This window comes from Coloeus monedula (assembly GCF_965178545.1).
Source record: "Coloeus monedula genome assembly, chromosome: 3".
Taxonomy (NCBI): domain Eukaryota; kingdom Metazoa; phylum Chordata; class Aves; order Passeriformes; family Corvidae; genus Coloeus; species Coloeus monedula.
The window spans coordinates 87,511,734-87,655,912 of record NC_138783.1 but is presented as its reverse complement, the minus strand read 5'-3'; positions in this window follow the sequence as shown (position 1 = coordinate 87,655,912).

Here is a 144,179-nt window from a genome sequence, read left to right as displayed (position 1 = left end):
AAACCCAACCCTGACCAGAGTGACTTCCACTACAGCTACTGGCTTTGAGAGCTGTGACCTTTCAGTGATCCAGCTTTGCCCCTAATGCACTGCAACACACTCAAGAGTGCTCTGTTAGGAGGATAAATGAGTTTAATGAGTAGTTCCATTCTGGGAGACTGCCCCTGCCAGTATATTCTGGGTTGTGTGGTTCATTTCTTAAACTAAAATATTCCTTAGGAAAAAAAACCAAAACAGGACAATTCTTGGCTGCAGGGTGGATACAGAAAGGTGGTTTTCCTAAGTAATAAATTAGGTCAGTCTTTAAATAAGTCATCTCCTTCTGCCTGGATAAATATTTACTCCTTCCAAACTAATATTAGGTTTATGTGTCTCCCAAAAACTTTGTTCTGTTCTGGTTTTCATTAGGAGTTCTGGAGTCGGCCACAACAGAAATCAACTAGATAGCTTCAGGGGATTAAAAAAAAAGGAACACCAATATAACAAAAAAACCCACTTGGGCTTCTAGTTTTCAACAAAACCAGCCACTGTTCATTCAGCACACAGATAAGCTATTTCCACAACAAAAATGACAACTGGATCAAATTAAACCTGAAATTCTCCAAATGGAACTTAAACTGGAAGGCAGGAGTTTACATTTTCAAAAACAGCTGATAATTTACTACAAACTGAATATTAGAGAGGCCTTATCCTTCAAAAGCCCAGCACTCCAGAAAGCTGTTGTGTCAAAGACAGGGAGAGAAGCAATATTTTGAGGGTACAAGGCCCTGCCGTATATATACAGGGCCCAGGGGGTAGGGGGAAAAGGAGGTCAGCAAAAAATTAGGGTTAGAGAGTCCAGAGGACAGGCATGAAACTTCTAGAGAAGATCAACAGTGATTACCTAAGAACCAAAAATTCAAGAGAAGGCTATTTCACAGTACACTGTGAATCTTAAAGATGCCATATGGCAGACAAATTGTCATTTTCACAGGTTGGATGCTTTTCTGTGTTTTTTGTTTCAAATTTCTGTTCCCTAATGATTTTAGTTCCTCACGGAATCATAGAATGATTTGGGTTGGAAGGGACCTTAAAGATCATCTAGTTCCAAATCCCCTGCCATATGCAGGGATGCCATTCACTAAATCAGGTTGCTCAGGGCCCCATCCAACCTGGCCTTGAATGAACCTGGCCTTCATCCTCAATGAAGAACAACTTCAAGTTTTTAGTGATCATTTTGTGTTAATCAGAAAGCTTCTGGTTTCATTTTGAGCTTTTAAAATGATCTAAAAGCAAATCAAAGAAACACTTCTTTTCCACTAGCTATGTTTGGTTTTCTTGAGGAACAAAACAAAGCCAAGTGAGGTGCTCGATTACTCCCATCAGAGCAAATTTGAGAGGAAGAGAATGGGTGTTTAACCGCAAGGGGGTAAATCCTTGGACAAGACCAAGTTAAGTACAAAAGTGTCCATGAAAAAAGTAAGGCTGGAAAGAATGGGATTTCTGAGCACTGGAGGAAGGTACAGGAGGCCGCCCTTCTCATAGCAGTGGTCAGCATAAGCAGCACAGGCACTTCAAGGCAGAGTGTGGTGCACTCACGAAGGAGGTTATTTGACAGGTAGGAGGGACAGGGTGTCATGAGCCAGTTCCACCTCAGCCACAAGGTAACACAGTTTCTGAAAATGAAGACTCTGACACTATAGTGAACCCTAGGCAGACATGGCTTCTACTGGCAGGCAAGTTTCTGTCCCCAGCATACTGAGCTCAGTAAGGCACTGACACCTATGTCTTCCCAGTACCTCATTTTCCAGTATTCTGAGCACTGGTGAATTTAAAATGCTCAGCTAAAAGAGCACCTAGGAGCTTATCATCAGGCATTGCTGCAATTCACAGCTCCTCCCTCTAAAGAAGAAAGCCTAACAAAAACCTGAGGAATGTAAACTTGATCACCTAACCTTGAATTTTAGGACAAACAAAATAATTTACTAATCTCTACATATTCTTCCCTAAAATTGGGAGCTGTAAGAGCAAATAGGCCTGGTATCAGTAAGCCTTACATGCAAGAAAAGCCAAGCAAGGGCAACCTAAGACAGGTTAAGTTCTTAGTGGCTTTTATGAAAACAGTTTTTAATGTAGGTTTTCTTGTTCTGGACCAAGTACAAAGCTGTACTTGTTTATCCTTTCTGCTATGGAGTGTGTGCATAGCTGAAGCAGAACAATCAGCTCAAGGAAACATTCCAAAAAAAGAAAAGGTCTAATTTTTTTATTATTCAAAAGAGGGGAGAAAAACAAACATGTAATTTCAGTATACGCCCAAGAGCTTTTTTCCAAAAACACTTGTATTTGTTATTAGATCAGTAAGTATGCTTTGCTGGCCACATCAAAGCTCTTTAATTTATCTGTGATCAATCAGGGGTAAGCTTGTAAGAGAGTGTATTTTTTTTCCATCAACTAAGAAGAATAAGCAGGAAAAAAAATATCCTAGACATCAAACTAACCAAATTATACATGTTCTTGGTCTCTAGCAGCTCCTTAAAAGTGATTTTGGAGAACAAAGTGGTCTGCTTTAAAATTACTTACAATTAGAAATATTTGCCATTTATTTTCCTTTCAGGAAATTCCAGTGTTTTATCCCAAACTCACTGAAGTCACTGAGGCTTTACACAGTGATTTCTGTGTTCTTTGGTGCAGATCTCTGCTGCATTCAGATTTCTGTCAAGCAAAAGTCTTTGAACTACCCCTATGCTCCTATGCTAGGATGGGTGGCAATGTGCTCAGAATATCTTGCACAATGTCTGACACTGCAAATCTCCCCCTACATTAATAGATGATTGGTTATTAGGCAAAATACAGTAGTGAAAAACAGAATACTGTGCAAAATAATGTATAATTTATGGTCTTAAAATATGACAAATAGAGTAATTTACTTTAACTGTTTGCACTACTTCTCCTGCTTAAAATTTTACCATGTAAAAAGAGGAAACTAATCCTGCATCCATTAGAAATACTGGGACTACTGCTATTTAGCCCAAGCAGGACAAGCCTCTAGATTCTTTTGATACTATTCATAATTTGGGTTGTCAAGAATACATTAAGAGTTAAATGAAGAACTTTGCTTTGTAATCTGAATAGATAATATGTGCCTGTGTAGGAGGAAAATCTAACTACACCTTGACTTTGTGAATAATGGGATAATACTGAGTTGCTATACTATGGGTCAAATTAATTAATTAAGGAAGGACAAGAAATGACCTGATGAAAATTTGTTAAAAGCTACTCAGCACAAGGCTTCCTAAGGGAGGTGATGAGGTAAGGAAAGGACAAGGTTCACTGGTTAAGAGCCAAATCTAAACAAAGTTCAGATAGAAAACAATGTGCAAGTTTTTCATTGTATCATCAGGATGATTTCAAAAGGATTTGCATTCAGATGAAATCTTTAAGACAAAATTTTCCACATCAAACAGCAAATGATGCAGAAATCTTTTTAAAAAGTTGCATCCCGTGTCTTGAAGACAACATAATTATCAGACAACAATTATCTTGTCATCACTAACTGTAATCTGTTTTCCATGATGCACTGCCTTTGTATTTTTTTGCCTTTGATCAAAATATAGGTTTTTGTACCTGACGTGCCCATCAATGCTAGCAACATGCTATGATCCAGCATGGAGGTCTTGAAACTACATGTAAATTACTTAATTTCTAGTGATAGATTAGAAATAGGAAACTGCTAATTTGTAGGAGAATGTCTTTCAAAATTCAGCTTCCTTACACCATTTTCCCCTCTTAATTAGGAAAGCAGTAGTGAAATTAGGCATTTGTTGATTGTGATTCTTAGAATCACTGGGATGCCTCTGCAATCTGAAAGGTTAAAGCAGCTTTCTTTCAAAACACCTGCTGTGTTATTACTGGAAATAGTGCTTTTCTACAGCAATTTGCACCCTAATCACTTCCCATCCAAGGAATGTCTGACTACCACCATTACTCCTCAAAAATTGTAATGAGATTGAAGCACAGTGTGAAAACAAAACTTTTACAGATATTTGGAACACTTCCATTTTCTGTTTACTTGTTTGTTTGGCTTTTTTTTTCCCCTCCCAAGAGAAAGCAATTAAGTACTCTCTGGAGGAAAGAGGTTTAACTCGTCATCCTTACCTGTTGAGTAAAGATCTCTCTATTTGAGGCATGACACACATTTCCTTACAGAAAATGTGCGAGTCAGCTTAGGTTGTATTTCTAGAATAAACTTACACCTTCTCACCCTGAAGAAACACCAAAAACCTCTTTTGTTCAACATTGCTCTATCTGGAAATAAACAATGGCATAACAGCAGTAAGTGTGATAACTGAATGATTGAGTACATGGGGTTTTTTTGAGTAGAATGCACTAAATTAGATTCTATCCACTTGTTATATTTGCAATGTTTCAAAATTGCGCAGAAGGGTGCTGGGGCAGCAACTTAGCTGAGATGAATCAAAATAGCTGAACTGGATAGGATCAAATGAGACTGTCTCATAGTCTTTGCACTGTTCAGTCCCCAAACCGGAAGCAGTTGCAGTCCCAAACACAAGACAGCAGGAAATTTACCATGTTACTTTGCATAAGTGACAGCAGAGTGATTTCTCTTATTTTTTATGTGCAAGCATTTTTCTCGTGAAGCACTTTAAGGCTACTGACAATAAGCTTGTTTTTATCTTCCACGGAACCGATGCGTAATGCCTCCCGCATCTCCTGGGATTTGTAGATGCAGGTGGAAAATTACTGCTGGGTGCATTTCAGGAGATGTCCAAGAGCACACCAGCTGACTGTCAGAGCTGGGAAAAGGAGCAGACTAACGCTGCTGAGTCCCAGCATTCGAGTACTTGTATACCTGAACTGTTATAGTCCAAAGCCCTTCTACAGGCCTGCTAGGACTCAGGTACGCTCACAGCTTTTGAAAGCCTGTGTTTCTTCAGTGCGAATGGTGGCAGAGGTACATGGGCAGAAAGGCTCCATCCACTAGTAACACGAGGTTGACATAGGAGGGCTCCCTTGGCACCATGCTCTTGCAGGCTGGGGATGGCCTGGGTCTGGACTTGCTGCTCAGTTTGCTAGCTTCAATCACGCTTGACAGAAAAAGTAAAGTCTCTCCAGTGAAAAATGAAGCATGACAATTGCTAGAAAAACAGCAGGTGCTCTAACAAAATTACAGGAGTTTAGACAAAATTGGGCCTATAATGGAGCATGGGATTTGGTACTAAAAAGCATCGTAGTGATACTTGGAGCTACTTGAGCTGCTTCAGAGAGCACATCCCAGCTTGTATAAAGCAACAGAACAGCACTAATTAGGCCTAAAACTTGCTAACATTTAGGTTAAAACTGTTAACAAAGTTTGATATTTACAACAAACAGGGCATGGGTCTGTTAGTATGATTTAATTTTCTAATCATCAGTATAAAGGTAAAATACTGTCCAGTTAAGACCACCTTTATGCATATCCACATCTACTCCCCTGGTGACACAAGGTTTTCATTCCACCTTATTCAAGCTCTCCAGATGTGAGGGAGCTCATCCACCCTACTTACTTAGATGTCTCTGTAGCAGATGGCAAGATGGGGGAGGACATCTTTGGTGGGCGATTCTTCTTAGCAGAAGATGGATACAACCAGCAGCTCTCTGGAAATGCCCATCTTTTTGCCCAGGATTGTGTGCAGGACTACGGGTTTAGTGGGACAGGATGCCTAATACCCACATGGCTTAAGACTTTCAAGAGAAATCTCATGTTGATCTAAATGGTTTCAGAGAACACCAAACAACTTCAAAGCTATAAACAGTTTGGCTGGCAGATACAGAGGCTAATTTATGCCTTAATCTCACCCTTTCCGAGAATCCCAGTTTCCCCTCTGAGCAGATATTCATGTGCATGTCCTTTATTCTGCTGCATATAATTAGAGAATGGTTTAGACTGGAAGGGATCTTCAAAGACTATCTAGTCCAACCTCTCAGCCATGGGCAGGGATGCCTTCAACTGAACCAGGTTGCTCAAAGCCCCATCCAACCTGACCTTGACCACTTCCAGGGATGGGGCATCTACAGATTCTCTGGGCAAGTTGTTCCAGTGCCTCACCACCCTGAAAGAATCTCTTCTTAATGTCCAATCTAAATCTTTGAGTTTAAAACTGTTGCGTAGTCCAATCCTAGGGAAGGTAAGTGAACACTGAATTTGGCTTAATGTTTCCCACACTTATCAGCACTTTCTTTGAACAACTTTTCCAAAACCACCCCCCTCATTTTCAGCCTGATGACATAAGCGATCCTCATGCCCAGATGTTTGCAGAACTTCTCATTACCTACAGTTAAAACCTGTAAGACTATTGCATGAGAAAGGTTTCTCACCTCCTGAAATAAATCTTCTAGAGACAGTTTCAGTATGACCCTTTTTGCTTTGAAGTCTTTTTATTTGACCTTTGGAACAAATATTTCACAGGATTATTTGTAGCTAAGGAACATGATGGAGAATCTCTCTTTCTGCCTCTAATTTGTTACTGTACATACGATTTTATTTTGAATTGCGCTTCTACTTCCAAAGTGTTCCATCTCTACCAGCTGGCAACTGTTATTGTGCTGTAACATTTCTTCAGTAAAGAGGCATTTCTGAAGTGGTTATTTCTGCGCATGGCACCTCCAAATGTTTTGCTTTGTCTTAACTAAATGCCCACCTTTGTTTTCTGGGGTGCCTGACAATGCCCTTTTAAAATCTTTTTTATTTCAGAGTTTCCCTGAGGATTGTGGGAGAAGTATAATAATAATAACCCATTTACCACAGTAGTGTTGGGACTCATCCGGCCCTTACAGATGGTAGATATAGATTTCTTTATAACTGAAACTGTAGTTTTCCCATAACCTATTTGCTACCCCATTTGAAAAGATGGTGAAATCAGATCACTAATAATCCAAAAATCCAAGAAAAAAAAATTAAAATTAAACTTTTCCACATAAGATAGCTGATTTGAATATTGCTGAAATGAGAAAATCAAAACACTGAACTCCCACTCAGTTTTAAGCAGAATCAAATCACAACAAAGACTTCTTCTAAAAGTCCTTGCTCAAACTGCAAAAACTCTATTAAATAAATCATGGTTTTCCCATTTTGAGGACTATGACTTTGACACACAGAAAGGGTTATGCAACTTGCTCAAGACCCTTTTGAAGACCCAAGTGGAGATCTGCTGACTCCCTGTAAGTGTCTTTTAAGATTCAATACTGTCCTCTTTCCCAAAACAATTGCCAAATCCTTTCAGCAATTCAGCAAGACAGTCTAACAAACAAGAAAAGGAAAAAAGGGGCAGGAGAGAACACATCTCTTGCACAAATGGGTTACTTAAAAGTGTTCAGGATAAATAGGAAGAAAACAGCAAGCACATCTTCATTCACTGGTACCCTTGAAGCCCCAACTTGGGGGGAGGATATAGCTTGCCTTGACACTGCTGATTTTCTCATACAGGTGATGTTCCCATCTTGCTGCAAAGAGAGTTCATGTGCTTAGAAGTGAAATTAGTCTGTCATGATACAGAAAAGTGTCCATCAAAAAAGAAATCAAGGGTTAGATGTAAATAAAAACCACAAACCCCTAGTTTACTCCCACGGCTCATTTCAAGACCCAGTTATAAAGCACTAAGAATTAATTTTACTGATATTAAAGACTGGAACCACATTTGTCTTTTCCTTATTTTTTAACTTATCTTAACATTGGTCTTAAGTGGCCTTCTAATAATTAAATTTTGCATATTTTTCTTCAACTTCCAGAGCTGACCTCTATAGTACTAACTAAAAAGCCACTGGTTTTTCGACCTTGCAGACCCAATTTTTTGTCCACAGCAGCTGGGAAGAAGCATTCTGTGAAAACATGCAAGCAGAAAATAAACTCAGGAATGCTGATGCAAAAAATAACTTGTTTTGGCACGTTCAAGTATTTTGTGCATGTGTATCTGCAAGGTGTTGGTAGCAAAGCTAATTTCTACTCCATCCTAAATATTGTAGAAGAATAACCAAAACAAAATACAAAACCCCCCAAATACCAGTGCTTGCCAAGTGGTGGAAAAACAAAACAAAAAAACCTACTGGTAGTATAAAAATACTTACTTCCCAGCATCTAAAATTGTTATGGGCATTAGAGATCATTTAGGAAAATGCCTCTTAAAAAACAGTGAAGTGTTATTTTAATAACGTGAAACAGGAGACAGAGTCAGTGCTACTGATGCATGAAGTTTGGCTCTGTTCTTCCTTCTCCTAGCAGGCTGAATTAAGGACTGCCTGTACCACCCTTGCAGACTGATTTCTTTGTTAACCATCAGCCCTCCCTTTGCCAAGAGAGTTCAAAACACAACTTCAGAAGTAAAACACCTCTCCTGGAAATGTAAAACCAAGAGCAAAAGCTTGAGCTGGCCAAAGCATAATCCCAGGACATGACAAAAATATTGGATTTCCAATTTCTTGGCTGTTGTGTGTTGCCTGTTTTCAGTACCATGAAAACACTGGTTATGTTGGCCATGAGTTTCTGGACTCTGAACACCTGCAGAAAAAGACCTATCTCTGCTATTTTATCATGGCTCCCCAAAACCAGCTGTTTGCTGTCTACTGCTCACAGGATTCTTGATACAGCACAGCTATGCAATAAGACAGCTGTCCCAGCATACAAACTGCTAACTTGCTATGTGTGAAGCCACACTTTCTCTTGACAAGACAGCAAAACTGTCACCCTGGCCATTTTCTCTTGTACCTCTCCTGTTGTAAAGCACTCAACTGATACTTACAAAATGCCCTCTGCCTCCTTACAGAAAAACAACTATGACTCCATTCATATCCATTTAAAGACTTATTAAACTCCCAATCATATTTTTAATACTTTCTCAATTCAAGGACTGTTGATTTGATGGTGCCATATACAGCTGTAAACATGGTAACTTCAATATTTCTTCTTGATTAGTGTATGTAAACCAGGCTCAGAGACTCTTCTGAGGTGCAAAATAATCTTGAAACTCGAGTTGGAGACTTTTGTACTGAGTGCTGTATGGTGAGCTTTCCTCTCCAAGCAGTGTGACTGTGACAAGGCGTTATGTGCCTCACGCTGGCTGTCAATCCGTACTGAGCAGCTCAGAGATGCTCATCAGAGTCATTCTGTGCAGGGCTGAGCCCATGCCAACACAGCAGCATGCTGCAGCGTCCATACAGACCCTGCAGGGTGGAATGAATGTACCTTTGAGTTCCTCACACAAATCACCAGGGACTGCCCTAACACCAGAGACAGATGCACGCAGATGTCAAGTATGAAAGCCAGTGATGTTTAAGGCCATGGGAGGTGATCCTGTAAATCATAATGAAGGTCTGACTTGCAAAAAGTGTCTTATTTCTGAAAGCCAGGTGCAAAACTCATGGCTCAAATAGAGCTCTCCTGCAGACTTCTTGCAGGGTAAACATTACTCTGGAACATGAACTGCTGATGCTGCTGCAAAACAAAGATGTTACTTTTTTTAAGCTTCGTAAAACTCCTAAGAATGTTGTGCTCCCTTCCTAAGAATTTAACAGCAGCTTTTTCACGTAAGTTCTCAGTAAAAATGAATTCAGATGGTAGAAATATGATAGAAGGATAACAACTTGCAGTAGCACTTGCTTACATCTGCTTCACCTGAATATCTTGAGCCTATATTCAGCTTGTTCCATTTGCTTTTCAACCCTGAATCATGAGTCTCCTGATAATTTGATCTGTGCTGATGTAGCAAATCGCACTTATTATCTATATGTGTCTTAAAAAAGAAAAAAAAAGGAGTGTTTTGACAGGATTTTATTTCATATAATTTACTTTCTGATCCAAAGATATTAAGGAAACAGTGCTGCATTAACTGCCAGTAATGGGAATCATGGTTTACTATCAATTTGGTCACAGTTAAGCTGAAATAAAACCCTCAAATTAAGCACAATCATGTAATTTGTATATGCATTTACTGAACATTTTTTTCTTACTGGGTTTTATCAGTCTAAGGACAATAAATCAGAGCAGGGCGCAGGGCTGCCCCCACCAGCTGTGCCCCATCCACACACAGAAAAATGTTAGTCATGTGAACTTGGCCACGTTTGAGCTGACAAAATCTGCTAAGAGACAGGACAGCACTAATGGCCCAAATTGCTTCCAGAGCAGCAAGCACCTCTGCATGGGGCTCTGAAGGTGTTGAGAAACACCAGCTGGGACAGCCATGATTCGTGCAGAATGTGTGCTGCATAAACACACCTTTTACAGCTGAGAGTTTTAAGAACTAGCATTCATGTAACCAACTGCATAGGAAGTCAGACTTTAAAAGAACCAAACAAACCTCTTTTTCTGGGTTTTGCCTCTTATTTGAGTTTGCATACCGCCTTAGAGCTCCCATTAACTATATACAGGTGTGTAGCACAGCAATAAAAGTTACAGAAAACACTGACTGGGAACCTCTCCTTCACAGACTGTATTTTCATATTGTCCATGCTCCCAGTGGAATGAACTGCTGAGGAATCTAACTGGAACTCATGAGTTTCAGGAACAGGTCAGAAAGGAGTTAGACATCAATGAGGACACATCCTGAAGAAGACCTGGGCATCAGGGATGTATGTTCAGTAACTGGAAAAGTAAGAACTGTGCTCCCAAATGTTCAGCAATCAGGTTTGCATCTAATTTGAATACTGCTCAACTAGCCGGGACGATACATCACAGGTCTTAACCACTTCAGTCTCTACATTTGGTTGTCTTTCTGTACTTCCTACCAGTGGTAAAGAGTATGCCTGGTAGTTTTCTTGGTTAAAACCTTTTGGTAGGGTGCAGCACTGTCAACTCAGGCATGCTTTCTATAAATGCAAATAGTGGTTAAAAAAACAAAACAAAAAAAACCCCCCGAACTTGAAAACCTTTCTAGAAGTTGCCAGATAGGACAGCCGAAGGGAATGTTTTTACGACTAAGAGGGTGGATTCCATGCACAAAACAGCTATTTCTAGTGATAAAGCATAAAGGTTAAACAACTGAGGACAAGACTGCCAGATGTAAAATGGAAAGTTTCCAATTTAGGAGCAGCAGAGGAAGAACATGAATTAATATGGAACGACCAAATTAGCATTATAAAAATCCTCCAAGCCAAACCAAATGCCATTGAAAATAAACTCAGGAACCCTCCCCCTCTTCTGCTCCCTGCATTCCAAGGAGGATTGAATTTAGAACAACCATAGGGAATTTTAGAGAAATCTTACACTTAAATGCAGAGCAAAGGCTTTAAAAGTTAGAGACTGTATGAGCTTCAAAACCACTATTCTATGCTAGATTCTTCTTCAGTACTTCTGTTTAAAAGGAAATAAATATTCTGGACCTAAGTTTTCGCATTAGTTTTATCTTTAGTGAAATTGGTAAAGATCAGGCTGATTCTTCCAACAGTTTTGAAACTGGGGTATTAAATGATAATTTCTACCTTTTTATTAACTGGATATAAAAACAAATAAACACACACACAAAACCAACAAAATAAAAACCACATTAACAACCAAACACTTTGCAAATACACAAAATCCACTGGCTGTTGGGTTTTCAACCTAGACTATATTTCAGTGCTAGCTTTGTTAGCTCTACATACTGAGATGCACTGTCAGTCTGGGGGTCCCATACTGCAATATTCTTTGCAGATTGCTCTCACTGGTCTCACACACATTTTTGTGGCATGAGCTGGCAGATGTCAGTCCACAGTGGTATTCCTCAAATTTAAGATATATCGTGGATTGTTCAGTCCATAAAATACTATTACAGACTTTTAAACTGGACTCATGGAACATGGGTGTAGCAGATTAAACATCAGCACTACTAGGCTGATGGTTGGCTCAGCTGTGGTACATCTTTTCTGTTGAGCCTGAATTTTAGAAAGCACAGGATCTGACAGCAAGAGGAACTTACACACACAGCCAGGATCCACAAAAGGCAGACATGCACTCAAAATAAATGGGACATACATGTAGGAAAAACCTGATAGGATTCAGTACATTTAAGCCTAAAAGGATCAGGAAGAGCAGAAGGTCAAATGCTGCAATTGGACAGATTTTAGGACTCTGAAGATAGCAAACAGTGGCATGACATCTTATGAAGCTTGCACCTCATATTGGCTACATGGTATATCTGCAAGAGCTTATGCTCCCATAGGGACGGACACTAAAATTCCAGCAGAGAAATTGGTAACCGCGGGTAAATTAGCAGAATAACTTCACCATTGATTCCTCTGATTCGATCCCTGATAACCTAGCAATATCACCTGCAGGTTTGAATATCTGCACCAACTGGGCAAAACCCAGAAGCCCAATAGCCCTATCTGATATTTATGAGACACCTGACAGTGAAGCCCCACTTTCATTCTTGCAACATCCATGATTATGTCAAACACACAACTGCCCTCTGCATTTTAGGGACACAGCTTGCAAAGAAATTTTATTAGTTGACCTAATATTTAGGTACATCCAGGCAAACAAAAGACAGAACTGGGAACCTCCTACCTTATGTTTCAACACTCATCCCCAAAAGCTGAATCTGAATTTAAAGAACAAATAAGACCCCCAAAATACCAAGATTCCCTACATTATGAGGACAGTCTGGAAAACTCCACAGAAATGCAAATGTAATCAGTCATTCAAAGAAGAAAACTATTTATTGACAACAACTAACCTCTTATATTGTTTCTCAACACTGCGATAGATGTTATAAATACATTTCACAAGTATGAACAGTAAGTTAATGGCTATTGCTGAGGGCAGAACATGGCAAGAGATGAAACACTGGATACTAGGTTATCCCCTTCACCTGACAGGTGAGTGTACTCATATCTGTGCTTCTCAAATAATAGTTCTTAAATAAATCATTAAGTATATTGAGCAGAACAGGCTACCTTACTCTTCTACAGTCAAAAACCGTATGGCGTGTTAATTGACAGGAAGTAATATCTATCCCCTCTAAGTTTACTAATGGGATTTACCTTACCTGAACTTAGCTGTATAAGCAAGCCATCTAGTTGAGCTTCACCTGTATCATCACTGGAGAGAGGTAAGGAGCTCTTGATCCAAACTTACCCAAGGTAAGTGTCTCAAATAAGCTGGAAAGATTTCCTCCCCCAAACCATTCGATGCTCTCCACCAATTTTGGCACAAGTGTAGATGATTTGGTCAGACTGGACATGTATCTTTTAGCTAAAAGACACACGAAATAAATCTCACCTCATGTTCCAGAAAGAATATTACAAATTCCTATAGGAAATACCTTTGTCAGATCAGAGAGGACCTAATTAACACTTAAGAGGGCTTCTTGCAAGAGAGCTACAGTCACTGGCTCACTACTGTTTACAGGGAAAGCAACTATTGGCATTTGCAGAAGAGTCAAGATATCAATCAGCGGCTCTGCTGGGAGATGGGTACCTCAGTCCATGCTTCTCTGATAAAACTGGAACCTAGGAGAATGAAGGAAGGAAGACCTATATGCTCTCAAACATGCAGATAACGTTAACATATGTCTTTATTCTGGTAAATGGTGTAAGATCAAGCTTTAGAGTCACAGCTCTGCACTTTTACAGCAGAGGGAAGTATGGCAAGGAGAAGCTGACAATGAGAACATGGAAATCCTAAAAAGGGAGAAAAAGAAAATACAGGAACCATACAAATCTCCAAATGTAAGTGTAGGCCCATGCAAAAACAATGCACTACAACTGCAGAATCACACTTAGGTTGATTATATTTGATTTCTTATCATCTACTTCTGCCCAAATAGGTTACATCTTTCTAATGTAGTTAATAAACTTTCTGCATCTCTAAGGGTTTGGCTGCTAAATCTGCCTGCTAAAATTGGTTCACTGACAAATTTTCTGAGGCATCTTATTCCATGTCTAGATATTGAGAATATACTCACTGATGTATTGAGGTGGCTGCTGTTCTGCACTTCCTTTGTTGGCGTCAGTATTTTGGGAGATTTCACAACAACTTTGCCAATGACTTGCTAGTCACACACACAAAATCAGCTAACATGGCCAAAACAAGCATATTCAGGTTGCTACTGCAAGGTGAAAAGACAGGGTCTGAGGCTACATGTACATGGCTGTGAGACCCAGAAAAAGCCCAGGAAGCGTAAGAAAATATAGAAAGATAAAAGACCTCTGCTTACAAAAGCTGTCACTTCATCATGGACTTTCTCTTTTTATTCAGAAAGTCGAAACTAAAACCTACATCAAAAATACAGAAATACCAAATATTCTGCAATGGTGTTCACACCCTCAGTGTTAATGTAACAGCACAGATATATAAGAACTGAAGTCAGTTGTCAGTCAAGGAGTTAAACTCTTCCTTGAAGTAGGTCAGTATTTCCAGACAACCAGAACATAAAAAAACAAGTGACCTCCCTGCCTGTTAAAACAAATCTCCAGCAGAGTCTGGGTTTATGAAATGACTGGGCATGATGCAAATGTTGGCCACTGAACTGAAGAGACTGGCCTACTTGTCACTCTAGAGAAATTGTGGTCAGACAAGAATAAAATTGTAACAAAATAGCACTGGAGATGGAAGATGTTTCCCACCCTTCAAAATCCAGCCTTGCCAGTTCAGGACTGTCCTGTAACCAATGTGGCCTGAAGGATGTGGGCTGACCACGGCAGGGTTGTTCACCTGCAACTGCTCTGAAACAGAGTTAAAACACTGCTCCTGCTGGAGCAAAGAACAAGACGGTGGTTTCCCAGCTCAGAAGGACTAGCTATCCCCAGCAGCCCACAGGACAGAACACCCTACTAGCTGGGTGGCTAGCCTGATTTGGACAGGCTGTGTATGTGTATCCTTGAAAGAGTAAAAAAGAGAAAGATGTTCCTCTCAGCTCACATCTTACAGGCACTGTAAGCTCTTACTTTGAAGCCCCCTCATTCCCACTTCCTGTACACACAGCAAAGATTAAACCAATTCACTCAGGAACATGCAGGTCATCTCCAACTAAATCTGACGTTTGCTTTATCTAATTTTTTCAGAATCAAAGATACATTTGGAAACGTACATTTTCTCAGTGGATCTCAATATTAGGGCTATTAAATCTCCTCCTTTGCACTTCTCCCCCGCACACCAGCACTAGCACCAGCTTAGGAGAAGCTGTAAGCTAGCATCTTTCACAAATATGCATTGTGGCTGAATTTTGGGTGTGAGTCAACTTTTGTGCTTGATGTGCAACCGAGGAAGCTGCTGCCCATAACTACACAAATTTACCCATGAGAGGCAAGTGTCCTGGCTTTTAGCAGGCTCCTCACTTTATGCCATTCATTGAAATGCTCTCCCTGGCCCAGCGCATGGAGAATCTGTCTTGCTTCCACGTTCTGGTGAGGCAGTGCTGGCGGGTACAAATCACATTTCTGCTGTGGATCACTTCTGGGTACAAACATGACTGGCTGCTACCACAGCTGCGTTAGTAACAACTCCCAAAGTGAGAACACTAAGGCTGAAGGTAAGCCATGGAAACTGGTTCACCTCCACAACTATGTGAAGTGAAACAAATTGTTCTGCTTTTCATGAACTTAATTGCTTTCAATACATGCAATTGCTAAAACCAAGCCTGCACAGCATAAATCCTGCAGACTGGGTGTAATCCTGAAGCTGTGCACTTGGCTTCCCAGCTGCATCGACCTTACTGTGTCCATACACAAAAGCACAACATTCCCAAAAGGCCTGGTGTGGGAGGGAAGAGGAGAGGCACCCCTTAGACTGCTCTTACACAGAGTAACTATTCTGCAAATTGGAAGCATGCTGGATTACACAGCAGGGAGATGTGGCAATCTGACTTCTCCCTGTGCTATGTCAAGGTAAGCAACCTGCCCATCCATAAGGGTTTTGTAAGCCTGGAGGAGGTACCTGTAAAAGTCCTGCCCAGTGGCAGGGACCCTTCTTCTTTCTCCAATTATTACTTCTGGAGGATTGATCTGCTTGTGAGAGGAATGTCCTAAATTATGCCATGCTAGCTAGTAAGCAGTTCCATAAACATTGATTTTTGTATGGCTGTCATGGGTTTCAACTCTGGTTTTCAGTTCTGCTGACTACGTGACACATGGTGGAAGGTGGAATCACAATATCAGGCAGAGCTGAACAGTACACACAATTCTCTTGTGTATTTTCTTTGGAAATGCACTCTGACAGAAACAAATAGAGCTGTTATTCTTTTGGCTACCTCCAACAATAATCATGGTCTCAAGTTAATAAAGACACAAAACAACAAGTAGATCTTCACACAAGGTGGCCACCTATAATTCTGGGCTATGGTCTGCTTAGCACAAGAGATTATGGTGTCTCTCTGGAGTGTGGTGTGTAACAGAAAAAATTGATTTGGGGACATCACCAGGTCTTTCAGTGGAGATTAACAGCATCTTCTTTGGCAGTCAGCCAGAGGCATGTGAAATAGCCTACAACAGTTCTCATGACATCCAATACAAATGAAAGAGCTTAGTAACAAGAGGCAAGCATTTTTCTTTTCCAATAGAGAAGCTCAGGCACTTAGAAAATTTACCCTACACGGAATAGCAAATAAACTGCATACATACAGTTGGACAGAGAGACGGGTTGTCCTGCGCATTCCAGCTGGCTACATCTCAGAAGATTAGCGCAGATGTCCCTTGCTACTTGGATAAACTCTACTGGAGAGTAAAACTGCTCACTATCAGTCTAACAGAGGAGCCTCTACTACATTGCTCACTGAGCTTACTCACTGCCATCCTGGTTCAAACTGAAATGAAGGGCAAAGGCAGTAAGATGAACAGAGAGGCATCTTTCTGAAACTCAGGGAAGGAATACTGACTTCACCAACAGATTCAGACCACTACTTCCTGCTTTCAGCTTTTTATGCACCAAATTCACTCACAGAGGAAACTGAGTAATCCCAGGTAGTTTCCTTTTGAATCACTTCTAGTGACATTTGTGTTCTGGAAGGGAGACAAGCTTGTTTCTTCTAGTGAGAAATGTCTTACCTGCCAGCACATTTTGGGACAAGAAGCTGCTCTTGACTATGGTAGCAGTGGGAGATATTCACAACCTAATTCCTCAGAGACTGGTGTTGCCAGCAAAATAAGGCACCTAAGAAGTGAAGTGGTTGCAAGCAAGTCATCATCTGGCTGTTTCTGAGGCCATGAGTGGGGTCTACCATGGCTTTGTGAGGATTTGGTAATACTACTGCATCTTTTTCCTCCAAGGCTGGAATTGGTTTCACAGGTGAGTTGACAAAGAGAAGAAAGAAGTGTATTTTTGAAATTATAGTAAATGTCGCCCACATCACACTCTCTTCTCTCCTCCCCAGTCAGTTTTGCAGAAAGAAATTAACATTTAATGCAAAACCGCCTGCTTTGATAGCTGTCTGAATGCCCCATTAAACATTTTCCACACCTCAGGGGTGACAAGTATCCAGTCATAAATTGCAATTTGTCATGGATTTTCTAAGTCACAGGTTGACACAAGAAGCAGTTACCACTCTTTCATCAGTATGCAGAGGCATTACAGTTTTTAGCAATACTCTTTGATAGACATGGTAAGGGTTAGAGAGTAGATTTAAAAGACAAAGCCCTTTGGTTTTGAACATATGGCTCCTAGAAAAATGTTAGCAGAGATTATTTCACCAGCACAGCCCCGAGACAGTAATAAAATGTAATTCCCTGATGGACAAGTGTTATTATTTGTTGTGATTGTAGTTATCCCTATTCATCTTCTATTTACATGTCATGTAAACATATACCATATTTTGTATCAGCACACTGAAATCAAAGCTTCTGCCCCAGCCACAAATTTAGTTCTATCAAATATTTAACAGCAGACATTTACATGTGCAATCCACAACTCCAATGAGAGCCAGTGAGCACTGGAGGACAGTAACTGCAAAGAAAAATGTCACCTTTCCATCCTCCCAAGTCCAACACTAACACAGATTTTGCTGTGAAGATTGCAAATTTGTAATCTCCAGTCTTCAACCTCAATCCCTGGGCAATAGAAATGAGGAAGAGGAACAAAGAGAGGAGTCTAAGGTGATCACAGGTTTGCAAAAACAATTTTCTGCAGGCTAGGCTCTAATGCCTTTGTAACTTCCCTCCATTTAAATAAACTAAGAGTTTTGGCTGTCATCCAGCATTCCTAGCTTAAGCACCTGTACAGAACTGAAATTCTAGGTGACCTGTGAAACCGTCCTCCTAAAGTAAGTGCCTCATTTCCTCTGTATTGCCAAATGAGAGAGGTGCCCTAAAGGCCTGTGGAGAGAGGTCCTATTAGCTCCTCTTGGCTAAGAAATCTTCCTCAAGACCGTGTCTGCTCTTACAGACAGACCTGCTAAGTCCATCACAGAGCAACGCAAGTCTGCAATTCTCCTGTGTGTTTCACTCCTTGACATAAGCTGCCAATTTAGACTCAACAGCTTCTTTCAATTTATTCAAAGAATCAGGTCTTTTCCTTTTTCATCTGACTCTAGAAAGCAATAATTTTCTGAGGTATTTTCCACTCTCCACCACATCCAGGATTTCTAAATGAAAACTGTCTTCTTTCTGTCAAAACAAGCTGCATCTCTCTTAAACTTCTTACTTTAGGTTGCATCATCCTTTGCTGTTTTGTTGTCTCATAAGTGTTGCCAACTCTGAGTCACAGAGTCATTGATTCCGCAGTGGCTGTATGAGAATGGGTCATCTGAGTCCACTGGACAGGCAGGAGGAAGAAGGCCAGCTGTCAAGCAGTCAGCATACCAGGAGAATAGCATTTTCACCCAGATCAGTTCTTGACACGATCTGCCTGTGTAGGCTGTGCCAGAGCACCAGCCAGCGGACACTGCAGGGGTCGTGTAGAACCTCCTCCTGATGCGCTGCCCTAGGCTCTGCCTACCCCTGCATTCTGTCCTGTAGGTTTTGCATCACTAAATGCTGCTTGTACCTAACAGAGGACAGGTACTTCAGCAGCCAGGAAAGCATGTATGGATTGCACATAAAAAGGATACATGACAGAACACATAGTATCCTACTTGAATCTTTACTTGGTCACTAAATAACATGGAACATGAGACAGAGGGCTTTTCTCTACTACTGAAGCAAACCTCCCTGCCTCCATTTGCTGACTGTTACAATTCAACGTTACTTTGCTGTAGTGCGTTTGAACGCTGTAGTCTGTGTTTGAGGTGGCTCTAGCAGCTGTGTTGAAGGCTGGCAGGAAAGGGAGCCCATCACAGCACAGAGTCCTGGAAGTCAGATACATCCTGTCCTGCAGAAGGCCTCTTTCCAAGCTATGAAATACTGACTAGCAAGAGAAGAGTTACTGCTCCCTGACAGTCCTAGGGGAACACAGGACTGCAGCTATGTTCATTAACCTACAGCAGCATTTCTATCAAGGACAGCATTTGCATCAAAGTCTGCCCCTACCAAAAGGAAGTGGCAAGTAGGGGGAGGGAGAGACAGAGAGAGTCTGGTCTGCTCAAAAGGTAGTAAAACTGATAAGGGATCAGCATTAAATCGATGTGAGGAGAAAGCTGTCATTTATTACTTCCTTATGTGACATGCTTCAACATTTTTCCAGAAACAAAGAGACTAAGGAAACAAAGAAGAAGTCAGGATCAATCCCTTGTGTTTCTCCTGGCATGACACCTTTCTAAGAAAACAGCTTTTCTGAACTCACGCCCAGCAACTTCAATGACCTTGATATAAATCTCTCAACCTTGGTACCCCCGTCACTCAAGTAAGCAGGAATCTTAGCTCTTATCTGCAGAAGTAGCAAGTTTCTAGTCCCATCTTGCTCACTGGAGCTGGAGGGTGTTTAAAAAGGTGAAGTTTAAAAAAAGCTACAAAAGAAGAAAAAGTGGGCAGATTAAAAACATGTGAGCAAATTACTTTAACCGCATGTTTTGATTGTATTTTTCAATTGTGGGAGGGAAGCTTTCCCTAGGGACTGCTGGAAGGTGAAAATAGGTGAGCTGCTGCTGGGAACCACGCTTGTGTGGTGGGCTGTTAAGCACACACCGTTCAGCTCTGCATCCAGCCAGAAAGCTGTGCCTGAATAGGTGATAGAGCTCACACACTTCCATGTTTGCCACCCCACAAGGATTTGGCCGACATGTGCCTTTGATGCCAATGCAAAGGAAAACCACTCCCAAATTATCTGTGTAAGTGTCACTCAGCAGCAATCTAAACTGCAGTAAAAGGAACAATTCTGACTTACTCTGCAATAGTACAAGCATTACAAAGGGCAGTGCACTTAGCTGGGAATCACAAAAGACCACAAGAGATATTAACATCAAAGCCTTTTCCCATAGTCATGTCTACTTTTTTGGAAGCAGAGAGGGATATGGAAAATTGCTGGGGGAAAAACATTCCAGAATTAATATCCCAGTACTGGTATTTGTTAATATTTTGAACATCTTCTGCAACAGGCACTTACTGCTTTTCAACCTAGGAGACAGAAGAGCTTATTTCTAAACTGATTTTTTTTGGAAAAGGTTAGATTAACCATCCTTATTAGCATTATTTTACTTTCTGCATGAATAGCCCCTTACAAGACCTCCTGCGATCCATCTTCCTCAACATCAGAAGTGTTCAGAGTTAAGGACAACTACAGACAAGCAAGGCAGTAGGCACAGGTATAGGTTAGCAGTAACTACGAGTGTGATTTGACTGGATTGGTTTTGGTTTAGTTTACAGAAATAAGGCCATTTTACTTGTGTTTTCATGCATGCATATCTACTGGTGGCAGAATATCCCTGGGTGAGATTTCTTACATGATACCAGTTTGTGAAATAACAAGCTGAGTCTGCTGACGTTGGAAATGCAACCTTTTCCGAGTTCTTTTTCAGTGTATTTTTTTTTCACATTCCTTTCTTGCAATAGGAGAGTTGCTCTGTCTTGTGCTTACGTCAGCCCAGAAGACCCTCCCAGACAGTCTGTGGAATCAGAGTGTAAGCTTCTTGGCACGTGTTTCATTTCTGTTAGACTTAGAAACATCAGAAATGAAACTAAAATCTGATTTCTCAGAAAATATATCCTTCTTTCATTCCCCAGGAAACCTTAGCCTTAGACTACTAAGAGATGACTCACACTATGAGGAAAGCAAAACAAAAATTTTGTAAAGCTGGCTTCTAAGAACATAAATGTTGATGCAAAAGTCATTTCAGTGTGATTTACAAATACCACAGCAGTGCTCTATATGTATTGTCCAGATCATTAGAAAAACTAATTCTGAGAGACATAAATGACCTAATGCTCCATCACAAGCACTGGGAAATAGCAAAGTCACAGGGAATGATGACATTTGAGATGATCAATAAAAATCATTCGCTTAAAAGTAAATGTCCAATGGAAAGACTGGCTCATTCTTTAGAAAGACAAAGTTTGGGCTCACTAATTTCACGTGTCATGAAACCTCACAGACCTAAATGAAATTCAGAAGCCTCTGGCCTCTATCCTTCCTTCACTCATTGAAGATTTAATAGGAGATTGCATGAGTTCTCATGCTATTATAAGGAAATTAATACCATAAACTATACATGAATGTAATTTACAGCTCACACTGTAAATTGTGAGCTGTCAAACTGTGTGTTTGCATAAAGTGATTTACTGTGGGACCCCACCGGTCAGAATGGATTCACTTTCACCTGTAGGTACAGGACTGTATGAACTCCCGCAGTTCTGAGTTAAGAGTTGGGAGACACGGGCAACTGGAAGTTTCTTCGCCCTTGAAGTGGAAATGAAAGCCCTCCACAATGGACCTGCTCACTGCCCTGTGTCCTCACTTCTGCTCGCCTGAGTCCTGGTGCCCGGCGGGACCCCAGCGCGGGCTGCCACCACGGCGCTGCCGTCCCCCGCACTCACCCGCCCTGCCTCACCTGCTGTACACCAGGCACTCCATATGGTTGATCTCCTTGTCGGAGCGGTAGCGGCTGTAATCCTCCCAGAGGTCCTTGATGGCGGTGACCGCCAAGATGAAGAGCACGGGGGCCAAGGCCAGCTCCGGCTGGAAGGCATTGACGGCTGGCACGAAGTTGAGGAGGGCGATGAACACAAAGTAGACATTGGCCAGGCGGTGGAACTGCTCAAAGAGGTTCTTGGGCAGGAAGGACAACGCCGTGTACTTGGTGGTCTTGAGGCGGTTGCAGGCCAGGACCGTCCTCTTGGACTTCTCCGTCTCGCCCTCAGGTAACAGCAGGCTGGAGCGCACCAGCCGCGTCTTACTCTCCTTCTTCTTCCTCCGCCTCCTCTTCCTCTGCCTCTCCTTCCCCTCCGGCAGCACCTGGGGCGCTCCCTCTCCTCCTGCCGTGCCCTGGGACATCGCTGCCGCCCCGTGTCCTCGCCCGGACAGCGCGGGCAGCTCCCACGGCCAGGCACGGCCCTAAGTTATCATCCTCCGCCGCCCGCCACGGCTCTCCTTTCCTCTTCCCCTCCGGGGGCGGGCGGGGGGAGGAGGGCTGTCTCGAACCCGCTCCTAGCCGCTCTGCCGGGACCTCTCTCGCTTTCTCCTCCTCCTGCTGGCTCGGGGAGGGGACGTGGGCCGGCGGGGAGCCGAGCCCTCCGCCCGCGGGCCTCTCTCCGTCCCGGGCGCGGGGGATGCGGGCAGGGCCGGGGGAGCGGGAAACGGGAGCGGCCCTTCCGCGCACAGCCTGCCCCTAGCGCCGTGCCGTGCCGTGCCGTGCCGGCGCACGGACCCGGGAGGACACTTTATCGGCGGCTTATGACTTGTAGTTACGTGTGGGAAGAGGAAAGAGGTTCGAGTGAGGAAAGAGAAAATTCCCACTGAAGCGTTGGCGCTGCGCTTTATCCACGGTGCCCCAGCAGCAGCTGGTGGGAGTTTTTACCAGCTGACTCACGGCGAAACACTCCACTTTCTGCCTGAATCCGTGTGCCACGTTTATACCCATCCCTGTGCTTAGCATGGGACATAGAGGACATAATCTCCCAGCTCCTCACGTCTGTCTGGTACGCCAGACAGTCTGTGGGTGGCGGCCATGGTGCTTGGGACAACCGCAAACGGGGCAACCAAAAAAATGAGGTTTCCGATGGAAAGCATTGGGCACTGCCACCCCCACACACGCCCTGGCAGTGGTGTGGTGTAATGCACGTTTGCCTCTGTGGGTTTTTCTATTCCCTTGTGGTAGGGTAGGTCTTTCCAGCAAGGATTGGAAAATGCCAGTCTCTTGCTCTGAGGTTTTACACCCTGCACTTTCTGGAGAAAGATACGGTTACGGGTCATGATGGACAGACAAGAAATACAGAAGAGAAGATAATCTAGATCGAAATATTTAGTCTAAAGTCTCAAGTAAAGAAATGTAGTAAATAAATGCAGAGATTTAAAGAACAAATAATAAGAGAGTAAATAATTGCTACTGAGTGTGACATGAGTCTTTACAGCATCACTTTAGGTTGGGATTTAAGAGCAGACCCTTTGGATATGGGATTCCTCAGGCAGCATGAAAGGCTGCCACAGGTCACTCCAGGCTGTGTCTAAACTAAAATGCACAGATGCATTGTATGGTGGGACCCTTTGTCCTGATCCTATGATATCCCAAGGTGGGATCATATTGAGTACAAAAGCAAGCCCTTTATACCTGTCAGCATGTTTCTTGTTGTCACAGAAAACAGGCATAAAGTATAAACATCTAGTCTTGGTATGAGGTCAGGACAGGACTGGGGCATCTTCTGGGGAAAGTACCTAGTCCCACAACTCAGATGCTGCCATGACAAATTCTGCGAAGACCAGGAAGTGAAAGCCATTACCTGAGCCTCACAGCCTGTATGTAGTGCTATGTTTTCATCCTTCCTTCTCCCATTTTCGGTATGTTTGTAATTGCTCTTCAAAGCGTCCAGTTAGTTATGAACCTTTTTCAGGCCATGAGGCACTAGGTGAATACTAGTTCAGCACATGACCTGATACTGCTACTGTGTGAAGCCACAAACCCTTTACCAATCCTGCTGTCAGCTCTTCTGATGCTACTTCAAACTTAGCAGGAATTTCCTGGTTTTCTCGGCTCTTGGAATATTGAAACAACAAGGTTTTACTTAGTAGCGCAAGGGAAAAGGGAAAATTGGCCTTTTTTTTTTTTTTTGAAAAGTGTACTTCTTTGTTGATAAGGGAAAAAAGTATAAAATGTTAAGAGGGAAAAAAAGAGAAAAATTTAAAAAGCCCTCCTGATTTAAATTTTCTGTGTTAGTTTTGTTTTGTTTTGGTTGGTTTGTTTGTTTGTTTGCTTACACTTGGGGTTAACAAAGGGTAAACTGGAATGAACAAATATCCTTTTCCTGTGCTTTGGAAATGCTGGAATGGGATAAGGAGGACATTTTATCATTGTGCAATATTCCCATAAACTGAGCTTCACTCGTCCAAGGGCTCCTTGCAGGCAGCGGTGGATACTCCAAAAGTGAATTGCTGGACTTTATGCCACTGGCCTGCCAACTTCTGCAGCCCACTGTTTTGTGGGTCTCTGGTTCACCCCTGGCCTCCAGGAGCCAAAGCACTGTTCAGGCTTCATCTTTCCTCCAGACAGCCCTCCAACTTGTTTACACAATGGTTGGTGATTAGAGGAGAACCAGTCATATTTGTTCCTTTCTCTTGTCAAAGCGCATCACCTAGTAGAATAAACTGTTCATATCTTTATCGATGCCATGTGGCTCACAAATGTCTTGAGTATAGCACATCTGAGTGGAAAGATGGTGTGCACACCAGTGTTGTGGAGTAGTGAGAGCCTGTGCTGGGAGGCAAAGTAAGCCAGTGCTCAGTCACTGAGTCCACCACATAAAAATGGTGTGTAAATCATCAAGAAATGGTGTGTAAATCAGGCTTAGCATTGCATATTCAGCAAACAGTAACCAAAAGTAAATTAAGGATTAGATATGTAGTATCATTAAACTTTCAAACACAGTGCTCAAGGCAAGGTAAGAAAAGACAATTCTCACATTATCCTTAAACCATTTCTTTAAGGAAAACACCTGTGCAAGTTTGGAGAGCCTAACCTGGCATGAGTTGTGCTTACACCTAGTGGTATTGGCCAAACCTGTGACACCAGGTATCCCAAAATTGTCAGTTACAATCCCACAATTTTAAGAAATGGTCTATAAATCAGTGCACTACACTTTAAAACCTGTTTTACTTGCATAGTTTTGGAGTGCTCAGGATTCACATTAACAAAGTTTCTTCTGCAAAAGAGTAAGAGGAGAGAAACTTAAAGGTACTGAATAGAAGCTGAAAGTTTCTGTGTAATTCCCGTGAGCTGGGTTTTACCAACAGATATAGCAGCAGAAAGGTAACAAACAGATGGGTGGAAGCCTCTGAAGAATTCTGCATTTGTTTGCTATATTGTTTATTTAAAAGCAGTTTAAAGCCTTTGTATTTGAGTATGTATTGGCAGAGTTAAGTGCCACCCTTGGAAAAGTTCATTATAAAAAAAGTAGAAAATATGCCACACCCCACTGGTCAAGAGCTGAAAAGCTTGTCTCATATCATTGACTGGGGCTTTCTCTGTTACTGGTAAACTGCTTTTTAACTAATACAGACAAGCTAAATATTGCAAGGCAGTGCCATGAGGAAAGGATGTGGCACCCTCTGCTTTCTGTGCAGTCACCCAAGGAATGCAATATTCTGGATATTAATACTAAAACCTGATGAAATGTAATCCATGATAAATAAAAACAAGAGTTAACCTTCTTTTAAAAAGCCTGTAAAATCTAGTGTTTGTTAGGCTTTTCTAGCCAAAAATTTTGTCAGCGTAAACACTTATAAGAATTTAGTCCTTCCTTTCCATTTGTAAATAAAACTGTGCACAAAGGGTTTGAGAAAGCACAAATATTTGTATCTAAAGTCATATCTGACCTCTCCCTGCCCACACAGTCCAAATATGCAAGGTTGGAAATAAGAGGCAGGCAGGCAGCAAATTCAGCTTTCAACTGGTACAGAATACACGTGCACAAGTCTGGCTCTAGCTTTTGAATACAAAAAGACAAGTATGTTGCTCTTGTTGTCAACTGCAGTACGTCTGCATCTCTTTTTTATGGAGTCTTCTGGAGGAAAGGAGGCGAAAGGAAATTGGCTTCAAATCGCTTTGGATGATCCTACAAAGTATCACCGTCAAGAAACAGAAGCAAACTGTTTTGAAAAGCCTGAGGAACCAAGAGCCAAAGACTAGATTTACTGGATAACCTGAAATAAGATGTGGACTCTTTACTATTTTTCAGGGTCATTGGAGCAAAGCACTAAATCCAGGTGATGTCTGAGGATTGCTGTGTGTTCCAGCTGCTCCGTGCCACCCACTGATGTCTCCTTCCTGTCTGGAGCTCTTCCTTTGTTGTCACATGGCTGTTTCTGACCATCCTTCATGTAACTGCATTTTGCTGGGTATCTGCTCTGATTTCTCCTGCAATTAACCTGAATCCAGCCTCTGATGCCCAATATCTCTTGAATTTCAAGCTCTCTCCAGAGCCTTTCCCAGTGCCTGACTCTTTTCTTCAACTGTGCACATTTTCTTCGGATCAAAGACTAGAACTGAAAAAGGAGAGATGTTCTAAGCATCACTTACACTGATAGTATACCTAGTGAGCTCTTTGATAGCCTGGACCACTAAAAGCTGAGCCTTAAGGTATGACACTGACTTTATGGCTAGAAGGATTTTCTGGCCCAAGATACTGTATTAGCTTGGCCATTTAAATGCCACACATGCTACTGCTTGAAATCATTATTGAATTGTCGTGTGAACAGGCTGGTTGCTTAGAAATCAGATAACCAGTTTTATTCCTTTTCTCAGAGTCGTCAGCCCTGATTATGTTTGAAGTGTTTTCTATGGCTTGGGGTTTTGTCAGTATGCGAGAATCCTAACATCAACGAAAAAATACCTTTAGCCTGATGGTTGCATGGAGCAGTTTGAAACTGGCATCCACCTGAATGCTAAGGATGAAAACACTATAGAGAAAAAATCCAAAATATATTACTGATTTGAGTTGTCATGTTTTTTGAAAGCTTGGAGTTAGCATTATTCCATTTTAACAATTAGCTTCTTCCTATCATAAGAAAGTGAAGCAAATCTAATTTTAACATAGTCTAGGCCACTTTTGTAGTATTTATATGATCCTAATATAAAGATTTCCCATGTTGGATATTGCCAGAAACATCTGTCAAATTACTTGTGATTCTCCTTTGCTCCAGAGTACTTATTTTAATATTAACATGCTTAATATTATGGAACTACCCAGAGGCCTTAGTTGAAATCTAAGACTTTAAGAACTATAAAAATAACTGTAAAGACATGGTACCACACATCAGACAAAATCTGTTCTGCCCTTTGCAGATGAGACGCATCCCATCTGGCTTCCTGTAAAGGGGACAGGCATACATGTTTTGAACTAGCAGAAAGAAGGCAAGAGGCTTTCAGTGTGAACAGCCTGCTGAAAATGCCAGAATTCGATGAGGCAAGACAGCAGCCAAAATGGCATTATTCCTCATTTCCTTCCAGTCTGCAGGAGATACGTAGATACACACAGACATGCACATGCACATGCAGAAGCGTATATATATGTATATATATGTATATATGTGTATACACCACAAACAGTCTCATAGAATCATTGGATGGCTTGGGTTGGAAGAGACCTTAAAGATCCTCTAGTTCTAATTTCACCATCATGGGCTAGAACAGGTTGCTCAGGGCCCCATCCAAATTGGTCTTGAGCATCCTGCCAGGGATGGGGCATCCACAGCTTCTCTGGGAAACCTGTCCCAGCACCTTTGAGTAAAGAATTTCTTCCTAACACCTAATCTCTTGTCTTTTAGTTTAAAACCATTACCCCATGTTCTTTCAATATCTGCCCATGTAAAACGTTACTGTGCCTCTTTTTTATAAGCCCCCTTTAAGTACTGGAAGAATCCAATGAGGTCTCCCCAGAGTGTTCACTTCTCCAGAATGAACAACCCCAACTGTCTCATCCTGACTTTTTAGAAGAGGTGCTCCAGCCCTCTGATCATCTTCATGCCCCTCCTCTGGTGCTCTTTGAACAGGTCCATGTCTTTCTTGTGCTGAGGACTCACTCCAAAGCTGGACACAGTCCTCCAGGTGGGGTCTCACGAGAGTGGAGTAGAAGGGCAGAATCACCTCCCTCGACCTGCTGGCTCCTTTGGTTCAGCCCAGAATGTGGTTGACTTTCTGGGCTGCAGGTGCACACTGACAGGTTGTGTCCAGTTTTTCCTCCTCCAGAACCCCCAAGCTGTTCTCTACAGGCTGCTTTCAATAAGTTCTCCCAGTCTGTACTCATCTCTGGGATTGCACTCACCCTGATGCAGCACCTTTCACTTGCCCTTGTTGAACCTCATGTGGTTCTTGTGGGCCCACTTCTCAAGGTTTTCTAGGTCCCTCAGGATGGCATCCCTTCCTTCAGTCATGTAAACTGCACCACTCAGCTTTGTGTCACCTTGGTGATTCAATCTCACTATCCATGTAATTGATGAAGATAGTGAAGAACACTGGTCCCAAGGCAGAGCCCTGGGGGACACCACTCATCACTGACCTCCACCTGGACATAGAGCCGTGTATGACAACTCTGTCTACATCCATAGAAATCCCACTCCTTTGTTTCTGAACAGGCAGAGGGGGGACATTTGTGTCCCAAGGTGAGCAGGAGTCATGTGAGAAAGAGGCATGTTCAGTGTTGCAGCACTAAGGGAAATCGATCTTGTGTGGGGCCTGAGCAGCCCTGTTGGACCTTTTCAGTGCAATGGGAAGACATCATTGAGGAACAGCTTCTACCTTTTGGAAGCAAGGGCAGTGCTACCTAGCAAGCCTCTCACATTCTGCATGCGTTTCACTGAAATGTTTTTCCCATCTACCTTGCCCCACGGGCACCTGCATCTCGCATCCTGCCAGGTACATGTTGCAGCATCTGCTCCCCCACAGCCAGCTGTTCAGCCTGAAGAGGGATTCATAGAGACTGTGTCTGGCGTGTAAGGGACTGGAGTGGGAAGGAGGCTACAACACTGTGGAATACACACCTTTGATTGGCATCTTGTGTGGAAAGAAGCCAGTTCAGAGAGTAGAGGGCTGCCATGTCCTTTCCTCCACTACCTGAACATCCATGTCCATTCTATGACCGTTTGCATGCAGACCCCTGGCAAATGAGCCAGCTGGCCTCCTGTTAAGCCTCAAGAACTGTGGATTTGGAAATCAGTGCTACCGTATAATAAACTAGATAAAAAATCTAATCAAGGTATAGGACAGCTGTAAATGAAAGACATAAAGGATTCAGGTAGCTGTAGTTAGCTTATAGACATGGTGCTAGTGAAAAATATCACTTTGCAAATGCTTAATAATAAGTAGTAATGTTTGAGATGTAAGGAATAGCCATATGGAGCCATTGATCAGCATTTAGAGCTTTCAGATCTGGAAATTTCCTCTAGTAATCTGAAATAACGGAAAAAATGCTGCCACAGTTGGTAGAGAAAGACTGCCACTTCTAGGACACCAAGAATATCCCAGAATGTGTCAGTAGGTAAATGGATCAGTGGTGGCCATGCTCAAAAAAGCACATAATTTTCCACTGACTGTAGAAGTAATAAGTGATTAGTGCAGAGGAAGGTGTTTCCTTGGTGGCATCCAAAGCTAGGCAAAGTAAACTTCCCCCTTAATATCTTGCCCAAGCCAGTCCACAGCAGAACAACCACACTCCACTGTAAAAGACAAGGTTGAACTAGATGAGGCACTCACAATACAAGATACGTGCAGGAGAAACCCCAGCCATGTAAAAATCCTGTGGCCACTCTGTGCCTCGCACATCTGCCAAAAATTATGATACACAGTGGCAAGTTGTCCCCTTAAGCAGGGGGAAGTCAGAGACAGCTCTTTACCTACTTAACCTCCCCACTCGCAGCAATACTTTTTTTTCATTTCCAAGGCATTTACTGGGGGAAATCCATAAGCATTGCTTCAGCTCATCAGCTAATGTAGTCATACACAGGGACACTGCAGAAGAGGAAATGCAGGAAAATCTGTGTAATTAACTGCAGGAGTAAAAGCAGACAGATGCTATTTATAGAAACTGCAGTTTGTGAGGAAACGAAAGTTAATATCCTTACTGCAGTGCTGCCAACTCTTGCTAATTCATGGTGAGTCTCACAGCATTTGTTGCTGTTCTTAAAACTGAATATCCTTGCATAATGGGATCTTGCAACAATCTCAGCTTGCTAAGACAAAAAAACGTGGTTGGGAAAAACTTGAATGTGGGAACCCCAGAAGCAGAAAATAAAGAGGAGAATATAAAAAGACTTAAGTTGATGTTTTTGGAAACACTGTGATTCTTAAAGCAATTCTATAATTTTTTTTAAGTCCTGGTAATTTTTAACACCAAGCACTTGGAAGTGATTCTATTTGTATAGGAGCTGCTGTGGGATTTCCTGTATGCATGAAGTCAAAACACATTTCACATCTCTCTAAAAAGAAAATACTGTCTCAGGATATTGTTCCTGAATGTCAAATTGGGTGTCTCTTCAAATTAAGAGATATTTAATGACTCATCATGGTTATATTTTACTATATCTAAATTTCATAAAAACTTTGCCCAAAAAAGCTAATTAAAGATGCTTGAATGAGTTTTTACAAGAATTTGTCTGAGGAGAGCTAGCTATGCCTTCACTGGAGAATTAACAAAGGGAAGCTGGGGTTCTTCTGCTATTTGGTTGTTAGTCAGGATTGCTTGAAGAGAAAGTTGTGCAAGCCAATGTTTTGCTGGCTAGTCACTACAGTGAGATTTGCCTCTGGATTTTGTGACTCTGCACGGCAAAACAAGACTTCCATTCAGCTCAGATGCCGGGTATGCAGAGAAAAGAAGTGGCTGCAGGCTCTTACTCCTTCTGGGAAGGCAAGTGGTGCTTTCAGTCTACTGCAGGTCTAGGGCAGCACTGATTGATTGTTTCTTGCCTAGAGCTGACTCTGAATGGCCAGGCTTAGTACAAAATGGTGCAAATGGGCTGTAAACAACGAGATTTGAAAAGAAAAGGAAGAAAAAACCTCAACAGCAGGAGAGTGAAAGGGTGATTTTCCCGCCTTTGGGGAACTCATATGTAAGTAGAACTGATTGGAAAAAAATCTGGTTCATTGAGCCTGACTGCTTTGTTGGAAATCTAGTAGCCTGCAGAGTTTTTGCTGAAATTAAGGCAGCATTTTCAGTGGTACCTGCTGGGTTTGTCGGGAGTCTTGTGATACTGCTTAGGGGAGGTTTGCCCAGTCTGCTTTTCCACTTGTCCCGGCGGCAAGGGATGCCCTAATGTATGGGATCCCTGACTCTGCAGTACTCATCTTAGTAACTGGGGCTCTTCTAGCTGCCCTGGAAGCTTGCAGGCTTCTTAATGTGTCTGCTAGTATCAACAGAGAAACGGGCAAATGCAGTATTTTAGTAACTCGCATCCTGAAAAATATTTCAAGTAAAAGGTGCTTTGGGACTAGTTCAGACTATCTACGAAATAATATAGCCCAAAGTAGAAAACTACTTGTAATAGAGCAACACAAGCTTTTGGCTAGTCCTGCTTTTAATACTCGTGTCCAAATTCATGGCTGAATGCCAAGATCCAAACATACAGTTGTTTGCTGCATACTTTAAGAACACTGTGATGTATATCAAACTTATTGTCTCTATATTATATGCCACTGGACCATAAGAGTAACTCATACTTTTGGCCTACTAAAACTAATGAACTTTAGTGGAGACTTGCTTTTAACAACAGTATTTAACCAGGTGTTTCTGCAATGATAGAATAGATCTGCTCTGACTTCTACTGAAGTGGGTTGAGAGACCACTTCCAACTGACAAATTCCCTATAATTTCCCAACAGATTAAAAACCTATAAAGAGTCAGAGAGACTCGTTATTTGGGTTTTGGTGGTTTGTTTGGGTCTTTTTCCTGGTGTAATCCTCCTTCTATAGTGATTGAGCTTACTGTTCTGTAGACTTTTCTATCATGTAGCAAGCAGTATCTAGTCAAGGCTGTATGACAGTAGAGTGTGTGTAAGCATCAGTTACATCAGGGAACATATATCACAGAAACAGCTGAAAGATGACTTCTAATTCAGCATTCACTAATGCAGTAAATATTAAGACTATAAGACTTGTATATGAGATGGTATATTAAAATGGGAGGGGAGGTTTTTATAATCAGCTAGCTTTTGCTGTGTTTGGAAGAACAGATAATTAGTGCTGGCTCTCTTCTGATCTGGAAGTAACTCTCAGTGGTGGAAAAAATTGATATTCCTTCCACCCTGTTGTCCAGAAGCCGAAACTTCCAACCAGTTCCCCGTAACAGTGCTTCCATGGTGCTGTGCTGGTTTATTGACTTGGGAAATTGCTGCTTCTGCTTTGTCAGCAGTGTTAGTGATCCATGTTTCTTTCCTTTCCCTTCTTACTCTTCCCTGCTGGCCTTAATTTAAACAGGTTTTTACTGTCTGTGTTTTTATATTATCAGGTAACACTACTAATCCCTACATGAATGAGAGTGATCATAGATAGGCTATACATAAAATACAGCACCCACCATATGTGCACAATATAAGCACACGTACATGCACCCATTGTATGTGTACACAATCTGTGTGGACACACACTGGACTGATCTCTGCAGAGCTTACAGAGATGTACTAATCTGCTGTGTGTAGTGATGATATTGTAATCTGAGAGATTTCTGTAGGCCATTGCTTGCCACTAGTAATTTAGTTACATTTGTTAAGCAAAAGCTATTATTTCGTACTGCAACTCAAGCTCCTGTTTGCCTTGCTTGAAAGAAAAGCAGTGGACTTGAGATAACTAATGTTTTAAATAAATAAGATGTGGGAAACCAGAAGGAATGCCAGTGAAAGGGTGGTGTATCAACAGTAGTTAGAAGGAATCTGAAGAGCAGCCAGCATAATAAATTTTAAGGGTGGAGGAGAACTGCAATGGCAACACAATGTTTTGATCAAAATAAAGCATTTTTTATGTGTAATGAAGCACTAGGCCATGATTTTTAAAGACCCATGCATTCAACAACCACAGGCTGCCTTTCAAGTTTACAGGCTAATATATCTTCATATTAAGAAAGGATATAGTTTATAATTCTCTTTCAACAAAACACCAGAGAGCTAACACAGCAATGAAAACCAGACTTTTTTTAAAAAAACCAAATACCCTGGTGAGTACTGTTTATTCTGTTTATTCTTAATATGCTGATTTTTTAATCCACTAATACTCACTCTCTGCTTGGTTGCAACATGAAAACCTCTCTTCTCTTCTGCTCTCTGACCCTTCTTTCCTGCTCTGCTAACTCCCTTTTTCCTAACACAGACCTTGGCCAGTAGCATGACAAACTGTTGCAAGGTATGTGCATCAATCAGGGGAGTGCTGAAGTGTGATCTGCAGCCAGCATAGCTGTGCCAGCAGAACCCCCTAGTATGGATTAAGACATATCAGCAAAAGTGCTCTTTTACAGGATGACTTTTTTTTCTCAAAAGGGCTGCAGCAAGCTCTGTCAGCAGAAGTGGAGTTTTCTCAGTCTGGTGCGCAACTGGAGTATGAACACTTTGCCCAAATGTAGCCTATCAACACCAAGCTGCCTCATACAGCACCGCATAAATTTGGCTTTCTGCACTTTAGAGGTTAATAAGAATATCTCCTAAACTCATACCATAGCCTTGGCTCTCTCCCTTCTTCCTCACTCACTCTCCTGTTTTGGCCTCTATAATTCCTCTCAAACTTATCCGAGTTTCTAAATTTCACCTCACCACCATTAATTCTGTGTACTTTGATCTTTATTGTCACATTCTCTATACAATTTTTGGTACCTCCTGCCTGCCCTTAGAAAATGATTTTCCTATTTCCTAGATGTGAACACTTTTGTATCAGACTGCTTATGCAAGGCATATAAAAGTGTATCTTTTTGTTCCCTAGGCTCCCCTAATGTACAGAAGAAAAATAGCACATTTGGGTCTTTTTTTGTCTGTCGTCTAGTATTTGGAGTGTTGAAACTTATTTTCATGCAATCAGTTCTAAATTCGTGCTTTAGTATTTATATGAAAACTGATATTTTCAAGTAATAACACAATCTGAGTATCTGGGGGTTTAAGGATTTTTATTTTTCATCACCTGTCATTTACAGAATGAACTAGTTCAAATCCTACAGCACTTATTTGTTCTCTGCCTAAACCCAGTGAAAATCACCTAATCCCTCTTCAGCTTCCAAAGTTCTGGCTATGTCAGTGAGGAGAGAGGGTGGCAAGAGGAAGCATCCAGACTTGAGCTGCAGTTCCACTGTTGGTGCCTATTTGTACTGAAATGATCAACAATTTAGACAATGCCACTGGTGCTGAAGAGTTACCCTTCAGCTTCAGTGCTAAGAAACCATTCACCATAGGGGAGCTGATTTGGGATGGAAAAGATGTCTCACCCTATCAGAGGGACAGAGGAGCTTCTGGTTTTGCTGTGCATGCAGAGTGAGCCTGAGGGGTTACACTTGTGCTGGTATACTGAGGAATTAACATCTGAGGATCTAAGAACCCAGAAAGTAAAGAGTGCCTCATAAAGGGGGTTCATCTACTGTCATGACACAGTGGTCACCGACTGCCAGGCCTGAAATCCTACCTTTTAGCAGATGTGCATGAAGCCTTCAGGGTTTTTTTTTTTTGTGAAACCGGGAACTTACACGAGAATATGTTATGTAAATATCAGGTGACTCAGTTTGACTGATGCAACCCTTGGTGCAGAACTCTGTCTTCCTTGACTCCTCCATGCTTAAAAACAAAGCAGAAATAAACATGGGCATATAATCACCTGGGATGCTTCATTTGTAGCTCAGTTTTTGGTCCCTAATATTGTTTTGGTTTGTGCCACCTACCAGTCTTTCAGGCAATGTCTGGACGATGGTTTGGAGCATAATGTGTACCAGATATTTGGGAGTGGATTATGAAGGAGACAGTTTAGCACTTCAAAAGTGAATAATGCTGTCCTAATACCCTCCAGAGACTGGGCCCTGGCATATTTTATCGATTATTATACAAGTAGTCTCCAAGGCTGAATTTTTGTCCTTTCACACTTCTGTTTAACCCATGAGTTTTATGTCTTCCATTTATATTCCCTTCTTCACCTAACTAATTTTGTTTGTCTGCACAGTGAACAAAGAAACCAATTTTTCTTACCTGCAGATGACTTTCACCCTAATTCCCATGTCCATGTAACACAAAGCAGAATTAGGTAGTGCACTAACTCCTGGCAGATACCTGCCTCTCAAAGAATAAAGAAAGCTCCGGAAGCACTTGCTGATCTTTTGCTGGACAAACCAGTCCTTGAATCTCTTTGCGGATAGAATATTCTCTGAAGCTCATTGAACATCACACAAAAAAAGCCACTGCTGCACTTCATTTTCACATCCTCAACAAATTGTGGCACAACTGGGAAATCATCTCTCTGCTCCAGATGTTTCTCTCCACTTTCTGCCCACTATATAAAATTTTCTTCTTTTTTTTTTTTCCTCCAGTGGTGGTTTATTCACCTCACAGAAAACTTTAGGTGGGATTTGTTGGTTGCCCTGCAAATTAAGGAGTCCAAAAGACCCCAGGAGAAGGTCAAAATAAAGCTTTGAGCTGGTATTTAATTAGCATTTATCAACAAACAGGTTTTAAAGCAAATATTAGTACAGGCTTACTAATAAAGGGAAGTGTTTGTGTAATATCACTCCCACTCATTTTCACCTAGAGGTATTTTAGGAATTGATGACCTGGAAAAGTGAGCAAGCAGTAAATACTGTACAGATTGTGGGCAGTAGGAAAAACTGTTTGTCTAAATTCAGTGTTGTGACAACTTTGTGATAGAGAAATCAGGCCCTGGTGTCCTTGGAGTGTAGGTGGGTGAGTGAGTCACTTATTGCTGTCCTGATATGCCATAAGTAGGTGGCTGTTCTCTGTTGTCAGAGTATGGTCCTTCAATTTTTTATTCAGTGAGAGACATCACCATTTAAAAATGGATTTATTGTGGCTCACACTTGAATACCTGGTGTCATTTTTCATTCTGAGCAAGGAGCTTCTTAAAAACAATATCCATTAGACCTGTGTACTGCCATTTACCAGTTCCACAGTCTTGAACCACTTTGTCTGCTTTAAAACAGTGCAAGGTGTCTGAATGCAGATGATATGGTTGGAAGCAAAATTGCAGCCAAAAACTACCTTGGACAAATGCTGTGCTATAACTGTCTTTTATCACTGGTCATGCTTCCTATGACAGAAGCCATGCCTAGGAAAAGGTGTAGGAAAAATGAGTAAGCAGCACTATGGTTAATGTGCTTATCTTATTCCAGACATCATTTCCTCAGAAGACTAGAAAAATGTGCAGATGGAAGAAACCTGGTATTGCCACTATCTAAATGGGAGTTTACATTGGGCTCCCTAAAATGGTTTTAGTTAATTGGGAAAATCTGTCAGACTTATTAGCACATTATATTGAAAGAAACATCAGAGTTTCTAGTTGCCTCCAGTGGATTCTGCAGAGCCTGTAGTCCTTTTGCTAAGGAGCAAATGACTAAATGATTTCCAGAGGTCCCTTCCAACCCCAAACATTCTGTGATTCTGTGAAATACTGCCCACCAACAAATACGTGGCTGAGGGGGCTGTTGCAGGGCTGTTAAAGAAGGGTTCATTAACTGAAGGTCTTCTGTTACCTTTATTAAAAATGAAACATTCATTGACACTAACAGATATTTTTGCTACAAACCCAAATTCTTAATTTTGTGACAGGCTGAACCAAGCTGCTGAAAATATAGGACAAAGTCCTAGAAATGTCTGAATCATTAGCATCCAAACCAGCCAGTCACAGTATGACAGTTTGAAGGACCTGTAGTCAAGCTGAAAGATACTTGTTCAAAACTGTCATTCCTCTTTCTGAGAGTCCTCCCTCCTGACTCTCCTCTGCTGTTAGGAAGCTGGGTGCTGACCCCAAAAGCAGCAAGTTTCAGATTCGGTAACTGGTTATCTGGCTTTAGGGTAATTTTTCTCTCTCTTCCTGGGGAAGGAAGAACTCACATTATACTTACTTTATCCTCTCTATTGTGTTCAATAGAAAACTTTCTTTAGATATGGCCAGTTGCAGACCCATTTCTGCATTTCAGCCAGCACATCCTGGGCTAGGAGCTGCTTGGCCTTGTTCCAAAGTGGAAGGGCCTTTCCCTGTTCCCTAGATATGCATCTCCACTGCACTGGCATCCTGGTCCTCAAGGGCTGCAGGCATGGCCACTACCTCTGAATGCATTCAGCTTTCCCTGAGCAGTCCTTTTTCTCTTCCATTTCTTCCTTCCAGCTCCCTTGTTTTACTTACCACGTACCACAGTTGCTTCACTCACCCTCATCACTTCAACCCTAGCCATGGGCAGTTTGCCTCTCGCTGAAGGCTGCAAGCATCTGGCCTCCTTTGCTTTCTCATGGTTCCCGTTCTTCTTACACTCAAGAGAGTTCTCTTTGTTCCTCCTTTTCAGAAAATAAAGCCCCTGACAACTTGTACCTATACACCTATTCTTCCTAATGCAGCTTGCTCAGCTAACAGCCTTAAAAACCATAGTTAAATGGTTCTGTCTTTGAAAGATATGGGCAAAATTGAGTTTGGTGAAAGTAGTCAAAACACTGTTAATGCTAATAGATTAATACGATGAAAAAATTAGCCTAAATTGTCTGTTTCCCGTTTAAAATAACAATCCAGAATAGATGTGCACTCTGTCCAGCTGCACAGCTCATTCATCCTCATTGCCTGGGTCTCATGTGGCAGAATGTTCTTTTTAGAGATTTCAGTAATAAAAAATGTTTCCATTTCTAGTAATACTCCATTGTTTGCAAGTTTGGACAATTCAGAATACTTTTGGTAGGCTTTTAAGGACTAGTTCCTGCATTCTGCATGCTTATTTTAGTACAAAAAGACTGCTTATGCATATTTCCTAGGTTATAGTTGAATTTGCTGCTAGATATAAATCCCTACAAATACACATTATCTTGAAAACCAGTAATGTAGAGAATAGTATATAAAGTGAGTATTTAAAGTTTTGCTCCATTTTTTTGTCAAAAACTAAGAGTGAACATAAATGCCATATGGAATAGAATTAGCAAATGACATTAGACTTAGAATTGAAAGTACAGCTTTCTTATCTTTCTAGGATCCAATGTGGCAAATCTGATAATAAAATTGCCTCATTTTGTGATACTTCTTTTTAAACATTTCCTTCACTTGAAAAAAATGCATGTGATTTTTAAAAATCAGTTTAGTGACCAGGTAAATTACATGCATGCAGAATTAAAAAAGAGAAATCCATGTTCAATTTATTGGCTGCCTCAGATTCGAGATCAAGCTTTGCAAGCAACCTGCCTGTCTCAACGACAGCAGGATATTGCATGGCCTTCAGCAAAAAAGGAAGTATTCTAGATCATGGTTGAATAGTTCTGGTCAAGGAAGTTTCCAAGGAGTCTGCTTTTAACCTGTGCCTGCTCTGTAGGTGAAATGGGTACACTGCCTTTCACATTCTGAACCTAATCCTTACCCACACACCATAGTGGACAAGGTTTTTTGTAGAACAATTGTAGAACAATTTATTAGAGTTTTCTTCTTGTTTTCAATATGGATCTCTCTGGGGATGGATGTCTTTGCTCTGTCACTAATGACCAGGTCTACCAGGGCTGGGTCATCTTCCTATCCCACCAGTTTTTGACTTCATCTGGTTTCCTAATTAGCTCCTTAGGGGTTACCTGGCATGGGGACCACCTCTCACTGTGGATGAGTGTAGCAGTATATTGCACAAAGGGTCCTTAATCTTCTTCAGTACTGCCAGTTTGTATTTCAGTACCACTAGCCTGAGGGTTTAACACAAACACACAGTTACTGCTGGAGCCCGTGGGCACTCATGTTCGTACATGGCACTCATCTGTGATATTTGTGCTGCTCCTTCCCTCCCCAGCCTCTTGTCCCTGTTCCTTTGCTGTAGGCCACCTGCCCCAAAGCCGAGATGGCTGAGCAGTGCATGTGAGCTTCAGCAGAAGCCTGTTCATGTAACTCAGCCCCCCACCCATCGGCCACCTTTATCTTGATATATCAGGGAGGATCTTGGTGCTTTCTTCTGCTAACCAGCCTCAGCAGAGAGGTGGTGACAAGCACTGGGGACAAGATGGGGTGGGAACACCCCAGGGATCTACATCTGTCTGCTACCTAAGCTCTATGGTACAGCTTTCATCAATGTTTGTACTGCATCTAGTCTGGAGCAGCAGAGCTTCAGAGCTTCATGCAGCTACAACAGCAAATCCGCTTCTGGCCCATGTAAACCTGTGGTTTGTCACCTGTAAACATAAGAAGAAAAGAGACAGGAGAGAATAGAGCTAGCTGAGAACCCAGGAGAAGTCCAGAGAGAATCACAACTCACACAGTTCTCCAGAGAAACCACCACAGATACTTCAGGCAAAATGGTTCTGCTTTTTCTCCTATTTTACACCTCTTGGCTGCACATGGACCACTGGCTTCAAAGAAGTACTAATAGTTCTACTAGTAGTACATTGCTGATAGTAATGGACATGGTGATTGAGTGAACAGCAGTGGGAGAACAGAGAAATGTACAGCAGCAGTGGTCCAAAGGTAGGGGAGATAAAATGTTCAAAAAGCTACATTTATAGAGAAGTGCTACCAAGAGACATGTATATGAACCTAATCCATTGACAAGAGTGGAGAAAGCTAATTCTCCTGATACATCACTCAGGATCTGCTTTGATAGTGCAGGAATATCGCTGGCTTTGTGCAAGATGTTGGCTGCAATGTGGAAGCATACAAAGGAGAATGAAGCATTTAAAATTCAAAGCTGTCCATGGAAGAGGCAGTGTAGCATGAATGGCTTAATTTGGAGCAGGTTCTCATTAATGAGGTTTGGGAGGAAAAACTGTCAGGCTTGTGTTGATGTGAATTCCTTTAAATTGGTATAAACAACAGAATATTGACCACATCAGTTTTAAGATAGGTCTGACAGGACATTATTAGAATTCCCACTTCATTCAAGTATTTTATGTCTACACTTGAGACACTAGAAGGAGAAAGTGCCATTTGAGGAAAAAAACATTCCATTTGGGAAGCCCTCAAGTTCTCATAGTCTCTAAGGGGATGACTACGGTGAAGAAATCAGTATTTGTCTTTTTTTCTACCATGCCTGTAATTTTTCCTGCCTGTACCTCCACTTCTGTCAGACACCTCTACCAAAGTGAGTGGATGCTGACACATGCTGCTTTGATATCATTGAAGTCCATGTATGTTTGCCAGCTTGGCAGTAGTCTGTGATTTAGAACAAGAAGTCGACCAGAGTGCCTTGATATTTACAGCATGGGAATTATTTTCCTTTAATTTCAAACTTGCTATGGCTACATTAAATGCCAGTTGCTTCTTTCTACCTTCCAGTTTCAGTTCAGATAATACCTTGACTAGCACATCTTGACTGAAGCCCCCTTTTTTTTCTGCGTCCTTTTTCCAGCTTAAGTATTTCCTTGCACTGGTCATCTTTTCACAATCCAGGCCAATGCAAAACAAATAAATGAGAATGGAGACACAGAGGGCTTCAATATAAGGAGCATTAGTTATATCCAAAGGACTTTTTGCATGGAAAAATTCCCTACACTTCTTTTCATAGTGATCATCTGCTGGGAGGCGGGCACTCGCTTCGGTACATTCACAGTCTTGTCAAACTAGTTTTTTAAACTTTGGAGCATAGTTATAGCGAACATGTGTAATGAGTTAAAAAGCAGGAGGAGAGGTCAGCTGCTGTGTTCTTCTTGCTCTTCCATGCTTCTTGGCTGGTGGATGTTAGGGACTGTAAACATAGACTACATGGGTAATTTCTGGAAAACGAACAAACGAACCCCAAAACCGCCCCTAAAGCAACCCAACAACAAAAAAAGCCACAACAGAAAGTATCTACTCTAAGTCAGTGCAAGCTAATTATGGAAATTCTATGTCAAGCTGTTATAAGCCCCAGAGTGACCATGCACAGTTTCAGGGAGAAGGACCTGTTGTGAGTATTTCTGTCCCGCAGCTATTTCCCTGGCTCACAGGCCATAGCTGTGTGCTATTGTGATTGAAGCCATGAATAAAAATCTCTTTACTCCCCAGTTTTTACATTATGTGAATCTCAGTGGCAACCCAGAGCTAACCTCATGGGACCCTGGGGAGGTCAGGCTGATGAGGTCAGATAATGATGAAAATTCATGTTTGCTGTAATTGTGATTTTTTTCTTGTGTAAAATTCACTCATCTCAATAAAGATGCATAGCTATTGTTGAACCTACATAAACTCTTTCATACTCATCAATAAAATGATTTGGGGGGCATGTGGTGGATGTAGCTTCTCTGGAACTAGTTCAGTATTTAATTCCTGCTAATATACATGATGAGATTGTGTCTAATTCAATATGCAAAAATATAAAGTGACCTTTAAGGGCAACTCGTATATGGTTAGATGAATGTGTAACCCAGATGCCTCTGTAATTCCTTTCAATGTCATTAATTTGATATGCTGAATTTTTATTTACAGACTCTAGTTCCATATACAAGAGAATAAACCTCAGAGAAGTAACCACGGTAAGTGCTTTTAGGAGTTTGTTGGTTTTTTTCTGTGTAGTAGCACTGAAGAATGCTGATGTCTCTTCATATTTTGTCTTCAGCCTTGTAACTTCATCAATACCATTAGACAGAAATATCACACACTGACAAATAATAAAAGCACCAAAATCAAGAATACCCAGAGAAATTACTGAGATTGGTTTTATTCACTTAGTTATCACAGTAGTTCAGTGAGTGTCAGACTCAGTAACAGTGAAGTCAAGAGAATTTGGGTCTCGATGTATCACAAGCATAACACTAAAGTAGTGTACTGGTATCACAGCTTGGCCTCTGACAGTCCTTTTTAAATTGTTTTGTGTAACTTGATGCATATGTGGTCATCCAAGTTGCTGCAAGATCCAGCAGATTACAAAACCCAGCCCAGCCTTTTCTGCAGCCAGTCAGTTTGATATGGGGAACAAGGGTGCCATTTTTACATTTCCAAGCTGCAGAGCTCACCTCAGTTTTGAAAACTTTCCCTGTATTTTGCTGTCTGTATTTTATTTCCCTGGAGGCAATATAGCTTTAACCTTCCCAGACTGACTGCATCCCATTCAGCTGGATTAATCTTAAATCTGACTATTATTAATGAAGTTGAACTTGGAGAATGGTTAGTCACAAAATGGGCTCAGGCAGCAGCAAAATCACCCTCATGTACAGAAAACAAGTCAAACAAACAGTGAAAATATGCTGAGGGTATACCTGGGTTAGTTACAAACACTGATGTATTAAAATTATAAAAATGCTCCTCAGAAATTCTGGGACAATTTCTCCTCATGCATCCAGTGGTCTGTACTATCACTGGAAGAGGTTGTGTTAAAATGCATTTGTAGAACAAAACAGTTGGTCCTGGGGAAATGACTGCCACCCAAGATGCATTGCTGGAAATTTTTGCTTTGGAGTCGTTCTAGCTTTGTTCCATGGTCTGGATGCCTATTAGGGGCCATAGGGGTGTGACAGGAAAGGCATGGTTGGTGGGTATAGCCAGGAGATCAGCACCAAAAGCACACTTTGGATCCGAACTGCCAGTGTAGGTGCACTCCTGAGGCCCAGTGAGCCAGGAGCTGCCTAGAAATTAAATCTTTGCATGGGAACCTCAGCTGTGGCACTGGAGTTTCCCGGGAATTAAGAGCGGGACAGATCAGTTGGTTTGAAGTCAAAAGGTAAATAACAGGCATGAAAAGCAGCCAAAGAATGTGCAGGAGAATAGAAGATAGTAACAAAACAAGTCTTAAGTAAGGTACTCAGAAATAATGAAAAATGTATGGGGAAAAGCAAAAGGCAAAGGAAATACTTTCCTTAACATTTAATTATGTTATTGTCCTCAGAAAGGCATGTTCATTTAGAAAAATCCTGTAAAAAGATCCAAACCATTAAATGGGAAAGGCTCCACCTACCCATAAAAAACATATAGCACTTTTTCTTTACATAGGATATCTGAGTGCAGAAGTTGTGAGCATAGATTCTGTTGAACATTTTTTGTCTGGTTTGCCCCTCATAAAGTGGTAAGCTCCGGAGAAAGAAATGAGCCTTATCTGGTTTGCTACCCGCCTAACCATTATCAGCTGGCATCAGGTAAAGAAATGAGCCTGAAAGAGTGAAGGATAGATGCAGATGCTGGAATTCAGCGAGGTCAAAGAAGTCACACGGATGGATGAAAGGAGTGAGAAATTTTCTTAATGCTTGTTTTCAAATGAGCAGCTCTAGCAGCAGGAGAAGCAGCAAAGCGTGCTTCCCCAGAGGACTTGTCTTATGGCTGGATTCTCAGGTGTCTAATAAAGTAGAAGCAGTGATCTGAGGTTTTTTCTCTCAGGTGGGCTATTCATAATATTTATCAGGTGCAATTTCCTGTGATTGATGGGTTGAGCTAATGCCAGGGGCCTCTCCTTGATTAGTGTGTTTTTAACAATCTCTCCCTTTACTTGTTAGGCTACTCCCATAAAAACTGGTTGGGTCTTAGTATCACGGTGGTTTTGATCTTTATATCAAATTTGATTGAAATAACTAAGTGGTTTGAGAATTAGTGTATTAGAGGGGGGTGTAGTGGAGGTAAGGAGCAAGGGGATAAACAGGACCAAACAGTCTGATACAAAAGGATTGTAGAATTTTTTTTCCTTTAGAAACTAGGCTGAAAAAAATAGATAGGAGCAAGCTCTGAAAGAACATTATTTCTAGATTTTTGGCATTTTTCATTTTAATGCAGTTACCAGCGATTGAATGAAAAATTAAGAGTACCACCCGAAAAATGTGCAGCTGCTGCATGTTATTATTTGAGTGCTTTGCATAATTTTTTTTTTTTCTGGAGTTTGATAAAGGAGGTGAATTTAACTGCCTCCCCCTTTGCGTTCCTCACAGAAATATGAACGTGCGTCTTTAAATAATATGTTTTGAACAAGAAGAGGCTGCTGCCATGGCACTGGGAACTGAAGAAGAAAATACCTGCTTGACTGAGCTGCCCTTTTCATCCAGAGTAGTGTGAGACAAACTCACTGAATCAAAGCCTGAGCTCCAGATGCCTTGTACAGTTGGAGATGGCTTCTTGCCAACGAGTTTCCAAAGCAAACAAGGAAGAGCAAATTTGCGTAGATGAAGTGCAGCCACACAACGAGGCAGTGAACAGGGTGGTTCCCTTCAGCATGGAAGGGAATGTTAAGTGCTTTAATACAGTGTTGTTTTAGTCAGAACAGAGCCTGAAAGAAAAAATGTGATTTTCAACTCTGATCTTAAACTACTCTGAGCTTAACAAAGTTAGCCAATGACATTTTGTCTGGGGCTGATGTAATACAGTGTTTGTGGCTTACTTTAAGGCATGTCTCCATGACTTAGAGTGGTTTCTGATATCATAGAATCAGAGAATCGTAGAACAGTTTGGGTTGGAAGGGACCTTAAAGATCATCTCGTTCCAACCCCTTGCCATGGGCAGCGATGCCTTCCAGTAGATCAGGCTGCTCAGAGCCCCATCCAACCTGGCCCTGAACACTGCCAGGAAAGGAGCATTCACAACTTCTCTAGGCAACCTGTTCTGGTGCCTCACCACCCTCACAGTAAAGAATGTTTTCCTCATATCTGATCTAAACCTATTCTCAGTTTAAAAACATTACCCCTTGTCCTCTCACTATGCACTCTTGTAAATAGACTCTCATCAATAACCAAGCTAGACCACTGAAGTAGATTGGAAACAGACTCTAGATCAGACTAGCTGTGGCCAAACAGATTCAAATGCCTTTGGCAATAAACCAAAATTGTCAAGGTCTGCAGATCCATGCAGTTGGCTATACCAGCTAATAAGATGACTTCTAATCTCCAGCTAAGTGTACAGCGATTTCATATAGGAAAACCCTGGATATATCCACTGGTGTAAGATGCTTTCCATGTCTGGTACAGTGAAGGAATAAGTGTTGAAAATAAGCGTGATCTAAGAGATGATTTTTGTGTTGTTCTGCCTGCTTGCCATGTGTGCTTATCAACTTCAGGAGTGGTCTTTTGTGAATGCTGAAAACAGTTCCCTCCTTGTCGCCTTCTTTGGTGATATTGTTGGACTCAATGTCTTAAAGGTCTTTTCCAATGTAACAACTCTATGATTCTATGATGTGAGAGCTGTCTGACCTCTTTGTCTGTCTGCCACAGAAGCACCTGGCTCTGGTTCACAGTTTAGAAAATTCAGTTCTTGTTATTTGTGAATTTACTGCTGAGGGGTCTGTTGAAAAAGAAAAATAAATGAATATATCGGCTTTACAGCAGCCCATCTGGGAATTTTATAATGGTATTTCATCTTCACAGGAATAACTGTGGAGGATTGCAGATTGAAAACAATGGCTTCAGTTTGTTACAGCTGAGGCCTGGGTAGCAGGAGACTTAGTACAGGATAACAATTTGATATCTGAGACTGTGATTCATTCAGAGACCATAGCTCCCTTCTGAACCTCCTCCGCCTGGTTATCCATAGAGCTAAGAAAAATAAACTGCAGAAACTTAATGAGAAACAAATGTTGTTGCTGAGTTGGTCTGCAGTGGGAAGCCAAACTGTAGAAATTACTTCGTTACTGTTTCAGTCACCTTGTTTTTTAAAGGTAGTTAAATAATTCTGAGTTCTCTGTGAGTCATGAACTTTGGGAACCTCATCATAGGACTGACCTGTGTCCTACATGCAGGCTTGGTCCAGACAACATGAAATTGAAGGCAGCAGCATAGTCTCTGGGATCACAGTGAGATGCATCCCGTGGCAGACACGAGTGTCTTTGAACAAGTAGTGGAAAGGATGTTTGTTACTTATAGTACATAGCAGCACTGCTCCTGCAAACTGGGTACATGAGGCTCTCTGGTAATTGTTTGCTGTGACTGCTTGGGAAAAGGGGAATCCAGAAAAGTGCCAAAGCAGCGCGGTCTGTCTCCCTATGTTGGATAGAGGTGCTCCCTGCAGAAGTGTGCTGGAATCCTTGGCATTGAAACAACTGCCACATGAAATAAGGTGCCTCAAAGTTGGGCAATAAGGTGCACCTTCTCTGGGATTTTTGCAGCTCTCTTGAATCCCTAAAAGGATTCAAGTGTCAGTGGCTGGGTAGAGGAGCAAATGCCATTTCAGAGGGACCTGAAGGGGGATTACTGAGCTGCCCAGTATGGCTCTAAAGAAAATGAATGGTTTAAATTGTGTTGGCCCTCAGCTTTCAGTTAATTCTCTTTTAATTATCTTAAGAAGTACCAAAACAGCAAACCCACTCCAAATTAATGTTTTAATTTTTGTTTCTTTTGTTTTGGCAAGACTTGCCATAGAGATTCTAATCATATACATGGTAAAAACAATGCCCACTAGTTTCTGGAGCATACATGTATTACCAGAACTTACACATTTAAGTCGTTAGTTCTGTTTGAGAAAACAATAATTTTGGAAACAAAAGACTAGTACACCAATTTTCCATTCTGCTCACGTAGGCACTGTTTTTTTTACTTTGTTAAAGACTAACACACCATTATCTTTAAACTACAGATTTCTCTCATATTTTTATTCTCACTCCTCTCCTAATGTTGCATAGTACATAAAGTTTTAACTTGTGCACATTGGTGCCACCTGATCCCAAAGTGTCTGTATATTTTTTTCTACTGTTCTGTCTGCTAAGCGATTGCTTTTTTATGGTGCAGCATTTTAGAGTTGGTTGGGTTACAATTCAGGGTGAACCCATTTTAGACAGGGTATATATATATGTGTGTATATATATATATATATATATATATAATTTTTATGTGTGTGTATATGCATGAACAACTGTATTTAAAACAGTGTTGTTTCCAAGAGTGGAAAAACCCCTTGAACACTGCAGGTATGGATTCAGTGTATTTCTTGGAATACAATAATATGAAAATGCAGAGAGCTGTTATAGTAAAAAAACCCAGCTACATTATATTTTAGGAGCCTAGTATGTTAAAGTATATTTTGGAATAGTTTCTTACTTAAACAGCCCTGATGGCTCAGTGTGAATTGGGGTTTTAATAGTAGCTCCCAGCTGAAATGAATGGTGTTTGCTTGACTGAGCATTTTTGTCAACTTTGAAAATTTTAAATCTGGTTGTATTCCTCATGGCCTTTTGGGTTCTCCAAGGAGCAAACCCAACTGTCCTTGCAAGGCATCCCTGCTCAGGGGAAGGCAGACAGGTGATGGCACCTGGTGATCAAAGATGCCAAAGTCATCAGGGAGCTCTACAGATACCACTTTGGGAGCTCATTCACAGATACAGCCTGGAGCAGATTGCAAGCCAGAGCCATCTGTGTAATCTCAGGGATGTAAGCAAAGCTGAAGCCAACTAAATGAGAACATCAAGCTTTTCTAATACATCACAGCCTTAACCACAATATGGAGGTTTGTGCAAGTCTGTCTTTGCCAGATTGTCAACCTCAAGTGACAGCTGTCCAAGCAAAGGCTTGCAGCACTGTCTGACGTGCTGCAAAGGATCCCATCCTTCTTCATCCACCTTCATCAGCCAATGAAGAGGCAGAAGTCCAAAAACCAGATTTCTTTAAAAATGTAAAATAAAATCCCAGCAGATCCAGAACCTCAATGTCTGGGCACAAAGTAACAGCAGGCAGAATGAGGGGGGAGGAGGAAAAAAAATTGTACTGATGCTGTGGTTCTCCAGAACTCTGTGGTCAGCTACTGCAGGTAGCAGTCCTCCCTTGGCTGTGACTCGTCATTCAGCAGCTGCAGACTGCATTGGACTGAAGCCTTCCCAACAATTCTTGTTCAGTGCTGCAGTGGCATTACCCCTGAGAGGAAATGGTTCTGGATGAGCTATCTCGGAAGCAGCACTGAGACCCTTACCTTGCTATTCTCTGTGCACTGCCTTAGATAGGGCACACAAAGCCTAAACTAAGCAGTCTTTCCCAAAACCGGTAAGACACTTTCTAGAGGGATCTTCCAAGAACAGAGCTAGCACATTAACATCTTTGTCTTGGAGAAGGCTGTTCGCAAGTACGTAAGAATGTGTTTTGCTAAAAATTATGAGCATCCGTGTTTCACTGACAGAAGGTACTGAGCAGAGAGAAGCTTGCACGTGACCTATGTGTTGCATGTGGGCTCATAAAGCCGAGGACAGGACCTAGACACCTCCCTTCAAGACCCAAACCTGTGCTTCATCCTCTGAAGACCCCACTGTCTCCCATGAAGCTATGGTCAACTCTGGACAGTGAGGAACGGGTTATCCTAGGAAACACATGCATTTTTCAGTGTTTTGTGTTCCTAAATAATAGCACATGGTCTCCACAGTTCTGTAGTGTAAGTACTGTAGCTGATACTACAGATATTTTCACTCCATGATCCTCTGTGTTTCTCCAGCCTCTTCTTTGGATTCTGGGTGGTGAAGTTGCTGAGAGAAGGAATGTTACGCATCCCAGAAATGTATAAAAAATCAGTTCAAGCCTGTAGTGTGAGCATCTGTGGTAGGCAGAAATGTGAAGGCATGCCTGACAGCAAGTGCCACACGGAGAAGAGCAGCCAAGATTACCCCAAGTGATGTCCCTCTGACATAGCACAGCACCATGCACAAACCTTACTCCGTGCTGGCTGTGTTGTGCCTAAGGATCCTGCTGAACTTCACTATGCAACATAAGTGTGCACAGAGCTACCAGCAGTCCCTGGCATGCCTGCAGCACCATCCACATCCACGCTTACCTGCAGCTAAGTATCATCAATTCATCTTAGCCAAATTGTGTCTGGCTCTGGGAGTGCAGGCCCAAGTCCAGGCACTGCTTACACTCGGCTCTGTGGTGAGGACAAAGGCAGTCCTTGGAGCATCTCTAGTCTTTCTCAGGAAGAGAGGAATTTCACACTGCAGTTCACTGGGAAAAAGCATCTCTGCTGGTGCAGGAAAGTAGGATGCAACCCCTTGAGTCTTAATAATTCCTTGGGAAATGAAGTGCCAGTGATGTTGTCATAGACAGTACAGGAAGGCTGTAGTTTGCCCAGTCACCTGGGGTTATTTCTGCACTCAACCTCACTCTCAAATCATTGTTTCCAGAGCTCTGGGATCCCCTAATCTTTACTACAACTTGGTTGCAAGGAACCAAATCCTTTCTTCCTTCAGATGTTTATGAGCTGCAACCTCTTGTGAATAAATAGCTCCTTAACAGAAGGATTTCAATGGAGAAGATGTTTTACACTCTTACTTTGATCAGCACATGGCATGTCAGGATGACTGATTAAAAACCTCAATGTTTCTTCAGGTTGGTCTCTGAGGAAACTTTGTGCTGAGAAAATCAGACCATATTTCTTCTTTGTTTACAGTGATGGCACTGACTTTTCATGGAGGAGCAGTTAATTTGAGGAGAACTTTGCTTTTATGGGACAATAGGTCAGGATGTCATACAACACTCTTCCTCTGCAGCCCCACGACAACAACTGGACAGGAGGAGGTATCTCTGCCTGACAGCCTTCCAAATGGTTGGATAGTGAAGTGTGATTCCTTTTCAGCCTTTGAGAGATTTGAAGACAAATTTCAGGCTTTTCCTTCTGCCTATACTGAATGCAAATATCTGAACAACAAGCAGTGTCCTTCTGAAGAAGGAGCTGCAGAAGTGGTCAGGCACCATGGTTAGGATGGCTCAGGGTGGCTTTGAACGTCCTGTACCCTGAGCTGAGCTGTCTGTGTGCCCTGCTGGCAATTAGCAGAACACTGAGACAAGAGTTTCCTGCTCCACTGGGGAAGTGCCCGAGATACTGGCATGTGCAGCCATGAGGTGATGCCAGGGTGGCTGGCCTGTTCAAAGTGCTGCAGCTGAACTGCTGGCAGCAGCCACAGCCTTCCGTCCCAGTGCTCAGCCTCGCCTCTTCTTTTTAACACCTGGTTTGGGCTGATAGCATTTCTCAAGGATAGGGAAGTCCCCTGGGTGTGCCAGTCCACTCCTCAGGCTGTTGGGGTCTAACCGGTGGGGTTGGATAGGGGCAGCTTGGAGGAGCCTTACAGCCCATTGTCCAGCAGGCAGAGGGAGCTTGTTCTTTGCTAAGGGAATGTTTTGAGGCTGAGCTGCAGCTGGACTGTCCTCCAGCACAGGGGCAGGTAATGTAGAGTTGACAGAATATTGCCAGGCCCATGCCCCAGTGAGCAGGGTGGAGATGACCATTTCTGACAGGTGACCTCGACCTGTTTCACAGGGGACTGGGGGCATGAGGAGACCACAGCAGTATGGCTGCATGCCCATTGAAGTGGGTCTTGAAGTAGGGTACAGACAACGTGATTTTTGCAATCTGCATGGGTACAAAGGTCACTGCTGCTGCATGCTGTTTTAATGTCCACTCTTCCTGCTCACTCTGTTCTTTTACTAAGCTCTGAGAAGGATGGTCAGACCTGTCCCACCACCTCATACATCAGGGACAGTGGAAGGGAACCTCACCCACATGACAACAGAGATGCCCCTGGATTTGTGTCCACAGTCAAACCCTGGACCTGCTAAAACAAGACTTCTAAATCAGTCGGGAGAGATAAACACACTTGGGAGTGGAGAATCTTCTCACCAGTCTTAGATGCTGACTGCAGAGGAATCCTTCTCCAACTATGCCTTGTCTCTCCCTGTTGGCTGCGGACGGATGCCAGCTGACTGCTTCTCCAAGGATAAATTTAGATGAAGCCAATTCTCTCCTGAGAGCATAAGCTTGCATAGCTGTTGTCTGGTCCTTATGTTTTAGTAATGTCCTATTCCTCTCTCTGGAGGCTACAGAGTACATACTCCTACTCTTTTTCAATGATTGCTCAAAGGCTTTCCTCACTCTGGGCAACTGCTTGAAAAATCATTCAGCTGAGGGCAAGAAGGGAAGTGCAAGGCTGACTGAAAGGAGAGGGAAGGAACTGTAACTTCTTCAGTTAAGAACGGTGGCACAGGGAAGTAGAACAAGGGTCATTGTCCATAGAAATATTTATTTATTCTAAGTCACTATGCAAACACAAGACACAGCTGTTGGCTTTAATTGCAGAGACTGTGATTGGTAGCACTCTCCATCTGTAATCTGTGAAGGGATTATTTTACAGTTTTTTACAGTCTTGTTAAGGATTTTTAAACTTTATTCCGGGGAAACTGGTCAAAAGGCAGGCTTTAGTCACCAACACTTTTTACATTTTAAACTGAACAGAATCAGTGCAAATATCCTACTAAAAAAAGATTAGAGTCCCCAAACTATTGATATATGACTGGAAATGAAATTAGTAGTAACTATGAGGTAGACTTTGTCTGTGTCTAAAGACTGCATTTGCAGTAAATAACAGATTGGATAAAATTATTTACAGGTCCATGAACAGTTTCAGTAGAAATGAAACAAAACCCCAATAAAATTATCGCACGGTAGAGTGATTCAGTGTGAGCTGCTTATGGTCAAGTGTTTTAGTTAGGATTTTAGAGCCTGAGCATTTGCACTACTCAGCTCCACTAGAGCTTCTGCTTTTAATATTTTTCTTAATGCAGCAAAGGAATTGTTCTGGCCTACCAGACAACTGATATGGATTGTTTATGTATAGCCACTGATGTTTTATATAAAAGCACATGTGAAAAGCCTCTGTGTATTGAAATAAAGGTTGAAGAGGAACTAGAAGGTGCCTGCATAAGGGAGGGCTCGGCCAAGCAGATGGCTGCTTTTTGGGGAGGCCAGATCTAGGGGCATTGCTCAAAGATGCTCTTGCTCTTTTTTACACTGAGCTAGTGCAGCCTCACTGCTTAACTGATGCCTTTAGCTCTCTTGGCAGACCTCGGTTTGCCTGGGCTCTGTGCTTTGCCATGGTGCACATTAGTGCATGGAAACAGCCTGAGACCTCCGCTTGTCACGAGTGGGGAGCAGAGAGTGCTCAGGAGTGAATGTGGTGGCTGAGCAGTTTCTAACACGGATGTAGCAGCAGATCTTTTAAGTAGCACCCCCAACCCTCCCTGCTTCTCACTGCTGCACCTCTGCAGCAGTGAAAAACTGCCCTGCCTTTCTGTCCCACTACTTTCCCCACTTCATTGATTGTTTTGAGATTTCCAGACAAAGCCTCTCTTTCCTTATAAAACCTCTTTGCCTAAATTAAGAGCAGTTCTGCAATAAAAAGGCAAGAAATGAAGAAACTGGGACCCAATGCAGACCACAGCAGACAAGCAAATTTTCTGCCAAGTGTTTTCTTTGTACTGGCCAAGCTCTTGCAAACCCTGACAAAATAAGTGTATGCCAGCCAGCTTATGGTTTGGTTTGTGAACAGAGTATGGCTCTGATTTTGCACATGTTCATGTATGTGACCAACTCCTTGCATCTGTGGAGGGCTGCTGAAAATGCCTGCAATTGTAAACTGCCTTTAATGTGTAGGAACTGGACCTTTTTATGGCCAGATTGCCTTTGTTATCTGCTGGGAAAATCTTCCTACATTAGTTTCTCCCTGTTCTCTCAGGAAAGGCTGCATAACTGCTCAAGCAATCTCTGCTGACTTTCCGGCAGCTCTCCTTCCCTCTGCTTTCATGTGCTAATGTGCCATGGGGGATCATGACCTGGGCCAAGGAGTAAAGCTGCTCTTCATCACATTTCGCATCTGAATTAAAATGAGCCTGCAGATCCTCACATGACACAGGTACCAGCCCTCTGTGGCAGGGGGAGTGTGGAGAGCTCTCCCCTCTCTCTGGACAAGCAGCTGTATGCTTCTTGTGTCACCAAACACACTCCAGACCAAAGCCTGTCTCTCACCACCACTGAACCTCTCTATCCCTGCCATCCTCAGCTGTCCTTGCAGCATAGACTCACTTGCCTTACCCAGAGGTCCATGGACATACAAATGCAGCTTATCTACAGACAGGGCAGGTGCCCACAGCATGAAAAAGGTGATGGGAATGGGGAGAGAGGTACTCAGTGCATTATTGGCAAGAGTTTATTGGTAAGACTGGTGTCACCTACATGCAAAACAGAAAGTCTGCAACCAGGGCAGAGCTGGGCTCCGCTATGGTTTTTACATGAGCAAACACAGACATTGCAAGTACCTTGCAAGGCTCATGGTGATAGAAAATGCCTTTGAGGTGTGATTTGGCAGTCCATAGAGTCTGACAACGCATAACCTCAAGTGCCTGTTGCCTGTAAAATGTGCCTGTGGTAACTGGACACAAGGGGCGCTGCTCAGACCCCACTTCCAGCCTCGGGTCTGGAATGGCTCCTGCCTGGTTGTGTGCATCCACCAAAAATATGAGTTAGGTGGGACCCAGCCCAGCCTGGGGATGGGGACTGCCGGCACCTTGCCTTCCTGGACAGGCACCAGTGTGGACGGGAGGGATGTTGTTGCTGCTCTCTCCTCTTTCACACCTCTTGCTTCTTACTTTGCAAATGGATTTTTTGTTTTTGCTTTCAAAATGACTCTTGCATTCAGCCCCGGTTGCAGGCAACTGGAAGCCAGGCATTTTGTTGCCATGGGCAGAACTGGGCTTTCCTGTGGTGCTAACCAGGCTCTTCGAGCATGTATGTAAATCAACTTTTATAGCTGGGTCTGCCCCAGATGTTCAGATCAAGTTGCAGCATTCACTCCAGGTTGTTGGATAAAATTAATGGATAATTTAATAGGAGTGCTAAATCCTTATGATAACAAGTAATGTGCAGCTTTATCTTGTAATACTCTTAAGGGAAGTGTAAGAGCTCCTAATATTAGTTATTTCCACATCACTGTAATAAAATTCCTGTTCCCCATGGCTCTTACAGGGCAGAATAGTCAGGATTTTTTTCCCCAGATTTATCTCTGGGGTTGTATGTTTCAGCATGTTAATTATAAGGGGTAGATTTACTAGAAAACCTGTTGGCTGGGTGATAGTGTGACCTGAGCATCTGGGGTTGAACAAGGAAGCACAGAGTCCTGGGACTGGGAGAAGCAGCGTACCTGTGGTGAAAGATAAAATACCTGGAAATGGATCTTCATTTTTCTCTGAGGTGAAAGAAAAAAAACCACCCCTACTTTGAAACACCCTTCTAGGTATCATGAGGATGACAGAGAGAATTCTGATACAGACTCCTTCTCCGCCAGAAGCTTCATTTAGGGGCTGCCCCTGTGATATCTGTCTATTCTAATGATCAGGCACTTACGGGCTAAGCAGCACAAATTTTTACATTTTAGACTTCTAATGCAACCAGAAATGTAATAGAAAATGATTATTTTTGATGACATATCTCAGGTGGAAGTGGAGAAAACCTGAAATTAATTCTTAAACTCTAATTTTATGTCTTACCTTAGCCCAGATGAACCATCCATCTCTGACCATATTATATAAAATCTTAGGTCTCCTGGGACAACCTCCTCAAGTCCACACAACTGTCAGTTTCATGTGCTGAATAAATACTTTAAACTGAATGTTTCACTGATGTTTGTGACATATATATGTCTACACATTGAACCCTGTGTGAGTGTGTGGGTGATGTCATGTACTGATCCATAAATGCTAAAGTAACTATTCTCCAGTTGTCAGTCTTACCCTGGATAACCTTCATTGGTCCTCTCTTGTGTAGTGATGCCTTTTCTTGGTCTTAAAATCAAGAGTCATACACGGTTGGAAGGGGAAAAGGGATTTTACCTTGGTATTTATTTTAAGGATCCTTAGGTGTACACGTCCAGGTCATGTGCATCGAGATGCACCCCGCCGAGTCTATCTCTGTGTCCCCCCTCCCCCCGACATTGGGTATAACATTATAGGTTTTACTAATAAGCATATCTATCAAAGATTCCCCAGTGAGGTTTTACTAATTAGCATATCTATCAAAGATTCCCCAATGAGAGGCTCAAGTGAGACCCCTCCCCAAGGAACCTTCCCCTGGATGGTTCTATCTTGGTTTACAGAATGTGTTCTGGAGAGGACCTTGGGGTCTGGGGCACACTGATCCCTAGCTACAAAGCTTCTAAAATGTTTAGTCTCTTAGCTTGACAAACAAGTCCAAGAATGTAGGCAAAAAGCACTGGGAATACAGAAGTTGTAAAAAGGTGTAACAGGGGTATAAAAGAAAAGGCAAAAATCTTCATGGCATCAGTAGAATCAGTGAAACTCATTTTTTTTTCCTGTACTTTTTTCATGGCTGTAACTGTGGAAGTTTACTTTTATATATGTGTTTTTTTCTTACATTCATAGGAGAGCATGGTGAGACTGTGTCAGATCAACTACATTTCTACTTGTTCAAAACCCTTCATCAGAAGAGAACCATGTAGTCCTGGATATTTACATTTGCACTAGATCACATCCTAATATTTTACCCAAGCAATGTCTTTAAGGCAATGCTGCCCTCATGGCAGTGATAAAAGCAACTTGATCTGTTTGATCTAGAATCAAGGATGTTTTGTGCAGGGAGGTGTTGTGTGCAAATCACTTTTTTTTTTCCAGAGATGATGATTATTATCTCATTGTCCATTGATACACTAACAACATAAAACTGAAACAAGGTGGATAGGTGCTTTCGCTGAAAATACAGAGGAGCCATTAGCAGTGATGTGGGTGTTTCATAATACTCTCATATTTACTTCCAGCATTAGGCATTGCCACTGCTCGGAAATCTGCATATCTTTATGCTCTACTATGACAGGATGCCAAAGCACCAACATTTCCAGGAATTTTAGAGAACAACTAAATCCTGGGGAGAGGCTTACTTACTTCATGCATGCTTGCCTTGCTTAGAGAATTATATGGGTTATTTGCCTCATGCAGTGAGAACCAAATCTTCATTCTGCAACTGTCTGCTTCAGTGGGAGTCTTGGCTGGGGAAAGACTTCTGAGTTTTTTCTGGTCAGAAGGAAGTTACTTCTTTTATAGGATCAGAGAAGCATGCAGTTCTGTGTGCAGCAATTAAATACCCCTCTCACTGTGCAAGAGGCACACCATCACTTTAGATTAGTTCTCTTTTAGATGTTTTTCCCTTTGCCACTAGAGTAATTTAACCTTATCCCTTCCTGAGAATCCTGATTTGCTTTATGCCAAGGGGGCGGATATGTGTGTGCTTGCTGAATATGTGTCATATGCTATCCTGCCACAGAGCATTAGTGAGAAATGCTTTTACACAGACTGCAGGGCCCATTTTGCTATCAAAAAGGCAAAACGTGTGTATGTAGGAGGAGGGAAATGATATACGAATTACAAAAAATTTATATCTCTGAAATGTGGCTTTACAGCTGTCAGAGTACATGTAATGTTTGCAGCCTATTATTGCCATATATGAAGTGGTTCCATAGCCTGAGGAAGAACAGATTTGAGCTGCAGAAAAGGCACCCACATGTGTATTCATGCCCTTCCTACACCAGCACTGCATTTCAGAGAGCAGAGAAATACATTTTAGAGGATGGGTAGAAAAGGATGAACACAGCTTCCCAGCAAGTTGTGGAAAAAAGGTGAATGGTGCCAGTCAAATTAACCATGCCCAAACTACCTTAGACTCAGAAAAATCATGTACAGATTTATCTGTTTTTTGAAAACCTTCTGTCTTGGTTTGAAAGACAGGCGTCTAATAAGGAAGGCAGGAATGGCAGATGCAACCCCCCTTCCCTCTGAGTTATTATAATTTTGAAAGCAAGGGGCTTTTAGGCAAAGATGTGGAAAATAGGAATAACAGTGCTTTACTATTATATATCTATATGTGTATAACAAGTCAAACAAACAGCAGTAACTATGGCAGTAACATCAAACAATCACAAACCCAGTCCCAGCCTTCTCGGCTGTCGGGCCCTTTCCCCTCGGGTGCAGTTCCGCTCGCAGCCGGCAGGGGCGCTGGCGGCTCCCGGTGAGCAGGGCAGGTGCGATGGTTCCCCCGCGGCTGCAGGGGGCGCTCCGGAGCGAGCTCGGGGAGCACGCGGCACTGGCGGCCTGGGATCCCGGGAAGGGAAGGAACAAAGGCTTCACAAACCCCTGGGCAGCCGATCCCGGTGTCCGGCCGGACCCTCGGGAACAGCAGGCTGGAACGGCAGGGACAAGCACAAATCCCGGGTGGCAGACGCGATGTATCCAAACGGGAAACTTCTCCCCCCCCCGGAGGGCTGGGCAGGCAGGGTGAGCAGGGCTACAACGTAGCGAAGGCTCGAAGCAACGGCGGGGCAGGGCAGCCACAGCCCGGCTCCCAGCAGGGCAGGGAAGGCAGGCTGGGAATCCTGGGGTTTTTCTCCGGCAGAAGGAAAAGCAGCTGATGAAAAACAACCTCCCTCTCCGGTGTTCGGGGACCGACTGCCCACACACCGAGGTGAGACAAAAGAGTAGCCAGATGCGCCCCACTCCGTAGCCACCTCTTTTGTTTTTCTTAAGTGCCCAGCCATTTGTCCCCCTAGCAACATGTATGGGGAAAATTCCTTTAACAGAAAAAAAACCAAACAGGAGAGCTCCTAAAACCCCAACACCTTCTAAAGGAGACCTGACACTGGTCCATTGGTCTGTTGTTCTTGTTGTGGATGCTGACAATCACAGTCTGGTTTTCCCTTGTTAGACATTCCCATGAGGGTGAGCTTGGAAAGAGGAGGATGTATCAATTTCAAAACTTAATTTTTTTTCCAGCAACTCTTCTGCCTAAATAAGGTGGTCTTTATCAAATATCTTGAAAAATTTTGGGACATTCTCATCAGTTGTTCACCTGTTGACACCCTTACATACAAGGTTCTAGTGAATTTAAGTTTCCCATTTTCTATTTTACATCACCATATAGGAATCTTGAATTTTAGATTTCAGACTCACAGTTCCCATTGGGAATGTTTGTTAAGAACTGAAGATCATTTTATCAGTGACCTAGACTGACGAATAATCTTTCTGTTTTGGAACACTGCTGGTTCCTCTGGTTTTCCCATTTTGAGGCAGAGTGATTTTGTTACATTTGGAATTGATGGTAAGTCATAGGAAGTCTCTCAAACCAGTGGACACCCACACAGGACAAAAAGAAGCCCTCTAGAAGCCTAACTGCTATATTCCAGTAAGTGCTAACCTCACATTGCATGTGCTGACAATTCTTGACCACTTGAGGGTCAAGGAATAAATTGCTACAGAAAATTGTTGACAATTTAAGCTAATGAATAAATTTAGGGTCATGATCCCTTCAATGGAACTACTTGGGGAATTAATTTTTCTGAATGCATAATTTTCTCAGCTTCACAGAAGAAGCAACATAAAAATCGTATTGCCATCTATTCCCAGAAGAGAAGGGAGACAGAGGCTACATGGAAACACAGTCACTGGTGTCAGAGACATAGAAAGTTTCACCCTAATCTCTCAGCAAGTTTCTGGTAAAAGAAAATGTGAAACAGAGGATAGGCAACGACAGTATCAGCCTTACAGTACAGTTTATTCCAAACACTTAGAGTGCACTTTAGTAGTGAATCTGACCCAAACTCCATCCTATCTATGTATGAAAGCTCCTCCGTTGAGTCAAATTATGCTTCAACCTTCAGCATGAGTGTCTGTCAGGGAGAGACAGTGACACAACTTCTAGTCTTGCAGCTAACCCAGCTGCCTTGCAGTTGGACATCTGGCAACTTGAGCTGGACTTTGCAGTGTGCATGTTCCCCTCTGTCCTAGGTTGTCCCACTTGGACATAATGAAACCATACTGTAAAGTAGAAGTTTTCCGTTTGTGTTCAAGGTATCTCTGTGAACCTGCAAACTGCTCCTTAGAGGATCTACCAAGGCAGATTAAGCCAGCCTACTGTCAGTACACTTGCATTCAATTTACAAGACTTATAAATCTCCAAGATGGAAGTTTTTTCTCTCTGGTGACCAGTGACAGGACCCAAGGGAATGGCCTGAAATTGTGTCAGGGAAGGTTTAGTTTGGATGTTAGAAAAAGGCTCTTCACTCAGAGGGTGGTTGGATGCTACAGCGGGGATTACTGTAACACGCATATATCAAACCAGGAGTCCCATAGAAAGGAAATATATATGGACAGATTCTTGGTAGATGTTTCAGAGATGTTTATTTGTTCAGCCGCATGGCCGGGGCTCTGCTCAGGAACTCCCTCAGTCACGGGACCCGAGGGTCCTTGCCCACACAGGGGAACACAAACCAACCAATGGGGAATGAGACTGACCAGGGGCAGGGAAACCCCGTGCCTCCCCTCAGGGCCCCTCTCCCAGGGCTACATGGCAGGGGGAGGAGACCCCAACAGTTGGGCACTGGAACAGGCTCCCTGGGGAAGTGGTAACAGCACCAAACCTGACAGAGTTCAAGAAGTGTTTGGACAATGCTCTTGGGCCCATGGTATGACTCTTGGAGGTGTTGCTGTGAAGGGCCAGGAGATGGACTTGATGATCCCTGTGGGTCCCTTCCAACTCAGCTTAGTGATTCATTTAAATGTCCACAAATCAAATTTGAAAGCTTTCATTATAAAGAAATTTCCATATTTATTCCCTTGTATCCCCTCAGCCATTTTTAGTAGCCCCCTCAGTCACTCCACCTACTCCTTATTTTCTTTATCCTGGAATGTCATGAGCTCAAACTCAAACTGTAGTGCACACATTACACATCCGGATCACAGCAAGAGACAGAAGAGGACACAAAAATGTTTGTCAGTGCAAAAATAAGTGACACATCTACATGGAGGCAGATAATCCTGGTAGATCAAATAAATCTTTTCCCCTAAGAGTCTTGAAATCTGTCAAAATAGGATGCATACAATAAGGATAAAATCAAACACTTTATTTCTTCCTGTTGTAGCTGCCTGTGTTTCTCCAGTTCAAAGTTAGCCTCCAAACTACAAAAAGTTGCTTTTGGTTCTCCAGAGGCATAATTGCTAGTGCTCTCCACATTCCCTTACAGTAAATAGTTGAAAGCCAAGTGTCTGGGGCCTTCTAATGAAGCCTCTAGGTATTTCATTGGAGCTTACAATGCTTTTATTACAAAAAAAATCCTTCCAAACTGATTACTACAATTGTTCTTTTTCCTTGCAGAGTGTAGGTTTGCTTGGGTTTTTTTCTGGGAGAGAATATTTCCATCTGTTGATGATAATTGCCAGACATTGCTGGAGAGCTGCAGTATCTCCCTTCACTAACTTCTGGACCGGGGATGCCTCCTGTTTTATTATATTTGTACATATGTATGTATGCATATATGCATATTGCAAATCCTTCAATGTGAAGATGTGGTTTGATGATGTGGTAAAGCTCAAACACTTCTAGTCCTTGGTGAAAAATGCCTTGAGCCTCTAATACAAAGTCTCAGGTGTTCATAAACTCCTTCTGCCTGTTTCAAATGTGTTCAAAGCAGTTTGATGGATTAACTCTCTGTCAGTAGACTTGGTCAGTATTGCCTGTCCCAATCCAACCACCTGCAGTTATTGCAACAGTTTTTGCTGTTCTTTCTAACTCCTGCTCATTGCCACTCAGGATCATGCTCTCCAGTTGCTGCAAGTTTTGGGCCTTATAATTCCACCTTTTTTTTGCTGTTTGCCTCCACTGGGCTTTCATTAACTATGTCTGCAATGAGCTTTCTTTTGCAGCTGATGTCTCCAATGCACCTTTCCTTGGTTACTTTTCTTTGAATGAGACCTCCTGTCTTGTGTTAGAATTCTGCACCACCAAAAGACTGGATTTTCCAAAATACCTCATGCAGCACCCAATGCAATAACCATCCCGTGCTGTGGATACAACATTCTTATCTTCCTGACCCAGCCTTACCCAATGGAGTCCTGACTAGATAGAGGCACAGATTTTAGTCCTGCTGGGTGTCAGGCTGGGAAGGCTGTTTTGCAGCAAGATGCCACTTTCTAAACCCTAGTTGCAGAGATGCTTCAGCAAAAGCAATGAGAAAAAGGCACAGAGGCAAGGCCAGCTGTCCTTAGAGGACCTACAGGAGGACTGGGGTTGTCAGTGGCCAATCTGGCATCAGGGCAGGGAAAGCTTGCCTGTAATACAGCAAGTCTGACTGCAGCCTGGAAAGTGAGGAGCAGCTGTTTCCTGAGTTCAGGAACAGAGCCAGTTCCCCTGATCCCCACAAAAGGGGAAATCCAAAGATAAGGAAGAGTCCTGAGGGAAAGAAGGAAAATGGTTGGGAACCTCCTTAGTTCTTTGGTGTCCACAGAAAGATCCAGAAATAGGACAGAGCCACCAGCCAAGGTAAGAGGCTTATTCTCCATATTTTCTCCTCCATCTTTTGAACATTTTGTATCAGGAACAGCATAGCACTGATACCTCTTCAACTTCTTGTGACTACACAGCTTCTGATCTCTGACCAGAGCCAGGAATTCACAACAATGCTCTTCGGATCCCAAACATGTACACCTGTACCTCTTTACCTGTTTGAAGGGTTTTCTCAGGCCCATTACAGCAGCTGATCCCCAACATCTCCTGGGAAAGTCTGCCTGGCCCTCTAGCATCAGGTTTCTGTGAGAACCAGCTGCTCTCTGGTCACAGAGATGTTTCTTTGGCTGGTGTTGTGAGAGGTACATAGCAGCTATTAAAACACTTGAATGTGTGTGCATACATAGATGTATGCTGTGTACATACAATGCACAGCAACGATGATGGTTTGACTGGAAAAAAGCTTTGATGAAGTAAAAGTATGCTGTGCCTCTACTTAACCGTTCCTGAACCTCACCAATCATTCCTCCAGCATCAGCTTATGTATCACAACTCACACCATTGCATTGAAACTCAGCACAGAGCAGCCTTGGTCCCTGTACTGGCCCTAGGATGGAATGATTTCACTGAAAAGGTCTCCTCCTGCCCAGCTCTCCAGAGACTTGAGCCAATCTGGAGACCAGCTTGGTCTCTGCTGGGAACATGAGTGCCCCAAAACATCAGGAGCTACCTGATGTGTGTCATCCCTGCCTGTCTCCCTGGTGAATCAGAGGCACAGTGCAGTGAGACTTTTGCAGAAGGACAGCTGCCCACTGAGCTGGCCCAGGAAGCTGAGAGATGCTGGCAGCAATCATCCTAAAATAGTGCAGGGTGGGACTACAGCTGGGGTGTGGATGGTAGCTGCTTTCATTTTCTTGCTTGAAAAGAATAGAAACCTGTGGTTGAAACCAGACAGCAAGGCCCAGGTGTGCCCCTCATCCTGGAGGCTGGCTGCTGTGGGGTCACCTGGCACTGAGTCCACTATGGGAGGCAGGAGCTCCCTGGTTGTCCATGAGAAGCCTATTCTGGGTGAATGCTATTCACAGTTTGGAGCAGAGATTTTTGCTCTTGCTGTTGTATGCCATACTTGTGAAGCGGGGTGAGCATTGGGAGATACTTCAGGTGGTGGAGGCATAACAGTGTGCACAAGAAACTTAGACTGTCTCTTCACCTGGCATCGCTTGTGCTTTTAATCACCCTCTCCAGCCTTATATTCTAGGCCAAGTCAGTAATGCAGCACTAAGTCTGCCACAGGCCCTCTCTTGGAGTCATGGAGGTGAGATGACTCTAAAAGTGCTGTAAGATAACCATAAGGATTTCTAGTCCTACCTGCTAAACTGCCTCCATTCCTTCTACACCAGGATTCTCTGTTCCCCATGTTTTCCAGGTGGAAAGCTCTTTCTTTTTTTCCTCCACTGATGACTTAGGTTTTAACTTTTATGTTTTTCAAATCCTGTACTGCCTTGTGTGTAAGTCTGAAGTTTCGTGTGGCCTGTTAGCTGCTGTTCTCTCATGCTGGTTAGACATAACAAACCCTCTCTTAGGTTTGCACTTCAAGGACACCTTGTTGTCCCAGGCACCGAAATATGTAAACTAAAGAGCTTGGAGAGGAGGGGCAAAGTTGGGGTAATTACATCATTAACTGAAATTATAATTGGAGAATTAACCCTGATAAGCAAATGGACCAAAGTTATAAAAGTGTGACGAACCCATGAGCCAGCGTTCATCTTGGGTGGAGCCCCTCATAGGCTTTGAGAGCCCAGGGTGTACCTTTGAAGGCCCTTCAAATAAATAACTACTTTTATTCTCTTAATCTTGTCTAGCCTCTGTTTTCAGGTAGCCACTTTGAGGCATCACAATGGTTGCACTTTCTTTTCATTAAATCCTTTTGATTTCTGTATTTAAACAGTGTTGAAGTGATTCTTTCTGAGGATGGGATATCAAGGATTGCAGAAAGCCTGGAACAAAAAAGGTGCATTTGAACATTGCAAGAAAAGCAGAATATGCAGAAAGACTGTTATTGATTCCTTCTTGTTTCTGCATGGTTCAGGGTTATAACCAGCACCCCTAACAAGTGTCTGATGCAGTAGTAATTAGCCAGGACTTCCCCAAATCTCACTGGTGTATGCTTGTACAGTCAGCTAGTCCCACCTGTCAAAATCCCACCAGCTGTCTTCTCTTCCTGATGCCATAAATATTGTTCTGAATTATTGCTTAGATGAAGAGGAAACAGGTGAGACAGTGGAGATTAATTCCTGTCTGACCCTCCATTGTGTCAAATGCAAACCATTTTCATCTTGTCAGCATCAATAAAAGATACAAATAAACCAGAGGTTCTGGTTTCCATCACTTGCCTTTCTTTCTCTGAATGGCACTGCTCTTTTCTTGACATCTGCTTGTTCCCTGTAGCAGTTTTTCTTTCATTTTGGGTTATAATACTAAATGGGGCAACGACTTTCAGCTGGATCATAAGACAAGGATGTTTAATGGGTCATACCCAGTATCCAAAGTAGAAAGCAAATACTAAACCCAACTGAAAATGAGATCATCTAGAAACAAAGTATGGTCATAGCTGGCATAATTTGTTCATCAGGTTGGAAAACCTAGTCTGTAATCTACCAAAGAGTCCTGAGAAGTTTCATGAATATGAAAACAGTCGAATTATAGAAGAAATATTCAAAACACACAAAATGTGATAAATGGGATTCTCCTGCACAGAAGTTAAACCTAATGAGTGTGAATTTGTGTAGGAACCCAGAGTGCCGAGAATATTTCTCTGCCTGTTGTTAAGGGTTTTTACCCCCCTGAACAACACTGTTTTAGCTTTAAACCTTGGAAAAAATTACCAACAGTCAGACAACAACTAGAAAATACAGAGGCGTGAATTAGGTGATAGACTACTATGTAAGATTGTCATAGGGTGAAAGATTTAGAGGTTTTAGGCTTCTCTTTGTAGTAAATAGATGAGAGTAAAAAATCTCAAAATGGAGGATTGTTGTTGTTCTCTAGACCTTCTTTTCCTTCTTCTACCACTCCATATTTTGCATTAAAAGTAGTTTGGATTGATTGGATAGAAAATTCCGCAGTTCCTAGTCATGTTACTGAATAATTGGTAAGAAAGTAAAAATAATGTACGTTTTTAGTAACTATTGGTTAAAATGTCTTTAAAAGGCTGTGTATATCTTGATAATTGGTCTTTCTTGCTCTCACTCCTACTTTGCCTCCTTCCATGCTGTACCTGGGTCACGCTAGTGGCTCAGTTCCTCTGATAAGACTTAATAAACAACTATCTGGAAGCATTGAAACTACAGAAGACATCTCGCTTTATCTTTTAAACTCCTTGCAAGGACTTTCAGCAAATTCTCTCCCATCAGGAGAGACTCAATTTATGGCACAATAAAGTGTCAAATTTGGACAATTTGTATTTCAGAATGACATCTAATTCTGCATCAGAATCCCACTGCCTGTCTTGAGAGGTCAACAGAAACTTACTTTTTGGACCTGTATCCCTTGGGGTCTGTGTGAAATGTCCAGTTGAACATGGCAGAACTGCCCTTCATGGTCCGGGGGGTTTGTGCCACAGCATGATATGTTTCAAATACACCTCAGCTGAATCCCCTTGGTTCAGAAGTCCTCAGTAATATTTCTATTAAGAGGAAACAACAAAATGAAGCTCAAACTCCTATACCTGTAGCTCAATTTCTTACCCTTCCACTCTGACTCAAGACGGGACAGTTAACCAGGTGATTTTTGTGAGAGTGGGGTGAAGGACGAGGAGATAACCTATGAAAATATTCAAGGCTGCTCTGATGGGGATGTGAAGTATTGGGGCAAAAGAGCCAGAGAAACACCAGATTGTGAGGATGAGGATGGTTTAATAGGCATATCAGCAGCTTTTCTGCAACAGCATGACATTTTATGAAAATGAAAAAACTCAAACCCCTTATGACTCCCTTAGCACCCTGACAGCAATAAACTAGATCTCACAGATTAAGTACTTGAAGTGTTCCTCTCCTCCTTCTACATATAGTCCAAAACCACAACAGGATGTTTCTATTTATGGAAATATAATATTACACACAGAGAAAAGAATAAGTGGAAAAGTAGAAGGATGGACAGAGAAAAATAGTTCAGATTATTCAGTAGAGTAATCAAGGTTGCGAAGACAAAGGTAATATTTTTAACATTTTGCTCTTATACCCTGTCCTTTCTACACATTCTTATCCTGGCTATAACTTGTAGTTGTCTAGAGATATCTTGGGATGTAGTCACATTATTACTTTGCTGTAAAATACCCCTGGGATATGGAATGGATATGTAAGAATTGCTTAGTTTGTGGGAAGATTCCTTTACACAGTTCTTTGGAAATTGGGGTACATCCCACCTAACTGCAACTATAAAGTACTTTTAACCATGCAAGGTTGCAATGGTATTGGTCATGTTGCTTTTTAAATCTCTTTTCTTGCTTTCACCCCTTGCAGAGGGAAACCTGGGGACTAACTGTCCTTATTTCCATTCCTTAAATTATCTGGCATAAAGTCTCTTTGGATCCTGTGTGTTTGATTCAATGGTAAATCAGTTTTTCTGGGCTTTATTTGTTTTCCTCCTCCAGGACAAAGCCCTTTGTTACTGCCTTTGCCCTTTCACTGCTTTGTGCACCCTTCATGGGTATAGGTGTGCATGTTTTATTCATAGCCTGGGGTTATCTTTCTGCCAGTACCATTCCTCGCTTTTGTTTTTTTTTCCTCTTGCCCTTAAGTCAGTGTACAATATCAAGTGCATCTGTTGTTTATTGATTTATGCAGTGCTCTGAGACTGTGCTCAAGAAGCCTTTGACATGCAGAGAAGACTTCATTTATAACTGAAATACTGGGACCTCTCGGCTGGAACGAAACAGCCGGATAACAGTGCCAGTAACACAACTCAGCAGCTCTCAGACAGAAACTGAAGAACACCATATCTAATTGAAGCAACAAGGGATAGTTAACTACTATGGGAAGAATGTAATTGCTTATGCTGGAGACTGGCCAAGACACTAGGGTTAACATTTCTTCCCTTACAAAACACATGCTGGGACCTTTAACTGGCTATTGCTAATTATAATTACCCCAAATAACACTGTCTAAACCACCTTTTACTATCACATCACAGTATCAACTTTATTATTATTAATGCACCCTTCAGAATGGTGTTTTTGCAGTCTGCTGCACAACAGAGTAATTCACAGAATGCTAATAAAGCTGTACCCAAACAGCTTCAAATCAGTGGACTGAGCATGAAAAAAGTCCAAAATAAATATAAGTCCTACTTTCAAATGAGTTTTATTTGTAGGAAAATCTAAAAATGTCAGAAAATATAACTTGAGTAGAAAAATAATGCATATGGGTAGGTGGATTTGGCTGGTGAATTTAATTTAGCTCCACTGTCCTGAGTCTGTAAAGAAAGAAAACAGATTGAAATTTCTCCTCTACTGTGTTGTACAGTGGCTGGAAAGATTCCTAAAAACTTTGGGGGATAAGTTAGCATAACTTTTGTCCATCTCACTTTTGTCCATCTATTCCACCCTACTGACATTTGAAGAAATATAACTGTGTTGGTCTCAGGGATACTTACAGTCAAAGAAAACTTTGCAGTTTAACACTTGAGCTTCATGAATACATTTAAAATTACATGACCAAAATGGTTGCAGTTTCGTTACCTACTAGTCAGGTTCAGCTGAGGAAAATTTGTCTCATAATGTCTAGGCTTGAATGATAATCACTAATGGCACTCAGCAGATGCCTTTAAATGTGTCTTCTTTTTCTACTTCTCTATTAACTATCATTTAATGTAAATTACTTAATTTACATTTAAGTAAAAAAAATACATCTAAAATCTCTATCAGTTATTTTAAATAACAGCCTGTGCAGGAGATAGCTGGCCAGAAGCATGAGAAATGCAGAGAGATGTGTTCAAGCCTGTACCATCACCATATTCAAATCCACAGCTCCCACAGCTTTCAGCCAATGGTTCCGTGGCTAACACCTTTGGCAGTAGGTTCCAGAGCTGTTGAAATGGGGCTTCTGTCAGACACAGGGATGAAAGGGCAAATCCCACCATCCTGTTGTGTTACAGAACCCTCACTGCCCCTTGCACAGTGCAATTCCAGCTTTTTAAGTTTTCCCAACATCTGGGAAGAGAGCACCCCCAAGTAACACCCTTCTGGCCAGGGGCAGTTCTTCAGAGCCTGACAGTGGATCTCATGGCCATTGACATAGAGCAGAGGGACAACAATAGATGTCCATATTAGTGACACTACTCTGGGTACGATCTCATCAACTTGGATTTGATGTCTAGGCTGGTTTGGGGCTTCTGAGAAAAAGATGTTGAAGGTAAAGCATGCAAGTATGCATATTGGCTGTAACGGGGCCACTCCTGTGTATCTACTTGTAAGAACGGAGCTGTAAGTTTTAATTTAACAAGGACCTCAGTAAAGGCTTCTGCTAAACCTGCTGGTAGGAGGGAGGTCTGGGTGCCGACAGCCCTTCCAAAATCTCACTGCAGCATCTTTAACAAGTCACTTTCCACCCAGGCCGGTCCCTGTCCATGGAAGCGTAGTAGCGGTTCACACTCTCACACTTGGAAGCAATGCTTAGAAAGAGTTACCAGCTTGTTTTCCTGAGGATACTGCCGCAGGGAATACAGTGATCTAATAGCAAGATTTTTGATTAATTAGATTATCTCTCCTTGTCAGTGTTGCCTCTCTCATGTCTTTAACTGATCGTGTCTACAACAGCACTAGAAATACTGTAAGGAAACTATCCTGAGATCTGGGGAAAATTTAGCCCCCACCCCACCCTCTTGCTCTGCTGTTCTCAACATACCAGAAATCAATATGTGCCAATAGCATCTTCCCTCTAAACAGGTTTAAGTCTATGATATTGTCGTAGGTTGTCACAGTCTTCTTAAATTATGGGTTTGTGTGGGTTATGTGTGTGGTTTTATAAATTATTTCTTTCATTTCTGCAGAGCTAAGAGAGCTCTGTGATGAATAATAGTCCTGTATTTGCAGAATTTATATTGCTAGTAGTTAGAAGGATGGATGTTCCAGTCTGCTCAAGATTTTAAAATCTGATTTGCTTCTGAAGAAGAATAAACTTGAATGTTTTAAGGCTTAACAAAGAAGGAGTTTAAAAAATACTTTAGATAAATACAGAGTTCAACAGAGTGTAGTGTTTTATGCCAGTGCTTACTTGTTTTTCTATATTGAAATATATAATAAAAGGTGACTATAATTGGAGAGGAAATTCATTTGTGCAGTTAATGAGGCATTTTTATTTATGAATACAATAAACAAACAGAATAAAATGTTGCATAGTCCAAGAATATATGGCCCCATCAAAGTTTCTGTATCCAAGTTCTCTTGGGGAAGATGCTTATGCCAATAGAGCTGAGCTTGACTTAGAATTCCCTGAGGTGCCACAAACATGCAAACCCTATTTTTCAGGCTGGGTTTCAGGCCATGCAGAGAGCTGGTGGCTCTCCCAGCACTGGCACACAGCCTGCAGGGGCATGCAGGCTGGTGGGGACAGGGGGGCCGCAGCAGTGCCTGGCTGAGAGTGACAGTGGGAGGGTGCTCTTGGTGTCCCTGGAGGTTGTTGTCACGCCTACAGCAAAACACCCAGATTCTGAAGTACTGTGGCCATGTGAAAGACATGCTGGAGGGGTCATGTGGCTGACATTTTGGAATGCATGCAATGGATCCTGGAAAAAGGAGAGATTTTGGAGGAATACAGATGTTTGGCCATGAATTTGTCCTGCTGCATGCAAGTAATGTACTTGCAGAAGGAACTGCAAAGTTTGGTGCTCTGTATGATGTGGAGCTCCTCAGGGAAGAGCTGAAGTTCCTCTGGCGATGACTCACACTGCCCTGGCTGATGGAGCTTGTTCCTTGACTGACACAATAGTAGTTTAATATTGTTTTTCAGTTGGATTTGTTGGGTTTTAGGAGCTTGCACTAAAAATGTCTTTAAAAACATGCTGCAAAGCTACTGTGCCAGTTGGGATTAGATTCCTTTAATGGCTGCTTACTGAGAAGAGTAGATTAGAAAACCTCATCTGGGTGCATAAAGTCCCTGGGAAGAAGGTCGTGGGTTTAGTAAACATTAGACATTTCATGCTAAATTAATCCTGAGAGATTAATTCCTTACTGTTCAATATACATTTTGTGTTATCTAAGTAACTATTTAGGAAATATTAGAAATAATTTTCCTCATAATACAACATTAGAAGGTGATGGACAATCCTGAGACACCCACTGCAACTAAAAAAAGGAATAAGAAACAAAATTAAGACAACCTATACAGTGTAAGTCACACTATACCAAGAGTACAATGTCTGTGTGTATAAATTAAGATATTTAATTACTGAGTAGATGACACTCAACTACAAAAATTATGAATATTTGTGGAAATAAATCCTGGATTAGTTCTGTGCAATAACAGCTACAAAAATAGGGGATGAAAACTTTTTATCTGAGGTGACTTTTAGTTATTCTAAATTAATCATTAACCTTATACCTTTGACCAACAGAAAATGTAAACTTTCAGAGGAATCTCATTTTTAAAATGCTGTTTACAGTGTTAAAGTGATTTCAATCTCAGGGCAGGGGGAATTTCATCATTATGGAGTGCAGGACAGAGGGTACATACTCAAGAAGTGTACAGAGCCAGGAACAGCATCACAGATACCTTTCCTCCCAGAAGGATGTTGCTTCAACCTGAGGAATCCCAATAACCAAACTAATATGACCCAACCATTCCAAACCCACAAGATTTGCAGGGATTTCTCTTTCCTCGCCCCATTTTTATGTTTCAAATTTTGCAGGCAGGATCATTACATATCCAGCTAATTTCTGGCATGGAGGTATTTTGGGTAGTGGGATAAATGATTGGGCGGTGTAAAGAGATGTGTGTCTTACAATGTGTGTCATACAATGACCTAACAGCAAAGGCTCACACAGAGGTAATTTCTTTGCTGTAAAGGAAAATGGATTTTGAATATATAGATTTGTTACTGCATAACTGTGAGGGAGACAAGGCACTGTAGGTCTATTTGATGTGTAGTGGAACCCAGCCCCATGGGCTGGGGAAGGAGCTCTGCTCCACCAACTCCCTCCAGTGAATTCTCATCTGTACCTTTATCTCATGAATTGGTTGGCGTTTTAAGGAAACCCATATGTCCGTGTCATCAGTTTCTTATCCACGCAGAAATCTTATTTTAAATTCTACTGTTGTGTTTACAGAGCAAAATTATGGACCATATTTGTATTTTTATAACTGAGGGTAAGATAGAGCATGCCAATTAGCTCACATTATGTTTGGGTTTTCCAGGATATGCAAACATTTCTTTGGCAAAAACTTGGCAAAGTTCCTTAGCACAGAAATTCTGGTGCTCTCAGTAAAACACAGGTGCCAGTTAGAGTGGGTCTTGATCTCTTCAGACATCTAGAAAGGGCAGATATGAACATTCAGATCTCTAAAACCATATATAGTTTCAGCTTCTGCTTTTCACAGCAGTTCTATTCTACATCAGCTTTACTCTAGCTGGTGTCTGGCTCCAATAAGGGACAGCAATTTTTGCCTTAATTGCTACATTGCTAATTGCTAACATGGTTTCATAGCTTGAATTACAACTGCATATGTAAGAATTTTTTTTTCATAGATCTGGCAGGAAGTCTGCTCACTTACACTTTAGAGACACTGACAGTGTCTTTTTCATCAAATCATAGATTCAAGATTAGAAGGCACCAGTACAATAATGTAGACTGGCTTTTTGTGTAAGAAAGTAAAAGAAACTCAGATACTCTTTTCTTATGAACCCCCAATCATCTGTTGTATTCACAGGATATTGAAAAAAAATTAAATTAAAGATCACACATGATGAAGAATTTACCAGAGCACTTGTTAATTTGCTCCATAGTTAATTCTTCTGATGCTTAAAAATGTCTTTATTTACAGCTTGAATTTATCTAGATCCTGGATATCAGCATGTTTTTAACTCCTGGAGTACAGGGTAGTAGTCTGCAAAAGTAATCTCTTTTCTATATGGGTTCCTGTAGATCACTCTCAACACCTTTTGATCCCTTAAATAGCATTAATAAATACAGCTCTTTGAGTGTCTCACTAAGTTTTATAGGCAACAAATCACTTTTGTGGCCCTCTTCTGAGCCTTTCCCCATTTTTCACCATCGTCTCTCAATGCATCTATCAAGCCTAGACACACTGGCTACATCTAGACTAGTAAATTAAACAGAAAACTGTTTGGGTGCTTGAACTTGACTGCCCCTGGTGTTAAATTGTTAGCACAGGCCCTTGTGAGGTTTTTCCGTAGATCAGTGAGACAGATCCGCTCATCGCAGAGAATGTCTGAGCACAGTTTGGGCTTAGCACAAGCCAGCAGTCATTCCCAACCAGCAGCTCATCTGCAGTCACAGTGGTTTAGAAATCAGGATCGTTTACAGGCACAGATAAGGACCATTTCACACCAGCTTTCCTCAGTGCTAGCGGGTAGCACGGGGTGCTGCTGGTAATTTACTGCAGAGGCGTGGACAGTAGTCTGGGGTGGCCTTACGATCCTGCATTTGGAGAGGGAAACACTACCTTCTTGTTCCTTATTCTTATCTATTGTTCATGCCTTCAGATTGATGTTCCTTGCCACTCTAATTGTCCTTGGAGCTCGTGGTGATATTATTATCATCATCTGCTGCATTTTCAAAATATTGCCATTGTCCAAGGATCCCTGGAATTTTTTTTTTCCTTTTTCTTTTTACTTTTCTTTTACAATGGGAAGGTAGCAGGGATAAAACTTGTATTTCTAAAGGCATCTTTTTAAATTTGACTCTGCGTGTTCTTTATCCAAGCACCCTTTATAAGTGTGGGTGAGCTTTCACACATAAACATTGCGCTCTCATAATGATATATCACTTCACCATTTTTACTATAAATTATTTTACAGTTCCTTCCAGAAAGTAGTACAAATGAAAAGATAATGAATAGCGTTGTGCCAAGAATGTCTGGGAGCTCCTAGGAATTCTAAAAGTTCAGTAGGGGAATGTTCTGCCCTTTGCCATTAATGTTTGGGATGTATCAGAAAACTGGTAACCCATTCCTTTGTCTACGCTGCTTTCACATAACCTCATTGTTTCAAACTGGAGCGCTGTACAGTTCCTCCCCAAAGGCCTCAAAAAAATCTTTATGGTCAATGTAGCAGTGGGAATGAGAAAAAATAAAACCCTTCCCAGAGGGCAGTAAGTAAGGGTGAGGGAGATAAGTAGAATCCAGTCAGCTCTGGATTTCAGCCCTCTGGAGACTTACTCCATCTCTGGGAGATAAGTATGTGAACTGAAAGTCCTCCTACATTTGTAAAGAGGTATTTTAAGTGATAAAGCAAACATATTTGGCTCCCTCCCAGTTGCAGAAAGATTGAATTCCTAACCTGAGGTAGAACTACTCTTTTCTCCGGTAATTTCAAGATCTAAGCTACATTTTCATCATTTATCATCACATGGAAGGTGCTTGTGTGTCAGCTTCACACTGTCACGTAACTGGTTAGTCAATGCATTTGTCACATCATCTCCTGATAGTTTTCAAGTGAGGGGTTAGAATATTCTGAGGTTCCTAAAAGTCACCTCAATGATGAATTAACTCAGCACTGGGTCTCTGCATCTCTGCTAATGGCAGACCACAGAATGATCTTTGGCATCCAGATCAAAAGGGATATGTTTGGGGACAAAGCTGGCAGCTTAAATTCAACTATTTTTACTTCACATTTGGATTACTGTAAGCTTTGATCTCCTTACAGGTGGCAATTTTTTAAGATGCACTAATTTGATTGATTACAAACTTATAATCATACCATAAGATACCAATGCAATGTCTCAGTCCATAATCTGATCAGGATTGTTGCCTACTTCAGAAGATAGTCATGTCTTAATCAAGATTTTGGTGAGGTTTAAATTAAATACATTTCTGCTATAGCATTAATGCTATTGTTGTGCTACTCAGTTGTTTCTCAGATACTGGATCTTTACCACTTGGGGTACATATAGATGAGAAGGGCAAGGCACTGAAGAGTTGAAAAGAGGATGGTTAAGCGACAGTCGTGCAGCAACTCCAGTGTAGGAGTTCATAGATCCTTAAGTTCCTTTTGCTGATTGTAAAAAGCCCCATTCCTCCAGGATGGGAAGACATTACACCTTGTTCAGTGAGGAGGGATGTTCTGCTGAGCTGCTGTATGTACAGGGACATTGTAGGAAATATCAGGGAGACCTCCAAAGTGGAGAGACTGTGATGCTAGACTGAGAGGTCATGAGCTCAGCTGGGTTTGAGAAGTGTTGTCAGAAATACCAAATATGTCTTTTTGCTTAGCAAATTATTTCTTCCGGAGGTCCTGAAAAGAAAGAATGAAACCATGTCTGCAAATATGACTACAAAGGTCAGAAAGCACTTAAAAATTTGACACTCCTTCATCCAAACTTACCTCCAGGTTTCCTTATCTCACCACACAGGACTTCTGGACTTTCCTTTTCCTCTTTTCACTTCTTCCCCCCACTCTCCCCTGCCTCCACTCCTTCCCCAGCTAGGCAGATTGTTGATACAAAAGGTTGCTGGTTTTTTTTTTTTTGCTTCCTTCTCCCTTCCTTGGCTATTCTGCCTGCTCTCTCCTCTTCCCTTCTCCCTAAAAGGTTGCAGAAAAGCACTGCAGCAGAGGTAGTGTGGTTTAAAGGTGCAGAGCCTGAGTGAAAGAGGCTGGAAATTTATGCTCTGAAATTTGTGAGAATCCTTTGCACATCTGGTAAACGATAGGTGTTTTGTATGGCTGCATGGCCTGGCTGTGTCCCAAGAACAGAGAAAGGAACCAAGTTACCATTCTTAAAGAGATAATTTTCAGGCTGCTGCAGTGGTCCTGTAGAAGGAATTGAACCAGGCCAGGTGTTAAAGTTACTTTTGGGTGACTAGGGAGTCAGGCAGACTCTGGAAAATTTGCAGAAGAAATGGGCATTGCTAGGTGTGCTGAGCTTTTACTAATCTGGAAGTTTTATCTGTTGATCACAGGATCATAGGATAGTTTGGGTTGGAAGGGACCTTAAAGATCACCTAATTCCAGCCCCACTGCCATGAGCAGGGAAAACTTCCCCTAGACCCTGTTGCTCTTCTAGTTCTGTGGCCATATGTGTGCATGGTCTCCTGGTACTGCTCATCAAGGGTGGAGTAACTCAGGGTTTAGTGTAGGTGTCTTCCAACATCCAGGGGGCCACCCCAAACCCTCTCTTCTAAAACATGGCCGTATCTTCACTGTCTGCAAAGGGGCAACCCTCTCCCGCTGGCTCAGAGGAAGCTGTGCTCACACCAGGTCGGCTGCTGATGGCTTTTTCTTGGTATTACTGAAGGGTTTTTTCCCATTCAGAGGAAACTGGATTGTCAGAGCGCAGGATGTTTTACGGCTCCGGCAGCGACCCGCCCCACTGGGCGGCTCGGATCGCCCCCCTGGGCGGCCGGCGCTGCTCCCGCCCAGGCGAATCCTGCGGGATGCTGCGGTGGGAGGGGGAGTCACTTCCACAATTAAACAGCACCACCTGCAGGCCCCGCGGCTCCGCACGCCCGCCGGCCCCGCGTGCGGCCGCTGCTGCTCTGCGGCTCTCCGCCGGCGCTCCGAGTGGATGTGCCGGCGTGGTTGCATCTGCTTGGGGCTCACATCAGCACCGGCTTTTCCGGCTTCCTTTGTCCGCTGGCTCAGGGAGAGCAGGAGCGCCCGGTTCTATTGTCACAGGGTGAAGGACGTCGGACCTGCCCCTTCCAGGGTAACCACCAGCAGGAAAGATGTGAGAGCTGGGGTTGCTCACCCTGGAGAAGATAAGTCTTGGGAGAGGCCTTATTTCAGCCTTTCAGTATGTCAATAAGGCTTAAAAAGGAGGGGGAGGGATGTTTTATATGGGCAGAGTGCCCCAGGACAAGAGGGAACAGTTTAAAACTACAAGAGGAGATGTTTAGATTACATGTTAGGAAGAAATTCCTTCCTATGAGGGTGTGGAGGCACTAGCACAGGTTGCCCAGAGAAGTTGTGGATGGCCCATCCCTGGAAGTCTTCAAGGACAGGTTGGATGGGCCCTTGAGCAACCTGGTCTAGTGGAAGGTGTCCCTGCCCATGGCAGGGGAGGTGGAACTAGATGAACTTTAAGGTCCCTTCCAACTCAAACCATTTTATGTGTCTAGTGGGAAATAGAATTCACCCTGACTGTGAATGTGCTTGCTCTTAGATTCAGTTTTGTATTAAAAGAGAAAAAAAAAGACAAAAACCCCACCCTTACACCTGCTCCTGGACTTCCCAGGTGAGAGAGAGAGCCAGCAAAATAGAGAGAAGGTGAATGAGACACAAACTAATGTTTTAACATAGATAACTTCCCCTTTAAATCACAATTTTTTTTTTTTTTTAGTTTCTTAGTTTTAAGCCCTCTACTGCTGGCACATTAAAATGTCTTCTCAATCCCTGACTACTCTTAAACCATTAGCACTAGATTGTGAACACTTTTCTGCTGATACTTATTTTTTTACTAATATATCTCTGCTGTTATATGAATTCTGGTAAAAGAACCATGACTGATTTTATTTCTTTCATTTTTTGTCATGCTGAGGGTCTTGGTCTTTATTTTCAAGAATGCATTTTCCTGAAATCTACCTGGGGAATTTTTTTCTGCTGCCCAGCTGCACCTTTCCAACAAACTTGCAGAATGAAGGAAAGTTTACTACATCCTCCAGCTATAATATCAATAGTTCTTCAAAAAATAAACCCCACAAACCCAAGAAATCCAAACATTTTAAAGAAGACAAGCACTTTAAAATGGATGAAGTGAACCTCTGTGGAAGAAGACAATCACCTATGACTCAAGGTGGAAGACAATTTGTGCTTGGCCACCGCTGTGCTATTGTACCTTGACTCGTACCCAGAGCAGTGACCAACTTCTCCCATGTTTGGGGGTGTTGTGTCCCAACCACAGCTGGAGTACACTGTTGTTGCTGCGTACCTTCTCCAGATGTTCGTGACATGCTGGCAGCAGAGGTGGCAGTGTGATCTTTGTCTCTTATAAGCTGTCCCAGGAGCCACCATCCTTCAGCCTGCCCTCCTTCCCACTCTGGGCACCCAGGACTCCCACAGGGAACCCAGGATTACAGCATTGCTGCTGCCTGTAGTGAAGGTAGCTCTGATGTTCTGTGCCCATCTCTGCACTGTCATTATCCCTGTGATGCCACCCTGTGATCAAGATCACAACAGTCTGGATCTTAGCTACAAGGACCTTACCAATGCCTCCTTCAAGGGATGTGTAAGTAGTGCGATGTATAGTGGCTGTTTTGTTGCCAGGAGAGACAAGTGAACATTAGCTTCTGTCTTGGGAGTGCCCTGAGGCTTCAGGCACTCCCAGGATTTCCCAGCTCAGCTATGTGTGACTGCAACCCTTTTGTTCAGATCAATATCTAAGCCACAAAATCATCCTTCTCTAGTACGCTGGGAGTTGTATGCTCTGAGGATCCATTACCATCCAAGCCTATGACTTTGTACAGTAAAGGATGGCAGAAGTATTATGTATGTAATGAAAATACCTCAGAGCAAGCTCTGTCTCTGATGACCTTCTTGCATGAAAACTAAATGAAGGATTTGTAGCACAAACTGAAAAATAATTTAAACACAATGTTGGCACGCCAGTTTGGCTGAAGAGTGAAGGCAGTATTAAAGCATTGTACAGGGCTCTGATGTAACCTTGTCTAGGACAGAGGTTGCAGCTGTGGACACCACAAGGTTCAAGAAAAAGGAACTGCAAGAGAAACAGGGATGCCATACTGGTGTTGGAAAAGATTTCGTGCTGGTGTTGGAAAAGGTTTCATGCTGGCAAGGAGAGTCTTAAAAGGACAGAGTAGATTCTTCTGGTTTGATGATGTGCCTTCACTGTACAAAAAGGAGGAGAGAGGAACAAAACCCCTAATCACTCCTACAATGAGTTCTGGAAGGAATTGCACGAGAGTTACCTGAGAGAGCAGGAGTTATATTTGATACTTGGTCTTTTCCATCCGTGTTCAGTCATTGCATGGGCCAATATATAATGAGGCCATGCTTTTCAGAAAGGGTTGGGCTAAATGCTGCATAACTAAATTGCTGGTGTCCAGGCTTAAATGCCACTGATCCTGCCTGCCATGGGACGTTTGTCACAAGTGTATGAGCGCCGGAAAGTAGCAAAGCTTGCCCACAACACAGTGGCCATGTCCTCCTCCAGGGATGCCTGTTTGCTTCAGAGCCTGGTGGAAGCAGAGTGCTGTTTCTGAGAGCCCTGTGGGGCTGTGGGCAGCCCTCACCCTCAGCTGCCTGTGATTTGTGATCATGAGTGTGATGGCAAGGGTAGATCAGCATGCTGTGTACAGTCACCTGGTAGCAATCTCCTCCACAGGTTTTTACAGCTTAAATGTGCTAGACAAGAGGGAGTGACCTGGATTTTACTCTGCTGGATGTGGTGCAATTACACTGGGGATTCAAATGTTTAGTTACTACCCAGCAGCTCCTGCAGAAACTGCAGTTCTCCCCATGGCAGCTGCCTACCCTTATCGGCAGGCAGGCATTCCTCCAGCCTCGTATCCCCCATCACATCAAGCTCACCAGCCTTTGTTGTTTAAAACCTGGATGGATTAATTGGAAACTATCCTTTTGGAGACCATCACCAGCCTGGTGGGGCTGGAGGGAGTTGCTGGAGCAATCTCTGAGCCAGCAAGGCTGTTTCCCTGGGAAAACAGCTGCAGCTCCTGCTGGATGCTGCAGTTCAGGCCAAGTGTGGCATCACCTGCTGGTACCCTGTCCCTTGCATTTGTGCTGTTAATAAGAAGACAGAGCTCAAGAATGGTGACCTGTTTCATCCTTCTCCTTGCTGGGACTCCTGGATTCATTATGCTGGGCTAAAACCTTCCAACCTATTTCCCAGGGCAGTGCAAACCTGCGAGATCTGCACTGGGAATTATGAGATGTGTTCTCACTGCACAGTCTGGGTACACAAACAAGCCATTTCTCTTTCCTTATTTGTTTTCAGAAATGAAGATTTGCCTTCTGCTCACAGTACTGAGCATTGCTTGAACTCTACAGCAGATTCTTTCAGCCCATAATGAATTATGTGTTTTTCCTAGAAGAAGGGAGACATGCAAGGCTTGGACACTTCTGCTCATGCACCAGACTAGGCAGACACAAGCAAACTCAGGTCCAGAATGTGACAACAATGGCAGAGTAAAGCTCCCAGGAGGTTTTATTGGCTTGGATGTAGTTTCACTTTAACTTGACTTTCCATGCTCTGGAGCAGAGCTGGCTCAGGCCCAAACAGTCTGCAGACCACACAGACAGTCTCAGTCCCTCTGCACTGTCTGTGCCTATGTACAGCCACAGAACAGAAACCTTTGTCAGTGGGGGGTCTACTGCTTGGGTCACCACCCTCCCTGTAATGAACGTTTCTTATGGAGAGGTCTCACACTGGAAAAAAACCTCGCTAGTGAATCTACTCAACATTTCTAATCCAAGTCAACGAAGTATGCTTTGGTTATCAAAAATTTGCATACCACTCATTCTGTTTATCGGTTAGGATCCTCCATGGCATGCCCTAAATAGCTGAAAAGGCTTACTCATCAAAAAGGAATGTTTTGTTGCTTGAGAATTCATTAAATGCTGTTGGAAAAAATTGTTGCCGGTTTTGAAGTAAAAAAAATCATAAACAGAATGTGGTAGAAATGGAAACAATTCTGGGTTGCAGGAGGGTTAAACCAAGATGAGATAATAGTGCAATATGCTGTTGTTGAAAACCAGCAAACTTTACATTTAATTCTAGCTTGCCAAATGATTAGAAGTGCAATGGAGCAGAGATTTTTGTAAAATGGACCTCAATTTATGCTGAATATTCAAAAGGCAGAGCTGTGAAATTTAAGCACCTCCAAAATGTGTGGTTGGCTTCTGCTTTCAGAAATGCCTAATCGCAAATTCTTTTTCTTTTCTAGTTTATGGGCTGTGATGGTGCTTTAGACCTTTCCAAATATAATATTGCAAGAGTGCAGAATTACATGTTGTATGACTTTAAAGACCAAGAAGGCTGAAAATACTGGCATTTATTTCCTGTTGCACCTGAAGGAATACAGGCCACTGCATTCATGAGGCTGGAACAGGAACAAGGAGGGACTCAACCTCCTCAACCTAAACCAAATAGAAGTCTTGGGAAGAAAAAAAAATTTAGAGGAGGCACCATTTCAGTGCTGTGCTTGTTTTTGCTACACTTCAGGATTTCATATTAACTATAAGTTGCTATTTCTTATTAACTATGACATAAAAAAGAGGATTAGGATACCTGATACAGGGTCAATTTGCTTCATGTCAGTATCCCCTCTCTTAGCTGCTGCCCAGCTATGGAAGGGTCTAAAGCTGATTCTAGTTTTAGGTCTGCACACGCAATGGACTTTTTTGAGTTCCTAGCTCAGGCTTCCCACTAACCCCAGTGATCAACTTCTTCTGGATGTCACTCCCTGGGAATGAGGTACCAAGAAGTTAGAAATAACAGCTCTTGCTTAGTGGATGCAAGAGTCTTTACTGGGTCTGGCCTCCACCTCTTGTTCTGGGCTGTAAAAATCAGAAAAAATATAATGGTAATGAAAAAAATTATACATAGAGAGGAATTTACAGGTGTGCAGGCAGGTACTGGGAAATTCAGCATGTGAGCTGAACAGTCTGTGAATAAATGTCGTTCACATTCTTCACTATTTGGCAAATTTAGATGGTGCCAGAATATCAGGCATTTTTTTTTTTTTTTTTTTTTTTTTTACAGAATGGGGACAAATAGACCTGAATATCTGCTGGGGATTAGCTAAAGTTCATTATGTTGCTAAAAGCACAACAGGAAAGTTCAGTAGGATTTTAATGACAGGGTAATAGAAAAACCATATGGAAAAAGAAAAGGGACTGAGTTACAGCCAAAATCCAAAGAAGGCAGACAGCAGCAGCAGAAGGCAGGATGCCTTGGGAAACTACAGTGGCAGATATCAAGGCATCAAAGACAGGTATAAGGTATCAAAGGTATGAAAGTCCATAGTGATAAATCCATTGTTGTAAGGCATGTATGTATTGGAGAAAGGAGCATATAAATTGGACTCCTGCCACCTGATTCTTTGTGAGTCGTGAAAGGAGTGCAGTAATTAAATTCTAGATTCACAGAGGTATTTAAATCTGTAAGCACTATTTGGTCAATGAGGATTTTAATGGGTTTAAGGCTTTTTGCAGATGGCTGAGACCCATCTACTTCTGAGGACACAGCCACAAGCTAGGTTATGTAATCCACATCCAGCAAGAGCATGAAAGATGGATACCATGTATAAGCGAGAAGAAACAAGTGACACTTTCTTGTGTCTGTGAGTCTGGAACCCCACTGAAAACAGAGAGATAAAAGTCAGGTGTCACTGTCTGAGGTGCAGTTTGCAAAGAGGTCACAGAGCCATCAGTCCCCTTTACTTACACTGGTGCCCATGTACACTCCTGGCCTGCAGGGCCAAGACTGAAGGATCAGAACGGGAGGTGCATTCTTGCCATCACTATGAGCACTATTGTATCTCTGGCGTGATGAAGGACAGCTTTTCCTTGCCTGCAAGGACTCAGGTGCAATTTTTCACACTTTCATTCAAAGAGTAAAATGGAGGTATTGGACTTGAAAGGTTCCTGTGTGAGGAGGCTTAAGGTATGAGCGCAACACAGAGAAACACACAATTTTGGGGAAGGAAGCTAGAACTAATGGACAGTGGCTGCTGGGTTTTTCTAGCTGCTCCCTGAAGAAACATTGGAGATGAGGGACAATGGACTGCAAGTGGATAAAGGTACCAGAATCTGAGAGACACTATCTGGAAGCTGGCAAAACAGCAGCTGCTTCTGAAAGGTGACTCCAAATTAGGCAAGACTGACTGTATTAAAAAAAAAAAAAAAATCAGGCTATCAGGATGGACAGTTTGAATCCCAGCTAGGGAAGGCTGCTTTTCTCCTGGTGGCCCAATTAGCAGCCTCACAGGAAGAGTAAGACTGGATGAGGGGGCTGCAACTGACTTTCATACAAGTCCTGTAAATACTGAATGAAAGAAGGACCAAACAGGATTTTGAAAACAAACTTTTGGCAGAAGAAATGTTAGATTCAGGAGATGTGAGACTTCTCTGGAAGAGGACTGGAAACACTCCATCCAGAGGGGAAATAACTTTCTGCAGCAGGATTAGAGGGAAAGGCTTTAAAGAGGAGGAAGATACATCCTCAAAAGACAAAGGAGAAAGGGATAATAGAATACCAGAGCTATGTTTACATACAGAAGTAGAGGAATGTTGGTCTTGTAAAGAATCTGTTTAGGATCTCAGCTGTCCTTCTTCCAGATATGCTCAAGGGCATGCAGAGCCTGATAAGCAGATTACTTCACAGAACCAAGCCTTTTAGGTTCAACCAATGGTTCAGATGTTTCCCAAGTTGGTACTGATACAAAGGTTTTTTCACCCAGTAAGTGTAGTTTAGAAATCATTCCTATAAATGTCTTATAACACAATTTAATTGGCTTATGTGCTCCCTGCTTGCAGCAAAGAATTCAGGGACTTGGGAACTGTGGATGCACATTTCATGCCAAGGTTAAGACACTGCCTGGTCAGACCTCTGGCACGCTGTTAGGTTCATCTTGATAGCATGGACTTCTGCAGCATGGACTTTCGACAGGAGACCTCAGCCTCTTGGAAAATTTTGTTTTCAGAAAATTTTCTGCAAATCTGCATTTCTCAAACAAAGTTTTCTTTTCTACCAACATTTTTTTAAGGTGCAGACATCTGCCTTACCCAAGAGAGGCTGGAAAATATCTCACAAAGAGCCGAATGATAGTAATTCAAATCAGATTGAAATAAGTCCCAGCTAGGTCTCTAGCTCTGCTTAATTTCTCAGGGGGTTCCTCCTGCATTGCTGCACCTGCTGCTTGTGGATGGTCTTTGGAAAAGGAATTCTTACCCACCCAATGTGGGGCATTTTCTGTCTCATGTTGTGATCCAGGAGACAATTCCAATATCCTCCAAGATATCAAGTATGCTGGAGATGTTGTTTGAAGCCCAGATCAGTCTCATTTGCCCCACCAGATGAAGTCAATTTATTTGATGCAGAATTTTTCATGGTTAGCTTTGTTTCATAATGAGGAACTCTGTGGAATGACAGATCCTAGGGCAGGTATACCAAACTGAGTTTGTTCTGGCAATGCTGTTGCTGTCAAGAAGAGGAGAAAACATGAAAATATTTGGGCAGTGCAGGCATGCTGCTCTGAGGCTGTTTCTGTAGTGCTCAAGGTACGTTTACCACAATTTGAAAAGCAGAGCACCAAAGGAATGTGAAACAAAGCTCCCTGCACACCAAAGTCATGAATAGTTAATGCAGCTGGATGGCAATGGTAATTCTGATTCATGGAGGAGTTTGATATTTGCTCTTTTTCCCATTTGTAATCAAAACTAAACATCCTGCAATTCTCCATACAGTGTTACAAGGAGATTGGGTTCTGGATGCATTGCATGGCGAGCTATTTGGGAAACACCAACCCTGATGATCCTGCTGCCAGAAGCTTCAAGACTACATATTCTGAGGACAGACAATTTTTTTTTTTTTTTTTTTTTTGCCTGGCCACTTGCATGTTAAAACCCCCCCACGAGAATAATCCATCTAGCTCAATATTCTGCCTTTTCTTGTGGTCCACAGCAGATGCCTAGGAAAATGGGCAAATGTATCCTCAGCACTCTGCTGATTTCCAGTGCTCTAAGAATTAGGAAGTCTTTGAGCCAGAAGTGGCTCTTTTGTTTCAAGTAGTCCTCAGTGAATTTGTCCTGAGGCATTTAACGTCTGTGGCATTATGTGGCATGAATTTCTGTAGGTGGTGTGACTAACTATTGCCTCTGCTCATCTTGAACCCGATACTGCCAGAAATGCAGGAATAGCAGCTGTGCTGATGGGAGAGGAAAAGGTCTGTTGGTATCTGCCATGTGTGCTGCATAGGCTGCCTCAGAGTCAGGCATGTGTCTTCTCCTATTTACACAGATCAGGACTTCTATGGTTTGTTTCTGATCAGGAAAAGAGTGCTTTAATTTCACTCTACAAGCCATTGTTTGAAGAAAATTCAGAACACGTATTGTTTCTACTGTTTTTACAGTCCTACGGCTCAAGCAACAAAAGTAAAACCATACTAAGGTGAAAGAGAAGAAAGGAATTAAAAAAGAGAGTAAATAAAGGAAAAAGGGAAGAGAAGGGGAAGGGAGAGAAAAAAACCAGCCTACAACAATCTTAATCAAAAGTATTGAAACAACAATTTACATAAATATCCTGTTGACTGTATATATAGAACATTGAGGAGTTATCTGAATCTTTCAATTGACTGTTCTTTTTCAATCATGTCACTAGTCAGTTCCCATGCCACTAGAAGCTATACAGAGATTTCTTTTCTGTGAATGTGAACTTGTGTCCTTTAGTTAATGCACAGAGAAGATGCCACAGGGAAACACTGGGGGAGGTGGGTGAAATCCTGGCTCAATTGGAAGCATGGGGAATGGTCCAGGCTGTGCTAGTGCAGGGTGGGGAGGTCAAGACCATTTCTTCCCTGCCACGGTTAACAGGAGTTCATTGTTTTTCTCTTGACACATTCCAAAATCATGATCTGCCCCTTCCAAAATAATGGGAGTGGCTCAATAATGGTTTAAAAATTATTTTTGTTCTGTTTTTTCCACATGAGCAAGTGCTTTCTGGATTTTGGGGGTTGCTTGCTTCATATTTTTGAGCTTTAATCTGCAGCTCCAAAACCTAGAAGAGGACAACCTGCAAAAACAGCACACAAGACCCTCCACCTCCCTCTGGCAGATCAGATCTTAAGATAAGCAGAGACTATCAGAATGTTCATGATAAAACTGAATTTTATCTCTGCTATGGGCTCTGTGTGTGCTGTGGGAGCAGATACACATTCTCATGAGCGCACGGTCCACGAGGGGTGTTGATTTTCCTCTGGTTCACTGAACCCAGTGTCCTGCAGCCAGGACTGTGCCATAGGCAGAAGGAAGGGGAGGCTCTAATGCACACAGAGACCAGACATATGGATGTCTCTTTCATGCAATGTGCAGAATCCGACTTTTGGGGAGAGGGTATGCATGGCTTCAGAACAATTACACTTCACCAGCAGATCTCCACAAATGAGATGTTGCAGCAATTTCTAATCCCCATTGTGCTCTTTTGAGAAATATCAGGAAGCAATTTTAACCACATGGAAAATGAGTATCTTACTGCAAAGTCCCATTACAACTCAGTAATCTGCATCGGAAACTGCGGGGACGTGCCAAAACCTTTCTCAAGAACAGAAACAGAAATTTAGAACCGATGCTCTACCATGTTTTATCTTACCTCTTTCCAGCTGGTTCATTTTCCCACAATGACTGGGTGCAGAAAAATAAAAAGTTTGATTGCAGGGAAAGCTTAGTGGAATGGGGAGAAAGGTTATTGAACTGCTTGTTAGTTGTTCTTTTTTTTTTTGCTGAAGTGGATGTAAAAGTTAATCTGCAGCAAAAGGTCTCACAGCAGGAGCATATTTGTGAAAATCACTTGTACCATTTAATTACTGAAATTCTTGTTGCTGCATAATGTTTTTTCTGCTCTAAGTGAAGGATAAAAAACAGTTCCTACATTCACCACACTCATACATATTTGGGAATGGGCTAGGTTTTGTTGTTGTTCAAAATTAAAACTAAAATCATCTCACTGCTGAAAAATAGAACAACTGCAATAAAAAAAAGGCAGTAATTCAGGAAAAGGTATTCCAGGTAGTGAAATTGAGGGCTTGCTGACAACTATTACAAGCAAAAGTACACCAAAAAAATGGTTCATTACTTTACTTCTGAGCTGACAGGGAAATCTTGGTTAAAAGACAATTTCCCATTTAAGCAAGGAAAAGAATAAATCGATTCCATTGACTAAAATACACTTTCTTTAACAGAAAAGAAAAATTGTGTCAGATGTTATCTCTAAGTACACTGCACACAATGCCCATGCGGGCAGAGCAATAAACACAGCTGAAAAAGAGACATCTCTTTTGCAATGAGTTATTTTTCTGGGCGCTGATTGCTGTCTTTTTGAAGAGGCTAGATGGTTACATACACTGATTTAGGAGAGTTCATTAATGTACTGCCCTCTTCTTTTCCTCTTGTCAGCTTCTCCCCCATCATCATTCTCTTTAAACTGAATGATACTCAAATGAACGTACCCTGTGCGTGCTGTAGTACACATCTGCAATTTGAGTACATAGCCAGGGGGAATATCCTGGTGGGCTGAAAAGCCCCACCGTGCTATCTTTTTGATGCATGTTTTGGTAGTGTTGGCTTAGGATACAGATATGAAAGTGTAACTAATTACTGCTTGTGAAGCTGGGGAAAACATATTTTCAAGGACAGTTTTGGAGCTCCAAAATATGGGGATTTTCTTTTGCTTTGCCTTGGTTTTGGACATGAAAACTGATGATGTAACTGCTTTTGTGTGAAAAAGGAAAAAAAGATGGAAAATAAGGCTTAGCTACAATAGCTCTGCCACATAGGCTGACAGAGAGATGGAAAGGGAGGCCCCAGTAGGCAAGTGCCCAGGCGGGTCACCCAGCTGGGTCCTTGTCCTGGCAAGATGGGCAGGAGACAAAGGGACAAGCAAATCATCTGCCAGAACTCAGCACTGTGCCTTTCTCCTTGGCACGAAATGTGCCAGCAATCCTTGCTGGACTTTCTTAGACTTCAGCCACCTTCATGAAATGCTTTGGCTGTTTAGGAGCCTCAGTTATTCCCTGCTCACAGGTGGGAGTCTTTGTTTCCTTCAGCTAGGTGGATCAGCCCTGAGCTGCTTTTTCTACGGAGCAGGAATAATGCAGCTGAGGAGGCACATACTAGAGATACATTAATGACATCACATAAAATATATCAGAGGTGGAAAAATGATTTGTTGTATGTATTAGGAAAAGTCCTGGGAGTGCATCTGGGATTTAAAAATAAAGTTATCTGAAAGCAAGCAATTAATATATGATTTAGTAGTGGCCTCTCACCTAAGAAACTATAAATAGAAACACTGAAAAGGGAATGGCAACCGGAGGTGGAGGAGCCAGTGCAAGTTCAACAATCAGTGGTGCTGTGGAAGGGCAAATATTCTTCAGAAAAGCTCTCAGGTAGTACCTGTGGGCTCCATGAAAGACAATAGGATTTAGAAAATGTAAATGAGATTAAAAGGAAGTATTCAGCCACTTTCCTAAAGAGAAGGGGGTGCTCAAGGTTAAGGATACCCCTGCAAGGTTTTGCTCATCTGAGGTTTTAAATCTCTCCCCTGTGTTGTTCCCTCTCAAAAGCCTATAAATGTTAGAGATTAGGGGAGTGCTCACCAGTTCCTTTAGATGGATTAACTCAGGCTAGACTCCTTCATGGTGACACAGGGATCTCTAGAGACCCTAGAATGCTTACACTGTAGCAAACTAACAATGACTATACATTTTTTTGTTATCCGCTTTTAACCTAGCAAAACAAAGCCTTGCCTCTTCTCCCCATCTCTTCCCTGACAGGATGATCCTCAAATGACTGACTGTCCTTTTAAAAGAGAGGCAGTTAATTACCAGAGGTCATTTGACCTCCCTGTTGGGTCCTTATCTTAGCTTTGTGTCTGTATGTTGTCTTTAATTCAGTACTTTAATAAAACAATCAAAATAAATCATTGGTTACTATAGTGAAATCTTCATTAGTACTATTTCTCCGATAACCTCAGAGCAGAGATACTTTAGGTGGAGAATGATCCTGCTTCCACAGAAATCAGTGGCAAACCCACAGAAAGTTGCTAGTCTGGTTTATGGAAACAGTATCCTAATTCTTTTAGGAGCAAGTGGAGCACTGTTATCACGGTACCTCCAGCAGACAGGAAAGCCTGTTTCAAATGTCAAATCTCAACCAAGAATGTAGATGAATTTCCATTTTTTGTCTGCTGGCAGAAGGAGTGAATGAGGAAATATTTGTCCCAACTCCTTGTGTTATGCATCCTCAGTGGTTTTACTGCTTAGATTCTAGGTGGACAAAACCAGCTTGCTACATCTCACTCATCTGTTGAGGAAAGACTGTAGAAAATTCCTGTTTTCAATAGGAGAAACTGCCTAAATAAGAAATAAGCTCCAGAGGTACATATGCAGCACAGCACTGCAAATCCTGCCTTTTTTGGAAACCTGTGTTAATTTATGCTCCTTCCTCTTCTTCTGCTGTGTGTGATGCTTCTGCTCAAAGAAAGTCCTTTCAGGGAGGAGCAGCACAGTGACCAGTATTAGCTGATATGTTGAATTGACTTTATGTAAACTGAATGAGCAAAGGTCAGAAGAGTTAAGATCAGACACTCTCCATCTCTAAAAGCTGTGCTCCGTGTGGTGGTTTGATTTGGAAATGCATTTTTCACATGTCTAATAGAAAGAAGTGGTCTATTAATTTCTGGTTTTAGGTGGAGAGGCTTGCCCATGATTACCTGGGGAAAAGACAGCTATAGCAGCTTAGAAAGGTATGCATCACACTTACCAGAAAGATGGATTAAAGAAATAATTAATCTCTTGGTTCTCCTCACATTATGATTAATATTTTTTATTTCTTGTTGGTACACAATTGTTTCTTTGTGGGAGACCATGTCTTCATTTTTAGGAAAAGTAGCCTCTGTTGCTGAGGTAAAAACCCACCAGTTTTCCTCGCTTTAATAATAATATTGAGAAAAGAAACAACTCTGAAAGCAGCATGCTGTAGCAACTTGCAAGTTTACTTAAAGGCTTGGTTTTGTTTAAAAAGCAAATAAGTTATAAAGTAACTTTGACAGAGCCCCTTTTTCCAAAAATCTTATTTTTCCAGAAAAGCTGGTCAGCCTCTTCATCTCTGTAAACAAAAAAGAGGTCTCTTGGAAGCCTTTTTAGGCTTTTGAAATTCATTAGGCAGTTACTTAATAGCAGTACTGACACGCTATGAGCCACTGCTGAGGCATGTAATTTGAAAGGCATGAAAGGAGAAAAAAATAAAAGCAAGGATAAATTACATTAAAATTTATCAAGCAGAATTCTAGGGAGGAGGTAGTAGATTCACACTGACTGGAACTCCAAGGTACAGCCCTTATGGATTCTTCCCTGTGGCAGGTTTACAGGCCACAGGGAAGGGAGATGGTGACAAACCATCTGACTGGACTCTGTTAGGGTGATCACTCGAGTCTCTTGTGCTTGAGGGCAGAGCCCATGGAATGGGTCATTATCCTGGCCTGTAGCCTGTGGCAGTGGACATAAATTGGAGGCTGCACAGCCTGCTGTGGCACGTGTTCCTGATGTCCTCCTCCCCAGAAGCCCTTGGGAGGTGCCTCTGTGGACAGATGCAGACTGAGGACGCATAAACTCGTGGGTTTATGTCAGGTGACGTGGTGGTGAGGGATCTATAGTTATGACTCCTGAAGGCAGAAAATGTATGCCGCAGTCACACCATCACAAGCAGAGCTTTCAGCCCTTCACTTGGCCTTCTCCAAAATCCAAAGGGAGAGCAGCACACACCCCTGGCAGGAGTCACAGGTCTGGAGAAAGGTGTCAGGAACAGGCCAGATGAAGCCCTTTCTGACAACACCTGCTTTGCTGAGAGCCTCTGATGTGGATGTCTGGGATTTAGATCTTTAGGAAGAAACACCCATTACCTAGCACAAGGTCTGCCCTGGAGCTGATTTAATTGAATATTTTTCCATCTTGCTCTAAAGATGTGAGAACAAGATGGAAGCTGGTAAACACCACCCCTCTGTGGGGTGCAGGGGAGAGGGAAAGTGAGGTAGCAAATATTCTGGAAGTTGGAGCTGTACCTCAGAACACTCATTATGGACTGAGCAATGCAACAAAGTGGTGTGAAATTCATGGGGTGCTACTTGGTAAGGAAAATTGGAAAATTCTGTACCTCCATAGATGACACAGATTGTGCTGTAATCAAACTTCTCCTGATGGGAGAGAGTTTTTAAAGTCTTTGCCAGGAGTTCGAGAGACAAATGGGGACTCAGCCTTCGCTGCTTCTTGATAGTTGTTTATTAAGTCTTATCAGAGAAAAAGAGTCACTAGCATGATCCAGACATAGCACAGAGCAGAGAATGCAGGAGAAAGACCAATTATCAAGATTTACACAGCCTTTTAAAGGTAAATCAACCAATGGTTACTAAAAACGTACATTATTTTTACTTTTCTACCAATTATTTAGTAACACAGCCAGGAACTGTGGAATTCTTTGTCCAATCATCCCAAACGACTTTTACTGCAGAATATGGAGTAGTAGAAGAAGAAGAAGAAGGTTTAGAGAACAACAACAATCCTCCATTTTGATGTTTTTTGCTTTTATCTATTACTATATTAACAAACCCAAAACCTCTAAATTTTTCACCCTGTGACAATCTTACATAGTAGTCTATCACCTAATTTACACTAGTGTAGTTTCTAGTTCTTTTCTAATAGTAGGCAGTTTTTTCCACGGACAGAGGTCAAAAGCTGTGTTGTTCAGGGGGGTTAAACCCCTTAAAACAGACAGAGAAATATTCTCTGCACTCTGGGTTCCTACACAGGCAAAATCAACTCACTGCCAAAACAGAAGACCAGAGACCAGAGTTGTGGATCCCTGAAGGTATTCAGGATCAGGCTGTCTGGGTCTTTGAGCAACATTGTCTAGTGGAAGGTGTCCCTGCCCATGGCAGGGGGTTGGAAGAACAAGATCTTTAAGGTCTCTTCCAAGTCAAACCATTCTATGGTTCTGTGAAAAAGCACAACTGGCTACAGGAAAGAAAATGAGAGAGGGTTAAACATCATCAGAAGAGACCTATTTTTTTTTTTTTCCAAGTATTATAATAGGCTAAACAGGATGCTTTTTAGGGAGACATATTGTCCATCAAAGGATGCCTTAAATTCAACAAAAATCTGTCAGGAGTTGTATGGGATCTCAGCATGACATTAGGACAATGTTAGCACTAACATATTAGATGTAAGCAACTAGGTCATCAACTTCCATGGCTTTTTTTGTATGGTCTACAGAAAGATATAGGTTAGTCAGGACATCTAATTTGTACCCATAGCTCTCTATTTACTATTGAATTCACTGAGACTGTGCTCCTTTCCCAGTCACTTGTATTGTATTTAAATTTAGGCACCAAAGTGCCCCCAACAATAGCATAAAACCAAGAGAAATTTTCAGATAGGATTTTGCACTCCAGGCTTGGTACCGCTTTTGCCCTGGATGGAGCGGCTATATCAGGAAACCCTGCAGCCTTAGCCTATTTCTTTAGTCTGGTGTAATAAGCAGAAGAAGAAACATTAAAGAGTGATATGCAGGAAAGGGAATGAAAGTCAGATTCACACAGCTGGAAAGGGATCTGGTGTTGCGAAGCAATATGCGCATGAAGCCAGCCTGACGTGCTGCATCGCTTGAAAAAGGGAATCCAAAATAATCTCTGAATTTGTAGAAGAATAAAATTAAATTTAACTGAAGCCACCAAAAAATATTTCCAGTGCAGCATGTCTCCAGCCTCAGAGAACCCAGTCACCTGTAAACCTTGATGCTTAATTGTTTTCTCACATATGAAATTAAATTCAATTCAGCTTAATTTCCTACAAAAGGGAGAAATTATCATCTGGTTCTAGACACGTCTTACCTGTATTTAGACATCAAAGCATTTTCTACCAAGGGGATCCCCCTCAGCTCCATCTGCCTTAGGCCACCAGTGACTGCACCCTCATGAACACAAACGTGATGGTAGATGAAGAAATCAGCAGTTTGCCTTGATGGGGCTCCTTCCTTGCTCAGCAGGAAGGAAATGCAGCAGTGTAAATCAGGTTCTCCCAACCTCTTCCCTGATAAAGTCCTGGTGAGGACAAAGCATGATTTCTGGTTCAAAGACCACTTTTTCTTTTTCATGAACCTTTCTCATGACCAAGTCAGGACACAGCCAAGGGAGGACACATTGGAATGCATTTTAAATATAATGAGGATGGACTGTGGACTGAGCTTCAGGTGTGTTCAGCTCAGCTCACCCCTGTGCATGGCTGTCTCTCCTCTGCGTCAGCAGTTCCTCTCCACTGGGTACACTGGCTGCTAACGTCAATGATCTCTACCTCAGCCCTGTTACCACTCACCATAGGAACTAGTATTTTATTAAAGATTTCCTTCCTGGATAGTCTTTCTTCAGTTGCTTTTGCTATTGATCCAGTCAAAGAGATGAGATCAAAAATGAGTGAAAGGACACGCACTGCTTCAGTTTTTAAGACATTTTATTTTTGTAACTTCAAAATTAATTTTATGAATCACCTGCTGAATTGATGTGAGAGCTCTTTCTCCTTTCTTTGACCTGAAAATTCAATTTGAAATGAGAAAGGGGGGGGGGGGGGGAATGTACTAATTTTTCTTTGTACACCTTATAAAATTCTTTGGAAAAAGTGTCTGCCACGGGGGACTCTGTGTCATGACAGTGTGAAATATGTGCAGCAGCATGGTTTACACTGGTGATTTGGGGGCAGCCACCTGTTTCACCTTTGGCCAAAGGTGACCCCAGCTTGGCACCTGACCCACCCAAAGCAGTGCACTGTGTCTGTGGGGTGTCGTGGGCACTGTGCTGAGCTGCAACACCGTGTGCCCAGGATGGCAGCTCCTGCCCTCAGCACGCCCACTGAACATAGCAGAGCTGCTTATCTCCTGGCTGGGCCAAGAGAGCTTGGGACTTAATTCATGCTCCAGAGCCAGCCCTCCTGATGTGACATTATTTCTGTTACAAAACACTTCCTACAGCCTGGATGATGTATTGCCAAGGACCACTTGCTCTTGACAAGGCTCAGGTTTGACCAATGTTTCCTTAAAAACATGGTATGACATCCCCGACAAATGACCACAGGCTGGATAACCAAGAAAGATGTGATCAGGTGGTTCCTAACCTAAGAAGTGCTATAGATTATGTCAGCACTGACATTCACCATAGTATATATTATTCCCTTCTTTTTTTGGTGGGGGGCAAAAGGCAAGGGAGAGTGACAAATAAGGGCATCCGTTCCTTCAGAAGAGATCTTACAGTGTAGACTGTTCCTGCAGTTTGTTATTTCTGAATGATGAGAAAACGTGCAGTAATCTTATGCTTGTTATGAGAAATTAATTTCTTTTTCCATTTTAATTTCTACTATTTTCTGCTATTTAATTCTGCTTCTTCTGGTCAGGTCAGTCTAACAATGTGTAATGCAACAGTAGCTCACTAATTTGCAGTAATGATTAGAAACTCTTTTGAAAATAATTAAATTTGCAAACTAACAAGTAGATAAGCAAATAGAAACGTGCAATCAGTCAAAAGGTGTGTTCAGCTCATTTATGCTGTCGTCCCTGATTTGCTGTTTATGACAATGGCATGTTTTTGAGCTGCTGTACTAAGGCAATTCCTCATGTTATGCTCACTAGCCCATGCGCTGTAGCTAGGAGAAATGATGCTATTAATAGGAGACTGCAGTACCTTCCATTAAATCTTAGATGAGAGGTGGAGAGTCTGCCAACTTCTGTTGCAGATTATTAAGTGTGCAGTCTAGCAAGTGCATATTAGCTAGATGCAAGTGCAGATATATTGCCATATATGCCAGGTCCATTAAAATGTCCAGACATCTAACTTTTTGCCATTTCTGCTGCCATAAGGGAGAAATAAACATGACTCATTTGGTGAAACCATAACAATGGTAAGGACTTCTATCCACTTTCACCATGATCTGTGGTAATAATTGTTGTAAAAGAAACATAATTGCAGATTTCCATCTTTTAGCAAAATGGCATCTTAAATATGCTTCAGGTGGAGCATGACCAAAATGGGCTGTCCATAAAGAGGGAAATATCCTCTCATGCAGAGAGATGGTTGGCACTGACAAGTGCCTGAGTGGCGACAAGGCCTGCCAGACACAGCTACTCAGGAGGTCATAGCATGGTGGTGCAGCATCTCCACCACCTCTGCCACCAGCCACCTGTGCTCTCCTGCCATGTGGGCTGCACAAGCTGCATTCATCTGGGGGCACTGGTGTTCCTGGAGTCAGTTTTCTAGCATTGGATTTGTATGGCTGTGGGGGTATTGCACCAAATGGGACCTGAACGGCAGCTTCAGGGCTGGTCTTGTTCATCACGGCTGCTTCTGGAAATGCCCAAAGACTCAGTGGTGCCTGGGCAACTCACCTTGCTGTCATCTCCTTAGAGATAGCTGAGAGCTGTTTTTTCCTGAAACTCAGAGTTGAAAGAGTACATGGGACAAAAGATCTGCAAAAAACACTGGGATAAATAACATATTGTAATAAATAACTTAATATTTCTGGATTTTTTATTTTGAGCAGCTCTGATATGTTAGGTGCTGCACAAGGTCATAGAAGACATAAAGCCTCTTTTGCAAATGGGTTCTACTTTCATGCCAGAAAGGTTGATTCAGGTAATCCATAAAACACAGGTGCATATTATCTATACTTTTTTTTCTTAACCTGACTAAAATATTAGCACTATCATTCAAAATACATCCACGGTATTAGTTTATGAGTTAACCCACTATCAGGGTTGAAATTATTTTTTGTTTTTAAATTCATCCCTTAGCAACCTGAGTTATTCTCCGCCTGAAACAGTGAAGCTGACCTTCCATGGCAACACGCCAAGAATGTTTACTTGTGTTTAAAGAAAATGCGAATAAATTATTGCTAGCTTTCTTCTAGGGTTGGAAGATGGAAACAGATGGCCAAAAAATGGAGCATATAGAAATTTAGGACCACGCTTCACAGCCATTGTCCACTCTTAGTGTCCACTTTCCTACTGTCACACCACTCATCTCTGTGTGCCATTCCCTGCCATGCCAAGCTCTCACAGAAGCTACAGGTACTGGGCAACCTGCTCTGGTTTTGAACTTCTTTCTTACTTGATCAGGGCTTAGATTAAATGACCTCCAGAAGCCCATTCTAACCTAAATTATTCTATGACCTCATGATTAATGACCTCCCCTCTGCCTGGAAGCAGTAAGTCTATAGTCACATGCAGGCATCCAAGCTAATGCACTCAGCACTGGAGCTGGATTTTGCAGGGCACCTGTTGCCTGCAGTTATTTCTCACTGAGATCTTAGAGAGTTGGAAAGTTCACACCAGCTCTCCAGATTCCCTCCATCAGGAAGCAGATAGGTCTCATCAATGAGAAGACATCAGTGTTGGGAAACTTCTAGCTGTTAATGCCACAAGACCTGGCATGACCGCTCCTCCCTTAGGACCAGCCAAAGAGGATCTCTCTGCTACCGGCACTGCTGGGAGGCTACCATAGCTGTAGGATCAGTCTCACATGAGTTCTTGGAGAAAGGGTATGCTGAAGAGCCCACTCAGAGGAACCTCCCAACCCCTCTTCACTCTTGTAGTCAGGATATGATTCAAACCAAGTCAACAGAGATGAAAAAACTTTTTTTTTTTTTTAAATTGAGCTTGTTTCATTGAATTGCTGATTGCAACATGATTTTAACACATTAACAAAACTTTAAGAGACTGTGTGCTTGATCACTTTGCAGAGGAAGCCTTTAAACTTTTGCCCCTATGTGAAAAATTAAAAAAAAGTTGGGTACGCACAGCTCTGCAATTTTAAATAAGGTTAGTATTTTGCTAGCTACTTATGCCTAATCCTTGCATATGAGAAAGGTTAATGGGATCACTGCAAGATCAATGTTTGTATGGCAGTGGATTAACCTTTAATTCTAACTCAGTTTCTTGCAAATGTAAACTCTGTTCAGTATGGATACCTGCTAGCTACTATGGCAATCTGGGCAACAGTTCAAGCCTTCATTAACTGAGTGTTAAATTGCAGTGATAATTATGTAATTTTTAAGCATTTCAATCCTTCTATATTGCCCATTACAACACAAGCACAAATGGCACATTCAAACTTCAAAAAACTTGAGTGAGAAATAAGAACTACCATTTAAACCCACTCTGAGAAGCTGGCCTTGACATATTTTTATTCTGCCTTGTGGTAAGAATTTTGTAACTCCCTGGGGAGGGAGAGATTTTCAGTTTAAAAATATGATTTAGATGTGGCATCTTAATTTCTCATCTAGAGTGATCTTTTTCTTCAAATTGTCTCCAGAATGTATGCTACTAGGACAACTTGTAATCGATGGGGATTTTTCTACCTTTTTCCTGTTTCTGAAGGATCTTCTGAAGGAGTCTTCCATGATCATGAAAGACAAAGTGGAGTCTTTGTGCTTTATTACATGTAGCTTTAGATTGGGATCAGCCACAAAGAGAAATGTCATCTGACATCTGAAGAGTACTCAGCATGGATGGGAAGCCTCTGGTGCTGCACTGGCCTTTGCAGAGTCACACAACCAGAGAACTTGGATGCAGCAAGCACTCGTCTATGCTTTGCTAAACTCCAATTACTGTGCTACATCCTGCAGCCACTGGGATCCAAGAAGCCTGTGTGTGCTGATCAAGGACTGAGGCTCATCTTAGCTGTGTCAGGTTTGTGAGATTACAGTCTTTTCATTCCGTGCACATGTGCAAAATCATTATGGATTATTCTTTTACAGTAAGAGTCTCAAAGCCAATGGTTTTCTATATGTTTGTCTTATTCTGGAATTCCAGCCCATTGCTTTTCTTTATATTTTCATTGTCACGTACACTTGCTGTAAAGCTGGGGAGGGGAAGAGGGCAGACTCACATGAGAAATATTTACATAAAAACTTTTCCTGGGGCTTTTTTTCCACAGTGCCTCCACCTAGGTTCCATTTTGTGGAGCCATGCTCAAAGTATCGCCCCAGGAGACAGACCTGGAGACCAGTTGCTGAAGATGAGGTGGAACTAGATAGGAGGAATCTGTTTACTTATCTGTTTGAAAGGAGTTTCTGGTGAGGCTAAACTGAAATGTACAAGTCACAAACCAACCTACAAACAATTTTGCAATTAATTGCTAAATAACATTATGCTGTGGTGAGGGTGGATTTATTGGGTAGTGTCTGTTCACAGACTCTGGATTATCAATGTTATGATTCTAACCACTTCACATTGCAGTAAAAATATATTTCCTTCCATTATATGTGGAGCATGAAGGAGAATATGAGAGCAAACTCAAATATCAGAATAGGAATTTATTCAGTTCTGAAAAAATTACATGAGAAAGAAGACAATGGAGTAACAGTATTGGAAAAAGATGCTCATGAACATCAGGAACACCATGTGTATTAACTCTATCAATCTCTTTGGCTAAAGAATAGAAAACTAAATACAACACACAATATTTTAAAGTTTTTATGCAACTTCATTCAGGTGCTATACTCTACCAGCTCCAAACTTATTCAAGAAGTATTATTTCAACTACATTTCTTGATTTCCAGGTGTTAGGACAGATCTTTAGCAGATGAAAACTGACACAGCATGAAGCACCTAGGGAGCATACTCAGGAGGCTAAAGTGAAGAAACTACATGTGTATTTATATAGTTCATTATTTTCAGCTCTGCATCTGATGTTAAGGCAAATGTTTAGCTTTGGGTTGTACTAGTTTAAATATTGGGATTTCTCCAGAAGAAAGGTTTTTATTAGTGAAGACATCAAAACCAGTTCCTGAGGGAGCTTAAAGAAAGCCTTCCACTTGTGTTTCCCTAATGTGCTCAGAAGACTCTGCCTTTGCAAGAGACATATGACTTAGAATCTTTTTTGGCTGTAGACTAGTGACAGCCTTGGAAAGGCTGAGTTTTCACAGCAGAAGGCTCACTGAAGTATTTTTCATGCTGTTTAGGGGTAAGACATGCCTCATTACCCCATAATAACCCAAGAAATGTTGCAAATGCCCTAGAGAACATATTTGCAGTCCTTCAAGCAGAAGCTGGTAAGAAAGGTCATATTATTTAACTCCTAAAATTGTTTATTTCCACTGTTTTGACTCCTGCAAAAGTATTGTCTTCCATATGGCCTTCATCATTATGTAAGTTCCATTACACAAAAAAAAGAGCTGGTTAAAGATATGATTAGATAATTCTGTGGCTAGAACTAGCCTTGAGCATAATTTAGGCCTAAGTTATGGATTGTGTCCAAGGTGCTGCTACCCATTTTAAATATGACTCTGTTGCAGTGCTAGGTTTAGTTTAGCAAGCTGCAGCTTTCCCTGAGAGCTCAGCAGAGCTGCTTAGGGCAGTGAGACCATTTTCGCCCTCCTGTAGTCCATTTCGGACGCCTCCGCGGTTTTGATCCAGCAGCTATCAGCTCTACAACACAGGGATGGCAAAGGAGGCAAGAATGGCCTCTCTATAAGGGTTTAAGAGGATCTTTAATCTTACATCTTGTCCCAGTGATCCCCACAGGCAGAGAGACCCCATGGTTTTCTCAGGGGCTCAGGGGCGGTATATGGGCGGGGTTGGGGTACAGGAATCAATAGGGAGAGCCTGAGGGAGTGGCCAGGGCTAGGGGCCAGGGAAAGTGGGGAGGGGAACAATATGGGGTAGGAAAAGCAATGGGTAAATGGATCACCACATGACTCCATGCCCTGTAAGAAGCTCTGAGGTACTTGAGGTGGCTGAGGAGATGCACTTGTTGTGTGTCCAACTCCCTGATGAGTAAGGCTGTACATGTAAACATGCTTCATCGCTGGCAGGGGACAGGTCACCGCCTGCTATGCGTCAGCCAATATCTGGTGATGGGTAAGGTCACAGCATCGTAGGGCTGAAATAAAGGACTCTTCCAGGCCTCAGCATGTGTCTGAGGGAACATTGCTGTGGGAGCATCCAGCAGTGGGGAATCACCCAAGACAGTAAAGGAGTAAGCACAACATAGCCTTGCTACAGGTAGTGTGCACTTAGAAGAAGAAGCCTGCCCAGGACTTGGGAGAGTCCTTCAATAAATACTCTTCCATACACCAGTCTTACTCAGGTATGGCTCAGATACATGTTGCCCAGATACATAATTAGCTTTAGACCATTGTATTTGTATCATTTGATAAAGATAAACCTCCGAATCTTCATCATATTAGAGGGAGACCAATCCATAATATTACTACAGTCGCTTTTAAGAATTCAAGAATAATTAGAGAGATAACAAGTCTTGCTATTCCCTATCATCTACTGAGAAAAGTTTACAATCCTTCATTCAACATAGGTCTACATTGGGAAGGCTACACAGAAAAAATCTTGAATGGTGTCCAAAGGATAGTCATGGACACTTAACCACAGAATAACGTCTTGGACAGCAAGGTATTCACTCACCTTGATTTAAAAACTTATGTCAAATATCACTTCAGATTTCATTAACTTTTGTAGATATTAGATTACTGTGTAGATAAGGAGATCTGCAGTGAGAAAGCAATCTATTTTAGCTGACTTTCTGATGTTGGAACAGTGATTATAGAATTCCTGCTTTCTTAATATGACCCCAAAAGAAAGCTGGAAAAAGCAGAAGATACCAATACTGTAAGAAGAAAATATTCCTAGCATACCCCTCTTCTCCTCTCCCCTTACCTACCAGACCCTCTAACTAATTATGATGGTATCCAGAACATCAAGATATGTACTTTATTTTCCTATCTGTCCAGGATGGGTGAAAAATGGTTTAATCTGTCCTCTTTTGTAGTTCTTGTAACTCTTTGATTTGGAAGAAGCAGTTTGCAACAGTTGCAAGCAGCCTGCAAGAGAGATAAGAGGATTTCTGACTATTAAGATACCAGCTGAGAATTTCTTCAGCTATTTCCCTGCTCTTTTTATTATCTACATCTTGAGCTTGACCTTTTTGCAGTAAAATTGCTGAAGAAGATATTTATCTAGCATTTTTTCTGGAAAGTTATTTTATGTATTTATTTTTAATTTTTGTTTTATTTTTGCAGAAGTATCTGTTCCTTCCCCAAGATCTGCTGCAAACATTTTTAATGGACTTGGGGCCAGATCTAGAAAGCATAAGTATTTAAGAGGATATAAATCCCCAGAGTCTTCGTAAGTAAAAACAGCCACTTCAGAGCTGCTGAAACTCTTCGGACATCTCTCTCTTTCACTTCAAAGACTAAGTCCCCCAGATCTGAGTATTTTGCGTTTGAATGTGCTCCCCTAGCTAGAGTTCATGTGTTCATCTCTCCTGCCTGAACCCTGCTGGGGGCCAGGCACTTGGCAGAGCAGAAGTTCTTAGTGGTACCTTGTGTGGTACCATGCATATACACACAAAATCTGGTCCTCCACGGAAAGCCTCAGGGGATACCTTGCTTTTAAAAAGTCGGCAGAGTAAGAGCAGTTGTTGCACACCTTCCATGTAAGATATTACCATTTCCCATGGCATCCCTTGCCCATTCCCAGCCTACAGGAGTCGAATTCCTGACACAGTGCCCCAGCTGGGATGGCTATAAGGTTTCATAATCATGACCATTTCTAGTTTCTAGGTAGACCCTTACAGAGATGCTCATGCCTGCCGACACTTCTGATACATAAGAGATTTTAAAGTGGGATTTTCTTAGAATTACCATGGAGCTCAGTGTTTAGCCCACAGGAATGAGACCTTTGTACATAAATTCCCTGGGTAACTGAAAATAGCCTGTGTTTGGGCCTCTGGTGTAAGGAGGGCCACATAAAATGAAAAGACATTCCAGATTCATATATGCTGATTTCCTTTACTCTCCTAACAAATGTTCTGGTGCATTTTCCTGCCAAACTACTCATCAATACAAAAGTATTATGTTAGAGGTCACACGCAGTTGCATATGGTGATGTGTATGATCCTTTTATCACGGTATTTTACTGGGAAAACTAAAAAAAGTGAGATGGCTGCTGAAGTAAACTGAATCTATTCTTAGACAGAAAGATCTGTCGAATACATTTGTGATATAACAGGAGTATAGTATAGATACTGACTGAAATACTAATACCAGTAACTCATGGTAAGTGCTTGTGATCATGGAAGGAAGAAGGCTGCCTGGTAGTATGCAGGTTTGGGGAACTTCATTAGAAGGATAAAACATAACAACTTCTGGAGAAAGATAGGAATAAGGGAACCATTTCTTCCATAATAAGAGCCAAATATAAGGAATGTGGGAATTGAATATTTACATGGTTTCAGCAACACTAGGTGATTTGTGGGATTGTGAGATCAGTTAAGAAATGAGCTAGGGGAGGTGACCTGGTTCACGCCCCTGCTCAAAGCAGGATAAGCTATGGCATCAGACAAGACTGCTCAGGGATTTGTCCAGCTGGATCTTGAAAACCTCCAAGGAGGGATACTGTACAACCACTTTGTACAACCTGCCCCATTTTCAGACTGTCCTCATGGGGAAAAAGCTTTTCCTTATATCAAGTCGGAAACTCTCTCGTTCCATGTATGCACATTTGTATCTCATTCTCCCATCCTATACCACTGTGAGGAATCCAGTTATATCTCCTTGTAGGCAGTGAGGGGCTGTTAGGTTTCCCTAAAGTGATCTCTTCTCCAGGCTGAAGCAGCCCAGCTCCCCCTGCCTCTGCACATACACTAAGGACTCCAGTATCTACTGCCTTGGGGCCTTCCAAAAGCTTCCTCCAGTTTTCCGTATTTTTCCCGCATTGCAGGGCCCAAAACCCAATGCACTATCTAGAGCGATGAGTGCCTCACAGAGAGGGAATATCCTTTGCCTTGCTCTGTGTGCCACGCCCCTGTTCAAACACACAGGAGCTGTTAGCTGCCTTTCCTGCTGGGCACATCACATGCTCACGTTCAGCTTGCTGCCTCCCACCCTTCCAGGGCCTTTCCCACAGAGCTCCTCCCCAATACTTCCATCTTTTTCTGGAGGAAATACTCAGATGATGGCCTTATATTAGGCCCCTACCTTGCAGATGTTTATCTTTTCCACTCTGTTGGGTGGAGTACAAACTGTCATTCTAACATGCATTTCTCATAAAAGGTTAATTTAGTACCCTTGACTTTACTGGGATGAGTCATGAGTCACGAGTTACTCATGTGCATAAATGTTTTCAAGATCACGCCTGGAGCATGTACCTGGGTTTGGAGGATTTTGATTGACAAATTTATTCTGTTCTCTTTTCTTTAAATATTCATTTGTTAACTTAAAAATCCACTTATTCATACATTACTCATTTAAATATGAATAAAGTTAGTTATAAAAGGTCTAACCTATAAAAAACCCACCTCCTTTTTTTTCTCAATTCTTTTGCAAGCTCTTAGGAAAAGTGTTATTCTCATTATATTTGAGGGATGCTAATGAATAACAAGGTTCATTATTAGTGGTGTATACTGATATTTTAGCACTTTGAAGATGAAAAATCTTGGCTTTTCATCAAAATGATTAAACTGTTATCTCTGTCCAGTTCAAAATCCTTTAAATAAAAGATCGTTTATTAGTAATAAAGGATTAAGCTGCCTAGTAATGATGCAAGGACATCTTAATTTTCATTGCTTAATAAAGCAAAGTGTGAATTCTCAGATTTCTATCTTTCAATTTGGTTTATTTTTTCCCTTGAATTTCTCTCAAGGTCTCTCTATAATTAATTTTAGCTGGTAGCTAATTCACCTTAATTATTGCACCTTCACAAGTGCATCCTCACACCAAACACTGCAAAAACTTAATATGCTGGGTCATCTTTGTGAAAAACATTCCAGGTTTGATGATTTCTTGATTTATTGAAGCAAAATTTGCTTACAGAGAACAATTCCAGGTTTGAGATGAATTCACCCAGGGAATCTTTTGCATTAGTAAAGAAAAGTGATGGGACTTGCTGGGTTTTTTTGCCAGGTAACTGCCTTTGACTGGAGATATATTTTACCTCTGAGAATGTAGTGCAAGTACAGGATGAGCCTCATTCTTGTTTGATAGCAAAAAAAAAAGAAGGCCATTTTCTTTCTCTTCTCCCTTCTTCCTTTTCTCAAAGATTGTAACTTGTAATCTTGACAATGAGTCTGAGATCAGATACCTCAGTGGACAGGTATGTTTCTTATGCTCTGCTTGAGCTAAAGACAGTGAGATGGGACAGTGAGACCCATGGCTGTGGAAACATGAAAAAACAGGCTTTGCCTTCCTGTAGGAAAGCAAAGCCTTGGGGTTTACAACTTGAGGGCAGTAACAGTGCTACGTATTTCTTTGAGGCTTCCTCTTTCCCCTTGGACTCCCTCCTTTTGCTTGGTGCTGGGGAAGGAAAGATGAAACATATGTGGAATTTCACATGGACTTTGCTGCTATTTGAGGTCTTCCTGTTGGAATTAAAAGCATGGTCATTAAAATTTCATGATGCACTTCCAAGAAAAATGCTCCCTGTTTAGTAAAATAATTAAAAGCCTGCATGGTCTCTGCAGTAAGTGGCTATGGAGGGATGAATGGGAGTGCTGTAGAGGAAGTGTGCTTGCTTTAATCAGCATTACATCAACCAAGTGAGATCCATGCAGGAGAACCGCTAAAAATCTATCATTCAGTAGGGCTGCACCATTTCCAGACCCTTGGGGAGTGCTCCATGATAATTTTGTGTTTCAGACACACTGTGTTTGGGTCAGACCAGAGTAAATCTAACCCATATTCCTCCCCAGGGTACTTATATCATTCTAAATAAATAAAAACTTCCTACAACAGAGTGTAATACATCAGAAAACCACCCCTCTGTCAGCCTTCAAGGTATTTCTGTCAGCCTGTGTGCTATTTTAAGCTCCTATATAGGTGGCAAATGCTCATCTTGGCACTGAACCTCAGTGACACAAATGCTGCATTTCAGCAGCAAATGATGTTGAAAGGGAGGGCAAGGGAGCTATGGCACTCACTCCTCTGTGCAGAGAAAGGGTATATTTTTAGATTTTTTTTATCCATCCACCCCTACAGCCCTCTCTGCTCCTTCAAATGCATACAGGCTACTCTGACTATCAAATTGTCTGTGGTGGGCACTAAAACTACACTGACGGCTTCTGGGAGACTCAAGCCAGCAACAGGTGCCACCATGAGAAGCAACTTAGAAGTGTCTAAAAATGCGTGGAAGTGGGAGAGGTTTGTCGTTCAACCCAAAGGCTCCTGGTAGCTCCTGCATATAGTGCTGAGGTTACCGAGATTATACCTTGCCAAACTGCTATATTCAGCTGCCTGCTTTCTAAATTTCCATTTTGCTGTATTCAAATTAATGGCACACGATATGTTCCAGAGCTTGTGCACTGCACTGCTTGTAACTGCAGTTGTTCAGCACAGAAGCTTCTTCCCCACTAGAGCTGCTTCCAAACATCCTACAGCTGCTACTGTGACAGCAAATAAAACAATGAATTTCCTGTGCAAAAACCTTACAGCATGGATCTCTAGAAGAGAAGTACAGAAGGAGCCAAATTACCAACACACCTGGTTGGAAAAACAATGGCTTCTGGAAGCTGCTGTAAGATGCATTCAATTTACTTAGTTTGTAGAGAATCTATACCTTCTTTCTGCGGGATGAAAAACATTCAGCTCTTTTCATAAGCATGCCCTGCTTGGTCTACAAACTGGACAGGAACCTTCAAAGATCTTTGCCTTTGATCCAGCAATTGCTTTTAAGTGATCGAATGATTTAATTTTGGTTGCATGTATGAGGAGTCCCATTGAAGTCATCTCCATAAAGTAAAACAAATCCTTAAGTGCAGCAATGTGCAACACTGTCAGAACTGGGCCGAGTAAGGTGATATTTCAGATGCTAGGTAACACATTGGGAAAGGTTTTGGTGTGTGTTTTCTTGTGTGGTAGTATCTTCCTATTTATTATTTTGAGTGACAAGGCATATTCTCTTCTGCACTTTCCTCAGTACACATTGCAAGGTTTACATTTCCTCAGGGTCTTTTTCCTAGCCATGTTCTCCTGTCACAACCTACAATTTTTGTTTTGAGCTTAGTAGCAAAATGCACAGTAATTGGCTGCAGCAGCATATGATGAAGATTTTAGGTCTGCTTCACCTCTCTGTCACCAAGACCTCTGCATGACCCTGCTTCCACAGTCTCTACTTCTACTGGCTCCTGTGGGCTGTTAATCACATATTGTTTCCCTGACTCCAATTAGGGGGAGTCTAAAACGAGTTATTTATTCCAGTCATTTCTGGAAACTGTGGGTATAATATGCCCTGTACAATAACAGAAATACTACTCTAAAAGAAAGGTCCATAGACAGATTTGGGGAGGGGACTTTCCTTACAGATTTTATAGCAAGCTCTATGATATTTCTTGCAAGGATATTTTTGTGCAGTTTGACTGAAAGGGGAGGACATTTTCCAGAAAGAACATTGGTGTAATATATGGGGCACTTATTTATTATTAGGTATGGAGAATTTTGAATTAGGCTACTATTTTGCCTGCTGCCCCTGGCTGAGTTCCCGCTACTGGCATAAGTCACGATAGCAAAATGCCACCTCCCTTAGCTATAGAGGAGAGTTACTTGCTTGCTTGCATAGGGGAAGAATTCAACAGCTTTGGATGGAAAGTTCTTTATCCTTTCTTTCAATAGTGTCACTTCTAATGGCTTTGCAGCCCTCCAAATAAATGAAGCTGTAAGTCTGATTTCTAAACCCAAGAGTATACATGCATTTTTCAAAACTTAAGCAGGAATTTTATGATTTCACTGAACATCCCCAATTCATCTTGGTAGTCTTGTACCTGTGACTCAGGGTAGCTGCTTTTCTGCCTCCTCTAAGGCATCTCAAGGCCAGGCTGTGTGTCTTTATTGTACCTGGGATATTTACATGATGTTACTCTGAGCTGCAGAACTGTGCAGGCATTAGCCATGCTCACCCAAAAGATGAGCAACTGGAAAGATAAGGATTTTAGATGGTAACTAGGTATATGATTCTATGTGTATGATACTAGAGAACTGATAAATATCCAAAGATTTTACAAATATCGGTTAATTTTCTGAAGTGTGAGCAGGTATCTTTCTTCACTCAGTCTGAACAATTTCCTTTACCTGGCAACCTTTACTGCTCGTAGTAGAGCTCCTTCCCTTACAGTGAATTCACGAAATTTGGTCTTCCTGGAGAAACTGTTACTGTAGCCTGTTCTTTGAGGAAACAAAAAGTTTAAAGTCAATGATTTGAAACCCCACAAACATTGTCTGGATTTATGTCTTACTTCTAGCCATTCTCCTTATCTCACTGCTTGTTTCTCCTGACAACCCTCATGTACTCTTGCAGTGAACCCTTTTTTATGTAGATCAAAATACAGCATTCATAAATTACTCTGGAACAGTTCCATTTCAGTATGTGTTTTCTGTCTAATGCAGCCAAAATCTTCAAGATATACTGAAGACTGTGTCATTCATGGCAGGAGCCTGGCTTAGTATGCAGCCAGTGCACTCTAGCCACAAGGTATTTTTTCAGTCAGTGTTCTTAATCAGTGCAAAGTCTGAAATAGATTAACAGACCTAAACTCATTAAAGACACCAGTACCAGCCTTAAGAATATTTATGAATTCTTCAGATCATCTTCTTAACTCCAGATTAAATATTTGTTATTTTCAAGTGCATTCTAAAATTATCTTCATCATAGGTATTTGAATTGCTTTTGGTATGAAACCCATTTTCTTTTGCCATCAAAAATAATCATGCAGAGAAAGAAGTATGTTCACTAATCATAGCTTGCTATTCCCTTTTATTGCTAATCAAACTTTTTTTATGTTTCTGAGAAGTATCCCAGTGTAGAGTCAATGAGGGATTTATATAATTTTGTCCCCATTTCAGTGTGGGGAAAAGAATAAACAGTGTGCAAAGACACCACACGGTGATTGATTTTGTGTAAATAATTTGGTGCATGTTTGTGGAAATGGAGTTGATCAGCAAAAATCAGCCTAATTTGCCAGGTCCTGTTGCTGCAAAATAGGGCTACATTTACCGAGAAAAATTATTCACAAAATTTCTCACCACCTAAATTCTGTTTCTCACACTCTGACTTAAAATAGATTTACATTGGAAGATGACTGTGCTAGAATCAATTTGCCTCTGGTTCTTTACAGAAAATACAAAAGGCCATGTAATTTTTATGTCAAATTTATCACCTTTCAGCTCTCCTGCCCCATCGATATGGCACATCAAAAATTTTTATCACTGAGGGGCTTCAGTGGCGAAGCATTTTATAATTGCTAATGACACCAAAATAAAAAGTGCCTGGAGGCTGATAATTCTTTCTTGCTTTGACCTTTCAGACTTTCATATTTCTCTTAATTCTTTATCAGAAAACCAGTAAACATTTGGAGTGTTTTCAAAACATGACTAGTCTTTTTCTAGATCAAATAAGTTGGAGTCATAGATTTAACACAGTGTTTCCTTTTTTGTCTTTCTGTGCCCAGTTTGGCCTCAGAATCTTCCCACTGAACGCTTTTCAAATTAGGATCTCTCTACAAAAGTTTTAGTTTACCTGACACAAGCACTTTTTAAGAAATGTCCTATGTGCTCACTAAAACAGCTGTGTAAAAATGTTTGTAGGTGAGACAGACACAATATCTATGGTAAGATATGAAAATGGAAATTCAGAAGCCTGTGGGGTTTTTTTCTATAGCTTACCTTGGGATACACTCTAGTGGTACTTTTAAAATACTTTTTTTTTTTTTTAACAGGAAATGTTACAGGAAGCTAAGAAACTTTCCCTTTTTTCTTTGTGTCCATTGTTAATATGCACAACAAATTACAACCTTCTCTTTTTCCCAGTCGCAGAAAAAATCTTCCTGCTTCAGAAAACCATTTATACTTGGACAGGAAGGGTCATTTAAAGCATAGGAGAAAATGAGGTAGGTGATCAGAACATTCAGAATAAAAAGGTATTTTGAGAGTTTACATATATTTTTAAAAAGCTTCTTTAGGCATTATGGAGAAGAACAAATATTTTGCTTTGTTTTCCTTCAGAATACAGATCATATTAATGCTGCCATTCTTTACAGACACAAACAAAAATCCATTATGTGTAAGTAAGGTAAGTGTATTATTAGAGTCAAATAGTTCACTCATCTGAACACTGAAAATATCTATGTGCACCTTAACTTGACAACTGATTGGGGTATAACACTGGCACACAGCTCCCTCAGTTCCAAGTACTGTATAGCCATAGCTTCATCTCGTTGACTCAAACTACATTATTACATGAATGCATCACTACCACTTAAGTGAGTTATTGATCCACATAATTTCTGTCCTTTGTTACTCATTCTTACACTAGGTCATTGAAGTGCTGTGATTACAGAATATTATGGTTCTAGACTGACTTTTGGTTGCTCTTATAAATTACTGGTCTGATTTTCTGAAGTTGATTTTTTTTTTTTTTAATATTATGGTGAATTCAAGTTTTGACCTTACTTTATTTCAAATTATTTGGTTTATGTAATTTTGTCATCATGGCAACACTGAAGGTTATTAGAGAGATATAGTGTTTCTAAAGGAGAAGAAAAAAAACACTATTAAAAAAGAACCACTTTCCCTTTGATCAGCAACCCATAGAAACCTGCTGGCTTCTTTCAGACTTTATAGCTCTTTTAATTAACTTAGTATTGGCTTTGCTATTATACAGAACTAAACCACTGTAAGAATGTTAAGGCGATAATAAACATCTCATTTAAATCCACTAAAGAGAGAAAAAAGTAATTTACAATGAGATCTCTGTCCTTAGTTTACCCTTTTGTGTCAAACATTTGGAGAACATTTGGGAACTGACACAGTTTTTCTTAGGACATAAAAGAGTCCCTCTGGAGGAAGCAGGCTCACTTAGTGAGTGAGATGAGAAACATCCATTCTTTGCTGCCTAAAATATGTCTAAGAAGCTGGGATGAGTATCAGCGTGCAAAATTTTCTACATTTCCATTTCCTTCTTTTAGTGAATGCAACCCCCAGTTTTAGAATTATAGCAACCTTCTAATTTTTTATTAATTTCTTATATTTCTCAGCTGAAACCTCAGTGCACCCATGACTTTTAATCCATGGATTTTCAAAAAGGAGAAAAATTTGACTCAAATAAATTCTTTCTGACTGAAAAAATGGTGTTATCTCTATGGTATGGAAGAAAAAGAGATCTCATTATTTTAACAAGTTTCCTGGTTACCTTTAGGCAAAGAAGAGAGGAGTTTAGAGAGGGCTTAGGAAAGAGCATTGGAAATAATCCAGAAATCTTGAAAGCCTGCTTCCCACAGCATGGGATTTAAGAAGTTCAATTTATGTATTTTTTTAAATAGTAGTTTGAGAGATGATTTGATCAAGTGTGGCAAGTATCTCCATGAATAAACAATTGCAGGCGCTGTAGAGATTGTTCATCCACTGATGATCAGCAAGAGGCTGAAACTAATCAAGTTCCAAATGGAAAAAAATCGGAATTTCTGACCATGATTGTACCAAAACTCAAATAGAGGGGATAGAATCCAGGTTGCTTAATACCAATAAATCCTGGATAGATACATTTATGAAAATTATTCTCTAACTTTGTCAGATTTTGCAGACATAATACAGGCAAGTGGACTATTTGATAAGCCCTTCATGTCCTGACAATGCCTCCTACCACAGACTGGCCCAAACTAAATGTTTCATCTCAGATGTTAATATTTAAATTTAAAATACGCGTTCCAAATGAATTTAATAAGCAATGATCTTTAAAGTGGATTAGATGCTTTTTCCTTTAATAAATTAATTTTGATTTTTCAGTGTCTAAGTTAAACTTAATATTCTATCTTTATACAGATTTTTAACAATGAAGTCCTACAGGGTGCACCTAGGCCTAGCTGCAGGTCTGCACATTCAGCAGTGTCCATCCCAAATCCTGCCTTCCATTCATCCCAATCCGGGACCATTTCATTTCACACCACTTCACAAGCTGGGGTAGTCTTGTTCTAGGAGCTTGGAAACACTCTGAATGTTCTAGCTAGGGCATAGCCATTGCAATTAGAAAGTGGAAAATTGCTCTACAAGTGCACAAGCACACTTACATGGTATCTGCTGTGAGAAGCCGACAACTTCCTGAGAAGGATGTGTTTTCCACCGAGGGACAAGGATCCTTTGGGCATTCATACTGCTGGTTGCTGAATACGGAGACATCTCTTTGGCAGGCACTAGGCCTTGTCCCTTTGGGGAAGCAGCATGAGGGATAAGAAGGCACCGTAGGATGTGGCATTTAGTACATAGCTCCTTGAAAGCCTGAACCTCTTCAAGATCTTCTGTAAACCCTGTAAACCCTTCTCTTAATTATGAGTTGTGCTAACCCACTCAGGAACAACAGCAATCCTGTATTATTTGTCACTATTATCAGCTAACTAAGGCAGTTTCAATATCGGACTGAATCAATCCAGAAGACTGAAAAGACTTGCAACAAGATGTGCCATGTAGATTCCAACAATGGATAAATTAGAGGTAATTGTGAGCTGTTTCTGGATATTGTGTGAACAGGAGAAATAGCTAAACTAATTAAGATCATGATTCCTTGCAAAATAACTTTTTCAGTCTTAGTCATGAAACATTCTACAGAGACAAATTCTCTGCTCTTATGCCTGGTCCCTAATGCAGTTTTCCAGGAATGGGGCAGGTTGTTGCTTCATCCTCACCCCTCTGTCACTAGCCCCCCAGTAGTCTCATTGCAGAAATGTTGTGCTTTCCTATCCTGTGTAAATAGCTGTCACTGTTGCTAACCCGAAAGTACTGCTGTACTTGGCACTTCCATCTTTTCCATCTCGCTTGCCAATAGCCCCAAACTGCTTGCTGAGGTGGAGAAAGAATTGAATTAATTCAAGCTGCATGATGAGACACATACCTGGATTCTACTAGTAAATTTATTTGGAGTCCTTTTTCTTCCTTCTTGCTGTTGTTTCAAGAAAGGTTGAAATTCTGATGCTGATTGTCATTATGGGCTGCCGTCTGAACAACATGTTTTACTGTTCAGAACTTAAAAGGAGAATAGCTGTTTTCAAATAGTGATGTGGGTGCCATGATTATTTCACTCCAGCAGCTTCATTCCGTTAAAATAGTGATGAAATTATCAAAATATTGTCTCAGAATCCTTGCTTGTATATGTTCTCTCATAAAATGTAAGAAATCAATGCACAAGAGAGTAAAATAATGAGATTAACTGTATGTCTTTGTGTGTCTAGCTATTTACAATTATGAGAAAAATAGAGCAAAAATAGATTAAATTCTGTGTGCTTTGTAGGAGTTTGGTATTGCACTGAATGATGTCTTTTAATGTCTTCAGGTCTGTGACTCTGGGCTAATACAGTGGCTTTCAAATCTAAGTGCCAACCTGTGCTTCCAAACTATCATTGAATGAATTGGCAGTCTTCCTCTTTTTTATTTCAATGGATCATTTGATCAAAACCAACAAGTTACAAACCCAAAAGTTTTTAGCTTATATATTTGTTAGGAGGTGAAAATTTTACATGTCCTATTTCTGCATAGGCAACGTGATTTGTACAAGTCACCAGAATGCTTCATCAGCTCTAATCCTCTTCATAGTCCATTGGGTATGAAATAAAACCAGAAGAAAATTGGCATTTACTGTCACCTTTTCACTTCAAGGGCCTATTGTGCATCCCAAATATCTCTGAAGACACAGTAACACATTACAAGGCCATTCATCACGGGCATGAAATCACTGATGGTGTTACATGGAAGATTTTAATATGGAAGGATTGGCTCTGAAGTATGAACTTTGTGCCCTTGATGATAAGAAACATCACTGGAATGACTGTGGATTTTAAAAGGAAAGCAAGAACAGAAAGGAGCGGTAGGTTGCCACTCCTGTGACATTTGATGTTTGGTCTTGGTGGCCCAGCCGTTTGGGTTCATGGGAGAGGATTGCAGGGTTGGGACTGTTTTGACATCCTGAGAACAACAGGAATATTCACTTGCTGTTCACACAGATTAAAGAGGGAGGAGGAAGAAAAAGAGCTTTTACTGAGAAGATGCAGCCAACAACAGGGAAGCCATTTCCACTCCATACACCTTGTTAGTTAGAGCTTTCCATCCAGCTTGCTTCTGGCAACTACAAAATACATAATAAAATTAATAACAGTTCATTGCCTCCAGCTGCTCACAAGAAACAGATGCAGTTGTGGACCTATTTAGTCAGCATTTCTTCCTTCCCACTTATACCTCATCTTGAGCAGGGAATATTTGAATAATGAATTGTGTATTTGACTATGAAATAGGACAGATATAAATAAAATTATTGCTTTCAACTGCTGCATTTTAGTAAGAAGCAGTTTTACAGTTAAGCACAGGAGATTTAGGAGAAGCACATTGTGAGGAATGTGCAGTTTTGGCTCCATTCATTTGGGATGTTTCCTCTCAGTTGCATCCAGGGTGAGATGAATGTGCAGAGTGAGGAGAATTCTTTGCCCTGATATGAAATGGCCGATCTTGCCCTCCATCTTGGGCATACTCTTGCATTTTGTTACCTGCCTGAATCTTTCTTTTTCCTTTACAGATGAGAGACAATAGCATACCCATACCTGTGACCCCTCTGCCCAGGCATCTCTCTAGAAATCTTTGTTTGAAATGTTGCAGATCCCCTTTTCTGAAATGCGTTGTGACCCTGGCATATATTCACTGCAGAAACATTTCAAAAGAAATCACATGAGTTTCTAAGCCTATTAAAAACATGATTTACATGTCTTATATCATTCAGGGTAAAATATTTCCCTTTGCTGAAAAGCATCTAATTCTGTCTGAAAGTATGAGCCAGTAAAAGAGGAATTTTTCTGTTGACCTTCATATAAGGGTAGCCAAATCAGCTCGGTAAACTAAGCCTTGGATAAACACTTTGTAAGACTCCAGAACTCCTATATAACCCAACTGACAGAAAATTGAGAGGTTATTCAGATAGTCAATTACATCTTAAATGAAAAACAGGCTGGAAGCATTCATAATTTAGAAGAAATTCGTGAGACCCAAAAGAAAGGAGAAACTATTTTAGGTACGTTTCTACTCCAAATTAAACAATCATACAATGGCTAGAGCTATGCCTGCAGCTTACCCCCCCAAAAAAAATTAAATGAAATAATAATAGCAAAAAATGACAGTAATACATTTAGACAGCCTTATTTAAAGAACCAGGGGACTGGAAACAAATGGTTACAGCTAGAGATATAAATAGTCCAGGTAAAAGATAATGATAATAATGAAATATGAAACACCAGGATAGGAAGAATTATAAGTGGCAGCACTGAAAGCTTTTATTCTGCAGCCCCCCATGTCCTGACTGGCCAAGGAAGTGCCTGAGAAGGTCGGCATCATGATGCTCTCACAAAGGAATCCCCTGAAGTTGAGCACTGGCTGGCTCATCCCCTGCCCTGCCACTTTCTGCTATCCTTCTCCTTCAGGAAGGGCCTCAGGGAGTCCATCTTGGCCACTTTCCTTCACGGAGATTTTGAGAATTTTTAATCAGATGTGATTTCTTTGAAACTGACCGAAAAATTCAGACAATGTTTTGAAAGCAGGAGAGACACAGGCACTCAGACAGTGATCAAATACATCTAATTAGCTTGGGAATGCAGGTAAAAATTAATGCCCCAATGAAGAATTTAATGAAAAAGCTACTTTTATTTCATGTGCTCTGTGATTCTTTGAGCCTCTCAGTCTTGGTTAAGTTCAAGATGGAAGGAGAAACAAAGAGTTTCTTTTCTCCGAAGCCTAGTGGATTGAATGGATCCAATCTCCTGTTTGCTGATGAAGTTGTTGAGTGTGGCAGTCTTTACATTATATTTCAGTAATGGCTGCATTTTTATACAAAAAGAAGGCACCAATATGAACTTTTTTCCTTTTACTTACTTTTTTTTAGATTTCCTCCAGTGTTTTGCAACCCCGTCTCCCCCGGAAACTGAAGTTACACAGATCTGTGTGTCCATGCACATTTCCCTCATTTGGGGTAGGGATCTGAGTCTCCAACACATCTACGTTTCAGTGCGTTGATGAGTGGGCTGGAGCATCTCTCTTACAAGGAGAGGCTGAGAGAGTTGGTCCTATTCAGTCTCAAAAAGGAACAACTGATACGGAACCTCATCAATGTATACAAATATCCATTTATTTAAGGAAGTGCCAAAAGGAGGGATCCAGGCTCTTCTCAGTGGTGCTGAGCAATAGGACAAGAGGCAAGGGGCAGAAACTGATGCACACGAAATTCCACCTGAACATGAGGAAGAACTTCTTTACTGTGGGGGTGACTGAGCACTGGAACAGATGGTCCAGAGAGGGTGTGGAGTCTCCTTCATTGGAGATACTCAAGAACTGTCTGGATGCAAGCCTGTGCAATGTGCTCTGGGATGATCCTGCTTGAGCAGGAGGTTGGACCAGGTGCCCCGCTGAGGCCCCTTCAAACCTGACCAGTTCTGTAATTCTGTGAGTTTTATAAGCAATCCATAGCCAGGAATGTAATAGCTGTGAGGCTGCAGAGATTCACAGATTCATCTTACAGTGACTCATACCTTTCATTCTTTCATTACCTTGCCTTTTTCTTAATATACTTGAGCTGACTTCTGCAGAGAAAGACACCTTTTCCAAATTTCCTAACATCTGCATTTCAGGGGTTGGTAACACCACACATTTTTGAGAATCTTGCAGTTAGTGTGCCAGAGACAATGTTTTCTACTCTGGAATAATGATTCCAACAATGCGGAGAGAGTGTTGTGTCAAGCCAGCGTTATACTAGTCACAGATTTATCATTGAGCGAGATTGAGAGATAAAATGACTTGCTAATAAGAAAAGACAAATTTGCTACTATGGAATAAAGATTAAAAAATATAGCGATATTATTGAGTTAGTGCTTAATATAAGAAACTTTCCGTGCTGCTCCAACATTGTCATGGCTTTGCAGGTGTCATAGGTTAGCATAGCTCCGGAAGTGATTTTCTTGCAAAGAGGTGCTTACAGCTTCCTCTACAACCTGACAGAACCTATCAACTGGCTAGTTTGAATATTGACGATTTTTTAAGCCACTTAAAAATTTTGACCGCCTCTGTGGTCCACATTTAAGAATGGGCAAACCCCGGGAAAGCTCCCTCTTGCTTCTGGCCTTGGGACAGGTAACTGGGCTTGGCCCGTGCGGCCCAGCAGGGCCGGGCCAGGCTGGGACACAGCCATCCTGGAGCTGTGTGGCCCTGTTCCACCCGCAGCCCCCCACAGCCCTGTTACGTGCAGACGGCGTAGCCCGATTTCTCCCCCCGCTCCAGAGCTGCTGAAGACTCAGCTGAAGCTGCCTGCTGTCTGGCAAAGATCATGTGACCAACAGCGATAAGCGAACTCCAGCTGCAAGGACCATGTGAGATTACCCCTTTTAGTGCTGTAAGTTTCCTCCAGAACACATGAAGCCTGCAGACATCAAGTAAAGAAAGAAGAGCTGAAACCCTGAGGGAGGAGAAAGAGGAGATGCTTAAAGCTGAAAATCTGTTGTAAAGCTATGGTGGTGATAGACTATGATATATCAGAGTACGCATTGTAATTTCATGAAAGCATGGAGGGGTGGAGCGTTCAAACTCCACTTGTGAGCAAAAGCACCTGTGCTGAAATAAGCAAATGCTGAAGCAGCTGTAATTTGATGAGAAGTTTGAACAGGGAGAGATGGAAGTGATGAGGACTCTGGCTCCAAATTGGAAGTAGAAAGACCTCTGTTCCTAGAGATGCTCCCAGAGATAGTCCTAGAGATGAAGATGATGAGGACCTTTTTTCTCCCAGGGAAGAGGGAGGGCATCTATTCTTAGAGATGAAGATGCTCCCAGAGATGGGTGAAGAGAACTTTTGTTTCTGAACGGCTCAATCTTAAAATGGTACCCCAGTATCTCAAGATTGGACCCTCGAAAGCAGTTGTGGGGAAAGCTGTAAGTCAGGGGAAGGGACTCTCACATGCGAGCAGAGAACCAACCCGGGTGGCTGTCTCGTTGTGATACTGAAGCCATGAGAGAACTGTTTCTTGTGGAGATGTCTCCATAGCATGAGCGAGAGAGACTCCTCTCCCTAAATGGACTGAACAAGGTTATTATAGAAGTGGTAAACAGACTGAACATCTCAAGGGTTGTCTTTTTACACTGCCAGTGGGAGAAGGGAGAAAGGTGGGGGAAGGAGAAGTGTTCTGAAGGTGTGGTATGATTTTTTTTCTTCCTTTTAGGTCTGTTAATAAACTTCTTTATAGTCTTTTAAGTTTTGTGCCTGCTTTGCTTTCTCCTAATTCTTCTCTCACAGAAGGTAAATGAGTATTTTGGACCAAACCACTACATCAGGTCAGCCCAGATTGGCCTATGCACCTTGCCCTGGGCTTATTAGGTGCTGGGAAGCTCCCAGAACTGTGTCTTTCCTGCACCCAGCTGAGGCTGAGAAGTCAAGCTAGAATACAGTCTCCCTTGGAGGTTTTTTTTTCTTTTCTCATGACCAGGCATAATCCTGAGTTCATGTTATCCCCGCTTCTGAGGGCTGCAGTTCTGTTTCCCATTTCAATTTTAAACTAGAAGCAACAGAGACCTGGCTTTAGATATCAGTCTGTTCTGTTCTGTTTACTGTGCCCTTAAAGCAATCCATAGATAGATCAACCTGTTTTGTCATGAGATATGAAATGTACAAGATTTATTACACTTTTTTTGCTATAGTCATGACTCTACATATGACAGTAAATCTAAAGGATGACAGATATGAGTGTGGGTTGTTTGGATGGCACAGCACTCCCATATGCTTTGTGTAATAGAATAACAGAGGTTTACCACCCTGCAGCTGAAATTGTTTTAGGTCTTTCCTTAGAATGTAAATACTCAAACTTTTAAGGGCTACAGATACTTCTATACCGTGAGCTTTAGCAGGTACAGACCTCTGATCCTCTACATAATAGTATGAAATCTGCTTGAGCATTAATTCTGCTCTTCACTGTGGTTTGGACAAGACAGTGAGGCCAGGCTGTTATTTAATTGGATTTTAAACATTTCATTTAGCCACAGTAGATGACATTTTCTCGGAAATCTCACTAGAGCAGTTTAAACTGTAAAACCTTTGAAAAGCATAGATTTTGCAAATTATATCCCTTGTACAACCATATAAGGGATACCTATAAATGCAGGTCATTACTAAATCCCTTCAGGAAATATAAACAATGGCCACTGAATACGTTTGGACAGGATTGGGTACTTTGGGTGAAATGGCTTTCTGGAACAGGATATGCTGTGGAATGTGTTATTAGCTGTTGACTCCTGTAGTTGATTACAACAGCTTTCATGTCACTGCTGAGCTCTTCTGAAGGGGAAGATTTTGGTGCATGCATAAATATTAGGATGTCACAGTATAATTCATTTAAATAATCAGTCAGCTAGCTGATAGCTGAGTGATGATATATTTGAATTAGAGAGGAACAGATTCAGGGTAACTCCTGCCTTGTTAGTGGGAGTGCTCACTAGTTAATGTAAGTGGCTGAGTGTCACGTTATCAAAATGGTGTCTGCTGGACTGGGTCTCTCAGGGCATATATAGGCACCAGGAGGTTAAAGCATGTATAGGCTTCAGTTTCAAGCAGGTCTTGAGACTGATGCTCAGTTCTACCACAACGATGTATCAAGCCATGTCCGTTGTCTTTCAAGCTCCTAACCCTTAAGTAGGTTTCTTTTGTAAATGACATTCTTAAATATAGTATCCTAGATTTAGATCACTGTAGATGCTAAAAATTTTGTTGTTGACCTTTAGCACCTAAATCAAAAGTACAGTAAGTACATGGCATTGAATTCAAGTATTTAATTGAAAGTAGTGAAAGGGTGGGCTGGAATGAGTGGACCGACAGGAATATGGAGTAACAGAATCTCAAGAATTCTGTGTAACAGTTAATTACTGAGCTCTCTGAATGATGAGTAATTGTATCATTATAAATATCCACTGGCCAATGCACTGGCTTGGAGAAGTGTTGCTGCGTGATGAAATATGCAAGCAGATCGAAACCCTACTGCTTGCAGGGATATCATGCAGAGAGAGATGGGGACAGAATACAGTTTTCTTTGTGATGATGGAGCAGTTTCAACCCCTCCAGCAGCCTATCATTAGGCTGGTGGAAACAAAAGCTTGAGACACACCTGGCTCTTATACTGTGCTGTAAAAAACACAGCACTAACTGGGTGCCCAGCTCCTTTGTTCCCTCCCCACAGCACCTATCCTCAACGGGATGCCTGACCCTGAGCATCTCTGAAGCAGCCCTGTAGGCCAGCACAGCTGTTTGTTAGTGCTCAGGTGGAGCTAACAGACCCTAATCAGCAGTTACTTTCTAAAAATGACAATTTCAGCCCTCTTTCGAAAGAAGGCAGCCGGGTAAACTGTTACCGTGAAATGTGCTATATCTGTGCTTAGCACGGTGTGCTACAGTGAATATTTTGATTTAGCTTTCACAGCCCTGAAAACGCAGGCAGCGTCTGGCAGTGCAACAGCCATGCAAATTTCATGAGTGGGGAAACAGCAGATTCCTGCACTTCTCACTGACACTGGCTTAGTGCAGGCCCTCTCTGAGAGAGAGGGGTCAGAAATCCAGATGCAGCACAACAAAGAATCAGCAAGACTAAGCAGACTGGAAACTGAAGTAGACTGGCATTTTCTGAAAGATAGGAAATGAGAAGATCCTCGTACGCCTTTTCCAGTGACATATGGCACCATAGAGTGCTCTGTGGTGCATCACCCCTAGTAGTTTACCTGGAGGTGTTCCAGGGATGTTCCAGGGATGCTCCAGGGATGCCTGCAGGTCCCTGAGGTTGGTGCCTCAGGTCCACATGCATGAGCCCCCATCTTCTATCTAGATCTGGCTCTATACAGTAGCAGATCTGTCTTTCTCCAGCTGATTCTGGAATGAATGATGGTGTGGCAGAGGAATTTAGTTAGCCAAACTCATTAAAAAATAAAACAGCCTGTGAGAACATGTAATACATATAGCATACCTGTAAATATGGGCCATGAACAAGGAGTATATTAATGTAATTATCTTGTTATGGTAATATTTTTTCCTTGTTTACTGATTGGTATTTAAATTTGTGGGAAATTTGCAAGGACCCTTATCTAAGTGCTCATGATACTCTTCCTAAAAGCTTCAGGATGACGTAAGGAAAGAGAAACTGACTATTTCCAGGGCAGAATTATTCCATCTATTTTACAGCTGAGCAGGTGAGGGGAGGATTGATTAGGCAGCCTGCTGAAGGCCAGAGACCAATGCAATGTCTGTGAGTTTTTGCAACAGAGGTCTTATGAAATCCTATCTGATGCAGCCACATCCTAGACAGTCAGAAATAATGTACAAATATATACAGCAGTTCCAAATATCTCCCGGGGCAGAGTGTGCGTACAGGAATAGCAACACTATGGAGCCTGTGGAGATACCAATGAGAAACTCAAATTTAGAAAAAAGAGAACCCTTTGCTTTTTGTTTGCTCAGGTTTTATTTGTTTTCTTATTTTTCTTAGTTTGTGTTTCCCCTGAAGTACTGTCTTTTCATCTTTTATCTTTGCAACAGAACATTTAGTTTTCAGTTCTCCCCAGCATGCAGTTCCATCAATAAATATTTTTACACTTGATGACTTGAAAGTGTCCAATGTCAACCTATTGATCCTGTTTGTGCATGAAAAACTTCAGAATCCTGATCTTTCAGGGCACAAGTAGTTACTCTGAAAAGTAAATACTGCTCCTAATTTGGCCTTACCTTTTGCAGTTTCTGTGCCCAGTTACAGTTTCTGGAAAAATATTGGTACTTACAGATTAAAACATAATGATCTTGGGGAAATTTAGACAGGATGATGATACAATTCTTAAATGCTGAAGCACTGTATAGAATCAGCAGCTTTTAGCTCTACATTTCCATTGCTATGTCTGTCATAGAAATAGCATTTAGCATTTTTCTTCTCTTACATCTCATTTATTTCCCAGCATTTTTAGTGATTCAAGACTTGTTGATACATGTGAGAGAAAAATGATATGAATACTGGTGCAGAAAGTATGGCTGTAAATGATGTTCATGCTTTCCATCAGGTTGATTTTAGTTCTGTCAATAACCTCAGTAACGGAGAAAAATAGCATGCTTTCCAAAACACACAAAAAATCTGCATCAAGGTTACACCCTACTGTGCTGTTCAAGCAGCAAAGAGTATTGTCAGTAGGGACTACTACCTATGCAGATGGATTGAGCTCCTTAGAAGCTTAGAAATTATGTTCTGCAAAACTGTAGGACTGTGTGCTTCCTTCTATTTATACTGTCTCTGGGGCCTTAGTGCATACTACAAAACAGTTACAATAATAAGTAACTTGGATCCCAGTGTGCCTTGTAGAGAAGCATAATGAAGCTGGCTGTTTAAAAGCTCGTCTGGCCTTTAATTAGCTCCTCTGCAGAGCCAAGCACACCCTGCACAGTGGAGGAAGGAACAGTCCTGTACGTGTTTGGAGCACACAGCTTCCCACCCCTCTGGCTGCTGGTCTGGGGGCTGCTTACTTGCCCGTCCCCCTGTACATCCTCCGTGATGCGGCTGAGCTCCCCAGGAAAACACAGGAGGGCTGCACTGAAGGTGGCACTGAGAAGGACAGCTCCCCTCAGGAGTATGGTCAGGATCTTCTCCTGTCTCCTCTGACTCAGCAGCTGAACACTGGGTACATATTTTGCTTAAGAGTTTCAGGGAATGATTTCCAAAGGTCTTTAGACTGAGAAAACCAAATAGAGAAAACCTGTAGAGGTCTCTCTTCACTTGGCCAGAGGAGATTTATCTCCCTTCCATCAAGGCTCTTGCCTAGCACGTGCTCCACAAGTCCTCTCCAGCAAAAGCTGATAACGTGATGAAGCTTTCAGAGATTATCATTTCACAGGTTTAGGTAATTCATACAGAATCCTTACTATTCAATTTATTCTGCCATTTTTGGAGTGACGAATTGACAACATACAGCAGTAATTGTCAGGCAGCTACATCTAAACCGTGTAATAGCTGGATGTTCTAATGGGAATTGACAGCAGACGTGTACCAAAAGTGTTACTTACCATGGCCTGAAATGGAGGGAATTATGTGAAAAAATTAAATACTTGCATGCTTCCAGGCAGCAGCTCTGATTTTAGTAAGGAACAAAGAAATACAATTACTGCACAAGAATTTCCTGTATGTTTAGTTTGATCAGGGTTTTATACCTACAATATACCACTTCAAACCATGTCACTAGGTATGCACGTAAACCCATTCATCTTGATGGATGTCACAACTTGCTTTACACAACCAGTAGCACAATTTCCTGCAGCAGCAGTATCTTGAAGGAGGAAAAATCCCCAGAACAACTACCCAGCTTTCTTATTCTTTTAACAGGCAGCCATTTAAAAATACTTCTTTGTAAAATTTAGTTTAGCATATGGGAGTCATTTGACAGGATTTTTCCTTCCATCATAAAGGTTTTGAAGGCAATTTTATCACCTTAATTTGGTAGCTCTGATTTTTACCTTTTTTACCCTGTAAAGGTATAAGTTTGTCAAATTCTACAAAAAAAAAAAAAAAAAAAAAAAAAAAAAAAAATCTGCAGCAATCCTGTGCTCTGTTGTTTGACAAGTATATTTTGTAAGTAAAAATGGCAAGTTTCTTCCAAAGGGATTCCCGTGGGTGGACTCTGCAGGAGCTGAGGTGAGAAAGTGGAGGAATTCAATAGGTATCAGCCTGTTTACTTTCCAAACTGCCAGGTTAGCAAGGATCAGGTGGTAGTGTAATGCCTTACACATACTCAAAATATCTTTCCAGCAGGGGGATGTATAATTCCAGTTTTTTATGTGTTGCAAGACTGGTGGGATGATTATTTTTCTATGTCACGAATACCAGAATGGATCTATTCCAACAGAGAAAAAAATAAGAGTGAAAAAAACAAGCAAGCTGGTCTGAAGAATTCCCAAATCTGAGCAAATGTTAAATTGCTTCCTTTTCTGTAATCTGAATAAATGATGATCAAGAAGGCATTTTAATAACTTGCCAGATCACTGCCTGGGAAATGACTGGGACAAGTATTCCTGAATCTGGTCAGAAGAAATTATGGATGAAAAGTGAGATAGCATATTGATGATTTAGAAACTATTTGGCCAGTATGCGATTCGCTTAAGACAATGCAAACTGGATCTCACATTGCTTCGGAGCATATTTTTCCCTGGTAAAATCAAGTTAAAATAAAGCAGTATTTAATAAAATAAATAAATATTGACTAGGCACCCTAGAATCTTTAGGCCAACAAATAGAATTTCCCTTGCTAATGTAGTGCAATGGCAGGGAAAATCTGAGCCCAGGAGCCCAGTCCAAAGAAGTTTCTTTGGATTTTGAAAGAGGAATTAAACATTAGCACCTGCCACTGAAGCTCATCTGGTCATTGATAGCCTGCTGATGTGGAATCAGTCTGGATCCTCTCTTTCCAGGAGAGACACTTCCTCCTTAGGAAGTTGCAGTCATGTCATAACAAGGGCAGTCTCCCACCTGTTCCTCTGTTTTCATGAGAGAGGTGAAGGCTGGCTTGATTTTTAGGGCAGTGTACCTAAATTTGATTAACTTAATGATCAGCCAGAGCCATTCAAAGCAGGTGGGAGCTGAGCCAAGGGCTGTCCCAGAAACTGTGAGGACAATGTCGCACCTGCTGCCTATGAAGGACCTGAACTTCTGCTCAGGCAGCAAATGTCTGAGAATCATAGTATATTCTGAGTTGGAAGGGACCCATTAAGATGATCAAGTCCAACTCGTGGCCTTGTGCAGGACACCCCAAGAGTCACACCATGTGCATGGGAAGTGTTGTCCAAATGCTTCTTGAGCTCTGTCAGGCTGGTGCTGTGACCACTTCCTTGGGGAGCCTGTTCCTGCTCAACCACCCTCTGGGTGAAAAACGCTTTCCTGACATCTAACCTAAACCTCCCCCACCTCAGCTTTGTGCTGTCTTCTGTTCATCAGCCTTCCTTTGTCCACCCCTGCCTGGTGTAAACCAACAGCATCTGCCCAGAGCAGGGAGCGTAGGTACAGCCTTTGGAATCCTTTTTGTTTCTGCCTGAGACACATACCTGAAAGAGAAATAGACTGGGTTAATTCTTCTTGCACTCCTAGTTGCCAGACCAAATTCCTTCATCATCACTCTAACCCTGTTTCCTTTTTCACCCAAGGATTCCTGGTGCATGAAGAGATGCAATTTGGAATTTATACCTTTGATTGAAGGCTACTTACTGTTCTTGTTGTATGTCAATATTGCATTCAGAGATATAAAATCATTACACTAAACAAAGTGACTGGTTAATCCAATGAAGATATTCTAAACTAAAAAAACAAGCTGTTGTCAATATACCAATGTAAATTCTCACCAGAGCTTTGAGTTATCCAATAATACAGCTCTTTCAGGGGGTCTAGTCCTGCTTTTATTGAAGGCAATGGCAGAACTCCCAATGACACCAGGAGGAGCAGAATACACTTCATAATCTGCAAGCTGCTGGTTCAGTAAGAGTGATAATAATTATGCATATGGACATATAAAGAAGTTCAGCTGAAAGTAATTAAAAAAAAATATAAGGAAGAGAAATTCTGTTGTAACAGAAAATTACTGAAGACTTAGATTGAAGAGATAGAAAGTGATAAATCATTTGACATTTTAAAATGTGGACAAATTGTAAGAGAATTACATTAGGGATATCAAGATGAGCATAAAGAACAGGTCTGTATGAATGAAATCTTTGAAACCTTTATTTCAGCATTAAGATAGAATTTTACAGGTTTAATTACATGCTGAGATCTGCACTGTTGGAAGCAACTAATTTCAGCAGGGCTGTAAAGAGTATAAATTAGTATATTACTGACTTACTCAGATTTGTGTTCCTTGAAATAGGGAGCTGGCTTCAAAAAAAGGGGAATAAAAAGAGGGGAATGTGTGTAGATCATAGGGCTGGAAGGAACCACTTAAATATGCTTCAGGGGAATTTCAAGTTCAGTTTGGAAATAGTTTGTCACCAGAGGTTGTGAAATCTTTATTAGTAGCAGTCTTTGAGAGTAGGTGTTAGATAAACTTTTTTCAGGAATGTCAAAAAAAAAAAAAAGCAGATCCTGACTTGGGAAGGGAAGGTAGGGTAGAGAATTTCTTGAAACCCTTCCAGGCATGTTTTCTTTCATTTCTATTTTTGTTTTTTCAAAGTGATGATTTCTTCTAATGTATAGGTCTCATAATTTTACTCACTGCTGCTTTACAGAATTTAAAGACTCCTATTTGGCATCTGGTCTGGTTTTAAGAGCGTTATAAAATAAAGATTCCCTTCATCACATTTATGACAGCAGTGCCTAGTGACCAACGAAGAATGGTGCCACTGCACTGAGTGTTGTACTCAGCAAGCATTAGAGGGCCAGTCTCCCTGAGGCTTTTGGGCTGAAAACCCTTTGCTACTTTGTGCACGAGGTGAATCACCCTCATGCCACACGGTCCATGTGACGTCCTTACGCTCCATTTGGAGAACTCTGTTGCACTTCCTATTTTCTTCCTCTGAAAGTACTTACACTGTAATAAAATCATTCTTTTGGTCAGCCATGCAGACTTTACTCTGTTCCCTGAGCATATCCCACTGGAACTGAGATGCCTATACTGAGAGATAAGATCACAGGGAGAGGTACATTCCAGGCTTGTGAGGTCAGTGTTGCCTTTCAGGGATGATTCTCCTCCCCCTGACCACACTGAATATGTAAGAAAATTCAGATGTCAAAACCCCTAACCTAAGAATTTCAACCTGGCTGAAGGTTTTTAAATGGATTTAGCCCTTAAATTTCCTCAGTAGGATGCTTTCTCCATTTTTTTCAACAGATTCAGTGGCTTCTTTCTTCACAGCCAATGTTTCTATTCTCGATCTTTTACCAACAATGTCAAGTGCAGACCTTGTTTTTTCCATGTCTGTCATGAAGGTACTACCAACACATGCTTCTGAAGCAACTGTTTTGAATTATAATCTTTCCACTCACTGTCCTTTACCTTCACTTTGTACATCCCTTTTGGGTCTGGTAAAATGACCCTGCAGACAGGAGCATGGACACTATCACCATGCAGTTATAAGATGCCAAGAAGAGATTTTGCTGCCAGTGGGGCCTTATACCCATGTTAATGCCAGCCATGTGCCATCATTTAGGCATTTTCCCAGAGTTCAAAATTTGTGTTGGTCTTTCACTGTTGTTTTGATATTCAGAGTTTGCTTTTAAGGACTGATGTCAGTGTGGGAGGCATTTCATTTCTAGCCACGTACCTCTATCAAATTTGATTCTGTGCTTGAATGTTTCCTTTAACATCCAATGTTTCGAAGTAGGATTCCCAATCTAGGTTCACTTTTTTTATTTTTTCTGAAACGATACAATTTTCCACTTGTGGTGCAATATAGTGACACTCACTGCACAGACTCACAGAAATTAGTCTGCCATGAAACATGAGAGAATCTATTTCATCTCATTATTTTGTCAGCTTCTTACTAGTTCTGTTCTGTTTGGAGGTGTGGGCTGGGGGAAAGAAGACCTATACTAACCACTGTGAAGCAAATTAACTCTAGCCCAGCTGAAATCAGCACACTAGTACACACACTGAGCACTAGAACACTAGTCAGACACCTGCTAGTTGATTCTGAATCAACTTGAAAAATTCTAGATAAGTGCTTGGAAACCAGTGTTCACCACTTGCCACAGCAGCTGTAAGAGGAAACTGTGAAAGATCATGGCCTCAACAAAAAAAAAAAAAGAAAAGAAACCAATACTGTAACAGAGGCGATGGAAGAAAAATACAGCAGATCAGCTTGTTTTGATCAATACCAGCAAACTGTCGTGGGTGTCTGTCGTTACTAATGGACACCCAGTCAAAGCTCAGCAAATGCAGCCCGTGTCAAGATGGTTTCACTGTTCTTAATGCCTGATCTTGCAGTAAAGATGTTGTAGCAATACCTATCCTTGCTGAAATCACACCCTCAAGTGCACATAGAGCCTTTTAATGACAAAGATAATGAACCATTGAATGAAGTGGCTGGAAATGGTGAAACCTCATTGTTGAAGGTCTTTGAATGGAAGTGGGATAAAAAGCTATCTAGAATGATGCAGTTAGAGATGACCCTGCCTTTGGGCAAACAGATGAAGTAATTGACATCTTGATGTCCTGGCCAGGTGCATTTTTTAACTTTATAACCTTACATTTTCATTGGGTAGTAAGCCTTGCTAATCTATTTTTCTGAGGCTCTTGTACTGCCTCAGTGCAATGTTGATGCATCAATCTTCAGAGTGACATCTAGCACTAGTAATGCCTGCTATTAGGTTTGCTTGCAAAATTACATTCCAAAATGACATTATTCTAAAACTGCTCAGAATGTAACAAGTCACCTCCCTTCCTGCTGCTAGGTTTTTCAGATCTTTGACTATCCTTGCACTCAGAGAAAGCCTTCAAATGTTACAAGCTATTTCTTGTCAAGGATGGCAGCTCCATACTTTTTGAATTTAATAAGGGAAAATATATCTCTACTGTATAGAATTTTTGCAGTTCTGTGGACTGCATGTAAAGAATTCCTTGCCTTTTAAATTCTGCATATCCCTCTCTCCAGATTAGCTACAGAATTTGCCTGGTGGCATAACTTGGTTTTGTAACAGAAATGGGTGTTAAAATTATCATTAGGGTATGTGTCTACCAGATTTATCTCTACTAAGTTCCAAAGAACTTGTTCAACCGGGTTTCTGATTGCTATTGTAATTAATTAAAATGTTATTTAGTTGGTAGCCTGGGAAATGCTTCTGTAGAACAATCCACAAGTGTAGATCCACACTTTCCTCCTGGACTCTGCTTTGTTTGGGTGTAGTGACCCACACATAGACTGTGATGTGCCAGCAAATTCCTGTGGATTTCCTTGAAAAGAGGGACAAGTGTGAGAATATTTTGTTATGATGTCTTTGAAATGGGTTCAATATAAATGAAACAGGGTTTGTCTGCATGGGTTCCTGCTCTAGGTAATGACCCAGGACCCTCCAATGCATTTTTTTCTGTGAGAGTCTCTCTTCTGTTTACCCAAACAAGTGTGAATTTTCCTTCATTATATTTTCTTATTACACAATTTTCTTGTTAATTCTATTATGTGATTTAGATGAAACCTCTCAACAGAGAGAATATATTACTCTATCAAATTCAGTCTTTTCTTGGGCTTTTAAAAAAACCGTTAATAAGCAAATTTAAAATTTAGTTAATATGCTATTTAAGATGTAACACTTCTTTGTTGTTTAACCTGTCATTATGTCTGATTATTCCACTATGTTATGAGCTTATTCAGAATAGAAGAGAAAAACATCTTGTCTTCCTGACAAGACAAAGCAGCAGAAGAAAATGGTAACAGAAAGAGATAGTGGGTCCCATTCTGCCCCATCACATTGTATTTGCACCATTGTCTTTCCAGGCATTTTATCAAAGTTATTCTGAATTTGCATCTGTGTCACCATGGACAGGATTTGGCCTGCTCTGTGTAAAGGCTACATCCAGTTGTTATGGCAACAAGATTTCTAAAAATTGTGAGAAGAGTACCAGGTTGTTGTGATAAATGATGCATTAAAAGTGACTGCTTTCTTGTGGATTGGTAGTTTTAATTGATGATTTTTTTGTGTAGAATCCATCTTTATTGATGGATACAATTAGTCAAGATGCTGTTGTAGTAACTTTATCATTCCAATGACCAGACATTACACAGGAGATGACCAGGTTAGGTTTTATAGCAAGATGAGAGATTAGTTAGCTTAAATTTATATGACAAACTTATGTTCTGTGCATTCCAACTGATGTCTGCAACAGCTGTCACACAGCAGCAGGAATCAACCTAAAGCTAATGTTATCACAATGACAAGAAAGAAAACTACATTTTTAACATCTGAAGCATTCCATATTCTGAAACAGGCTTGTGGGACTAAAAAAAATGTTTCTGTGAGTTCCTTTACTTGTTTCTTTCAAAATCCTTGCCTGAAGATGTAACGTGTATAATGCTGCCTGATTAACTTCTCTCTGGTCTGTGCTGAGTTGAAGTCTATAAATCTATTTTTCCAGCCCTCTGAATTTACAAATTATTGGGCTGAATTAGCTTGAGTGGCTCCACCAGCTCCCCCTCACAAATTACCCTGCAGCAGTCATGTCCTTGGGAGGAGAGACCTGACTCACACCCTCCTCGAGAGACTTATGGACAGCACCAACTAAGGAGCAAACCCTGGGAGGCTGAAGGCAGCAGTGAAATAAAGGTGAATTCAAGTCTTAAGGATGCAGCATATTACTATGAATATACAAAGAGATGTAGTTCTGTTCCAGTTTGCAGACATCAAAGTTCAGATGTTTGCATATAGGTGTCCATATGAGCCTAAGCTTGCAGCACAGCCAGTGGTGCCCAAGTCAGTGGTGAGACCTCAGTGTGTCACCTGTTGCCATATGAGATGTTTTGGGGTGTCAAATACATCAAGGACTTCTGTGAGGTCTGACCAGTTTTGAGGCAGAAAGTGGATATACCTAAAATGGCATCAATATTTAGGCAAATGAATCTTCCCATTATTTAGGCTGGACAGTTACACAGCTTGGATTATTCAGTTGACACCAATGCTAAGCCTTGTTTTGCTTAATCTGTGTTAACCTGAAGTCTAACTGTAACAAAGTCTCAAACACCAACTCACATGTAGATACCTATATTGTAGACACCTTATTGTCTAAAAATGGGTGATGGATTTTGCACCTCATTGCCATTTTCCAGCCATAACCCTAAGAGCAAATGAAACAAAGACAGACAAGCATTTGGGGTTTTTTGTTTTTAATTTATTTCCCATTAGCTCAATTGAACTCAGAATAAAATTTCTACTATTTTCAGAAGGGGGAAGACAGAATGCATGATTTAGAAATATAGAAACACAGTGACTTAGAAATATAGCTCATTAATGATACCATCTGGGGGACTGTGGTTCTAAGTCTTCATAGTCTTGTTTAAGATATTTAAACATAAAGTATCTAAAGTGGTATTTAGACTCTTTCCACTGTCATTGGAGAGAGAGATGCTTCTACAGGGTTTCCTTTCCACTATTGCCTAGTGAGCCTGACACATGAGGCATGATGTTCAGAATAACTTCTAGTTGACCAGGGTTTGATGAGATCAATTGATGAGATCAATTTCAACAGTGATTTAGGTGCCCCAGTCTGCAGTTAAGTGGGGGTGCATGAGATCAACTCCATGTTTTCAATATGACAAACAGATTTAAAATATTGACAATAACTTATATTGAGAGCTTTTTTTACAGCTATATAAATCTGAAAATTGATTGATAAACTAAGTTTTCAGATAAAATTACTGCTATGGCCCTGATGTACACTGATGATTAGAAAAGGGACACGGACCTTCAGTGAGCTGGATTAGGTTCTGTGTTTGTGTCCTGCAGTGAGCGTGAACAGAAAATTTCAGGATACATATCAATCAGTAGGAAGAAAATAGTCACCAAGACTTAAATTCAGCAGGGTACTTGAGCAGACAGATTGTTTTTTACTGGAATTTCTCCTGTGCTAGAGATTAGGCACTTGCTAATATGAGCCTAGGTTGCTATAAACTGTAATTTGCAGCATTATCCAAAATGTTGTTCTGTCTTGCAATTGTTCTACTTACCTTGTTTCATGGAGATCATGGCAAAACATTGCTGAGATAAAAGGAAAGTTAGCTCCAGTAAATTCTCAGTGCACCTCAAACACTGTTTTGATGAAAATTTCTTCTCAGAAGCCAGGATTTAAACATCCCTCAAAGGCTGTTGTGTCTGTGGCCAAGTTCTGGGTGTTCATGCGTGAAACTGCCACCCTCCTGTGGTCTTGATCTTTGCCAGAAATTACTGAGGAACATGCAGAACATGTCTTGACTCCTCAGCTCCTGCAGTTCCCTGCTGTGTTCAGGGGAAAGTAGCCTGCACGCTGCCTCCTCCCATCACACCATGGTCTCTAAATGGCCAGGAAAAACCACAGCAGCTCAGGTGGGAACGTGATGGTGACCAACTCATGGGACTGGAGCCACAGAAACTGGTTGTTAATAAATCAACCAACACCTTTCAGTTAAACTGTTGGATCTGAGTAGTTGGTTGTTTTTTTTCCTTCCTCTGAGACAATTTTTGCATGCACATATATTCAGAGAAATAGCTCATATCTTAGAAGGCAGCAAAAATGAAAACCACATTCTACTGCAAGTAATAATGGCTGGAGGCTGCTATAGCATTGTCATTTTTAGCTCTTAAGCAGTGACAGTACTTTCTGTGCTGTAGAAAAGTGAAGGTAAAATGTAAGTCCTGTTCAGATACTGTTGCTGGGAAGAAAATACATAAATATGCAGCTTTAATGAAAAGAAAAACAGCTGTGGTTACAGTCAGAAAAACACACCACCTTTTTTATTTATTCTGGTCAAACTATAGGGATGCAGACTGAAAAATACGTTAAATATTGCAGGATATTTATATATAATAGCCCTGACCTTGAGTATGCTAAAGCTGCTTTCAGATGTGCACAGCAGATGATGGCTAACTTATTTTTAACCCATGGAACTCCAAAATAGGATGAAATTAAACAAAACCCAGAGAACATACACAAAGCAACAGAACCAACTCTGGCAGATTCCTCTTGCCCTCGCACTCAGTTGTGCACGTTCTGATAAAACCTGAGGCAGCATCTTCGCCATCTGATGTATTAGTGGGAAGCTGCAGGTGTATCTCGAGAGAGGCAAGAGAGAAAAATGAGCAAGATGGGGCTTAACTAACGCTGCAACTTGTGAGTCCCTAAGCAGCAGCAGTTCAGCTTAAGTTTTGTTTTTCAAGGATCTTTGCTCTCAAGACAACAAGGAATCCAGGTAGTTTGGAGCAGTTAGAAAAGTCGTAATATTCTCTTCTCCTCTGGCAAACAGTCAGAAAGGAAAAATGTATCTGGAACAGAGAGCAGACATCAACCTTTCTTCTGTTCTCTGTGAGGCATTGGCCAGGGCAGGAGCATGAAATACTGCCTTGGCACACAGAGCAAGCATCTGAGTTGATGTAAGATTCCTCTGTTGGGAGCACAGGGACAACTTCCTTTGTCAAATCGCATAGGAAAGTATAAAATGAATATACATTATTTTCCTTTATATTTGCAGAGTTGTTAAAAATTCATGGTTCCATTCTTTAAGAAATTCATCAGGCATGAATTGAATGAACTGAAAAGTGTGGTTTATGTTGCCCCAGTATATTTGGAGTGGAATTGGAAAGTGGACATAACTCATGAACTAAAACTAACTTCGGTGTGACCATCATACACAGTGCTGCATCAATTTCCTTAGAAGTTCATGTGAAGATGAAACAGGCAGAAGAGTACTTTTAAAAGCCCTTGCTTTTCCCTGAGGGATGTTGTTGGCAAAGATCAGGTTAAACTGACCTGTTGCTGCACAGGTTGTGTTGGTGCTACAGACCAGTCTCGGGGTTTGAGGACGAGAGATGGGGTACACTTATTTATTGTTCCTTGTCTGTGATCTGCAAGGACACACAAATAGGAATTTGAGCTGGATGATTACCAAGACCCTCAAAGCAGGTCCATTTACACCAGCTGATGGATTTTCTGTCTCTTCAAAGAAAATGGTTGAGTAAGAACAGTGGCATGATGATAGAAGCTGATGTAACTTCCTCTTCCTTGCTGAGAACATGAATTATGATACAAAATCAGGGAACTACCAGCACATGAAAAGGTACGTTTTATATGTCCATTTAGCAAAGTTAATAATTGAAACAAGTAAAATACATAAAAGTGCACCATGAACTATATTAAATTTGTGCTGTTTTAAATTAGATTTATATCTCAAGAGGACATAATGGGACCAAATATTTTGCTGAAAAAAAAAAATAAGAATACCGAGTATTAGTAAAGCAGCTGGAAATTTGCCTGTCTTACAAAGTTATGACTGCTCCAGTAAATTTCAGTCAATTAAAATATTATGAACATTAAATATTAAAAATGTCAAACTACATAAAATCCTGAAATTGATACTTTGAATTTAAATATGGAAGCACAAAATATTTTGAAAATTTATAAGTAGTAAAATCCTACTTTCAGTTATGTCAGTGAAAGCATTTCATCTAATAACTTAATTAATTTTGCTGTTTGCTAGTTACCAATGCCATAATAATAAAAAACTTGACTGCTTGTTTTTTGACTTTTGACTATATTTTTTTATTTGTGTTATATATATGGTCTCTTTAGAATTATTCTCACTGTGTTCTTCTCATTTATAGCAAAGGGTTTCCTTCATCAGAAACCACTTCACAATAGATCTTTTTATAAATTTCCCTTAACTATCTTTTTATTCCACACTGATAACCTCCTCTTTTTAATTCTCTTAATCTGTGTAGTGGTTGATTTACTAATCTGAAAAGACATGCAATTCCAATCTTCTAGAAAATAATCTTAAAACCTGATTTCACCTAAAGGAAAGGGGAGTTCTGAAGCAATCATGACTGACTCTTCTTTGCTCAGAACTCATGCTTCTGAAAGATTTTAATCATGAGTTGTTTGGCCCCAGGTATCATGATAACAAACCTGATAGGTGGCATATATCATCTCTTCTTGAAGAAGAGAACACAACATTTCTGTGAACAGTTGTGTAGCCACTGGAAGTCCAGAAAGGCCGTGCTCTGTACTAAAATGATCAGTGGTCATAGGAAAAGTTAAGGAAATCTCTGAATGAAATGCTGATTACCAGGTAATATTAAGGGGATTCTTCTTCCTTGGGGTTTTCTTTTTATTTTCTTTTTTGTTTTTTAATTTACTTGTATGTTTAAAGACACTGTTGCAGTATTGGAGTCCAGCATTTTCACCAGGAAAGTCCATCACCCTGTAGCATAGCAGTGGCCTGAAATCTGCATCACCTTATTTTTTCCTTCACCACAGATTGTCTCTGCTTTTTCTCCCACACAATTTCATCATTCCCAAATGCCAGATACTGACCATTGGATCCATCATCTCCTGAACAATGAAATCCTGAAAAAGGATTTCAATAATCCAGTTTGTTTAATTTCATTTATTCTGAGATGTTTTTAGTTATTATCATCCAAGTTTTGTGCTATTTCCTTCAGACCTGATGGAAAACATAATCCCTCCCAGGCCCTGGATTAGACAAAAATATCCGGGGAGAAAATGTTATTAGGTAGACTGGTAGTAGAGGCTGCAGACAGGTATCCTCATTGCTTCATAGGCAAAATAATACCTGCTTTCTGTCCTGCAGTGGGACTTCTGGAAGAGAAAAAATGGGGTTCTGGGAAGGAAAACTGCTGGGAGGAGCTAGTCCAGGTGTCCAAGGGCAGCTCAGATCCCAAAGGGAGCTCTGGTGTCACTGCCTATGTTGTAAGAAGCCAAAAACTCTGGGCAGCTTTATTGAGAGGGTCCTCTGCAGAGAGGCAAATTGTGTTCCTCGTCCTGTTTCCATGGGAATGGGAAATGTGCCTCTGCAGAGACAGCAGCACAAAGGGGACCGGGGGAAGAAAGATCTGAGGCTGCTCCTCTCTTCCACACACAGCATGTGCTCCTCTAAAAGGAAATAAGAAATCTGTTTTCTCCATATTCTATAAACACTAGGCAAAAACATCCTGAGAGCTGTATGTTTCTCCTCCCAGATACCCATCCTGCTAATCAATAAATTCTACAGCTGGGGATGGGAGGAGGATTTATGGAACAGTGAACTATCAGACTTACACTCCTTCGTTGATGTATTGATGCAATATATTATGGAGGCAATATCCTGCAGTGAAACATTGATTCAAAACATGGTTTTAACCAGCAGCATCACCATGGAATAACCCTCTCTACCTTAATATTTTATCTTTTTCTCTGTCCGTGAGATTAAAACATTTGGGGTGATGCCATTATGGCATTGCTGGCCTCCTCAAAAAGAAAAGATCCTCATTTCTATGAGAGTCACACTTGGACCAGCTGCCCTCTTCAGCTGGTGCACAGAAGGTGTTGGATGTTGTCCCCACTGAGGGCAACTAAATAATGTAAACACAGCTGGATGGATCAGGTAGCATTTGCAGCCTGGCCAATGGGGGCTGCCAATGCCTCTGAAAGAGAAGAGGCTGCCTGATCCCTCCTGTCACACTGCCAGCATGGTCTTTGTTTACTCTCTTCTTCCTCTCCCCATCAGTGATGAGCAGTGTTTGTTTTCAAGTGGCTTTGCTTTGCCACCTCTCCAGTGAGCTACGAGCAATGCAGCCACCAGAGGATATTGAACAATAACACTGCATTAAGAAATCTCCTAGGAAGCCAGCGTACCACAGTGTTGAAATTAGACAACATATTGTACAACACAGCCTCAGATATTCAGATGCACATTTTTCCTTGAGGCCCGTAGGCACATTCAAGTCTGAGCAGTGAAGAGTACAAACAGCTGCAATCCTCAGGAGCCACTGGGCACACTGCTGTCACCAGCGACTGAAGTGCAAGTCCGTGACTTTGGCACACCTTGAGGAAAAAAGTCTGCTATACAAACAAAAAGTGATTTCTCATCAGGGAGTAGAGAAGGGGTTTGGAGGAGAAGCAGAATCTTACTGCAGAGCTCCACAAGGAGATTTTCAGAAGGGAATTAAGTGTTCAGGTATTATTATTTGAATTTTTTTTGTCTGACTAGCATCACAGTACTTTGTCTCACTAGCAACACAGATGTGCTGATATGCTCTGATGTAGAGTATTTCCTGCTAAAAAATTCTAGGAACTTCTTTTTTAGAAGAAAATAGCAATGGGCTATATGAAATAACAGTGCAAATCTTGTTATAAATTCAGTGATCCAAGAGACTACTCATACATCTAAATCCTCAGTGTGCATCTCAGATTCAGTGATTGTTTTGGAGCAGGTGGAGAACTGAGAAGACACCCAAAGCTCAAGGGAGCACCTGGCATCCTTTCTGAGGACTACATAAGTATGAATCTTTGGACCATGTACTTATTAGCTTGTCAGGGAGCCTTATGGGATGCAGCTAATGGCATTAATGAATTCCTTTTCTCATAAGGATCATTATACAAAAAAAGAAGCCAAGAAGAAGTACCTGTTGAAAACTTTTGTCTTGAGTAAGATACAAAGACAAAAATTAAATCCGTGGTTTAGTACAGGGTAGGTTCAGGCTGCTTGCCATGTGCATTTTGAAAATGCACCCAGTTTTAGGGATATAGGGAGTGGTAAGAAAATTGTATGGTTCTCAGTTGAGGCATCTCCACACACACAGACAAAAAAAAAAAAAAAAAAAAAAAATCACCCATTCCCGTTTCTACATAACCTGGAAGTATATCAAGGAATCGAATACTTCCCTGGAGAGTTATACAGACATCCTTAGTAGCCTGAATTGCTAAGGAAATACAAAATAGAGCAAAGGAGATGAATTAGTTGTTCTTAAGCACCTGAAATTTTCTTCAGGCAAAAGTAGTCTAGCATTCAGCTACCAAGCAGGGAACTACTTACAGTACTAAGCACTTGTTAGAAATTTTCAGACTAGCTGAGAAAGTCTGGTGCAGATGTCACTGTCTGTGTCTATTTCTGGCTGTGTTGCTGTGCAATTAAACTAGAACTCTTTGCTGCTCATCTGAAGGATAGGGTAGCAATAAGTGAAGATAACCATACAGCATTACTTCCATGAGGACATTAGCATTTGCAAAACATTTCCTTGCAGGAGTCTCCAAATATTTGATGTTAGTTATCATCCTCTCAAATGAGACAAGGTTTAACAGCAAGAAACTGATTTGTGGCAGAAATTTCACTCAGTAGTGATAGATTTTTTTAAAAAAGTGATAGAATCTGGCACCTAATAGTGTATACCCTTTGCAGAATGTCTTGATAAAAGTTTCATGTTGATTAGTTACTTGGGCAGCTGGCCAGTGTTGTCTGCTAATTGAGGAAGACAGAACATTTATTTTGTAATAGACTTTGAAAAAAACTCCTCCAACTTAAATTGGAAGATGCTAAATGAGAGTAGGTCTGACTTGTGTTTTGAAAGAACAGAAAGAAAAGAGGAAGCAATACTGACACTTCAACTTCAGCAGATGTGTCTCTTCCAATGAAGTTTACTTGGCTTTCTTTGGCTTTCCAAATCAGAGATCAGGGAAAGAATTTATCACTTTTCTGAATCATTCCATTTTGAGAACTAGCCTTTAGTGTCAGAGCACAGAAAAGAAACAATGTGCTGCCAATATATGCAGAAAATGATTTGTAACTGGACAAGAAACCACTGAAAGGTTTATTTGCATGCCAAAAAACCACTGAAGCTACAGCTTCTCATACTGCATCTGTGTGAAGTAGGTTTTTGCTTGTACATTTTTGCTAGTTTTGAATTGCAGCTCCTTGGAGGCCTCCATACTGTTCTTTTTCCACAGTAATCCTGCCTAAGGCGGAGCAAAAAGATCTTCACCTGTTAGAATTAAAGGATCTTCTTTGTTCACTGGAGATTTTTCCTGGAGTTTTTGCTTCCGTCAAGCAAAAACTTGAAAAACAGACCTTAAGAGTACATGAATCATTATAAGCCCTTTCAAAAGTCTCAGTGTTGTTGGGGCCTTACACTACCCCATTAACCATTGCTACAGGAAAACTGCCCACATCCTTCATTAAGCAGCGTGCTGGAGTGTGGTGGTGAAGAGCCACATCTTCTGCTGGGAAGGAAGAAGACTGCTCACCAAGGAAGATTTTTCCTTGGCTATGGCTTCTACCACCAAGATAATTAGCTTAAAGAGGATGTAGGAGAATCCTGATTATGCTTCAATCACTGACAGACACAACAACTTGTATACACTATTAATCAGTTTGTCACACATCAGAGTAGTCACTGAAAATATTATGATAGATGCAGCTTCTACTGTATTTGGAGCTGACAGCAAATGGAAGATGCAGGAATTTTGCCTTCAAAAATACAGAAGTTCCCTGGCCTATTCATCCAACATGTTACTTTTCCATTGAGAAGAAATGTAACTCTCACAAAATTGTTCTGTACTCTACATCTCATAGATACTTTCACCTTGCTTTTCCTCTATCTTAAAAATAATCTGGGTCAATAAATTCATGTCAGGTGTAATGGAAAGAGAAGTAGATCACTTGTACACAAGTGGTCTTCACGAAGTGAGGAATTCAGTAAGGGAAAAAATGGTAAGGAGAAGAACCATGTTAAAGACAGCTTGGGATGTTGCAGAAGAGGACCACTGAGAAGTGGAGTACAAGATATAACTTGGATTCAGAACAGCAGTTCTCAGTGACTGAATGGGTGATCAGTTGACAGTCCCTAAACCAAATAATTTTTTCTTGTCATTTTTGTGTCTCTGAGTAGACAAAGACACCAAAAAAGTAGTATAGCATTCAGACATAGGTTGCAAGGATGAATCAAAATGTGAGCAAATGATGTGCAGTTAGACAGTAAGAAGCACAATATAAGGCAACTTAATCACCTGCTGCAAATACCTGTGCTGAAACATAATACATTACCGGAAAAGCCATAAAAAAGGAAAAAAAAAAGACTTGTCCCAGCTCATGGAATTTAAATGGATGTAAGTAGAAAGGTGGGGGACAATACCATAAAACAATTTGCCAAGGGATGTAGATATATTTTCAGCCTTTTGGAGGTAGTTTCTAATTCCAACATGGATTCTGACGCTCTGCATGGGACCTGTGAGATTCTTTTGGCAGAGCAATGAGAGATATGAGGTTTGGCATCCTGAAGCTATCCTCTTCAGTGGTCCCATTTTAATTGATTGCCTTCATTTTTTTTCCTGGCTTTAGTCTGTTGGTACAACTCTAAGCAGTGAAAATAACTAAATTTTCAGATCTAGCATAGTAACACTTCTCAATATTCTTTCTTGCAGACACTATCATCAGTGTCCATTTCACTCTAAGATTTATAAGATTTAATAGGGAAGATGCATTATAAGGACAACTATTCCCACAGTGAAACTGATTTGTCCTAAATGCTCAGCAGAGTCAGGAATAATTATGAAATACAGCAGAAAAAAGTATATTTCAGAATTTTTCTGAGTCAAAAGCAGAAGATAGACAGGTGGTGTATGAGTGCCAGAGGAAACATGGATGGTCATGTAAACCATTGCATTGTAGCTAACAGGAATACAAGACAGGGATTAAACAGCCTTGCAGACACCAAGGTGAGAGAAGAAGGAGGGGATAAGGTCCCTCAGGCACGGATGCAGAGATTCCCTTGCAGCCCACGGAGAGCTGTGCTGGAGCAGGTGTACACAGGGCAGCCTGTGGAGGACCCCACACTGCAACAGATAGGTGAGTGCCCTTCATCTCAACCCTGTGCTCTTGAGCAGGGGATTGAAAGGGCGGCCGTGTGGGCATCCAGCAGCCAGCCAAGGTTAACTCAAGACATTGGTCTCCAACTTTCAAGTTCTATAAGCTGATGCCTTCTTCTGTAGGGCATTGCAGCATATATAATTTACACAAGTGTAGCCAAAATAATTGCAATTATTAATTATTTTCATACCTTTTTAAGTCACTGCTAGTTCAGTGCATGAAGCCAAATTGCAACAAAGAGACCTTTAGGAAAAGGCTTAGAAGGATAAACTCATTCTTGCAGTCTATCTCTAAATTTTAGTCAACTTCCCAATTCCCTCACATTGTGCTACACAGTGGTGCTTAATTACCAATATTAATACATTTCTCAGTATGAAACACACTTGCGGATTTTACCTTAGACACTAATAAGTAGAGCTTGATAGCAGGAAAAATAAAATCTCAAACACTGACATCGTTAAGGTTAATAACGCAGTAGTTTACCAAAGAAGCTCCATGCCCTAATTTGAATTGATTATCTAAATAGTTTCATTACAGAATGCTAACTAAATCAAGCCCTTTGTTTCACAGAGAAATGACTTTGCTATCCTAATTATTAAGGCAAACATCTGTACACTTTGAAACTTGCTTATGACTCTTATCACTTTGTTAGGTAAATTGTAAACATAAAAAAATATTTAAAATAAAGTTGGATACAGAGTGAAAGAGTTCATGGATATCAATGAATCCTTACAATTAAGAGGAACAGAGCTTACAGTTAGCTAATTCCTTCAAAAGAATGCAATTTAGACTTACGTATAGCCCCCCTTTTAAAGCAAAATTCTTGTAACCCTGAATTCAATGCAGATTAATTTTGCAGTGGCATGGGAAAGCAGATAAATGTAGGGATTTTTAGAAAGTAGAGATCCTTATACTGAAAAGTTAAAATAAATATTTCAAATATCTTTATGGGTTTTTTTTAATTTCTTTTTTTTTTTCATTGAAATACACACAGACCTGTCCCACACACTGCTGTCAGGTTCAGAGTCCCTTCTCAGCACTCAGTGTACAACCCTTAGCCCAGGTTAAGGCAGCAGAGAATGGGGGCACCCAAAAAGCATGGGAGGAGAGGTGAGGCTCATGGCACAAGGGGCTTCATGGTGAGAATGTATCCAACAGCTTTTATAAACTTCAGGATTAGAACATGGGAGGACATTACTTGCCTGTAGGGTCAGATCTAAAGTAAATTTGCATGGGGGAGAAGTCAGTGAGAAAGTTTTGGGGACGATAGGAAGGACAAAAGAAGATGGAAATTACATGGACTGACACAGCAATCTCTTTGTAAAAGTTAGGCAAGTCCTGTACAAGAGAAGCATCTGGTGGGAGGGATGTGAGCAGAGATGAGGAGGAAGTGACACCCCCAGAGAGACAGAATCATCCTCAGTGTGCTGCTCAGGTACTTCTAGAGATGATGCAAGGAAATTTCCTTATGTTTTCTTGTTATTGTGCCTTGCCCTTTCCTCAGAAACCAGTTCTCATGTGGCTCAAACGGATGTCACATACTGACTGGAGTCTCAATGTCTCTGACAGTGGAAAGCCACGTGTTAAAATTCAGTGCTGGAGCTACTGTCAGAAAAAGACCAGTGCTTAAGTTCACCAGCTCTCAAAAATACAGTATCACAGCCTCCTTAACCCATCCTTGCACACAATAGGTCTTAATTATGCTCCTTTCACTGCATTTTATGACAGACTCCTCCAGTAGTCCTTGTACCAGACTGCAACAGCTTCACTGTGTTTATGGAAACATTTCCTGCTGCTGGGGCATATGAAAACAGAGGCATTTAATGAAGGGTCTGCAGCAACCTTGGAAGAGCAGCACTTTTGTCTGCTTTAGATCACATTACACAATCTTCTTTATTTCGTTTTCATTTGCATCAGGGATACACAGCCTGAAGAATGACCTACTTTTCCTGCAATATTTGCCTTGCTTTTAATTATAGCAATTATCATGCCCTGATCACTGGCATAGTCCCCAGAATGTTGACTTTCTTCTTAATGTTATTGTTATATAGATTACACAGATTCTTTGCCAGCATGTTGCCCTCTAATTATCCAGCTGACGATGTTGCCTATGCCTCAGACAAGCAGGAGGGTTTTGTGTGGAGGATTTTGAACATTTCTCAGGGGGCTGCTGTACAGCAATCGTTATACATAGACTCCTTTGGGAGTCAGGTATGGCTCCATGTTTCTACTTCCTTCTTTTTTATATTGTTCTTCCCTCACTTTCAGTGCAGCCTTTTTAACAAAGTGTATAACACAGACAGAGCAGCCTGGAAACCATCGAATGGCTGGCACAACTTTCAGTCTACATATCACAGTACCACTTCTTACCATTTTTAGACAAATGCATTAGGAAGTTTTTTCTTTGCAAAGTTATTTAATGTCTTTTTATTAACTAGATTATTAGAATTTTTTTAATGTCATTACTAACTCATTTAACCTGAAAAATAATCTAGATTAATTACATAATCATTCAACAACAGAAAAATTTGTATGTGGTTCAAGTGATTAGGAGAGTGAACCAAACTGGTTGTCACACCAGAGAGGACAAGAGTAATACTTTTCTGCTTCATGATGTGACCCAGTATTTCCTGGTTTCAGAGTAACAAATATTTGGTCTTTAAAAACCCGATACTAGTAAAGATTGCTTTTGTCAGAAACAAAGTAAAGAGGGGAAATACTCTTACATCATGAACATCATAAGAGTGATTGAATGACTTGATTAACAGGAAACTGTTTGAAGAACTTCCTGCTGGTAGAAAATACCATCGTTACTGCCTCAGAGTACTCCTTCCCCAGTCTCAATCCTTGCTTGCAACTGTTCTGTCCTGAATCCTTATTAAATAATCTCAATTAAAGAGTGAAGGTTTTTTGCTGGATGAGATCTATGTTGTGTCCTGATCTGGACAATCAGAAAGTCACTGGCTAGCCCAGACAGGGAGAGTACAGCTGGTCATCATCTGACTTTACAGGTGTCTTTTCTTATTGCCCTTCTTTGAAGGAGACTCTACATATGTGTGCAAAAAGCCTTGGTCTCCTACTCCAGCAATATTACCGGGCAAGAAACAGTTAACTGAGAATGTTTTTATATTTATGGAAGTAACAGAAAGTTGTAGTAGATATATTATTGAAGCCATATCAGAATCGCTGGTACTTCTACACTGTCTAATAATTTAGTTTCCCATTTCATCCCTCGGTGAACTGATCCTATAATTGCTCATGCTGCAGAAATGTTAATGGCAAGTCTCTTTTGGAACAGGCTGATGTGCTCTGATTAATAAAAACAAATGAAAACAAAATCTGGATTTGCTTCTGAGGGAAGTCCAGCTCAGGATCTACTCCCAGTGGGCAGCATGGAGGATTTAGTCTGTCTGCCCAACCTACTTCAAGGCTATTGTAGCAATTTTTGCACCTCCCAGTATGCAGCTGCCCCCATACCATGTTCCAGGACAAACACTGCATACCCAGGCTTTCATGCCAAAACACATCACTTGAGAAGTTTGCGTCTGCAATAAACTGCACCTAAACCCCACTGTTTCCTGATGGTTAAATAGATACCCCACACACCCTGGCTGTGTGCTTTGTAACGTGGACCCAGCTGCTCTACTCTGGAGGGGGATCCAAGGCTCTCTGCTCTGAGTCGCTCCGCACTGCTTAGCACGGAGCCGAAGACCATTTCTGAGAGCAAACAAAATTTTGTAGGGTTGGTGCAGCCAACAAGGAGTCCCAGCTGTAACCCTGCCCCAGTGTCAGCTCTAATTCTTATGCCAGATGAGCAGGACCTGTTCCTATAATGCTATTCTTGTTCTGTCAACCCCTGGGACAGATCTCAGGTGTACCAAAATATCTTGCCTGGGGAAGGCAGGTGGCCTAAAACTGCCAGTTCAATTGGGGCTCAGTACCTCCTGACAAAACCCTTCAGGTCGTTGCTTAAGGGATGTCCATAGCCATGCTCATTCCTTGCCCACCAGTGTTCAGGCTTTCACAGGGAGATGAAGGGATCACTGTAGACAGTAAGAGCTGTCCCACCAAACAATTTGGTTTTGTGGCTTGACAGACTTCTGTGCCTTCTCCCTTCCTTTCATCTTACTTTGTTTTTATAGCTATAAATGGTTTCACATTTCTTTATGCCTACATGCCATGCAACGTTTCCACTCATCTCTTCATTGGCTGAGCCAGTCCCCTAGTTTTTAAGTAGTGACGTTCTGTAATAAACATCAAACCCCATGAACACAGCAGGAGGCTTCTGACAGTTTAATTTTATTCCACAAGGCATGAAGCTCTCATTGTGCTCCATTTGTGATTGTCTATTTTTTTTTAAACCTGGAAAGGCAAATTTTTTGGTTGACTTCATCCGTTTACAAGCCAAGAAGTTGTATTCCTTTGGGGTGCTGTAAAAGGCTGACCACTTATGCAGACATAAACAAGGTGTGGGGATTAGAAGAGGATTGAGAGGACATGGCTTTCTGTAAATATAGCAGGGAAAACATCCATTTTAAATAAGGTTTTCTTCACAAGGTGCTTGAGTAGGGTCATGACACACACGTACAAAATGGGGATAAACTCCATCACATCTTTCTTGCCAGAAGGAAAAACAGAGCCTTTGCAGACACAGACCCTGCTGTTAGGTCTGCACAGTAACTGACTGTAAAAATGCAATGAAGGCAATCAACACAGCACTGGCTTTCCCCAGAGTTAAATGTTAAAAAGTGTTGGAAATTTAAATTATTAAATCTCCATCTATACACATAAATTTGCTCTGATTTAAGTAGTGTGAATGTGTGTATCATCTTTCAATTTAATGGTGATTTGCCTTTCCTTATTAACCTGTTTAAGAGGTATTTAAGCACCACTGAAGTAAGTCTAAAAACAGTTCAAATGTCTTACTTGAGTCTCATTAATCAATTCAAAACTTAGCCCAGATTTGAAATAGCACAGTGTTCATTTTGGACAAACTTCATGTATTTCAATGAGATATACCAATCTCTCTGTTATTTATGGTTATGATTTCATTTGCTACTAAAATATTGTACACAAGCACCAGTATCATAGATAACCAGACATACTTGACAATGTTATTTAAGATGGGGACATCTCAAAGACATAGGAAAAGTCTGAATTATTACTCTGACCAATTAATTCCAGGAACATTCTTTTGTGGAAGACCTTGTTATTTCTGTCCCTTGATGGGAAATTCACCCCTGCCAGAATCTTCACTCATCTACCTTACCCCTATGGGCTCACCTGGGCTTGACAGGTCTAAGTTCTCATCACAGGAAGCCAAAACAACTTATTTTGAAGCATTATTTATTCAAAGGCAGAGCAAGGGAGTTCAACAGCATTACTTTTGTATTTCTTTGCAATTCAGGGTTATTTGCTCAGTTCAAACCCAAGTTCTGTAACCCCAGATAGGAAGAAATAGAAAACCCCTGGAGTGTTTCTTCTTCAGTGGTGCCTCTGACTGCTGCTATCCACAGACTGGTCTTGCTTAACAAAACAAAATCTGATAGACAGCTGACACTCTTACTTCAGGCATTTGAGTAGAGAGAAGAATACTTTGCTAGACTTGGCTGATGAACTGATGAGCTTCTATTTAAAAAATGTGTTGTAAACTAGCATTGATAACATTCTCCCTGATTGTACTTCACCTCAGATATTATTTTACTTAATTTTTTCCCTTCTCTCAAAGTCTGAAAGCCTCTTTTTATTTCACTTTATTCCTTATACTTTTATAAAAGTAGTAAGTTGCTTTCAGTCAGCAACAGAGCTCCAGAAGACGTAGGAGATAACAAGAGACTAGATCTGGGAGAGTCCCAAGCACAGCCTGCCAGTTCTGCGAAACTCTTGATCATCATGTAGTCAGAAAATACAGAACTTGAGTGATATGGCACTCAAAAACCAGTACAGGTTTTGAAGGGTCTTTCAAAGGAAAATGGTATCTACTGAAAAGCTTTGGAGAGTCAGCCCTAAGAGTTGCTTTTCAAACATTTGCTTAATTTAATTTTGACAAGAGAGCAGCTCAAGACAATTCAAAGAAGTTTGTAACATCTTGTTCCTTCCTCACTTCCTCTGAAGTCTTAATGGATTCTCCAAAAGAGAATGAAACTATGGAAAGGAGACACACAAGATTAGTTTCCAAATTACTTAGATAGCATGTTCTAATCCACGTATTTCTTAGGTCTCTCCTGTCTTGTGGCTGTTCAACAGGAAATGCCCTGAGGCCTATTTGACACTCATGGGCTCTCTTAATTCTGTGATGATAACTATCCTCAGGTGTGCTTTCCAACCTGAATGAAAGATGAACTTTCTCTGCAAGAGTTTCCATTTCAATGGAGCAGTAATTTGCATTTGGCATCTAATGATCCTGTTACTCTTCCTGCATGGCAGAGCCAGAGAAAAGAGAGGTTAAGAGTTCTGCCAGGGATGGTGGTGATTTGAGTCAAACCTCTCAAGTTCCAGTGTTTTTTAAGAGAGCAAAGCATATATCAAAGCAGGATTTTGTCTAGTTGCCTCCCCACTGAGTGCAATATTTTTTCCAGTCAGTAGCTGCTGGCATATGATTGCTAAATGGTACCAAATTTCTATAAGACCACTTTTTCTATAGTCTCAGTGTTAGCAGAAGGTTGAAGTACTACAGGTAATATGTAGCCAAAAAGAACCTATAATGGTATACGTTACTATAAAAAATTTATTACAAGTCTGAGATGGCTACATTAG